Source organism: Chinchilla lanigera, unplaced genomic scaffold (genome assembly GCF_000276665.1).
Source record: "Chinchilla lanigera isolate Chin_1 unplaced genomic scaffold, ChiLan1.0 scaffold00076, whole genome shotgun sequence".
Lineage (NCBI taxonomy): Eukaryota > Metazoa > Chordata > Mammalia > Rodentia > Chinchillidae > Chinchilla > Chinchilla lanigera.
Window position 1 is genome coordinate 1,119,788 of NW_004955477.1, and position 132,500 is coordinate 1,252,287.

Below are 132,500 nucleotides of genomic sequence, written 5' to 3' on the forward strand. Positions count from 1 at the left end.
AACAACAACAACAACAACAAAACCAATCTGAAAAGGCAACAAACTGTATGATTCCAACAATATAACATTCTGGAAAATGTAAGATTATGGAGCTGGGGTTATAGTTCAGCGGCACAAGCGCCTGCCTGGCAAGTGCACGGTCCTGAGTTTGATTCCTGGTACCAAAAAGAAAACAAAATAAAACAAAAAAAGATTATGGAGACATTTATGAATTTATGAATGCACTTCATATGGTAATGTGATACATAGTAGAAAAGATTTCAGTGGAGTAAACAGTTTCCCTGTTGATCAAATATACTTTGATAGGTATGGACAATACTGACTAAATAAACAACCCTACATAAGCTCTTTGACTATAATAATTCAACTTCACAAATTTACCACCACATATTGGGGAATCAAACTAAATCAACGATTTGAAATAAAAATACTTGTAAGAATATTTTGTCTTTGAACATGAACACTAGGCTAATTCAGTAACAGTTCCTCTCTGTTGTACTGGTTCTGTTCTAAATATTAACAAATAGGCAAAACCCACAGACTATATAGGGAAATCGTAAGTACGCTGAATTTTACATTCTCAATTATTACTTTTCAAGATGATTGTGCCCTTCCTTTGCAATTACAATATTTCATCACCAAATGTGCAGAAAGAACTCAGAACTGGCCTTTCAACTATCTGCCTCTATCTTCACTCATGATCCTTGCTCTGATTGCAGTGACTCTGATACAGTACAGTGAGGCATTCTGTGAGTCAGTGAACAGACCACAGCTACAAGAAGCTGCAAGACTATGAACTCCTGGGTTCAACTTTAACTGAGATTTCTTCTCAGTGATAAGGAAATGCTATCTCATATGCCAGTTCCATAAATAATGGTCCATAAAGAGCTAAGAAAAATGATATTCAAATGCCCAAGTGTGGTGTCTTCCATACACTACGTAATTGTTGTACATACACCCACTGTGGTCCATACACCGTGGTAATTTGATAAAAATGGGTAAGCAATATAAAAATACCCTCATTTAAATAACAAATTGGTCAGTCAGGCATGATGGTGCATACCTCTAATTCCAGCACTCTGGGAGGCTGAGGCAGGAGGATCCCAAATATGAGCCCAGTCTGAACAAATGTGTGATTTAAGGAAGAGTCTATCTCAAAATAACAAATAAACAAGAAGGCTGAATAGCAACTCAGTGCAAAGGCCCTGGGTTCAATCCCCACATTTTGTTGAAACAGTAAGTATGAAACATCTGTCTTCCAAAATATGAAACGTATGTAGGAGTTTCATCACAGCCGACTAAGTGGCAGCAGTGAGAAGAGGAAGCTTCCAGGCTTGCGCATGGCAAATAGTACACCACAACAGGAGCGACAGAGACAGCTGGTTACAGGAAGACAAAATGGAAGACGAAACTCATCGATCGAAACATAGTATCAGGGGCTGGAGATTTAGCTCAGCGGCACACCAGGTCATGAGTTCAATTCCCGATACTGGAAAAAAAAACGAAAAACAAAACAAAACAAAACAAAACATAGTATCAAGATTCAGAAAGGGAAGCTCAACTGTGCTGGAACTGTGGAACTCCTTACACCTCGGGTGCACTTTATTTTCTTCTCTCTTCCTCTTTTCTATCTCTTTATCTTCCTTCTCTTCCTCTCCTTACATCTAGCATGTATGTTCCAAGGTGTCTGCATATGCTCGAAAGAGACTAAGAATTAACCGTTGCTTCTATCTAAATGGTACTATTCATGGTCAAGGCAGGCTAATCCTCATCAAAATCACGTAAAGAGGATCCAAACGTAAGTTCAGTTAACATATTAACAGGCTCTGGTATTCTCACAGCTTTCCTCAATCTTCAATCATACTTCTCTCCATTGCCATCCTTTCTTATAGCAACACAATACATAACTGCCAAGTTTTTGAAGCAGCCTATAGATTCAACAGATGGATGGATAAAGGAAATGTATATACAGTGGTACCTCAGTTCATGAACTTAATTTGTTCCACCATTTTGGAAAATATGGCCACATTTGTGTTTGAGTGGGAAAGATGGCCATGGTCATGTTTGTCACCCAATGTAGAGTTTGCAAACGTAAACAAAATTTTGCCAAATGTTTTTGTTTGTGAACTGAACTGTTTGCAAACAAAAGCATTCATGAACCAAGGTACCACTGTATACAAAATGAGTACAACTCTGCCATAAAGGATAAATTTGAGTAATCTATAGGAAAATGTATGCACCTGAGATCACAGCCCTTAGTAAATAAAACAAATCAGACACAGAAGCTTAACTATCACATGGTTCCTCTTAGGTGAGAAAAAGAAAATATAAATAAAGAGCAAAATAATGATGGTGGAGCAGCAAGCAGCAATAAACCAGCCTAAGATGCAGAATCCAGACACTGGAAAATGACAAGTTGGGGAAGAAAAGGAGGAAGGTGAATTCCTGAGACCCTGGAAGTATCTGAAAGGAAAACTGGAGCCTACAGAGAAATTGAAGAGCCAAACTACAATGCAAAGAAAGAGAGGGGCAATCTGCACTTTCTCCCCAGCTCCCGGGTTGTGGAGGGAGAAAGGAGGATTGGATCTACAGGGACACAGTGAAAGCAGGCAACCCCAGAGGACTTCAGGGAGAAATGCACCAGTGGAATGGAGCAGAGGATGCTGGGCGCTACAACAGCGGGTGAGTCACTTTCATCCAAGTGTCTGTCATGTCTCCTAAGAGAGTCCCTGGTCAGGGGCCATTCTAGGGAGTGGCCAAGTGAATCTGGGACTCAGAGCAGCCGTGAGTTGGCTTCATCTCATAGCTTCTAGTCCTAAGTTCACACATGACTGGGTGAGGGACATCAGTGCGAGACATCTACAGTCAGGGAGCCATGGTCAGGCTGGGAAGAGACACCCAGAGTGCTATAAGCTAAATGACTCAGGATCCACCCGGATAACCAGAGGCCAGGTTCATCCTGAATTTCTTTAATTGGAAAGTCTCAGAACCGCCACTGTGCTCTAACCCTACTGCGGCTTGCGAGGGTTATCCAGCACAAACTTGGGCCATGACTTCCTCCTTTGTCTACTAGCGAGAGCGCAGTCACACCTAGAATTGCACAGTGCCACAAAGGTGTAGATCCCAGAAGATAACCGCAGGCTTGAAATCACAGAGACAATTTTTCTTTGCTTTTGGTCTTTTAAAAAATTTTTGTTCATTTGGAGATTTTTTCCTTTTTCTTTTCTCTTCGATTGTTTCGTGTGCATGTGTGTGTGGGTGTGGTTTTTATTTTTTGTTTTGTTCTTGGTTTTGTTTTCTCCTTCTTTCCTTCCCTCCTGTCTTCTTCACCAGTTTCCTAGGGCTAGGGTCATCTTCCTTTGTCCTTCAGCCTCGCTTCTAATTTCTTTTTCCCCATTCCTTTCTCTATTTTTCCCCTCTTCTGCCTTTGAAGTTCCCTACCCTTAGGGTAAAATCACTCTATTAAGTGGATATTTAGTGTATGTAATTTTCTGACTCATCTTAGATTTTGTTATATAACTATAAAATCTTGTACCTAGAGTTAAACATGGCAAATTATTAGCTATCACAGTTTGCTCTTTTCCAGGTCTGTTTGATGCTATGGTTATTGATGATACTACTTTAGCCAGGGTGACATAGGTGTCCTGATCAATTAATCTTCCTTCTATGCCAACAACTAGATTGTCTAGGGGTTATAAACAATACTGCACCCCAGTACCAAAGAACTGGGTAGTAGGCAAAATAGGCTGTAACTCTTTATTACTAATAAACAGAAGAGGCAGGATCCTGGGACAGACTAAAAGGCTAAAAGTCAGCTATGCTTAGACAGCATCTCTGAGAAGTAGTCATTTCCTTCAGGAGTCTCAGTATTAGTAATAAAGCTACCTTCCATAAGGCATTTACAAGCCTCAACACACAAATAAACAAACAAACAAAAAAAAACAAAATAGAAAATGAGATAACATGGAAGCAAGATGCAAGCCAACACCCCAACTTGCCAAAGGGAAATCCAGAGGCTGTTGAGATACAAGAAACCAAAATCCACCCAACTGAACTTTTTGAAATGGTAGTAGCAGAAGTAACAAAACACATGACTAAGCCTCTTGACAAAATCAAAGCAGAAATAACTACACAGATAACTACAGAGATGATGACCATATGAAGGAAATGGCTAATGAATCTAAAAAAATACAGATAATAAAATAGAGGAGCTTAAGAAAGACAGGGAAACCACAAATGCCCAACACAAGAAAGAATTGGATGCATAAAACAGATTTAAACAGATATCCAGGGGATTAAAATTTCTATTGAAAGTATACACAGCAGAACCAACTAATGTGAAGACAGAACATCTGATCTAGAATACAGGGTTGCAGCTTGTGATCATGAAATGAAAGACTTCTTAAAAATAGCAAGGGATCATGAAAAATCAACCCAATAGCTGCAAGATGATGCAAAGGATAATGTAAGATTAAAACTTGTTAACAAAATAGCAGAAAACTTTCCAATGAAAAAGAATTTGACATATAGTAATTGAGGTATATAGAACTCCAAATAGCCATGATTAGAAAAAAAATTACATCAAGGCATATTATACTCAAGATTCTAGAAATTCAACACAGTAACAGAGTATTAAAATCTCATACAGAAAAGAAAAATCACCTATAAAGTAAAACCCATCAGAATCACAGCAGGTTTCTCTAAACAAACTCTGAAGGAGAGCTTGGAGCAAAGTATTTCAAGCCCTAAAAGAAAACAACCTCCAACCAAGGTTGATGTACTTCACAGTTATCTTTCAAAACTGATGAGGAAGTAAGATAATTCTATGAAAAAGAACACCTAAAGAATCCATGAACACCAAACTTGCATTCCAAAAAAGACTGAAGGACAGCCTAGAAAAAAGACAACAATTTCAAGAGGATATCAAAAACTGGAAAGTATCCTTTGTTCTTATTCTTGGATAGGTAGATCCAATCAATATAGTGAAAATGGCCATACTTCCAAAACTTCTACAGATTTAATGCAATCCTAATCAAAATACTAATAGCATACCTCATAGAACTAGAGAAAACAATCCTAAAATATAGATGCAGACAAGACCTAGAATAGCAAAAGCAATTCTGGGCACCTAATGGCAAGGTTGGGGGCATTACAATCCTTGATTTGAAGTCACACTACAAAGGTACCATGATAAAAACAGCATGGTACTGATTGATTAAGACACTGACAAAGCTGGCTGAGGAAGAAGGCAAGACCTGTTAACTGCAAAATCCCAGACACATGCATAGAACAAAGCCCTTCACCTGGACTTCTCAAGAGAACTCACAGGTTTTCAGTAAGATGGCCTAGACCTGACATCAGCCTGAGGCATGGGATCCCAGTACCGCCTCTCAGGATCCATAAGTAGAAGTTCTTGTGCATTTCCTCAAGACTTGGACAATATAAAAGGACACAGGCCAAGAAGAGCTTGCTAATGTGGCTTTCTTCATGAAAATCCACCCTTTCTCCACGGTGTTACCTTGCTTTTTTCTCTTTTACTTGGCCCAAGTTTGCTCTGTATAGCCAGTTTTTCTCACTCTTCACTTTTACTTTTTTTAAAGAAACACTGCCACTATTTTTTTCCTTGGTTCATTAATTTCTTTGTTTGGGGCAAGAAGAACCTGGAATCTAACTCTGAAAGGAGAGAAAAGCAACCCAGAACCACGTAACATTTAATGGGCCAGCCACTTTTAGAAGGAGCTACCTGATAACATTTTGGCACAGCCAGGAGATTCTGCTAACAATACTAGCAAAGAAACAGATCCGAGATCAATGGAATAGAAGATGCAAAAACAACTCCAAGCACAGTGAGCCACTTTATCTTTTGACAAAGGAGCCATACATCTTCACTGGAAAAAAGATAGCCTCTAAACGGTGCTGGGAAAACTGGCTTTCCACATACCAAAGATTAAAACTAGACCCATGTCTATCACCGTGCACTAAGTAAACTAAAATAAAAATGGATCAAAAATCTAAATATAAAAATAGGAACACAATGTGCTGGAAGATAGACTAGGTAAAACTCTCAAAGACAGAAGTACAAGCAAAGACTTCATGAAAGAAACCCTGACCACACAGGAAATACTACAAAGAATCAATAACTGGGATATCAAATTTAAAAAGCTTTTGTACAGCAAAAGAAACTCCAACAGAATGAAGAGACAACCCACAGAATGAGAAAAAAATTTTACCAACTACTCCTCAAAGTACTAACATCTAGAATATATAAAGAACTGTAAAACAACAACCAGGACCTTGAAATTTAAAGACCCAACCTAAAGGGGTATCTGACATGAGTGGACACTTCTCAGGTGAAGAAGTACATACAGCAAATAAATATATGACCAAATGTTTGACATCATTGGTCATTCAAGAAATACAAATGCAAATTAAAACACTGAGATTCCATCTCACTCCAGAAAGACTTGCTATCATCAAGAAATCACTAACAAATGCTAGCAATCACTAACAAATGCTAGGTGTGGGGAAAAAGGAACCCTTCTCTACTGCTGGTAGGACTATAAACTGGTACAGCCACTACAGAAATCAGTATGGCAATTCCTCAAAAAACTAAAAGTAGAGATTCTATTTGACCTAGCTAGGGCCCTTCTAGGTATCTAGGAGAGTTAAAAACATACCAGTAATATATGTATACCCATGTTCTAATTTTGGTATATGTAATGCCAAAGTGAACACCATACCTATGTTTATAGCAGCACAACTGATAATAGCTTTACTACTCTGCCATAAAGACAGATAAACTTGAGTCATTTTTCAATGGATCCACCTTGAGATCATGTTAAGTAAAATAAATCAAACATACAAGTCTAAATAGTCTAAATATCATATTGTTTCTCTTATGTGAGAAATCCAAAGGGTAAATAAGGGATAAAACAGAGGATACTGGGAAGTGGGAAGAACATGTTCAAATGGGAAAGAGAATGAAGGATGAGGGAGGGAGAGGGCAGGAAGGGAAAAGAGATTTTTTAAAAAGAGAATGGAAAGAAAGGGGAAGAAGGGCTGAAGGGAGGGGAGGGAAAAAGAGAATTAAAACATCTTATGTACAGGTACAAATTCCCTAGGATGAATGTGATCATTATGTATGGCAAATACGCACTAATAAAAAAATAGCAAAACAAGACTGTGCTATGTAGATGTACCAACTTCCTAAGAAAAATGTATTTTTATGTATCACAAATATGTATTAGTAAAAAAAAACATGAAACACATGTAGCAAAGATTAGTTGAAAATGAGAGTTCCATTTACTTAAAATAAGTAGCGGAGAGGATGCATTTATTTTTACATGCAAATACACCCTTCAAAGTTCAGAAATTTAAGTTGCTAAAGAGACTTGCAAATCTTCTTGATTCTTAGGTCTTGATCCTTCAATTTTAGTTCTCAGAACAGCACAAATTAAACATGTCAGAAAAGAATTCTGGGAGAATTTGTATCAGTTGAAGAAAGGAAAAGTTTTATTACACTGTCTGAGGTTACTGAAATCAAACAAAACAGTGCTCACTGTTTTATGTGAAACACCAAACACGAAGTAATAATCCTAAAAAGGAACAGGCCAGTTCTGAATTTTACTTTCCTACCTATAGCTACACTGTATAAAACAAATATTCACAGCCCTGATATAAATTAATTTTACACATACCAAACCCTGTGTTTTATTTATCACCTCAGATAAGCAATACAAAATACAAAGTGGTGATCTGAATTAAAGGTTCCAAGTATCTAATTTTCAAGAATTAGAAAAAGAAAAAAAAGAAATACTTTATCAAGTACTATTCTTTTCATACTCAACTATAAAATGTATTTATATAAATAAAAAATTCACTTCCATCAAACACACATATAACATGCAATACAAACTAATGAACTGCATTAGAAATCCTTATTTTAAACACTTAAGAAACACATGTACATAAATTTCGGTAATGAAAAATAATGCAAACAGAAATAACCTGACTGTGTTATGTTAACTCAGTGTACAGTACTGGATTAACAATAACAAGGGTGGTCAAAATGAACACTGAGGTCACTTTATGTAAGACAATGATCTTTAAAGGATGTTAAATACTTGCTTTTCATAAACATTTTTGGGTTTTGGCTTTGTAATAAATAAGTAATAAATATCTGCAGTACAGTGGACGTATTGAGAAGCTTATCTTTCTCCATTTGAAAGTCTTTCTCCAGAGTCATAATGTGTTAGAGGCATCCCAGTGAGAGGGAAGTTAGGATTTTGTAGCAAGTCCATTAACAAAGCAATTTTATCATCTATGTGCTCCTGGAGTTTATATATTCGCTGGTCAATGTAGTCCATAAGTTTCTTTTCCATCAGTTCCATATTTTTAGAAAGAATCTTTTCCAAGTAGGAGCACATGGGCTGTTCTTCCATTCTAAAAATAAATTTTAAAAAGTATATCAATTTTCTCCAGTATTATAAGTAAAACTAGCTATGCAATAAATAGTCAATATATATCACTGAAATTTATATTCACAACAGTACTGTCTCCTTACAACATTTTTTAGGTTCTAAAATACATAACAGGTGGCTACAGTCCTGAGTGCCTAACACACTCTTATTTCTTTAATTCTTTTTATTCAGTACACAATTGAAGTGGGAATATGAAAGTGAAGATGAATCCTTAAAGAGCAAAACTTCAGAAAAGGCCTTTTTAGAATGCGAGTGCTAAATAAAGTTGATCTTGTCCAATTTTTAAAAAACTCAACACATAATTTCCAAGTAACCCTGTAATTTCAAGTAGGTTTTTTTCTTTTACACAAACAACCTTACTAAAACACTGAAAGGCAGGGGCTGGGGATTTAGCTCAGCAGCACAGCGCCTGCCTGGCAAGCGCAAAGTCGTGAGTTTGATTCCCGGTACCCGAGAAAAACCAAAAAAGGAAAAAAAAAAAAAAAAAAAAAGAAAAAACCCCCCCCATTTTTTTTTTTTTTTTTTTTTTTTTTTTTTTTTGAGCCAAGGTTTTGCTATGCAGTTCAGGCTGGCCTTGAACTCACTTTGTAGCCCAGGCTGGCCTCAAACTCGCGGTGATCCTCCTGCCTCAGCCTCTGAATGCTGGGATTACAGGCACGCACCACCACACACAGCTAAAGCACATCCATTTCTAAAATTCAAATGAACACCAGAATGATGAATCTCAGAAGGTGGTTCACAAAACCCTGTAGTTTCCTGTTCAGGGTTTCAATGAGGGTACAGTATTTTTATACTAACAGTAAGATATATTTAGATTTGTTCATCCTTATACTGTATGGAGATACAATGGTATTTTCTAGATATAATACAATGTATAATGTTCTTGCTCTGATAACTAATAGAACTTTTAATTATGAATCCTATTTCCCTGAATTTCATAAGCTTAGTATATAAATAAACACTTTTCAGAGTTTAACTCAGTTTGATCTCGGAATTCCTACTGTGCTATTACAAGCTATACTTGAGATAAGGTCTCAGTTCAGACTAGCCTTGAACTTACCATGTAGCCCAGGTTGACCTCAAACTCATGGAGATCTTCCTGTCTCAGCCTCCCAGAGTGCTGGGATTACAGGCATGTGACTCTACACACAAGAGTGTATTTTACACCCTCTTAAACAGAATCTTGCACAAGCAAAAGTTCTATATTTTCTTAAGATCTACACATATAGATTATGCTTTCAGTGTCACATCTAAGAATATTTTTTGTAGTTCCCCAAGAGTTTCTCCCATAAATTAGAAAGGTTTTATAGTTTTATTTTATATTTTAGTCTATTATGCATTCGGTGTTAATTTTCATATCAAGTATGAAGTTCAGGTCATGGTTCATATTTTGGCTATGGATATTCAATTACTCCAGCACCACATGTTAAAAAGACCATCCTTCCTTCTTTGAGTTAGTTTTACAGCTCTGTCAAAAGTTAGCTGGTATGTATGCATCGGGCTATTTCTGTCCGTTTTGCTCTATTCTATTCTATTCAATTCGATCATCTACGTACCTAGCCCTCTATCTCTATGAATCTTCCATGGATACTTGAGAAAATGTATATTCTGCTATTATCGGCATAGTCTTCTATCAGTGTCAATGCAAGCATTAGTGGTTGGTAGTACTTAATACCAAACTAAAGCAACTACTCTATTTTCAGATGAAAATTGTAAGCTAAGAGCAAACAGTCTGGCAAAAAACAGTATGAACCAAAACTATTACCAGAGTCATGAATTCCGATCTAGAGTACTATACCGACCCACTAACTTTCTACTCCAACCCTTATCTGAGGCTTCTAATCCTGCCACAAAACGCCTAAGAAGTGGGCAGTATCTCCAGTTATATGCACTTCTTTCAAAGCAATCCATTCTACTCTGCAAAAGTTATTCCCTGTAAGTACAGTAGTGACAAAATGGAAAAATTGACAAAATTTTCTCTAGAAAGAGATTTTCAGACAATACTCACTGACACAAACCTCTTTCCCTTCCTCTGATTCTCTCTCCTACCAAATCTAAACTACATCTTCACTGAAATGAAATACTTACGAAACACCAACAGTGCCTTCACAGGGCTTGGAGGCGTGCTCCTGCGACTTCGCATTATGTCCCACTCGGAGATGGTTAACTTGAGCGCATAAATTCTGGAGAAAAGGCAGCAGCTCAGAGTTGGGCATATTTGAGTTCTCACTTGCTTTCTTTGGTAAGAAAGAAGACATTGCATTCTTAAGATCATTTTCAAGAAAGCAGTGGTTTTGCGGCACAATTTTATACTCATCGTGGTTTGTAGTATTTCCTTCATCGGGTGGCTGTGTGCTTTTATCAATGAAAGCCTTTAAATCTTCAGTCCCGTTTGCAGATGTCAATCCAGTTCTAAAAGGAAAACGTGTGGAGGACGACTTGTCTAAGGGTCCTGAAGTAGATGACTGTAGTGTAATCATGTGCGTGAGTCCAGTAGTTCCCAAAACTGACTGAAGCTGTTCTCCAATGGAAATACAATTCTAAACAAGGTAAGTAAGTAAATAAAGTTACTGGTACTATTAATGGTAAGAACACTCATATTAAGAATTACAGATCACTTTCGCAGTAATTACTAGCTACTATGCATTATTTCAGTTGATTCTAAAAACACCCTCATGAAATAGGTATTACTATTTTTTTGTGTGTGTCTTTTTGTGACAAAAAGTGTCTCGCTATGCAGTTCAGGCTGGCCTTGAGCTCACTTTGTAGCCCAAGCTGGCCTCAAACTCGCAATGATCCTCCTGCCTCAGCCTCCTGAGCGCTGGGATTACAGGCGTGTGCTACCATGCCTGGCCATGAAATAGGTATTGCTATTCAATATAAACTTGAGAAGACCAAGGCAAAAGAGACATACCTGGCCAAAGTAAGCAGTTACTCAGAGACAGAACTAGGACATAAACCCAAACAATATAATTCTACAGTCAGTAACTTTTAATCATTCCTACCAAAAATATTAAATACTCCCATGCATAATAAAATTGTACTGACATTTTAATTTTTTACTTGAGAGGCCTCCTTAATTAATGGCAATAAAATGTAGTCTCAACTGAATCACAATAATTGATAATTTTCTTAAAACTCTATTATTCCCCAACTTTAAACCTATGTTAAACTACTCGTTTTGACTTGGTCATATCTTTTGCAATAAATTTTTTATGGAGGCTACACAGTTACACATTTAAAATTACATGTTCTACTGGCATGTATGTGACATTTTCAGTGTCTAAAATGCATTACTGCTTGGCTATGCTTGCTTTAAGAGAACTGACAGGACAAGAACAGCCACAGCTAAACTGCTAATACAGTATTCTTGCCTGTGAAAATTGTAGCTTATTTTGAAGAAGTTACACTTATCTATTTGGCTTTTAAGTTTCTTCACTAAAAAAAGGAAAATGAGTGGCACATGCCTATAATCCCAGCACTTGGGAGACTGAGGCAGGAGGATCACCACGGGTTCAAGGCTAGCCTGGGTTACATAGTGAGTTCAAGGCTAGCCTAAACTACATAGCAAGACCTTGTCTCAAAAAAAAAGAAAAAGAAAAATGACCTCTAGGCTTCTATGCATCACTTTTGTCAATGTTAAGGCACATCTCTAAAATTCAAAACGTAGAAACCAGCTATAGATTTTTATCAGGGGATATCCCACAATTATTACTATTCAAGAACTTTTAAGAGACAGACCGAAAAAGTAGTAAGATCAACAAAACACTCAGTTCATACATCCACCCAGATGTTCTAAAAATCACTGCTAGACCAAGCCAAGTCAGTATTCACTCATTCAACAAATACTGACCAGAAATAGCCTCTGTGCTAGGTAGGCTTCATTTCAGAATGAGGAACATGGCAGGGAACAAAACCAACGAAAATCTGACCTTATGGAGCCTGCATGATAGGGAAACGGAGATAACGGAAGGAAGGGAACGGGGAGGGAGGGAGGAAGGAAAGAGGGAGAGGAGAAAATATACTGCGGGCTCGAGATGGTGATAAAATTCTCTCTCTCCTGTTGCTACTTTTGCTGTTTCCTGCCACCATGAACTCCTCTGTGATGCCTCTTTGCCAAGCCCCGGTGCCTTGGATCCTGCCAATCATGGACTAAAACCTCCAAAAACTGTGAGCTAAGTAAACCTGTCCTCCTCTAAAAAAAAAAAAAAAACAGAGAGAGATGGTGATACATAATTTGGGGGAAAAATAAAGCAGGAAGGGAGATAATGAGGGCCAGCAAAGGCGGGTGGCGGACTTCTTTTATGAAGCAGCGCTTTCTTTTTTCTTTTTTGGGTACCAGGAATCAAACTCTGGACCAGGCAGGCACTGTGCCACTGAGCTATATCACCGGCCCCTACACAGCACTTTCAAAGAAGGCTCTTTATAGAGAAATGGTAACTTAACTGTCAGTTAGGTGTTCAATGCAAGTTTTAAATAGCCCTTAAAATATTCCTGGAACAAGACAGATTACATATACATATATTATGTATATATATATTATATATATATTTACAAAAATTTTATTTCCTTTAGTTCAAAGAACTTTAGTCAAAGTAGAAAAATTAATTTATTTCTCTGATATCTCAAAAAATGTATGGTAGAAGATTTACATATACTAACAGAATAATTACATTACAGTCAATTTCAGAATTACAAGTGACTGTTAAGTTGGCAGAAAATTTTTTAAAATTCTAAATGTGAAATTATTATTCTATGGAAATTTTTCTTTTCTGACATATAAAACTGCTTAAAAGAAATTCACTGATTATAAAAAATCATTGTTGGTAAGAATATGAAATGCAGTAATGAAAAACAGTATGGAAGTTTCTAAACAAAAAATAAAAAACCAAAAAAACAGAACTACCACATGGTCCTGTAATCTCAATCTGCGTTCCAGAATTGCTGGACTCAGGGTATACATTAGGAACTCTTCTTGAGTGTTAGCTATATGGGAACAAGGCCTTATGTAAGTTTCTACGTGTGCAGAAACCTTAAAAGAGAATATGCAGTTACCTTTGTCTGGAGAAGAGAAGTATAGGTAGAAAACCATTTATTTTTTATTTAAAATGATTAAAATTCAAGGAAAGTAAACTTTTACAGAATAAAATTTTAAAAATGGGAAGACACAGCCCAAACAAAAATTTACCATCTAACTGCATTTTTTTTCCTCAAGTCTTTAAAAGGTATCAGTCAGCAGTTATATTTAATTCATTTATCTCTTCCAATCATTTCCAAAATCCTTTCACACACAAAAAACGCTTTCCTTTTTAAAATCTTCAACTAAAACAGTTTTTCTCAAATTACAATATGCATAGCATAAAGCTAGGCAAGACTGTTTAAAATACTGATTGCTGGACTCCACCCTCTGGGATTGAGTAGGTAATAAGAAATGAAGGCATTCTGAAGAAATCCCAAAGGACTCTGTTCTATGAAGCATTCTTGAAAAACCACATTGCCCTAAACTCCTAAAAAAGGTCAAATCTCAAAAACTTGACAAATTTTTCCATTATCTACAAGATTCCTTTACATAACTATCTTCTAATTTCCTCTGTGTGTCTAAACTTTTTTTGGGGAAAAAAATCTATACTTAGTATGTCTATCTCCCAAAAACCCAGTTACAACATAATCCTTTATAATCTACTTTACATCTCATCATTATTTAACTATTTAAGTATAGATTTAAGTACAGATCAGTCCAATATTTAAGTATAGATAAGTCCAATGGGCACATACATGTACCTATACCGGGAGCCATAAATAAGACAGACAAGTCTGCTCACATGTAGCTGATACTTCAGTGAGATAAACAGCAACCAATACACATCCAACAAAGTGGTCAAAAAGCACAGTTGGAACTATCATATATATTTAGAGGAACAGACAACTTTTACTGAGTGTCTGGGGAAGGTCTCAATGAGGATGTAACAACGAAGAAAAAATGTGAATAATAAGAAAAGTGAATATCACAAGAAAGGAGGTGTAGCCAAAAGAACAGCTGAGAGGCCCAAAGGTAGAAACAGATCTAGACATTTGAGAAATATAAAATATCTACAGCAAAGTGCCCATGGAAATATGGCAGGTCACGAAGCTGAGGATGCAGATGGGGTCCAATTTTAGATGTACACATAAGGAATCGGGGTTAACTATAAATAAATGCAAAGGGAAGCAGCTAGGGCCATTACCCAGGGGAAGGATAAGGTCTGTCCACCTTTGAGCTCACTGTGGCTGCACTGTGAAGGGTGGGCTGTAGCTGAGCAGGAGGTCCACTCAGGAGTCTCTGGAGGTACCCCAGAGGGGCAAGGATGAGGAGAAAGAAAACTTCAGACTGCCACCTGCTTTAAAACGCTCCTTTCTGTGGTCTCCAGAATCTTCAGCTCCCCTGATTCTCCCTTTAGCTTTCCTTCTCTCTTGGTTCTCTTAACTCTGCCCATACACCAGTATTAGTACTAGATCAAACCTTACAAACACAATATTTACACCTCTTTTTTTCTTCTGGTACTGGGAATTGAAATAAGGGTCTTTGCACCAAGTTACATCACCAGCCCCCAACCCTTTAAATTTTGAGATAGGGTCCTGCCAAGTTCCCCAGTTTCCTCCTGCCTCAGCCTCCCAAGTGCTAGGATTATAGACATATACCATCACACCTGGCACAACTTTTGTTTTGTTTTTGTTTTTGTTTGTAAAGAGAAACAGAAAACAAAAATAAAAATAAAATAGAATTTCAAAACAGGCTAGTAGGAGAGTAACAATAATTAATACATTGCATATTATCTTCATAGTGGCTACTCTGGCACAAATTTTATACTTGCATTATTTATATTAAATTTTCATACCAAACCCATGATCTTGGCAGTACTGCCATTTAGATTTTCTAGATGAGAATTCATACCTAAAAATGACTGAACCTCCCAAAGGAGGCAGAACTATTAAGTGACAGGACAAGAATTTAAAGTCGACTGTCTGACATCAGATCTCTCTCTTGCTCTGGATCACACGGCTCTCAGCTGCTTTCCTGGCTTCCTTTCTTTCCCTGTACCCTACGAAATGTAGCGACTCTCCAAGGACTTCCTTCCGGGCTTCAGTCTCTCCTTCTATAATATTCCTCCTGTGAGTATATTTCTCAAACCTCTCTTCCAGCCACTGATGTTCACTCTACCTTCCCCAATTCTGTGTTTCCAAATGCTGTGCCCTCTTTCCAGGAATGTCTGACCCACAGCTAAATTCAACATTCCCAAAACTAAACTCTTTTGTTCCTCAAGTACCGTCCTCCTTTGGGAAGCAATTATATTACTGGTATCGCCATCCTCAAAACCTTAATTTCACATGTTACTCTATTTTCTCCAGTAATACCAATTTTAGGTCAGTTGTCCAGTCCCAAAGGGATTCTCTTAGAATCTCAAAACCAAGCATCATGTTGCTATGTCTAACCTTAGAGCTTATGAGCTCTCATCTGGATGAGGGACATCCCATGCTGGTTTACTTGCTGTAGTTTCCTTTCCTTTGACTTACTGTACAGGTAGTACTGTATTAAAATCCTTTTAAAATGTACACCAAGGGGCTGGGGATTTAGCACAGCACCTGCCTGGCAAGCCCAAGGTCGTGAGTTCAATTCCCGGTACCGGAAAAAAAAAAAAAAAAAATTAAAAATAAAATAAAAAAATAAAATTACACCAAAAACATTTACAAATTTGCACAGCGTTCAAAGCTTTCTAGCTCCATTTACTTGAAACTTCCCCTGTAACTATTCACTCCAGAAATACAGACAGCCTACAGATTAACTGATCATCTCTGTACCCTCAAAGGTGCTTAAACCAGTGCTTTGCTTACTGAATATTGGCTGAATAAATGGGTAAGTGAATTCGTGAAAAATTGGTAAGCTCTGTAGCCAAAACATTTTGTAGGGTAAATCTACAAAATGTTACTTTTGTAAAACTAAAAGGAGAAAATAAAAATAAAAGAAAAATTTAATATACTTTCTTTCCTTTTTTTTTTTTGAGACAGGATCTCACTATGCAGTTCAGTTTGGCCTGGAGCTCACTTTGTAGCCCAGGCTGGTTTCAAACTTGCAGTAATCTTCCTTCCTCAGACTCCCGAGTACTGGCACTATAGGTGTGCACCACCACACCCAGCTGTTTTTCTTTCTTAATGGCCACCATTTTGAAATTTTTAACAAATATATTTCTACTAACCAATTTACTTTGTGGTACCAGGCATAGAATTCAGGACCTTGCACTTGTGCCGCTAAGCTATATCCCCGGCCAGTTCTACTTACCTGCTGCTGAAATCTAACCATATTCATTAGCTGCTGAGCTCCAGGTGATAACTTTGACCCCATGGACTCCATCATGGTTTGGACCTTGTCGAGGTCTATCCTTGATCCTAGAGCAGGAGAGCCTGGTGAAGAATTTGCCGAAATCGGTCTCATACGCACCACAACTTTATCGATGAACACACACTGCTTTTCACCAAAGGACAGCAACTATTATGAAACAAAAGATTCTCAGAAACAATAATGGCTTTTAAAACAACCATCATTTAAACTCACATCTTGGTATTATCAGAGCAAGAATGAAGGACAGTATGTAAGAATTAACTCCAAATATATTTTTACTTTTTAGAAGAGTTAGGGAAATTCCAATTTATCATGAAGCTCAGACGAACTAATTAAATAAAGAAATGCTTTCAACTTTGTATGTGTCAACTAAAAGATTACACATAAAACTAGGAAATTAAATAGTTTAACCAACTAAAAGTTTTACTTACTACATTTGAGGGAAAATAAACATACCAATGTGACACCTTACCATAGCACAATTTGTTATATTATTTAATAAAAAATAAAGGTGTTCAGAAACCCAAATAATACTGTATTTATTAAAATCCCAACTACAGTCTTTTTGAATCCAGAACTGCAAAGGAACATCAGGATAACAGATGATAGCTGGCTATTATACACAAAGGTGACTTCAGGGATTATTATCTAACTCAGTGTAAATTCAGCTTGGAACTCAGCTCTTCTGGCTCTTATCCCAGCAGTTTTCCCACTGCTGTTGCTGCTACTTTTTGGAGATTCTAGGGATGCAACTCAGGGCCTCATACATTCTAGAGAAGAGCTATACAACTGAGGGATACCCCACGCCCTGCCATGTTTCACAGTCCATGTTTCTGAATCAAAAGGCATTTTGTGCGTAGTATACACAACAGCATAGTAAAATGAAAAGTAACAGGTTTTAAATCAGACATACTTGGATTTAAATTATGACTCTGCTACTTAACAACCTGAATGACCCAGGCCAATGCCAGAAAAGCTATAACAACAACTTCTCATGGTGGTTGGGATGTTTATGTGTGAATATCTATCACTGAGTAAGTGCTCAAAAATCTGTTATCAGGAACATTTATTTTTATTTTAACTTTCATATAGTAATATTGCCCCAGAACAAGCTTTCATATATACCCTAGGGGTTTAATAAATGAAATGACCCTTTGAGCTTCCTTAATAGAAGTACAAAAAATATTCACCTTGATATACACATAGAGATCATGTCACAAGCAGATCAATAAACACCTATGCTCAAAAAACTCTGTGTGGCACCAAAAATGTGACGGTCCTCAACAATTAAGGAAACACATACTAAACTCATGCCATACCTTTTAATCCCTCATTATCCCCTTTCTGCTTTGTAATTCCTATTCTCTCTATTACCATTGAATATAGCACATATTTTACTCATTAAGATTGCTTATCATAGGACTGGGGCTATAGCTGGTCCTGAGTTCAATTCCCAGCACCAAAAAAAAAAAGATTGCTCATCATTTGTCTTGTTCCATTGGAATATAAGCAGTATGAGGCAGGTATTTTAATTTATTTTCTTATTGTTAAATCTTACATGTCTAGTGTGATATCTAGAATCAAGAGGCACTCACATTTTTACTGAGTGAATAAATCACTTTATTTACATTGCTTTAGAAGCTACTGTTATTATATTAGCTAAAACAGTATTTTTGTAATACCCAGTTCTGTGTTTGCTCTTTATTTGCTATGAAAATCACTTCTTTTTTACCTTATTTTTTAAAAAATATGAGTCTTCTATAAATTATGGCAATAAGCACAGATTTCAGAGATCGGACAAACCTAAGAATTTGCTGGTTTTTGGTATTTTAACTTTATTCATGAAGTAGACCTAAACAGATAACTTTCCCAAAGATAATGTGCCAGTCAGCAGGTGAGCTGAGTATTCACATATTAAGAATACTAGGTCAGTACTCTATTCCTACACTTTGACATCATTAAAGTTCTCCTTAGAAATATTTTTCATAAAAAAAGAAGTATTTCTTGTGTTGAAGATAACAGTCTAAATTCCTTTAACTTTTTACTTTTCTTGTCTGAAACTTCTCATTCCATTCTTCCTCGATACCAAAGGGGGCCAAAGTTTTGCTTATGGGCTTAATTTCGATTTTTGGAACCACAGTTTTATATAAAGGTAAAAAATGTCTTAGCTCAGTTTCCCAAGGCTTCAAAGTAAAGCAATTCTATAGTGACAAAACATTTTCTTTAAATAGTCACATTTTAATTGGAGAATTCAGTGTAAAAAGGATTGGTAATTTTCAAAAAAGTAATTTCCTTTTTTTGTTGCTTTTTTTTTTTTTTTTGTCTTTTTGAGACAAGGTCTCGCTATGCAGTTTGAGCTCACTTTGTAGCCCACGCTGGTCTCTTTTTGTTTGTTTGTTTGTTTGTTTTTTCTGCTCCTGGGAATTGAACTCATGACCTTGCGCTTGCCAGGGAGGCACTGTGCCGCTGAGCTAAATCCCCAGCTCCCCCAGGCTGGTCTGGAACTCACAATGATCCTCCTGCCTCAGCCTCCCGAGTGCTGGGATTACAGGCGTGTGCCACCACGCCTGGCAGTAATTTCATTTTACATATTATTTTTGGAATAAAATGAGGAAGCACGATGGACTAATTTTATAACCAGATTAGCAGAAAATAAGTACACATATAACAAAAACAACTTAGCTCTAATTTATATTGGTTAAAATTTGGTGATGACTTACCTTTATTTTACATGCATGTGTTGAAGGTTCCAATTTTAGGTATTTTTTATACAAAATGATCTTATCATGTTCACTAAAATAAAAAAGATTTTTTTAAAAAAACTCTTGTTATTACTTTTAGTAGTTATATTTAAAAATACAGTTTCCAGGGCCAGGAAATACTTGAGATTGTGTTTTCCTGCTGAGGAATAGGGAGTCAGGGCTCCAGACTGCCTTGTACTGCCTGGAAGGACCACATCAGCCATTTGCTAGCTATATGTGAGAATACAATGAGGTAACCTATATACAGTCTGTAGCACATAATATTTTAAAGCTCAATTAACACCTGTTAACAGCTATTACTTCCAACATGCAGAAGATATAAAATAGTTCAAATTATAGGTTATATTGGAGAAAATCTGGGGTTGAATCTCTGCAAGACAACAGGGAAAAGACCACAGTTTTAATTTTATAACAGGTCAAGAAGCTTATAGGTTGACAGGCTGCTGTGGCAGTCACAGATTGCTACACCATTTAAAATTGGTTTCCTGGAAGAGAATGTCTTCAGTGCTCCAGACTGACTCATTTTTAAAAGATGAGCCCTGGGAGTAAAAGGAAACTAGAAACACTTACTATGGCTTCATTCTAATAAATCTCTTCCACTAATTACCTGTGACCTGCTACCAATGCACCTCCATTAAATTAGCCATAAATTTATAAAAGTAACAAGGTTTACCTAAAATCTAAGAGACCTAACAGTCTAACCTTCGAGGCCTACAGGTATATTTTTACTTTTTTATTTTTTCTCCCCTAATTCCTAGCTGGCATCAATATCAGGGAATTAAGCACTATCCCCAAAACTGGGGAAAATGAAAACACCAACACACAAGCACACTTTCGCCTGCACCAGCCACGAACCTGCTATCCAGAATGGTGCAAATGCCGCTGCCTCTACTGGTCCCACAGTACTCCTCTCCTACATACACTTCCATATTTCTTGCTGAACTTAAAAGGCCAACGCAATCGATTTCTTCTCCCTTATGGTCACCCCTCAGGTAAAGGAAACAGGGGTTTCCATCTTGGGGGTTCCGGCTGCTCTTCAAGCTCACCAGCTCCTGGCTGAGAAGAAAATTGATAAACACATTATACAGTGTGCTTTTCTGAACAGGTCTCCAAGCCTGCTTGTTTCTTCTGACTCACTTCCACCTGCACTGGAGATCCACCCTCTCAAACACCCAGACGCTTACTACAGAATCCACAAGGAAAGGGGACTTCATACATTGGGGCATTCCCCTTTAGTTTCCTTTGATCATGAGCATTCCACTGAATCCTCTGGTTCTCAGTTAATTAAATACGTTTATTGGACACCCACTGTATGCACGACAAGAACAAAAGTGTATCTGCCAAAATTAAGCAGACGCGCCTCTACCGTTGGTGGGGTGTGCGCAGGTGTGTGGACAGCAGGTTTCTGCTCCTTTCTCGGAGGAAAACTCAGCCGTCAGGAGACCTGGCGAGCTGCCCCCATGGGCACAGGGAGGCGCTTCTGACTGCGAATTTCCAGGTCCCGGGCCCTGCGCCCAGCACCCGCACCCCGCAGCCTCGCCCACCTCCCTCCCCGGCGCGCCCCGGACCCCTGGCTCCACCTCCCTGCCCCGCTCCGCCCCGGGGTCCCGGGGACCCTGACCCCTCGCGGCCCCGTCCCCCGTCCCGGCTCCCCAGGAGCGTGGTTGTCACCGAGCTCAGCACCCCACTCCCCTCCCGCCCGGCGCACCCTGGAGCAGGCGGCGCCAGAAGCTCCTCCCAGTCGAAATTCTGGACACCGAGCCCAGTCCGGGTGAGAAGGAGGCTCTGGGTCAGCGACCCATTGGCGACATCCCAGGAAGAGGCCAGCGTCAGGCAGCGGCTCAGCCCCGCGTCCTCAGTCTGGGTCTCCATTCCGCCGCCTCCAGCCCACGCCAAGACCGGAACCGCTCTTGCAAAGGTCTGTGTTTCCGCCCGTGCAGAGTGGAATTGACGCAGAGCGACTTCCGGCTCGTGCAGTTTACACCCAGATCTGCGGCTTTGTGCTGTGGGGAGACCCGCAAGGGAAGATACGCATGCGCCTGCCGTCGGGCTTGTGGAAGGGCGTTCAAATTCTGCGGGCGAACAGGAGGGCGGGGCACGTACAGTGACGGCGCCGTGGACTTTGCGAGACGAGCAGGCGCAGTTTGGGGAGTTGGCTGTGGAGGACTAGAAAGCCGAGAGTAGCGCGTTTCCTGGCGCTTGGTAGTGGGTGGGTCAGCTAAAGGGCTTCTGTAGTCTGTGAGACCCACTCCTGACCTGGTGATCTCAGGAGTGGACGCCAGGGCCTTTTCTGCCTCCAGGATGGCGAGAGTGAGGGATGGGCCATGATTCGGGTTATTTTTCTTTCCTACCCATTCTAACAGTAGAGGGTAGGTGCGGTGGAGGTGGGAAGTTGGAGTTTGGTGGGCGTTGCTGGGCTGTGGTGGGTCGGGGCAGCGTTTGGTCTCTCAGCCCTGGCAAACTGGCTCAGTTAGTTTATAGTTAGTTTATAAGGTGGAATATCAGAGTTTCACAGTTGTGTTTAGGTGGTATTGATATAAAGAACGATATGGGGCATCCAAATCATCTAAATAACACAAGGGAAATATAACTACCAACCTGCTAAATGTCCAACGCGCAGAGTACGTGTTCCCCAAAATGGAAGAATGAATTCTAAGGAACCGCGGAGGTTAAGAGTAGGAAATTCTTATTGAGGGAAAGATAGCTTCTGTCTAAGAGAGACAAAAAGGGGCCTGGAAAGTGGGTTGCCCATGAGCCCACTTCTCAAAGGAAGTTTTATCGAGCAAAATCACGCGGTGGGTGGGAAATCATGAGATGGGTGTAAGTTTAGACAAAACTAAGGTAAGATTACAAGGATAGCCACTTATAATGTTGATCCAGTGGTGTAGCGAGGGTGCAAGGAAAGAACAAGGAGAGTCAAGGTCTTGGTCCCCTACTCAGGAGACTGATTCATATTTAGAATATCAATCATTGTTTATCCCTGGGAAAGTAGGTATACCCACTTCCTCTTTGTCTCAAGGTTCGGCCTCCAAGAAATGCACCTCCACTCACAGTTATAATGTGTTCTCATCCTCTGCCTTGATTCTGTCAAGGGCCTAGCCCTGTGTGACTGCCTATAATATTTGTAACTTAGCTGTCTATAATAGCGAATAATCTCCAGAAAATGAAGTTTTCTTGCCTATAATCTGATTTTGCCTCAGAACTTTATCATTCAGTGCAAATTACATTTGAATTTTCCTTTTGCCTAAGGTTTCATTTGATTTCATGTAGGTACTGTCTGGCAAACAAAAAATGAATAGAATAACCTTTTGCACTATATTTACCTGTGTCATGGGCCAAAAAAAATTGAATGTATTTTTCTCTAGTCTCTGTGTGTTTAAAGTAAATTCATAGCAGACAGAGAAAAACCCAACCAAAGGTCTAATATATACAGATTCCAAAGTTTTTAATTGTAAAGATCCTAGTTTTCAAATCATTTTTAATACACTAGACTCATTCTAAGTTGTCATTTTCATTATTTCTAGTCTATATTTCCTGCTTTCTCTGGTCATAAGTTAACTTTGACTTGTGTTTTGGTTTTTTTTTTTTTGTTTGTTTGTTTTTTTTGTTTTGGTTTTTGACTTGTATTAATATATGTGGGCAGTGCGAAGGAAAATAGGCTTTTCATGAGCAAGAGCAATATTGCCATCTATAAGGCTGACAGATCAGAAATCAGAAATCTGGAGGTTCCTGGCTCTCCACTTCCTTTCAATCCCATACAACCAATAAGTCAGTAAACTCCTGCATGCGCATGCACGCGCACGCACGCGCGCACACACACAGGTACACACACACACAAACACACACACATACACACCCCTTGAGGTACTGGAGATTGAAACCGGGGCTTTTGCACTGAGGTACATCCCCAGCCCCCTTTTTTATTTTGATACAGGGTATCATTAAGTCTCTGATTTCTACTGATCTATGGAAAGGAACAGTTAGTGCTTAAATTTTTTTTCTTCTTTTTAATTTTTTTGACCAATTTTGCATGCTTATATCTGGCAATCTGAACAGCTAATTTGAAGACAACAATATGCAAGATAATAACCATTGTTGAATTCCTGTCGTCTTGTTTTTTGAAATTGTGTGTCATTTCTAATTTTTTTATTTTTTATTCTCTTTAAAATATAAATCAATCAATCAATTGCCCAGGCTGTGCTGGAACTTTGAATCCTCCTGCTTCACCCTCTCAGAGTGCTGAGGTTACAGGCCTACACCACTACACTCAGCTTTTCATTTGTTAAAAAACTCCTTATCTTTTTTCATCTCTGTTTCGTTTTGAAGTACTCACTTCATCCGAACAGTTCCAGGAATTCCTGTACTAATCATTAGCCTGTATTCTTATCATCTATATATCAGGCTCTGTGGCCCTGCCCTTTGTCCCTTCTGACTGATGCTGCTAACTGAATCATTATCATCACCTTTACTCCTTAAGGTGGCACGCAACGTCCTTTGTACTCTGACCGAACTCTGCCTACCTCCCAGTTTTCTTTACCAGGAATGGCATTTCAGTAGTTTTGAAAATTCTGTTTATTATTCAGAACTAAGCTGGCACTCCATTACAGAACTGAACTAATTCCTCTGTAGTACATTGCACTTTTTTAGGCACTATAAATCTCTTGCAATTTCAAATTTTACCAGTTTACATATTTGTGTTCCCTACTAAAGTCATGCTTGCCGAGATTAGGCATTACCTTGTGCTGGTAGAATCGTTCAGAATTGGTGAGGGTTAGCTTGCAGCTTTATCACAAATTTATGAGTAGTACAAAAAAGCAAAACCAGTAAATTTGATCTTAATACTATTAGCCAGGTGTGATGGCCCATGCCTATAATTCAAGCACTCAAGAGGCTGAAGTAGGAGGATTGCTGCTAGTTTGAGGTCAGCCTGGCTACAAAGTGAGTTCAAGTCCAGCCTGAGCTGCGTAGCGAGACCCTGTCTCAAAAAGAAAACAAACCAACACCCTCCCGCCAAAAAAAAAACCAGCCTCCCAAGTGCTGGAATTACAGGCATGGGCTACCATGCCTGGCCACTTACCTATTTTAAATAATTAACTTGCTTATGGATGTGTAATAGCTCAGTGTGCCCTGTAGAAGCATATTTCAATCTGTTTTCAGCTGGGTATGCTGACACATGCCTATAATCTCAACTGCTTGGGAGGCTAGGATGGGTATATTACTTGAGCTCATGAGTTTAAGACTAGCCTTGCCTCAAACAAAATCTTTCAGAATATGAGCCAGCACGTATTTGAAGGGTATTTTTTTTTTTTTTTTTGTACTAGGAACCGAACTCATGATCTCGCGCTTGCCAGGCAGATATTGTGCCACTGAGCTAAATCCCGGCCCTTGAATGGTACATTTTAGAAGAAAGTGACTTAGAGTATTAATTTTCTTGAGCAACAATTGAGATCATCTTAATTTTATTTTTTGCTTTTCTTTTTAGGTCATCTTAATTTTAAATTAGGTTCTTCTTATATATGCCCTGTGTTTTACTTAGGAGTATACTTCCCAGCAAGGTAGTTATAGGAATTTAATTTCTTTCCCAGTGAGGTCCACTGGAATTTTACCTCTCCCCTCCTTTCCTTCTCCAGTCCTTGTGGGTTCCGTAGCTGTCAGGAATTCTTTCTCACCCTGCCTTAATACTGGGCCTGCAACTAAGGAGTAGGGGAAAAAATTGACCTCCCTACCTTATCCTTTCCTTTATCTTCACTGTTAGCCACTCTCCGTGTCCACCACATTTATGACCTCTGTTCCGGTTACTAACATTGTTAAACTGTGTACAATTGTTAGTACAGCCTTTTTGAGAAAATGCAGCAATACTATAGAGGTTTTTAAACTCTAGTTGAGTCTATGTCCTCATTTAGATTATCACCTGTATGATTCTTTCTTGTCCTAAAGCTATAGTGCAAGAAAGGATTAACTCGGGTCTGGGAGGCTCAAAGCTGCCTCTTAACAGTGCCTAGGGGATAACTTCTAAGCTACTGGAATATTCTTCCAGGTAAGTGTATCTTTGTATAAATCTAAAGTGCCTTGGGCCCTCCCAGCTAGTTTATATCTATGATATGATTTATGGTGAAGGACCATGCTTGAACCATAGTACCAGTTTGACCTCTGGAGGGGCTGAAGACAATAAAATGAGCACAGGTGAGAGAGAGAGACAGAAGGGTTTCCAAGTGGGTTGCCGGGGACCCTGCCTTTTCAAGCAATTTTTATAGAGCAAAACCACAAGGTGAGGCCCAAGGTGGGGGGAAAAACGGGAAATCACAAGGTGGGCATGAGGTGGGATAAAACTGTGGTCATTCCAATAAGATTATGAGGATAATTGTTCAGGTAAAATTGATTAAATGGGAATCAGAGGGGGAAGCAAGTCACGTAGCAAGTGGGCATGAAACAGAACAGGGGCTTTTCCTGCAGGGCGTGGGTCAGTGGCTATTCCTGGTTTTCCCAAGGTGATCGAATACCTATTTAGACTATTAATCACTGTTGTTTATCCTTAGGAGAAGTATGTGGGTGCACTCATTTCACCTTTTATCTTGAGATCTGGCCATCAGAAGAGGTGTCGGTGTCTTCCCCCCAGTTTCAATGTATCCTGTTTTCTACACTAGCTTCTTTGAGGGCCTAGCCCTGTCTGACAATATTTCTATCTAGTTTAGCTATCTGTAATACTGGGATTGAGGGTGTGAGTGGTAGCTTGCCCTAAATAGTCTAGATAAGATATAAGGGATAGAAAGAGCTGTGGTCATCCCTTGCTTACCTTGCTACCTTCTGCCTGCTATGAATTGTTTTCTCCTCTGCCATGCCTGTCTGTCATCCACCCCGCCTTGGAGCCAGCCAACTACGAACCTCTTACAAACCATGAACTAAATAAACTTTTCTTCCTTTAACTTTGAGTATCAGGTAATTTGTGTCAGCAGTGACAAAAAGACAAGACTCTTGTGTACAATGAGGAAAGTATTGCCAAGTGTATACTGAGTAGCAAGTGGCAAGCAGCTACATTTATTGAAGGTCAAAGGAAGCTGTGCTCAGGGCAAGTCTGTGCCAACAAAAGGCTTTGAAAGGTAAATTACTGTAAATAAAAAAAGAGGCAAAGCCAGGATCAGGCTCTGCTGCCCTTCCCTAATGTGAACAGGACAAGGGCAAAGTAAATATTCATTGTTACACCCTACAGTGGGCAGCAAGTGCTGTAACAGGCTATAAGGGAGAAATAAAACATCCTTAGCTAGCTCCAATGCCTGCACATAAAGAACAGTAGTTGTGTTTTTTTTTTTGCATGTTAAAAATACAATACTAAGATGTAGAGAAGTGCACAGCAAGTTTCTGTTTAACAGTGAAAAATGAATTCAAATTCTACTTCTCACCTTATTTTTAGTGGGTGATTACTTCTTATTCATAAGAAGTGTGTTCAAAATGTGGTGGAGCATGTGAGGATAGAATCAGTGTGTACTATGCAAAATACAATCAAAAACTCACTGCCAAACCTGATATAATTTGTGATTATGAAACACACATACATACAATCTCTCTCTCTCTCACTCTCTCTCTCCCCGCTTGAAAATGAAGAATACTGAATTAAACTTAACCCTTCATTTCATGACATTTTATAATTATTGGTCCACTACAAGTTCTCTCCTTATTTTACTATTTGCTTTTTATCCTCCATCCTCTAAATCTACCTTAGTCACTTTCTCATAGCTGGAATACAATATCAGACACCAACAAATTTAAAGAAGAGATGTTAAGGTGGTCATGGAGGTGTACCCCTGCAATTCCAGCACTCAGGACACTGAAGCAGGAGGACCTCGGGAGCCTTATGGAGGAAAAGATGTAAATCATTTCTGCATTTTCCTGAGCAAGAGAACCTCACTATAACAAAATCCGAGGGGCAAATCCTAATGGTTTATGTTTCCTCCAAGGAGGATGATTCTATCTGAAGATTAACTCCGACTCTGGGATTCTTTAGGAATGTCCAGGAAAAAGGAAACGCACGCCTGTGAACTCCCCCGCCCGTAGGTCTGGCCACAGAGGTAGGGTCACACTCCAGGAGACCCGCGAAGCAGCTGGACCAGGCAGGTGTCCTTTCTGGACTCTAAGCCTCGTCTATTCCTTCGCCGTGGCGGCAGGGGGCGCCGCAGGACGGCAGGGGGCACTGCGCATGCGCGCGGGGTGGCCGGAGTTCCAAAGTCTCTTCTTGCTGGGGCCTCGCAGGCAGCATGGAGACAGCGGAGGACTCGAGGGGCGCTGACAGCGACGGGCCGCGGCACCTGGGACTCTGCGTCCTCTGCGGCCTCCCCGCAGCAGGAAAGTCAACCTTGGCGCGCGTCCTCGGCCAGTGGCTGCGGCGGGAGCGGGGCTGGGCCGTGGGCGTCCTGTCTTACGACGACTTAATGCCTGCCGCACCGCTGGACGGCGCGGGCGCGGGGCCGCCGGTCAGCACCGGGGAGGGCGAGCTGGGCGCGGGCGCGGGCGCGGCTCCGGCTCCGGGCGCACCAAGGTGCGCTGTGTCGCGTATAGTGAGCAACCGGGTGTGCACTAGGCAGTCTCTTGTGGGAGAGACGCCCTGACTGGGGAGGAGGCAGGAGGAGTTCGAGAACGGTGGCGCTGGATTGGCACTGTAAGGAGGAAAGGAAATGGACCGTAGAAATACATCACAGAATAGTTAAAATACACCCGCTTTAGAATGATGCAGTGTGGAGGTTTACGTGTACATGTTTGTATGCACTGTATATTGCATAGTCTATACCTTGAAGGTTTGATCTTTTGATTTACCTTGAAGGTTTGGCATTTTGAGATGGGATCTTGCTGTATTGCCTAGACTGGCATTGAACTGGCTTCGTACAGTCCTCTTGCCTCAGCCTCCTGAGTAGCTGGGATTACGAGTGCCTCTGTGCTCCACACTAGAGTCTTAAGGAAGGGCTCAATTCTAAATTAAGTGTGCAAAGGTGAAAGTCCGCCATAGTCAGATGTACTTTTCATAGTCCTCAGGAAGTTTCTCCTTAGGCAAAGGAAACAATCTCCAAAAGATTCTAGCATAGCCAGTTTAATTGAACTTTGTATCATTTGGGGAAACTTCTTTAAGAAAAATAATATAGGGGCTGGGGATTTAGCTCAGCGGCAAAGCGCCTGCCTGGCAAGCGCAAGGTCGTGAGTTCGGTTCCCGGTACCGGAGAAAAACAAAACAAAACAAAACAAAACAAAACAAAAAAAGAAAAATGATATAAATTATAAATAACGAAATTGTTAGAGGCCCACTTAACAAAGAAAGAGGTCGTCTAAGTGAAGCGCCTGGACTCTAAAGCTTATCTCTTGGCTGGCGGCTGGGTATGCAGTGAGCTAATGATCTAGCAGCAAGATACGGAAACACATGCCTGAACAGTACGAGCCCTGCTGGAGTAGAGACACAGTCTGTACAGAATGGGGTGCTGTGATAGGCAGGCGAGGGGCGCAGGTAAGTCAGACAAGGCGTCACACAGCACCAGCAGCATGAAGACGTTTTCTAGGCAGAGGGAGCAGTATATACAAGGACATGGAGGGATGAGCACAGGGTGTCTGTAGAGAACTCCAAATGGTTCAGGCGTGTAAGCTCAAATTTTCACATGGGGAAGACTGGCAGGGAGACTACATGACCACCCTACTGAAAAATAATATAAAATTATTGTTATAAATTACAATTCTTCTGTCTTTCATAGCCATACCAGTGGAAAATGTCCCGGCAGGAACTGTTGAAGTACCTGGAATGCTTCTTGATGGCTGTTGTTAACAGGTGTCAGATGTCTGCCCCACCCAACAGGACTGAATCTATGTGGGAAGATTTTGTAACCTGCCTAAAGGATCAAGATCTGATCATTTCTGCAGCACTTGAGGCCCAGCCGGTTTATCTCGTAGCAGAAACTGCTATTTCTAGACCTTTAGTTTTGGTTCTAGATGACAATTTTTATTATCAAAGTATGAGATATGAAGTCTACCAACTGGCTCGGAAATGTAATTAAAATATTTTTTTCTTACACATGGCAACATTTATTCACATATCAAAATCTACTTTCAATGAGAATTTAATTGAATTAGAGGGTTATATGGATTTAACTTTAAAACTAGGTTTTCAGTATTGCAGATGGAATTTTTCTTGCTTCAACTGGGATTTGTCTAGTGTAAATATTTATTTCACAGTGTGAAGAGAGAGGAGACCAGTAATTTGGTGGTTTTAAACTCTTTGCAGATTCGTTGGGTTTTTGCCAACTCTTTTTAGACTGCCCACTTGAGACGTGTTTGCAGAGGAATGGCCAGAGACCACAGGTGCTGCCTGCTGACACCATCCACCAGATGGAGAGAAAGATAGAAAGGCCCAACCCTGAGAAAAATGCTTGGGAGCACAACAGCCTCACAGTTCAGAGTCCAGTGCATTTGTCAGAGGCCAGGTATTCTATTCAAAGCCATCCTTCCCTGGGACTTGCCCAGACTCCATGCTAAATAAATTCTTTACCCATACTGGCTTGATCCTCACATAGGTCCTTAAGGGTTATTTGGGTGGAAGAATAAACTGAAGTAAGAAAGTAGTTTGTCCAGAGTCTCTGAACTTGTGACAGCCAAGTTTGTAAAGGGCTGCTCTTAACTGTTAGGATTATACTGTCTCGCAGAGATTGGAGAAAGGAACTCATAGTAGAACACGTCTTTGATACTCTTGTCAGAATAGAGTAGTCCAAATATGTTGCCCAGGGGTTTTCTCATAGAAAGAATTCTGTGGGCTGGGAATGTAGCGCAGTGGCAGAGCACCTGTGTGGCATCTGCAAGGCCCTAGGTTTGATTCCCAGTACTGTGAAAGAAAAAAAAAAAAAAATAGACAAGAAATTTTAAAAGAATGGGAACTTGTACTAGATCCTAATTTGTCTTAGATCTTGTTATTATTACTCTGCTTGTGTATATGTGAGGCACATGCTTTCCATTTATGACATGTGTTCTAAGAGTTTTAGAGCTGTACATTACTAATAGACATTTTATTTATGATGGAAATGTAGATTTGCACTGTCCAATATGGTAACAGCTAGCCACATCTGACTTTTGAGTACTTAAATGTATCTAATGGAGCTGAGTACCTGAATTTTTAGTTTAATTTGATTTTAATTAAACTTAGCCTCAAATGGCTAACACCTCTTATAGTGGATGAGGCAGCACCCATTTGACATCTGTAGGGGGTCAACAATTTTTATATTTTTTGTTTTGTTTTGTTTTGAGACAGGCTCTTATGTAGTCCAGGCTGGCCTCAAACTTGTGATCCTCTCGCCTCAGCCTCTTGAGGACTGGGATTATAGGTGTGTGCCACCATGCCTGGCTGGGATCAGAAGTTTTTCGGTTTGTTTTTTTTGGGAGGCGGGGACCAGGAATCAAACTCAGGACCTTGTGTTTGCCAGGTAGGCATTTGTGCTGAGCTATATCCCTGGCCCTTTTTTTTTGGTTTTTTTTGGACAGCGTCTTGCTCTGTATTGCACTCTGGTTTTGAACTGTGTAGCCCAGGCTGACCTTGAACTCATGGTGATCCTCCTGCCTCAGTCTCTTGAATGCTGGGATTACAGGTGTGTGCCATCAAACCTGGCTGCCAGGATCAGTAATTTTTAAACGGCAAATTTTTAAACTCATTCCTCAAAAGTTTAGTTCCCAGGGTATAGATCTTATATATTTTTTAAGATGAATATACCCAAAACAAAAACTGCATTTAAGTGACGATTGTTTTTATAATTCATAAAGCTACTGGGGAGGTTTCTGTCATACGATCTTGAAATTTTGAGCAGGCACATAACTGATGGCTACTCTTTGTGGAATACTTAAAATCTTCCTATGGAAGCGAGTAGCTGGTTGAGGCACTGGAATGTCCTGAGAGCACCACAGGGCTCTCACCACTGCCTCAACACCTATGAGACACAGCCTTTGGCGGAAGCTTCTCTAGTATTACTGCCAGCTCTGACCGTAATCTGCAGCTTTGGTCCTGGGTATGAAAAGCCTTATTTACCTGTGCTCCTACCCAAATATTCACAGAATGTGGCAGCCCTATATTGGAAGTTGAAAGATGATCTCATAAATGTACCTTTCCCAGGCTCTATGAAGTTATAGTAGCAAGAGCTATTGAGCACATCCTATGTATTGGGCCTGTTCTGAACACTTCAGTCCTCACAATCACCCTTTAAGGGGACAAACTGTAATTGCTATTTTACGGGTGGGTTGTGTAACACACCCAGCTAGGAAGTGGCAGACCAAGATCTTGGCCCAGTGCAGTCTGACTCCAGAACCTCGTTGGTACGAGAAAGATCATTTTGAGGTTAAGACTAACACAGTGAGCTCCGTCACTTAAGGGTCTTTCAGTTCTACTCCCTGTACTGAGTAAAATTCAAGCTCCTGACAATACTTGTTACAATAACCTTGTTTAACTGTCCAGCTTCATATCCTACTGCCCCTCCCCTTGCTTTTAAACCAAATTGGCGCTTTTTGTTTGGTGAGCACTAGAAGCTTGTCCTTGCCTCAGGGCCTTTGTATTTGCTGTCTTGGCTGCCCTTCCACATACTTATGCTGCCTGCCTTGCCTGACCTGCTGAGTAGAGTGAAGATCATTATCACTTAGCTTCTTGTCTTCACTCACTTATCCACTTATCACTGTCCAAGAAGTTTTTGCTTATTTATCTCCACTTCATTATCAGGCTTGGAAGGCTAAGTAATCTTGTTACGCCCCTAGGTTAGCTACATCGCTATACAATATTTTTGATGTAAGATGCTCAATATATGTTTCTTAAATGAACGAATATATTCTCAGTCTTCTATGGCCCCTTGACCAATGACGAATTTTGCTAATCCTTGTCCAGTAGATAAGCACAAATCAGAAAGTAAGGATGAGCTGGATGAGGTGGTGCACACCTATAAGGAGGGTGTCTGGAGGCTGAGGCAGGAGGATTGCCACGAGTTCAAAGCCAGCCTGGGCTACACAGTGAGTTCTTCTGGGACTAAAAAAGTGTTACCCAGTAATTCCATATAAAATAGGGGGAAGGAGAAAATTATTCTTCAAAGCTTGTAATTTATGTGAGTCTTAGTAAGTTAGTATTTGCAAATGAGAGGTAGTTTAGATTTTCCCTTCTGTTAAGGATCATAGGTTATAGCAATTTTACTCTTCTAGAATACAACTTAGTATTAAGTAAAGGGTATTTTTAGTACAAGTTTTTTTTTAAAAAACAGATGTTTGATAATAAGGGTTTATTGTATTTTACCCCACTTTTTCTGTAGCCTGGAAGTGGTTGATTTATTGCTTACCTCTTTGGAAAATCCAGTAAAATACGTTGAGGAGAATATGGAACAAAAGGTAAGTTGTCAATGTAGAACTGAAGCAAATGAGAAGGAATAGCTTTTCATAGGTGATCTTTTTGTGTTTTCAGTGAGTAAAACATCAAAGATGCTTTGTCAGCAACATCAGACCAGCATTCACCTGCTGACATCTGAATTCAGTGGTGAAATGCTAGCAGCTTATGCCAGTTGGCCAAACCTTCTTGTTAAGTTTTTGGACATGATAGAGCCTGTTGACATTATGGTGGTAGTTTAAAATGTGCAGGATGGAAATATTTATACCACAGAAATAAGCAAATCCTACAGATAAGTTTTAGGGAATTTTTGGAGGGTTACCCATTAGATATTCATCATTATACTGCTGCCTAGGGGAACCCAGTTTACAACTTGACATAATTCATTTGGACCCTTTCTGAGGGAAAAGTAACAGAAAAGCCACTTTAACTTTTCTTCCCTTTCCTTTTTTTTTTTTTTTTTTTGGTGGTGCTGGGGATTAAACCAACGACTAGGCAGTTAATCTACTGCTGAGTTACATCCGTTTTTCTTTCAGTCTTTTACACTTTGGTGTTTTCTTTTATAAAATTGTTCCAGTAACAATGCTTGTATTACACAGGAAACGGACAGGATTATTTGTTCAACTAACGTTTTTCATAAAGCTGATCAGACACTCCGAAGAATTGTCTCTGAGACAATGAAGGAAGCAAAAGGTACGCTGAATAGTAATGTGCTGTTTACTTCATGTGGTAATTGACTCTCTACTGCTATTATCTCATCATTCACGTAGTTTATTAGCTGTTAAATCTTATATCATATTTTCACTTTAAGTCTGCAATTTTATTACACAGGTCTACAAACTCTTCTCCTGGAATTGGTTGTTCATCCCTTTATCAAGTTTCTACTGAGTGGCTGTTTTTTCCTAGGGCTTATTCTAGATGTTGGAGAATCAGCAGGAAGCACAACATTCCAGTGAGGAGAAAGAAAAGTAACTGATGATATGTCCCTGCTCTGGAGAAAAATAAAGTAGGATAAAGCAGGTTCAAGTGATAGATGTATTTTTGTTTTGGTTTGGTTTTCTGAGACAGGGTCTCACTATGTAGTTCAGGCTGGCCTTGAACTCACTAGTCAGCCTCTGCTGGCCTCAAACTCACAGCAGTCCTCCTGCCTCCGGAGTGTGGGATTACAGGTGTGCGCCACCAAACCCAGCTTAGTGATGGACATATTTTTAAAAGGCTCATCAGGAAGGCTTTCAGAGATGACATTTAAACAGAGATGTGAATGATGGGAAGGAACAAGCTATGTGGGTATCTGTAAGATCATTCCAAGCAGGAAACATAAAGGACTAAACCCCAGAGGTTTGAAATGTTCTGGAAGAGAAACGAGGCCATTGAGCCTGGAAAGGAACTAATGAAGGAGAAAAGGTAGTTTGCCATGAACCAGTGCGGCTCTTGATGTTCCTGGGGAAAAACATTCAGAGGATTTAGAAATAAAGACGAGGTGAAAGGTGAGGTCTGGGGAGCCCTCTCTCCAGATGGGAGGAAAGGAACTACCCAAAAACTGTAGAGCATTTATTCATACGTGCAGGAGATTGATGTCGGTTTCAGCTTCTCGGCCTAGCAACCTGTTTGCAAGCTGGAACAGCTTGTTTACATGGCTGGAGTAGCTCTCTCTATTCTCTGGGCTGCTTTTGTCTTAGCCCCGCACCTGTGACTGATTTTCAGCTTCAGCCACTCCCTACAGTAGTCAGGGACCAGGTGTAAGATTAACATGGAGTTTCAGCAAGGTCAAGGTATTGTAAATCCTAATTTAATAAACTATATAGTAGTTACAGTTTTATAAAATAATTCTAGGTGTAGTGGTACACTGCAGTAATCCTAGCAATGAAGAGGCTGAGGCAGGGGGATCGCCACAAGTTCAAGGCCAGCCTGCACTACATGTGAGTTCAAGATCAGCCTGGGGTACATAGTGAGTTCAAGGCCAGGCTGAACTGCACGGTGAGACCTTGTCTAAAAAAAAAAAAACCAATATATATAATTTTTTAGGTTCTGAATATTTAACTGCTATGTTGAAAATTTAGTTTTAAGAAACGTAAGTTAGTATTTCTTTAGCTCACTTTATATGCTCAGTACTTTACTTTCTAAGCTGTACAATTCTGGAGGGTGAGTATAATTTTACAAATGGGAAATGGAGGTTCACAGTGGATCACATAATTCACCCAAGGAGCTACTAAATATTTGGGCAACTTGGGATCCAGAGTTACATCTGGTTCCAGTCAGCTGTTATGCTCCTTGTATCACCAGCATTATTACCTTTTCAAAAGCTCAGAACATTGGAAAAGGAAATGATATGCTGAACGTATAGTGTTTTTTAAATTCATGATGTGTAAGAAAATTTTGCATTGTAAACCAGTGTGTTAACACTGTACCTAAATCAGGTCTGTGTAGAAACAAATTTCAAAAAACACTCTCAGATGTTTCATGAACTTGGCTATTTTATTTGCTTTTAGAAAAACATTGGTTGCTACACACTAATGAGTTATAATCAGTCGGGTGTGGTGGCACACACCTGTAATCCCAGTACTTGGGAGGCTGAGGCAGGAGGATTGCTGCAAGTTCAAGACTAGCCTGGGCTACAAAGTGAGCTCAAAGCCAACCTAAACTGCATAATGAGACCCTGTCTCAAAAAAAAAAAAAAAAAAAAAGTTATAATCCGAAGTTTTTAACAGAGGACAGGGAGAGATAGCAACATAATTAGAAAAACAGCAAAAATACTTCCAATGGTTCTTTCTAAGCCATTTACCTTTCCTCTTATACCCAAATCACTCTTATTTCCTGCTTATTTAAAGAATGGGGGGGTTGCTGGTGCTAGCTGCAAAAACGGTGCTTAACTGAAACAAAGAATTCAGTTCCTCTACCATCAAGAAAGTGAAAAGAACTCACAGATGGGAAACATATTTGCAAACACAGTATCTCATAAGGAGAGCCAGGCATGGGAGTGCATGCATATAATCCTTGCACTCTTGGAGGCTGAGGTGGGGGTACTGCCAAGTTTGAGTCCACCCTGGGTGACTTACAAAAAGAGTTGGGGATATAGCTCAGTGCAAAGGCCCTAGGTTCAATCTGCAGTATCATTCGATGGATGGATGGATAGATGGATGGATGGGTAGACCAAGAGAAAGACAGAGGTACCTTGGTTCACAAACAATTCTTTCCATGGTTCTGGTCACAAAGCAAATTAGATGAGAGCTGAATCATATTTCCCTATAAGGTCAACATTGAGCCTAATTGAGAACCAACTCAAATTCAGTGGTTAGGTTCAATGTTGACCTTATGAAGAAATTTCATTCTGTTTTCAATCTGGTTTATGACCAGAATTGTGTAAACAATTCAGTTCATGAACCAAGGTATCACTGTAAAAATCAAAACTAAAAGGATATAGCTTCACAGCAATTATACAGGCTAAAATCAAAAAGTGCAGGTGTTGAGGATGTGGAGAATTAAGAACCTTCATACCTTACAAAAACTTAAAAGTGTGTACAGCTGCATAATGGCTTATACCTGTAATCCCAGCACTCTGGGAGGCTGAGGTAGGAGGACTGCAAGTTTGAGCCCAGAGTAGACAATTTAAGAGATTTAGTGACCCCCACCTCAAAAATTAGAAAATGCAGGCCTGATGTGGTGGCACATGCCTGTAATGCAACCTCTCAGGAGGCTGAGGCAGGAGGATCACTGTGCTTTTGAGGCCAGCCTGAACCACATAGTGAGACCTGGTCTCAAAAACAAAACAAAAACAAAAGAAAAGGAACGATAAAGAAAAGGCCTGGGGATGTAGCTCAGTGTGAAGGGCCTGAATTCAATCCCCGATACTGGCAAAAAACAGAAGCAAAAAACTAAGCCTTTAAAAGCCATAGTGTTTGTAACAGCCCAACGGTGGAAACAGCTGGTAAATGGATAAACAAAATGTGGTGTAACCATACAGAGAAATAGAGTGCTGTTATGGAAGACAATGTGGAGAATCTTGAAAATACATAAAATGAAAGTCACAAAATAACACATACTACATGACTCCTGTCACATGAAGTGTCTAGAACAGGGAAATCTTGAGGCAAAGTAGATTAGTGATTGTTTAGGGATTGAAAGTAAGGGTCAGAGTGGGTTTAGCAAGGGGATAGCTGAAGGACACTGGTTTGTTTTTGGACTTTAAAAATATTTTAAAATTGACTGCTGATGGTTGTGTGTATCTGCAGTATAGTTTAAGTAGGTGGATTTATGATATGTGAATATATCAATAAAGCCAACAAATCTTCAGATTCTCAGTAACACTGCCCATGTGGTAATGGCTGCTGTATTGAATACAGCACACAGAGAACATTTCTGTCATTATAAAAAGTTACACTGGACAAATTTCAAGTTATTATTTGTCAGTTCAAAGCCTAACTGTCATTTTGTAGTTTTGTCTGTCTTTTCAGGCAAAAGGTAAGTTGTTGCCTTGGGTCTTGTCAAATCTTTTAGGTTTGTCTTTTTCTGCTTATATACTTCACAGCAAGTTATTTAAATTCCTTGAACTATTCAAGATGATCTTCCTCTGTCACATTTACATGACCTCTTGTCTATAAATTTTTCCAGCTCACACTCGTGGTCATTTATGGAAGAATCTGACTGGTTTTTCTGATGTAATCAAATTAATTTTCTGATGTCATCAGGTGGCTCAGAGTGATTTACAGAAATAATCTGAGAACATTTTTTACATTTTAGATGAACAAGTGCTTCCTAACAACTTAAAGCAACTGGCAGAAGAACTTAACAAGCTCAAGTCAGAAATTCTGGAAGACTTAAGGCAAGGGAAACTGTGCTTTCAGCAAACCACCGACTTATCTGATGTTGTTTCTTTTTTTTGTGATGAGAAAGATAATATTGTACAGAAATATTTTTCAAAGCAACACCAACATTAAATTTTCTAAATTTCCAATAAAATGTCTGATTTTGATAGGCATTTGCAAACAAGTTAAAAGAATAATTTTGTATTTCAAGATGTTTTCTAGGCCAGTGTGAACTGCCAAATACCATTCTTTTAAAAAGAAAAGCGCCAAGGATACAGCTCAGCAGAGCATTGCCTGCCTAGCAAGCTCGAGGCCCTGACTTCGATTCCTGATACCAAAAAAAAAAAAAAAAAAACCCCAGGTATGGTGGCACATGTCTATAATCCTAGCACTTGGGACCCTAAGGCAGGAGGATTATGAATTCTAAGCTAGCCTTAGCTATATAGTGAGACCTTGTCTCAAAAGAAGTGCGTTTATTCTAAAAGATCTACTTGTTACAAAAATTAACTTGAGTCTGTCACTTGTCAGATATGACACGGGTAATTAAGAACCTGAGGCAGCCTTCCCCATGGATATGATAGAACCCTCCCAATATGCCAGAACCCACAGGGTACAAGAGTCAGGTTAAATGAATCTTGAATAAAAAGAAGAAACTAGGATGGAGACCAGTTGCATATATACATAGCTGTTAGTAACTTATGATAGATCTTTGCATGTAAGGCAGTCCATAAATTTAAATGAGTGTAGCCACAAGATCTTTTTCTTTTATTAACAAGTTATATATCAGAAAATTACTACAAAGCTAATTTTGATAGTAGTTTTCCAAAAAGAAAAATTGTTAGAATAGAAAGTGTTATTTTTTATTCATATTTTACAAAACCAAGGCTTCATTCACAATATGAACTATATACTAGATAGTTATTTCAGCATTAACCTGTCTTTTGGATCCCTAAACAATATAATGCATTACAACCATAATGTAAGATTTGTGCTTTGCATACAAAATATGTTCTTACATCAAAGTACATATTAACAAAAAGTTCTAGAAAGCATATACCCTCTAAGACTAAAGAAAAAATCTTTAGCAGGGAATTTAAAAGTTTTCAACACATTCATTAGATAAATATTTTTATAGAACTTAAGATGAGGTTTATCTCTATCTTTGAAGTAATATTCCCTTTGTCAAATGATTCTGCATATGAATGGCAAACATTTATTTCCAAAATGAAATAGCACTGGAAATAACCACTGTAAATTTTTTCAAAGTAAAAGTCTAGCCTTTACTTGAATTTCTAGAAGTTGCAGCTACAAACTACATTAGAAATATCTGAAATAAAATTATCCCCTGTTAATCTCTTCACAGTTTCTTAAAAAAATATTAGTGGAGATAAATTATCTACCAACTTTAAAAATCTAAACTTATGTTCACTGAACAAAAATACATTGTTTCAGAACATTGCCTATTAGTGGCAAAGTACTCTATTTTGTTTTTTGTTTTTTTTTGTCTTTTTGAGACAGGGTCTCGCTATGCAGTTCAGGCTGGCCTTGGGCTCACTTTGTAGCCCAGGCTGGCCTCGAACTCGAAATGATCCTCCTGCCTCAGCCTCCCGAGTGCTGGGATTACAGGCATGCACCACCACGCCCGGCTCGAGTGGCAAAGTAAATAGTGCATGTTAAGCTTTTTCAAATTCATTTCTATAAAATACTTGATTAAAAATAAGATCAGAGGAACACATTGAGTATTTTAGGGAAGACCCTAACATCTTTCCAAATACAGAATTTAACTCAGGAAATTTAAATGAAACCCTAGATCTTTTAAAAAGTATAATACCAGAAGTTTCTAAGGTTTGTTTCAAAATTTTTAGTGCATTTAGAAGTAATTATAGCTTTTAAGCATTAACAACTTTGGAACCAACTGTGCTCTTTAAGTGATAGGAAATTAGAATTTTACATTCTAGTTTGTAACAAAAAGTCTTTCCCATGTTTAATTTAAAATGCACCTTCAAAACATCCATTTTTATTAGAAAAATTTAATCGTCACTATTTGGCCCAGAATATACAGTTAATAAACTGGTTTTAAGGAGAGTTCTTTCTCTTTGTTTAATTTTTCATTTTCCATTCTAGAATATTGCTTTTATTTGAATACTAAAATTGAAGGAAAAAAATAATTACAAAGCTTCCAAATGACAACAGTTTCTTTCTGGAAACAGACAAGGACTAGAACCAAGTTATGAATTTGCAAATTGCACTAAAATTGATCTGAGCAGTGAGTGATTTAAGCAACAGAGGAAAAACAGAACTTTTAGTGTCACAAGATTTGATAAGGAAAAGAGTTCCTGTTTGGATAAAGTGTCCTTAAGATGAGCTGACAGTGGCTATAACAACCACCAGCACTCATTTTTAATGGCTTTCTAGCATAGGGAGAGCAAAGGGCTCATTAACTTGGCACTTGGTGTTTTTGTGGGCAGATGCCATTAACATTTCCCTTTTATTTGCTATAGTACAGGTCCTTTTTGGTTAAAATATTTTGGTTACAGTATTTTAAGAAGCCAATTATGAGTATTTTCAAAATATGAATCAAATAAAAAAAGTTTTGCAAAGTACACAGAAACCAAGTTAGTAACAATATTTTATTGTTTAACCAAACTCTCTTCAGAGTAAGCTAGTTTATTACATAATATAAAAACAATAGCGTCCTATTCAAAATGAATCACTCTAGGTTTAGCAAGCCTTTTATAAACAAATGACATGTTTAAAAGCATTTTATATTCATTTTCATACTTTTTAATTCTTCCCTACTAAAGTGATGATGATTCAGTCACAGTTTCCATATAGTAAGTATTGTCACTGCACATGGAAACTGGGAGAACTGCAAGTAAGAATTACAATTTGAATTCACAGAAAATATTTTAAATGGCCAACTCTGAAGAGGAGACCAGGATGTGTTCTGGACACATATTACTGTATTACTATCACATTTCCCCACGTATTTCTATACCCATATTTTCTTAGAAATTAGGGGCAATAAACGCTTAGAAGGCAACAAAAGGGAAATGGAGATTTTTTTGAAAAACTGAATCTTAATAATAAAGACAGATAACTTCCATAGTACCTCTTTGGTCATCAAAAGAATAGGGAGCGTAACAGTTTCTCACTATAGTTACCAACCTCACCTGACACTAATAACATCAAAATGAATTTAGTTGGAAAGTTTAAAATGAAAAAAGGCATCTAGCACTCTACTATCTTTTAACTATGATTTTTAAAAAGAAATGAAATAAATTCAATGGAAAACTGACAAGTGTTTAGACATTGAGTAAGCAGGTATTTTAGATATTAAACTCAATTTCAATTTAGAATCTTGAGTTTCTTTTCAGAACTTTCATGTATTTTCATAACTTTAATTTTAAAAGTATTGTTTCACATTTCCCTTTATAGAAAAATTCAAGATTAACTAACTTGAAATAACTTTACTGTTATCAGCTGAAAGGAAAGTACTGACTCAACTTAAGGTGTACAAACTAGTATTTCAATTAGGAGCAACTTAAAGGCAATTTCTCTACCAACACTGAAGTAAGCTGTAACAGATTTATTCTGCCATTGTAAAATATGGCAGAATCAGAATCTATCAGTAACGTATCTATTGAAAATATCAAGAGTATGGATAAACCTTGTCCATGTATGCGGGAAATTTAAATGAATACCTATTAAGATTGACTGTATTTGTATACTTAAGTATCTAAATGAAAGGAAAAAATACATATAAATGTGTCTATTCTAATACATAAGAGATTGTGGCCAGACTTTTATGGAAAATAAAGGGAAGAAAAAATTTTTCCCACTGTCAAATTTAAATTTTATAAATATAGTATATATAAACTTTAAATTAGTACATACCTTATGAGGGATGATCAAAAACAAAAACCAAACCACAAACCCCCAAAAAGCCAAACCAAGTAAAACATAATCTGATTGTTTTCAGTGTTGGTTATGTTGCCCTCTTGCAAAATGACAGGCAAAATCGTACTTGTTTTTACATTTGCATCCACATATATTACACTGAAAAGGATTTTCATACCCATGACATCCCATATGAATAGTGTAAAGGATATTGTCTGCAAAGTACATGTCACAGTGCTGGCAGTGGTGCAGAAGCTGAGGGTCCTGGATCGGCAGAGTTGGGGCTGGAGTGCTTGGCTGGCTGTTTCCTATGCTGGGAGTACTGGTGTGGGCACTTGGTTCACTGCTTGGACCTGCCACTGGACTGTAGTTCCTCTGACTATGGGATGGCCGAGGCTCAGGGCTTGTGGGAGAGGAGCTCTGAGGAATACTTGCTGACACAGCAGAAACCACTGCTTGGGCAGAAGGCTGCTGAATCATGAAAGGCTTTTCATCAGGGCAGGGGACTACATCAGGGGATGCAGGGTTTTGGTTTTCAGGTGGCAAACTGGACAACTGTCCTGCGAGAGTGGAGAGCTGATTTAAAGGGTTGTCAACCATGAGTTCTTGGGGGTCCCTTGGTAGGCCACCAGCTGGCGTAGTTTTCGTCATACTTTCATAGGAGTCCGTCTGGATACTTGGGATTTCATGGGTAAAATCATTAAGGTAGTCTGGTTTCTGAACCACCATGGAAGGTGGACTTAAATTGATTAGTGCTCTTCTGCTATACCCCAGATTGCTTGTTTTCTTCTGTAAAACCCCCCACATTTTCTTGCTGCTCAAGGAAGACCTAGTACCTTTAATTGGCACCATTTTATGCTTGCGTCTTCGATGGTGGGACAAATTACTTCGATCGCTGCAGCGGAAGGAACATAATTCACATTTGTATGGTTTTTCTCCAGTATGGGAACGCATATGAGCTTCCAGATGACGTTCATAAGCAGATGCAAATGGACACAGGTGACATCTATGAGGTTTTTCACCTATTTAAAGTAGGAAAATATGGGAGAAACTGTAAAAGTAGCTCATTTATGTAGTTTCATGTTTGTCCATTCACTGCATTTGGGAATTGATAAAAATAAAATGCTTTTCAGAAATTCACACTTGCATAAAAGATTACTTAAGTCTGTAAAATAAAACCTAAAAACTCTTCAGCAACAATGTGAGATATACATTTAGATTCTACTAGTCAATGTAGTATGAAAATTGTTATGGCTTCAACTCACATTTTTGGAAAGGAGAAATAACACATTACAGTATTTCTACAAAATAATGATTCTATCAACAGTATGCCTCAGAGTTATTATATGTTCATACATTCATCTATACTTAAACACTTATTTATTCATAAACACACATATGTACACTCTTTCTTCAAGGGAAAACAAAACAAAATTTTGAAAAAAGGTCCTTATGTGAAATAGCACAGCCAGCCGTGGTGGCACACGCCTATATTCCCAGCACTCAAGAGGCTGAGGGAGGAGTACTGTTGTGAGTTTCAGACCAGCCTGGGCTACAAAGTGAGCTCAGGGCCAGACTGAATTGCATAGTGAGACCCTGTCTCCAAAAGAAAAAAGCACAGACCCAAAGTGAGTATCCCAGTCCCTATATGACTTATGCAAATTAACCCATCAAAATTTCACTTTTCCTCCACCTTCTTACTCTTCAGTTGCCAGAAGGTACAATTTTAGTTAATGCTGTTAGCTGACGATTTCTAAAACATACACGTATTTAGAATATGATGTGTAGAGTCATTCATCTACCAAGTCCTGAGCACCTTCTTTTTGCCAGATGGTCTGCTAGGCTCTGAGGGTACAAAGATGGCCTCATCATGATCCTTGTCCTCAAGTGGTTATCAGACCACTGTGGTAACATGATGAATGAGCACAAGATGCCAGGGAGCACACAGGGAAGACACCATGCTGTTATGGTTGATACACTGTGTCAACTTGGGGAGTCTAGAGGTTTGGCCAAGTGACTCAGCAGGAAGCCAGGCTGCTTACTTTGTATACATCCTGAGCCTGTGGAAGAGGGCATGGAGATTATGTGATTATGCTACATGCCCCCTACTGTGGGGGTAACCTGTTTACAATGTAAGGGAGGGAAAGGGGCTGCTTGCGGCCATTCCTCCCTTTTGCTCTGGCTGTTTGCTGTTTGGCTGCCATTCCCCCTTTGCTCTTTTTGTTTTGTTATCTTCTGCCTCGGAGCCAGCCAAGTATGGCCTGTAACCTCCACAAACTGTAAGCTAAATAAACCTTCCCTTCCTTAATTTTGGCCATTGGATATTTTGTCTCAGCAACGAGAGAAAAGTAACCAAGACAGAATTTGGTACCAGAAGAGTGGAGCTGTTGCTATGACTATACCTGACCATGTGGTTCAAGAGCCTTTGGAAATGGCTTGTGAGAAGAGTTTGGAAAGGTTCGGAGATGTCGCCTTAAAGAGTAGAGCTTGAATGCCTTTGGCTGTTCTGTTTGGGAGATTCTGGTCAGAGCTCAGAAGATCAGAAAGCTGACAGAAATCCTGCTGGTGAAGACTGGGTTCGGGAGGTTTCTGTTGGGAAGAAGGACTCCATTGGTGGTTGGACTCCAGACCGTGTGTGTTATGGCTTGGCAGAAAGTTTGTCTGCATTTTGCTCGTGTCCAGAGACTTTGCCTGAGACTGAGATTAAGGGTGGCGGTGGTGGACTGATTAATCTGGCAAAAGGAATTTCAAGGCAGTAAAGCGTTGGGGAAGTGGCATGGCTATTGCTGGGGGCTTTTAGCCAGATTTATATTGAAAATCATGAACAAAGAGCCCAGCAGAATGATTTAAAATGTTGTGAGTTTGGCCAGAAAGGAAGCTCCAGTAAAGCTGTGGACCGCAAAGGTGGAGCTGAGGAATCTCCATTGCTGAGAAGGAACAAGAAAATAAAAAAGATGGCCTGAGGGCATCACAAGAAGCAGCAAGTCTCCACCCTTTGCAGCCTCAAACTGCAAACATGAAAGACCTTGCCTTGAGAAGAAAGCTGCTGAGTGCCATGTTCCAGAATGGCGGCTGCGGCTGCACCAGGTTCCAGAATGGCGGCAGCATAGAGGATCTGTTCCTCAGAATTGGATTCAGAGTGCCCAGCAATCCAGGCACTCAATCCCTGTGGCCAACAGAGAGGAAAGCTTGGCTACTGCTCCAGGTGGCAGCAGACCTTGGCATCATCCCCGTGGCTCTGGCTTTGGGTGCATGGCGAATGCAAGGGTTCTGAGGTTAAAGAGGCTTCCACCCAGATTTCAGAAGGTCTGGAAGGCCCAGTAGTGTGCCCCTGAGAGGGCAGTGTGTGAGGCTGTGAGTGTGAATCGAAATGTGCACTGGAGACCTCAGAAGTTTAGAAAAGCCAGGACCGTGGATCATCTAAGGAAAGCTGCAAGGAAGAGGCAAAGCAGGCCTAAGAGAGAAGCCATGGAAGCTGTAACCAGCAGAAGTGCCACAGGGGTGGACTCATGCAAGCCCTTTGAGGCTCACAAGGTGCCAGATTGCTTCAGATGCTGGACATGAACTATAGGACATAACATTAGCCCTGCTGGATTTTGGACCTGCTTTGGTCCCAATGCTCTGTATCCCCGTTTGTACCTTTTAGAATGGTATTATTTTGTGCCTTTGAATGTTGAAAGTGTTTAACTTTTCATTTGTACAGGGCCTCACAGCTAAGAGTTTGCCTTACATCTCGGAGGAGGCTTGGGACTTGGACTCTTCAGCAGTGCTGAAACAGGCCTCTGGCAACTCTTGCAGACAGACTAAATGCCTTTTAAGGGATGTGCATGAGTCTTTAGGGGGTGAAATGTTATGGTTCTAATGTAATACAATGTCTTTGTATCTGGAAACTTGTTTAAAGAAATGTGTCTGGTTGCCAAGTTGACAAGGGGTTACGGTTGATACATTGTGTCAACTTGGGGAGTCTAGAGGTTTGGCTAAGTGACTCAACTGGAAGCCAGGCTGCTTACTTTGTATACATCCTGAGCCTGTGGAACAGGAGGGCATGGAGATTATGTGAGAGCTACATGCCCCCTACTGTGGGGGTAACCTGTTTACAATGTAAGGGAGGGAAAGGGGCTGCTTGCGGCCATTCCTCCCTTTTGCTCTGGCTGTTTGCTGTTCGGCTGCCATTCCCCCTTTGCTCTTTTTGTTTTGTTATCTTCTGCCTCGGAGCCAGCCAAGTATGGCCTGTAACCTCCACAAACTAAGCTAAATAAACCTTCCCTTCCTTAATTTTGGGCGTTGGGTTATTTTGTCTCAGCAACCAGAGAAAAGTAACCAAGACACATGCCTAATCCAGGTCAGGGGCAGGGTGCAGTTAAGAAAGTTTCTCAGAAAAGGATTTGTGACACATGGGCTTAGCAGCAGCCTGCAACTGTATAAAACTTTTCTCCTTCTCTAGAACTGAAATGTGCTAGGTGAAGATAAAGACAGGCATTGTCTATCACTCCATAGTGCTCTTAGCATGGACCTCCCTCACCTGATAGGCAAATAAGATATGAAGAAATTATATGGCTCAAGCAGTGAAATGGCTAGGGAAGGAGGAGCTCTGCAAATAGCCTTATTTACCACTATTTGTATGCCAAAAAGCTACTGCTTTCTAAGGAATGAGGTAACTGTACCATTGATTTAAACCTTATAAACCTTCATTTGTGAATAATCAGAACTGTTCGTAAGACTGACCAAATGAACTGCACTCCTTGACCCTTCTACAGCAGTGGGTGCTAGTGCATACATGTAATCCCAGCATTGGGGAGGTTGAGGCAGGAGGATCATGAATTTGAGGCCAATTTGGATGACAAAATGAGATCCTATCTCAAAAATAAAAAAACACAGGAAGAGAAATGGTTTTTCTAGTTGTTTCTCCATTACCTGTATGGATTCTAATGTGTTCGATAAGCCGTGCTGTTCCTTTGCTGGCATAGTTGCAGTACCGACACTTGAGCTTCCCATCAAAAGTCCTTTCAAACCCGTCTACTAACATTCCTGAGTTTTCATCCAGAGAAACTTCAACAGATGGATGATCAAGTCCATTTTGATCGCCATCTGTTCCAGCTATAAACAAAGTATAGCAAAAAAATTATGTATCTCAGAATCAAGTCTACTTAGCATTTAATCTTAATTGGCTGAAAATCTTTCATAAATTCACTTCCTATAAGTTAAATTCATAAAATAACAGGCTTTCTGAACTGAGGTTATTTTTTCTCTTCTTAAAAATTAAATATATTGGTACATTTTAAGTATACATTAATCACATTCATTACAGAGAATTTGTATATGTGCATGACATAACTTTTTCCCCTCCTCTCCCCGCTTCCCGTCATTTACAGAAACTCTGTTTTCATTTTTCCCTCCTTTCTTCATTATTTTTTTTCCCTTTTCCTCTCCCTGCTCCTTAGTTTCCCTTCCCATCTGAACATTTTCTTCCTATTTCACAATATCTATTACACATTTTGGTCCTTGCTTATACTTTCAGTTTCTCACACTAGAGATGAACTGAGGTTAATTCTGTATAAAAGCAAGATTATATTTTGAGAACCTTCTATAGGGGGATCTCATTATTTACACATAAATTCAACCAGTCCTCAAAATGCTTTTCTTTTTCTCAATATGCCTTTGAAGAAAGGGGCTAAAAAGAGCCATTTGAGAGTGATGGCACAATTATATGCAGGTGTGTAAGATGCAATTACAACTGTGATTAACAGTCATAATAGCCTCTAAAAGTCAGATTATTTTAGTCTAAAACAATTAGTTCCACTCAGTTTATGTATGTTCTAGATTGTGAGCTACATTCAAGATCCTAAAGTTCTAATTAAGCACATAAAAGAAAATATTGTATCTGATTCCTCTGAATGTTAGGACGGTAAGAATTTCAGAGATAAAGGATGTTTGGGTGTTTCCTTTAATTCTAATCAGACTACGTTGTTTAAGGAAACTGAAGGGTCAGGTATTCAATCAGGAAACCAACAAATGTCATGGACTACAGCCTCTGGTTCCAGGTATCCCTAGCATTAGGAGGGAAAGCTTCCTGCAGCTTCGTGGGAAAAGGACTTCTCCATCCCTTGATGTAGCAGATACTGGCATGAAGAATTCAATCTCCACTCCACCCTCACTGGGAGAAATGATCTGCTGATTGGGGCAAGTCCTATATCAAACAGGGCCACTACACTGGAGGAACAAGACCCCTTTCTCCTGCTGCTTTACCAGCCAGTGACTCTCACATTTTGGTTTGTGCATAAATCACTTGGGAATTCACTGAATTGGGGTGAGGTCTGGTGTTTCCCATTTCTAACAGGTTGCCAGGTGATGCCTGAGCTCTGCTGTCACCTGAGACCATGTAGGCCAGAGATCTGCAAACTTCTATAGAGATAGGATAGTAAACATTTCAAGCTTTGTGGGGTTTGCCTTCATTATAACTACTCAACTCTGCTATTGTGCCATAAAAACAACATATAGGAAATGTGTAAACAAGTGAGCATGTAAGTGTTCCAATAAAGTTTTATTCATGGATGGTGTCTGAATTTCACATAATTTTCATGTGTTATGACATTATTCTTGAGTTTTTTCCAACCATTTTTAAATGTAAAAAACATTCTTAGCTTGTAAGGTACATGAAAACAGCAGTCCAGATGAAATACACAGGACATAGTCTGTTGACCCTGAGCTAGGTTTAGGAATACATTCTAGTCTGTGTGGTCTGCAAACCAGAGAACTTTTAACTCTAGCAGGCTCAGCTCCTCTCTGCTTTTTCTAATCTAGTTTCTCAGGAGAAAAACAGAAAGACCTGTATTTCCTGATCTCATCTGAGTTCCTCAAGGCTATTATTGTTAGCTAACAGACCCTGGAGGACTGGCAGGGGATTTAGAAGGCCCGACCTTCTAACAAGACCATAATGCATCTATAAACTATATTAAGTCTTTCTCTATTAGCAAAACTACAGCATGTTTAAAAGAAAAAAAAAAAAACCTGCCTTGTACTGTATCTTTCTAGTAAAAGACGGAATGGTCCACATTAGTTAGTAGTGGTCTTCCTAGCAGAGATAACTACAGACGAACATTAATGAATTTACAAAAGTGAACTATTTAAGAATACTAAGATGAGCCTACCTCCCTGAAGAGCCTCTGCTTCTTTGTCCCCACTAACTGATCCAGAAATCATGTTCACATGATGGGTCTGCTGAGTCAGGTATTCCTGAAAATCTTTCACAAAGTCCAAAGGTTCTGGTTTCTTTTCACCCATCTTTGCCTTTTTTTAAGTTTAAAATCTGTTATACCTAGGGAAAAAAATTTGAAATAATTTTTCATACCCAATACACAATAAAGCAACAGTGATACAAACCATTTTGTGCAAGATACTGTACAAGTAACAGAAAACACAGTGCCTGTAAATATCAGATAATATTCTTGAAGTACAGACACACAACATGAAGAAAAACAAATACACATAATCATCAAACTGGGATTCAGAGTCATAAAAGATGGAAAGAAAGTACAATAGGCAAATACTGGAAACTATTAAAATAAATCTCAGTAAAATAGATAAATTAGTTGTAGCACGTTCACACAATGGGCGATACTACAGTGATGGCAAACCTTTAGCGCTTTCAATGACACCAACAGCCCGCTGTGGTACACGTGCAATAGGTTCACCACCACTAGGCTAAATTGCCATGCTGACCTTTAACTTGTGATCCTCTTGCCTCAGCCTCCCAACTAACTGGGATTACTTACAGGGATGTGCCATCATACTCTGGCTGTGAGAATTCTTTGTAATATTCTGGATATTAGTCCTTTATTAGATATGTGCATTTCAAGTACTTTCTTCCACTCTGGTTTCAACATAACGGTAGCTTTTAACAAATATAAATTTTAATGTAGTCCAATTTGCCCATTTTTCCCCTTTACGTTTAGGGTTGTGTCCACTGAAGAAATCCTTACCTATATTTTACTTGAAAATGTCCTCCTACAGTTCCTAAAAGTTGCATTTTTTTTACTTTTCATATTTTTGTCCATAATTTAGTTTTGTGTATGGTGTGAGGGAACTGTCAAAACATACTTGTTTCCAAGAAGATATCCAATTGTTCTAGCAATGTGCAATTAAAGTCTCCACTATGCTCCACTATCACCTTTCTAAATCAGGTGGTACGTTTATGTAACTGTATTTCTAGATTCTCTACTCTGTTCCACTGGCCTGTTTATCCTGTTTTTGTTTTCATGGCCTGTGTAGACTATCTTTGTCCTGTTTAGCCTACATTTTAAGTGGGAGAATTGTGGGGTTAAGGCAAGAAGGGCTTTCACCAAAGCACATTTCCCAATTTACAAAAAACTGGACCAATCTTTTAAGAATTAAAATTCTGCACTTTGACTTACCTAAGAAATCATCTGGAAATAAACCAATCCTTGACTATGCCAGTATTCTAGATCATTATGCTTTTATGAGAACACCCATGATATCTTTAAGAACCAATGAAAGGGGGCTGGGGATATAGCTCAGTGGCATAAGCTTCTGCCTGGCAAGTGCAAGGTCCTGAGTTCAATCCCTGGTACCGCAAAAAAAAAAAAAAAAAAAAAAAAGAACCAATGAAAGATGCTTCTTATTTTCCTTTACGTTTACTAGCACCAAACTAATATTTTATTTTCACATTTATCTTCCTCTTTCCTTACATCTAATCTGTTCTTTATTCTAAACACATTTAGCCAAGTAAGAATCTGCAGGTGACTGAATTCTTACTTAATGCAACATTTGGGAACAGTTCTTTTCTCTCTCCTCAGAAGTTTCCTAGAGCGTTTTTATTATTATTATTCTTAGTAGTAGTAGCACTATCTTGTTTCACTGTTCTCTCTAGAGTCGAGATTACTGAAAGTCTATCCTGTAGATGAATGGAGTGTTCTGGTGTTAGGTCAAACTCACTAGATTTAGTATCTGAACAAAAAGAGACTCAGCCTTAGCTTCCTATTTTAAAAACTGGGACAATAGTAATAACTTGTATGTAAAGCAGTACCACCATTATGGAAATCAATATGGAGATTCTGAAAAAAAAAATCAAAAAATAGGAATTCCATTTGACCTAGCTATTCACCTTCTGAGAATTTTCCCAAAAGAGTTAAAGACATCATATTATAGTGATACACACATACCCATGTTTATAGCAGCACAAGTTATAATTACTAAATCATGGAAACAGCTTACATTCTCATCAATAGATGAATGGGTAAAGAAAATATGGTATTTATACACAATGGAGTACTACTTTGCCACAAAGAACTTGAGGCATTTGTGGGTAAACAGATATGCCTTGAGACCATAATACTAAATGAAATAACTCAGACACACAAGCTTAAATACAGCATGGTTTCTCTTGTATGAGAAATCCAAAATATAAACAAAGAGCAAAATAAAAGATAATAATAAGTAGGGAGATCTTGTTCATATGGGAGGAGGAACAAGAGATGGAGTGGGGAAGGAAAGTAGGAAAGCAGATGGGAAAAAAAAATTAAAGGGAAAATGTGGAAATCGAGCTTCACAAATGGGAAGGGGACCAAAAGTTGGAAGGTGCAGGGAGGGAAGGGTAGAGGATGAAAAAAAAAAAAAAAAAGAGAGATATGTACATGTACCAATTCCCCAGGATAAATGTAATTATTATGTACTGCAAACATGTACTAATAAAAAATAGTAATAACTTGCAAGGTTATTTTAGGCTTTATACTTTAGTATACACAGTCTCACAACATATAGGTATATGGTAAACTATCAGACAATCCTAGCTTTATAATAACTGTTGCAGCAAAAAATTATACCTTCGATTAAAAATTTCTCACTATCTCAACGGGTGTTTTTTACCTATATTGTATCAGTTCATCAGCTTGAAGAATATACTAAACACTCATCTGCTCTTTAATTCAATGAAATAAACAGGAATCATCTTAGTCTCATTAATTCATATATCCCAATTTGTAATTTCCTAACTCCAGCTGCAATTTCTCAAATTCATCTTTTATTTTACTTTTAGGTCACCTCTTTAAATCATTTACTTTAGTCTGGCTCAGCTTTCTCAATTTTATGGATTATTGTTGGCTTTTGAACAAGTACATTTCAGATTTTTCCTATCTACTCTGTATACCTGAACTGATTCTGCTATTACATTACTTTTGTTTTGTGACTGTAGTTGAGTCTGCTGATTATCTGTCCTTCAATTTTTGCCCTTTGGTTAGAAAACATGACCTACTCAGCCCCAATGAAAAAGATGAGAATTTAAGAATTGTAAGGCCCTATCAGATTGTCTGTGTTCTAACTATAAAGGTATAATTAACAACAAAATTCCAGTTGGATATGGCAGTACAAACTTGTAATCCCAGTCCTCTGGAAGGCTGAGGCAAGAGGACTGTAAGCTTGACCCCTGGGCAATTTAACAGGACTTCATCTCAAAATACCAAAAAAAAAAAAAAAACAGAAACAAAACAAAACAAAACAAAAAAACTCACAAAAAATCATACCAGTTGGGACTATAGCTCAGTGTGAAGGCCCTGTGTTCAATCCCCAGTGCAACACACATAACAAAGCCCTAGTACTCACATTGTGATTTATCATCACAGTGCCTACTATGAAAACTGATACATGTTCCCAAAAATGAATTTACTTTGTTAGGCTTCAATAAGCAAGAGAAACCATAAAATTCTTGACTAGAAAGCATAATACCATTACAGTACAACATGTGACAAAGCAGTAAAAATACCTAAGACTGCCAGTAAGCGAGCAGAAGAAAATGATATTTTTATACATGCATCTCAGCTTTAAGAACATAAATGAGCCCAATTACAGAAGATGGCTGACATATTTTGACAATCTTGGCTATTATCACATTGTCACATTATAAATTTCACTGTGTTCTCTGCCATAAATTGTATGCTGCTTTTCAATTATGCATGACGGACTACAAACTTTTTTAAAAGGATGCCAATAGTGTAAACATGAAAGTTCTTCATAAATTAAAATTTAAACATACAAATATAGTTTATAACCTTATACAGACTGTATTACCTATGGCACACACATGGGTAAGAGACCTGAGAAGTGCTTGCAGATCTAGGCAGGGCAATGGGCCCACACACATGAAAGGTGCATAAATTTAAGTGGAGAGTTTGACTCAAACCCAGCTTTCTCCAGTGCAAGTCAATATTTTTAAGCATAATACATGGAAAAACAGTATTTCTGAAACTACAGAAGACATATGGTTATAAAAAGAAAATGCAGTCTTTTCTGTCGAAACCCTCTTCCTAGCCTTAATAATGGTCACTCTCAGAACTGAAAGTTTAATGTAAGAATTCCACAAATTAACTAATAGTGGGAGACACTGCTAATGCACTAATAAACTTGGAAGTCTTTGCAAACATGATATAAATGCTACATTTAAGGACTCAAGCAAGTGCAGATGGGAAACATCTGAAAAAAATTACATCAGGACTGAATATGTATAGACCTTTTTCTTGTCGCTATTCCCTAAACACAGTATAACAACTATTTACACTGTATTAAGTACAAATAATCTAGAGATGAGGTAAAGAATATAGGAGAATAAACTGTGGTGGCACCTGCTTGCAGTTCAGGTACTACCGAAGCTGAGGCAGAAGGATTGCTTGAGCTGAGGAATTTGACACCAGCCTGGGCAATATAGAAAGACCTTGTTTAAAAAAAACAGACAAAAAACCAAAACCCCAGACCACATGGAAAGATGTGTAGGTTATATGCAAATACCACTCCACTTTATACAAGGGACTTGGGCACCCTTAGATTCTGATATACACAAGGGGTCCTGGAATCAATCCCCCATGCATACTGAGGGCCAACTGTATATACTTCATGAAATCAGCAAACTTAAAATTTTTTTCAATGGTATCTTTCTAACTCAAAACCTTTGAGCTTCTTATCCAAAAAATTACACGAAATTTCAATGTGCAAAATCATGTAATCAGAAAAAGAAACGTATTTAAATATTATCCAATAATAATTACAGATTTAGGTGGTAGTATATTGCAGACCAGATCTACTCTCCCTATTAACCGATATTGCTACAGACCATTTGTATCCCCTAAAATTCATGTGCTGAAATCCTGTCTTGGTTACTTTTCTCTCATTGCTGGGACAAAATACTTTACGCCCAAAATTAAGGAAAGAAAGGTTTATTTTGTTTACAGTTTGTGGAGGTTTCAGTCCATACTTGGCAGGTTACAAGGCAGAGCGGCACATGGCAGAGGGCTACAGCTAATGGCGGCAGAACACAGCAAAAGCCAAAAACACACAAGGGAGGAATGGTGGCCTCTTCCTCTCCCTTATATATGCAAACTATCCACCCCAGGGCGGGTGTAGCTCTCACACCCAAAATCAATCGAAGTCTAAAAGCCTGCCCCAGGACTGCATGAGGCTTTGGGGGAAACACCCAAACACAAACCATAACAAATCCTAACCCATGCCAGACATGGTAGCACATCCCTGTAATCCTAGCACTCAGGAGTTTGAGGCTACCTAGAGTTCAAGGCTAGTCTGAACTATGTAGGGAGACTGGTCTAAAAAAAAAAACAAGAAGAGAAAGAGAAAGAAAGAGAGAGAAAAAGAGAGAGAAAGAGAGAGAGAGAAAGAGTGAGAGAAAGAGAAAGAGAAAGAGAAAGAGAAAGAGAAAGAGAAAGAGAAAGAGAAAGAGAAAGAGAAAGAGAAAGAAAATCCTAAATCTCTAACATGGTAGCATTAGGAGGTGGGGCTACTGGGAGGGTTGTGAGAGCAGAGCCCTCTGAATGGGATTAGGACCCCTAGGAGAAGAAAACGGAGCCTTCTCTCTGCTGCCATACAGGATTTAACCAGGAAATAGGGCCTCATTAGACACTGGACCTGCCTGGTGAGGTTAAATTTTCTAGCCTCCCCACCCCCACAACTGTGAAAAATAAATGTTTATTTAAACCCTCCAGTCTATGGCAGTTACAATACCCTGAACTAAAATGGTATCTAATTATATCAACCAAAGAAAAGAATTATTCCCAAACCTTACCGTTATCATTTCTTAAGATATACAAAAATTCCCAAGCTCTTCCTGTGATTACTCTGATTAAAGTTAAGCTAAATAGCTCAGATGCAGAGCACCTGCCTAGCAGATGTGAAGCCCTGCATGTGATCCCAGCACCACAAAAATTAAAGAAAATTAAGCTGAGTCTAGTGTAGAATTTCCTCAAGTACATATATATCCCACTTATATAGAAACTGGCTACAGTATACCTAAATTATTTTTATGCCAATATATTCAAAGCCCAAAATAAACGCTTTTACAAGAAAAAAAAATTTTGAGGCAGGATCTCACTATGTAGTGCAGGCTGGCCTCCAACTCACTGAGAGTCTCCTGGCTCAGCCTCCCAAGTGCTGGGGTTAGAGGCATACACCGCCATACCTGACTGCTTTTACAAATTTGGGACTCATAATAAATACTTACAAAACATTTTGCCCAAGCCAACAGAGAAAAGATATTTAAGAATTAAGTTTTGACATCCCAAAAGAACATGAAAACCTCTTTACCTTCAAGCAGGTAATTTAAGCTATTCTCCAACGTTCTTTAGTCACTTAAATGAAGACCTCTGATCTTTTTTAGTTTCATAAATAGGTCAATCAATACATGCATATAGAGTATATAAATACATATTTATGTCTATATATGCACACATATGCATACACATACATACACACACAAAATCTCTTACCAGGAGCTAATTATTTAAAACAGAGATATCAAAATGTGAATTAGAAGACAATCACAACTACTGGTATGAAACACAAGAAGGAACCAGAGACGAGCTCTTTAACCTACCTCTCCAAAAAACGATGGAAGAATTTTGAGAACAATATTATTAGGGAATGGCAGGGCACATTTCTTTCATCCAATATTTTCTGGCAAGTATATAAGGCTTACTAACTGTAAAGGAGAATACTTAGCAACCAACTTACTTATACAGTAACTTAACATGGAGGTTAGGCAGGCTTATACACAGAAAGTGATTACAGTTCAATACTTTCCTTACTTTGATAACCTAATAATTATGCTCACTGGAAGATTTACTCTCCAAGAGAACACACACCAATAAGGAATCCTGACGAATGAGGCTTAATTTGTTTACAGTGACATGGACCTTCAAAAAAACAATTGGAACATATTTCCTGATTTCATAACTGTCAAAACTTTCTGCAGGCAAAAAGGGACATTGGATGAGGCTGAGAAATTAGAAAAGCGTAACGTAAAAGTAAAACATAAATAAAGCCATATTGGAAGAAATCCCAAAGTTATACAATCTAACCTTTTCACCCCAAATCAGTTCCACCTTTTTCTTGCCACTCCAACATTGATGAAATGTAGAGTAAGAGAAATTTACTCTGGAGACACAGCAAGGGACTCCAAAAGGCCATGGAGGGAATTTCAACTAAAATTCAAAAGCCATACAGAAGTCTGCAAAGAAAAGCACAACACAAATCAAAACCTTATTAGCATCTATAGGTGTAATAAACTAATAAAACTAACTTGTGCTGATCCTACCATTTCCACTAGCTGAAAAAAAACCAAGCTGACAAAGAACAAAGCAACAGCCTCATTTCAGCAAAAATCAACAGGCGCACCAGAGAATAACATGCACTGTGAGACTATTGTTTTTTTCACTGGAGATTTCTCAAGATTTTATTGCCGGCAGTTTTAAGTGTCTTTCTAAATTTAAGATAATGCTTTCATTTGGCACAGTACATTTTTCTGAAAGGGCAGGCTTACTACTGCTGAACAGCCTTAGTTGCACAAATCAACGAATTAAGCCTGCATTCAGGACACAGTTGTAAGGAAAGGGTTATTTGTTGTCGTTTTTTAAATTACACATCCAGCAAAGGCATATCTGATCCCCATCTACCTTTATCTCTATTGCAGTACAGAACAGTGATGGTTTTCTGAAGACACTCTAGACGGTTAGGAAAAGAACACCAAACACCTCAATTCACAGTTAAGACTCTTCCAAGAGTATACTGTATTAATCGCTGGTTTGAAGGCACGATGTAAAACAAACACCTTAAAAATTGTTAGTCTAGATGCTAAAAAAGTTGTTTTAAATTATTGTTACTGTTATGTCGATTTCCTGAGATCTCACAATCTAAAAGGCTTTCATGTCTCCTTCAGATCGTCTCTCCACTTTCGGGTTTTGATCTGGAGTTGTTGGGGGGGGGGGGCGTCAATGAATGGACCACGTGGTTACTGGCAGCTGTAATGAGTTAACTTCAGAGCTGCAGTTACGAAGCACTTCCCAGGTGCTTGGCTACACTTTATCAGAGACTTAAAGCTGGAATGAGCTTGAATAGTTCTTTACTGAACTGTCCTCCCGAAACCGCACGTATTTCCAACGTTAGAGTGCACATGCTGCAAAAGCAGATCCTGGCAAGATTATGAAATAAAAAGAAGGCTTTAAAAGTCCTTCTCCCAGACTGCAGGACCAGCGTTAGAGAACATCTTCACTAGGATTCCGAGTGACAGCCTCACTAGGATTCGGAACACCTAGGGGACCCGCGCCCGGGCTGTCCCCCAGCTCCTGGGACCCCAGGGAGACGCAAACCGCAGAGCACCCCGCAGCCACCTGTCAGAGCCCCAAGCAGGCTCCCCACCCGAGCGCCTTCGAGCTCCTGCCGGTCGGCGCCGACCCACAAGCGCCGCTCTCCCGGGCTCCCGCGGCCACAGGCACCAAAGCCCTCCGCACTTGAGCCCGGAAGGTCTCACACTGTGACCCTGCCCACTGCCCGGTCGTGCACAACCCTCCGCTGGGTCCGAGGCTCGGGCGGAGTCAGCCGGCCCCGGCAAACCCAGTTCTCACCTTTCCCCGCTCCTTCTATCCACCCAGCTCTACCGCTGCACCGCCGTCCGAGCTGGCAGCCTTCTATTTACCTCCTGACAACCGCACCGAGTAACCCCCACTGCCTTGTTCAACGCCGCTGCACTCGCCGTCGCTGCCGCCGTCTTCGTCACCGTTGCAGCCGCCACCGCCATGTTTGTTGTGTCTCCGGTTCTCTTCCCGCCCCCCGCCTTGCCCAAGTCTCGCGTGAGCCAGACATAGGGCGCTAGCGGCGGTGGAGGTTACTTGTCTCTCTTGCGGTTCCGTAGGCACGAGGGGGCGGGGTCTCGAGAGGTATGTGAGGGGCGGGTGCGAGGGGGCGGAGCCGGCTAAGCCAGCCTTGAAGTTCGTGGGCTGCCAGCGGAGAACCCTGGCTCCAGGCAAGAATGGGAGGACTAGCGGTTCGTTCGCTGCGCAGCAGCGGGCTGGTGAGTGCGTGCTTGGCGAGCGCCTTGGGGACCCAGAATGACCTGAACCCTCAAAGTCGTCGGCGGTGAAGACTTTTCCTAGCAGGCCTGGAGCGCCCGCTGAGCTCAGCTGCACGCCTCGAGCTCCGCGTCTCCCTTCACTCGAGGGCCGACCGCGACGTCACCCTCCTTTAGGCTGCGACCCAGCTGGCTTCCACCTTTGTTTAGGGTTGGCTGGGGCACGACAGCTCTTGGGAGTGAGATAGGAAGCTGATCCAGAAGCTTTAGTGTAACAAGCATCCGCTAAGCGGCGTCTGCCAGATGTCTTTTGTATTATTATTGGGTCCTGAGAGCCCGCGAGTCTCGGATCCCTGCAGCGTTTTGCAGAGATGTCACCTCTCCGGTGTTTTAACTCACCTTTCCCCAGTGATTACACGGTCACCACCCCCCATCCAAAAGGTTGTTAAAATATAAGCCCTGCCTCCTTGTGAGCTATGGTTCTCTGACTCCCCTTCACAGCCTGGCAGAAAAGGGGACCTAGGGAGTTGGTCCGGTCCGCCAGAGATTCCCTCTGGCCCTCTCAAAGCTGGAGCTGTCACTGGACCGGGTGGAGGGACCCCTGAAGAGGAGATGGAGGCCTCTACTCGCCCCACACCTTTGCAGGTTCTTGATATATCTTGGTAGAAAAGCATTTCGGGACCTGTCAGTGAGAGGCAGTGTTTAGGCAGATTTCGCAGAATCGCAGCGCGGAGGGCGCAGGCTTTCCGGAGGAGAGCAGCTCTGTGGTCTGGGTTTGGAAGAATTTCTCTGCTCCTGGGGTGGTCTGGGATGTTTATTTTTTGAGTTACTGATCATTTACCTATTGTTTGTTCTCGTAAGGTCAGTTTGCCCCTTCGTGGGTTAAACCAAAGCTATCAACAAAATTAAGTATAAGTTATTTATGTGTTTGAAATTTAGAGATAGACTACTAATTAATAATACTGTTTCTTTGAGAATGGAATTCTTTGATGTAACTTTTGGAATTTTTAGATTTTTGGTATCAGAAGGAAAATGCAGGCCAAATTTATGAACTTAGACTATCCTTGAGACTCCCAGGGAGGAACCTGGAAGAAAAGCAGTCCTAGGGAGTGAAAGCTTTGGTAACTCTGATTCTGTCTTGAAGCTGCAGTTTCCTCAAAACTACTAGAGTGGGTCTTTATTGTTGTTGTGTTGTTTTGTTTATTAATTTTTTCCCAGGATTTTTTGTATGGAACTACCTTCCTAGCCCTTTTTTTCTTTTGAAACAGGGTCTGACTAAATTGCTGAAGCTGGGCTGGAATTTGAGATCCTCCTGCCTTAGTCTCCTGAACCGTTGGGATTATACAGGCATGCACCACAACCCCCAGTTAAAACCTGTTTTTAAAAACAACAGTTTCTCAGTCTTCTTTTTACCTGTCTGTTTCTTCCATCCTACCTTTAGGCTTGAGCATCTTCTGTGGAAGGGTCTGTACCGCAGTCCACGGAAGCCCATTCTGGTTACGCTTTCTCAAAGCCTCCTGTTGTATGTACTTAATTCTGCTCCCTGGACTCGCACAAACTATTGGGTCTTCAGCCCTTGTGTCAGGGTTATTACTGCCCTGTTAAACATCTCTATCTACCAGACTTTCCCTATGTTGCATACTTTCCAGGACCCTCACACATTTGGTGCACTTACCTTCTGTTAGTGTAAGTCCTTAATAGAGAATTTTCCCTCTGTGAACTTCCCTTTACACTTGCTTTAACATGTGGAAGGTTCTTAGACTCCTGCTTTAGTTCCCCGCCCGCAGGAAAAGCTCTTTAACTCCTTGTCTGACATTAGAAGTAATTAATATGATTTGTTTTATAGGCTTGGGGTGAGAAAGTTAAGTCCTGTCAGTATGTTGTCATAAAGGAACATATATTCTCATGATTACTGTTTAAGACTTTTATAATTGTTGATTAATGATTTAGCAAAGAAAATTTTTTTGACTTCACACTCTGTTTTAGAGCCAACATTCATTAATCACGCTGTGGATTGTGTGTTCTTGGTGTTTTGCCTGCTTCTTAGCTCTTAATTCTCACAAACATCCTAAGACCTACTAGTTGGGTCTTGCAGATTCAAAGACTGAAACAAGATCAGAAAGGATTAAGAGTTTTGTTAAAAGCTAGAAAGTCATAGAACTGGAATTCAAACTCCAATCTGATTACAACTGTAACCTTCACATGCCTATTTTAAAAATATTAGAGAGCTATTTTTGTTTGGGTTTATTTGTTTTATTGTGGTCTTTAGTCCATTATAATTTTAGGACTCTTGTACACATGTAACTGATTGAATGTTAACTATAGCAATGTAATTAAGAGTGTGAGATTGGGGGGGCTGGGGATTTAGCTCAGCGGCACAGCGCCTGCCTGGCAAGCGTAAGGTCGTGAGTTCAATTCCAGGTACCGGAAAAAAAAAAAAACAAAAACGAACCCCCCCCCCCAAAAAAAAAGAGTGTGAGGTTGGGCATGGTGGTGCGCACCTATAATCCCAGTACTTGAGAGACTGAGGCAGGAGGATCACAGGGAGTTCAAGGCCAGCCAGGACTACACAGTGAGACCCTGTCTCAAAAAAAGAATGTGAATTCTGTAGCCAGGTTGCTTAAGATTGAATCCAAGTTTTGTTATTTCCTAGCGGCATAACCTTGGGTTTTATCTCTTTGGATCTCAGTTTTGTGACCTGCAAAATGGGAAGAATGATAGTAGCTATCTCATGGGGTTGTTGTGAAGAATAAACGAGTTCATATGTTCATGTAAAGCACTTAGACTAGCACTCAGTGCATAGCTTTCAGTAAATGTTAGCTATGCATAATGTATTGTGCACATTGGTAAAAATAATGACTAAAAACGCTACCTTCAAGGAGTTTATCTTTTATTGAAAAGTTTAGATGTATCACATATCATTTAGCATAGAACAAATCCTAAGTGGTGTGTAAGTGGCCCTGAGTTCAGAGGAGAGAGCATGAATAAGACCATTGGCAGAGAGACATGCTCTTTGGAGGCTCTCCTGCTTCTAACTGCTCCCTTCACTCAACTCAATTTCCTCCTAGCCCAGGATTCACTCACTGAGCAACTCTGCTCTGGAACTCTTTGTCTCCTGACTTTTAAGTGTTGTTTCAGTGTATAACTTGTCTTCCCTGAAAAGGAAGGTGGATCAAAGATATTCCTAGTACCTGAGAAGGTATTGGACCCAAATATTTACACAATTAAAAAATTAAATTCTGTAGTAATTGTATATTTTAAGTTCTTTTTGGAAATAGAGAAAAGTGAGCATCTGGTTTCGTTTTTATCCACTGGTAATATGAGAACTAGAATTTGTTGATTTGACAAATACCATACAGGAAGCAAACACCTTTATGTTGATTCCTGGGCACTGAGCACTGTTTCGTTTGTTCAGACCTGTTTCAAGCAGTCACTGTTAGTCTTGTAGAAGATGAACAATTGTTAGAAACTCCTGTAGACAAGAATGAGGAGCCAGAGACTTGTGGACTAGAAGTTACAATTTTAGTAGTTTGGGGGATACTAAAAACAGAGACCACAGTTTATGGAGAAAGCAAGCAGAGATTCAGGGGTTGAAGATTGGTTGGATTTGGAGATTAGAAAACAGGAAAATGATTAACATAAAATCTAAAATGAGATGGCCAGTCAGATCTCAAAATCCACGTTCTGGATTTAATCAAAACTCAGTAAATACTGTGAATGGATCTAAAGAATAGGCAGTAGTCTGGGGCAAAATTCACGAGGCTGTCAGTGTGGTGTCACTCTAGTCCAGGGACTGTGAACCTATATGGCCTGTATTATTGAAAGCTCTGAAGGGTTCATCATCGCTGCTCTAGTCTTTTATACTTCCAGTTACTCTTCTCTGGTGAGGTTATGAGGATGGTGGTGGAAGGACCAAACATTTCCTTCTGGAGGAACTTCGTCAAGTATGGCAACTTCACAGAAAGTCCCTCTCTGTCTGCCTTTCAGGGGAGAAGCTTTAGGTGGAGCAGGGCACTCAGACCTCAAGACGGTTTCTTTAAATTACTCAGCATATCAAGCGCCATTCTTTTTTTTTCTGCTAGCAAGCTCATTTTTTTAAGCAAGTAAGAAATAATAAAAATAAAAATAAAACAGAAACAATGCAGAATTTTTAAAAAACCAAATGATAGGAATTCAACAATGGTTGTTATATTGCATACTGTTGTTTTCAAAGTAGTTGTTCAGATTACCAGATATGAGTAAAATTGGTCCAAAAAATTAAGCATTAACTGTTAGTAGTACAATTACATTAGCTATCTTGTGTGTGTGTGTGTACATATATATATGTGTGTGTGTGTGTGTGTGTGTGTGTGTATATATATATATATATATATAGAGAGAGAGAGAGAGAGAGAGAGAGAGAGAGAGAGAGAGAGAGAGAGAGATTTCAGGCACCATTCTTTAGGATGCCTTTTTCTGAGCCCTAGCGTTGAAAACCTTATCTTGTCAGCATTTCAGATGGGCAAGTTCACTTGAGATTCAGGCAGCCCGACGAAGAGACACAGAACTGTGGACTGGATTAGACACCTTTATCCGGCTGCTTAGCTATAGTCCATCTGCTTAGCAGCTCTTGTAGCCACTAGGCACTGTACATTCGCAGCAGTCCTCGGCTGCTTAGTCTTCCATTTACCTAGCAGCCCTCAGCTGCTTAGTGTACATTTATGCCAAAATACACAAAGGTGGCTGTGTGCCAGGGTCAACATTGGCTACAGAAGTTATTTACTTTGAGGTATGAGAAGATGAGCCTGTTCTGGAGTCTGATAACACCGAACTATCTTCCAGATACCCTTTACCCCACAGCCTGAAGCAAAGTGCAGTACGCTTCTGCCTTTCCCTGAAAAGCCCTCATTTAAATCTCAGCAAAACTTCTTTCGCAGACACTAATAGTGTAGTGGTGGCTGTTCCTAGAGTACCAGTTTCTTTGGTTTCATTATGTGTCATTCTGTTCAGCAATTAGGTCCTTAAGAAATCCATGAAATGAGCCAGGAATAGTGGCACACACTGTACCCCAGGATTTAGGAAGATGATGCAGGAGGATTACAAGTTTGAGGCCAGCCTGGGGAGATTTAGCAACTTAGTACCATCTTGTGTCAAATTAAAAAATAATTTTTTTGAAAAAGGGCTGGAGATGTAACTCAATACAGAGGCCCTAGGTTCAGTTCTCAGTAATACACACGCACGCGCGCATACACACACACACACACACACACACACACACACACTAAAAGGATCCTGTATGTTATGCTGAGTAACATTATCTAAAACTTACCTATAGTGTTTTAAAGGTAAACTCACTTTGAAATCCCAAAGCAAATATAATTCTGGAAATTATATATACTTTAGAAAGCTTTTTAACATTTAAAATTTTTTATTAAATATTTTTAATATATAGGAACGTGGAGGAACTAATATAACTGGCATGCATATAAACACAACCCATTTTTGCTACAGATTTACTTTTAAACAAAGTAATAGTGACCAAAAAAACCCCCCATACTTCCGTCCTTTCCTCAGAGGTAACCATAATCCTAGAGCTAATTTGTATAGTTCCACTTCGTATCGTTAAACCTTTACTGTACCCATATGCACCCATAAAAATAGACACACACTACACTATGTGGAATGTTTTAAAAGAGGACGTAAGTACTGCCATTCTGAACACCTCCTTTTGCAAATTCCTTTTTTACTCAATATCTTCAAGATGTATCCGTATTGATACATGTAGCTTCCTGTTTACTATAAAATATTCTCTTGAATCAATATCTTATAGCTTATGCATTCCATTGTTGATAAATAACTGGATTTAAGATGTTTTACCTTGGGGCTGGGGATATAGCTCAGTGGCACAGGCACCTGCCTGGCAAGCACAAGGTCCTGAGTTCAATTCCCAGTACCAAAAAAAAAGAAAAGGATGTTTTACTTTTGCATGTATCAATTTGTGCATATGAACTAAAGTAGAATTTGCTAGGCCTTATTAGTCTGTTTTGTACTTCTGTAACAGAAGTCCATAGACTGGGTGATTTATAAAGAACAGAAATTTATTTCTCATAGTTTTGGAGGCTAGGAATTCCCAAGCCAAGGCACCAGCATTTTCTGTTGTCTGATGAGGGCTTTCTTGCTGAAGACCTCTAGGTCCTCACATGACAAAATGCAGAAGGGCAGTGAACTGAATGCTGTATGGAGTCTCTTTTACAACAGGCTGGGCCTCATCACCTTAAACGGCCCTGCTGCTTAATACCCTCACATTAGCCATGAAGCTTCAACATCTGAATTTTGGAGGGGACACATTCCAACCATAACATACATCTTTACCTCACTGTCACTAAATTGTCCAAAGTGATTACACCATATTTACACTCTCAATATTTCTTCTCCTCACACCTCCCCTCACCTTTAAGATTCTAGTAGGTAAAGCTGGTGTGCAGAAGGAGAGAGAAGGAAATTATTAGAGCTGGAAAGAGTGGGAGGAAAGCAGGGCAGAGCCAGGTCCTGATAGTCAAGGACGAGAACATTGGCAGGAGGAAGACATGCTCCACTGGCTGCAATCTGCTGAGGGTAAATAAGTGGAAGCCTGGAAAACACAGATACGCTGGTGACCTGACTGATGAGAGGTCATGCTTAGTGGTAGGCACAGGGGAGGGCTGTCTTAGAATAGGTTAAGGAGTGAACAAGGATGGTGGCATAAAGACAGCAAGCAAGGCCACACTTTGGTGATATTTGGCTGTGTAAGGGAAGAGAAAGGGTGGTAGCTACTGGTGGAAGCAAGATCAACAAGGTTAACAGTAGAAATTATGGCAGATTTCTTTTGATGAGAAATTTGAGGGAGAATGGGGAAGACATGAGAAGACAAAAGTGACAGCTAAGAATGCTGAGTAGTCAAGAGGGATGGGACCCAGAGAAGAGATGGAGGAGTGGCCTTTCTTAAGTGAGGGGCACAGTTTCCATTGTAAGAAGAAAAATGTGGGTATAGATGCAGAATGATTTATGAGTTGGTGGTGAGCATTGAGTTCATTCCCATTGCTGCCGTTTATTATCTGACAGAAGGAAAGGTCATTAACTGGCAGTGAAGGGTGGACCTTTTGAGGGAGTGTAGAGGTTAAAGTAGTCATTGCAGAGCACCAGAAAGGGACTGAGGACAGAAACTCAAAGGCAGACAGTCTTGAGCACCACACTGATGTTGGTGCCGTGAATTTATGATTGTATGAGGCTGTTTCTGTTTGAAGTCAACAGTGGTTATGTATGGTGCTAAACTTAGGGAAGCTGTATGATAATACACAGAACTCTGTGTTATGTTTGTAACTTCTATAAGGCTAGCATCTCAACATAAGTTTAAAAAGGGAGAAAAAATAAGAGTACGAATATTTAGAGTATGTTAAAGAAAAGTGTTTGCAGAAATCAACCATGGGACCTACAGTGGGTAGTAAGGGAAATAGAAGCAGGAAAGGCTGTTAAAGAGAAAGAAAGTAGATGCATGGAAAGGGCTAGAAAAGCTAGTGACATTCTAGAACAAGTGCAGTGGTGTAGTGTAGTGGCCATGCTGGAGGGACGGGAAGCTATAATCTGAAATAGAGACCTCAGGAGATGGTACTAAAAGACAACTTGCAATAGATGACCAGTAACAAAGGGTGACAGCGGAGAAAGTCACCGATAGGAGAAGAGTTCATGGCCAGAGTATTGTATGACTTAGGTTCCTGGACTCTGGACTGTGCTAAACTTGTGGTAAGTGTTGGGTGGTGAGGGTACTTATGAACTAAACGCAGTAAACAATGGAAATTGTCCAGCAGAGCAGAAGTACCAGGATGAAGGTTGAGAAGGGACACTATTGGTAGCTGTCCTGAGGGACAGAAAGCTATGATCTGAAATAGAGACCTCAGGAGACAGTACTAAGAGACACCTTGGAACAGATGACCAGTAACAATGGGTGGCAGTGGAGCAAGTCAAGGGAAATTGTCTCCATTCTTACTCCTTCCTCACCTCACTTCCTCCCATAAGTAAGTGGAGTAAAATGGTCTTGAAGCTTCACTGAGGAGTAGAGAGTTAAGGGACCCTACCTGCTCCCCGCTAGAATGGTAGACTGTAAGAGAAGGAAGTTTCCACTTGAAAGAGCTTCAAAGGAAGTACAGACTCCAGGAATGCAAAATTGAACTTAATTTGGGAAAGAGAAAAGAATGTACTCCCAAGTTCAGGGGGAAGCAGCTTTTTTTCATGCGCTGATGACTGGCTTCTAAATTAACAATTGGCAGATAATATGCACAGATGCACTTCTAGATCTGTCTTACAGAAGATGTGTTACCAACAATATGTTGTTTCTCCCCTTGCAGAGGGGAAATCCTCAAATAGGATCTTTTTCCAGATGATATTGGAAAGCCAAAAACAAAACCAAAGCCCAGTGCCAACAGCACAAGTTTATACATTCGTCAAATAATGGAGAAGCAGGAACCTTGCTTGGAAATCAGCTTCTGAACTCATTTAAGGGCAGAGAGGTTGGGTATATCCAGTAGCACAAATGAAGGGAGGGGATAGGTCAACAAGGGAGAGAAATAGTTGTGTCTCTTCCTGGAATTGGCAGAGATTTAATCTGAATGTGGGTGTCACTTCTTTTTCTTCCTTTTATAGTCTGGTGTTTCTAGTGTTGACAGTTGGTGGATATATCGTTTGGTATGAAAATTAGATTAAGTTGAAATTAGAGGTCATCAGGCAATTACTGTGGCATCTACCTTAGAGCTAGCTACTTTTGCTAGCCTACCTGAAGAGAAAATTCTGAGGTACAAAGCATCCTGTTCTTTTCAAAGATAAAGGAGATTAGGACAGGGTACACAATGAACTAGGCAATAAACTGTGTCAAAGGGGAGGCAGGGTGTGGCACAATGGGGAGAGAACTAGCCACGAAATTTAGGCTGAGTGCTATTGTGTTATATGGATCAGCTTCCTGTGAAATTTTGTATGGGCTGTACTTTGACAGTGAGCACAGCTTCTTTGATATGTCTTGTTGGCCTTCCATGTATTGTGAAACTATCTACACTTGAAGCACTTGAAGAGTCTATGCAACAATATTTCACTGTGTTGGAGCATAGTGAATGGGGTGATTTTTGAGTTAATAGTATCCCTTAGTTATTGTGGGCTGATCAGGTCTGCGATCTCCTGAATGAGTGTACGGTGAAGGCTAAATAAAAAAAGGCAAGTGCAATGATTTCAGGTCTCCAGGAGGATCAAAGCCCTCTCACAGAATTTGAGATTCTCTGGGGGCTGAGACCAAGATCTTCCCTGGGTGACCTGTATTTATTTGGTTGTCAGAAGGGAAGGAAGTACTCAGGAAGGGTGAGATTACTCAAGTGCTTCTTCAAGTAAGGTATTAAATCCTTAACAGGGATGAAGTTAATCCACCCAGGAGTGAGATGCCTGAGGGTATGGTCTTCACCTAGTTGAGATGGATCCGGGTGTCATTGACTGTGTTCTTGTCTTATCTTTTGAGGCTTTCTGGCGTCATCTGCCATTACAGGTTTTTGTAGGCATTAGTGACTCAGAGATTCACTTAAGTGCATCACCCACTTGCAGACAAGTGGCCTAGGCTTTGGACAGTTTCACAAGTGAACATAAAATCCAAGTGGTTAATTTAAGTCTTGCCTGGGGCTGCTTCATAGTGGTCTCCATCAGGTGGTGACATTGGCTATACCTGACAAGTTTACCAAAAGATGTACCAGAGCAATCCGTAGTCAGGGGTTTGCATTTTTGTGCCATGAGTGAAGGGTATACAGCAATCGTAAAGTTTATAGGCTTCTTCTCAAAAGGTTTTTAAAATGCATAAAAGGTATGGATTATAAAGGAAATAAATGATAATAAAACCATTATAAAATAGTTTTGAATTTCATGTAGTAGTATGTACTTCTTAAATAAGATCAGACAGCAGTTCTAATAGCTGCTTTGAACTGGTGATGAGCGCAAGCAACATCAAGACATTTATACTCTATCGAGTATAAAAATAGCTATAACTTCTTTTGGTGGCAGAGTCACAGATACTTTTTATACTATTAAAATTTGTTGTCCACATACATTATTGAAAGAAACGCTGCATTTCAGTTAGAAGTTAGTGACATAAAGATGTAATTCAACACCCATTGAAGTTCATGGACTTTATTGTTCTGTCCACAGGGGTCTAACAGGCTTCAGGTTTGATCTTCAACACTTGCAAGTGCAACAGAACGCTGGTCAGTTGAGTACAAAACAGATCAGACTCAAACTCCAAAAAGTATCTGGCAAGGCATAGATAACCATTATTCCATTCAAGTAGCAATTGCTGTTCTATACAAAAAAATGTGATGATGTGGTACAATGGCTTATAACTGTGGAAAATCATTTTGATGGAGTGGCCACCAAAACGGAAATGGCTGCGGTCAACACAGAATGGGAAGGGACATTAGAAAATCAATGTCGAAATCTTGGCTATGCAGTTCAAGGCAAGAAAAGGACAACTATCCTTTATTAAAGACTATCATATTACAAGGAAAGTTTTTTCCTGCCAAAAAAGAGAGGTACTGTCACTTCATGCTTTAGCTAAAAATGGATTTCATTCACTTAGCATATGCTGTTTTATGATGAACATCTTCAATAATCTCGCCCTATACTATACACATTTTATTTTTAAAGTAAATTTGACTCCGTTGTCTTGTCTGTGAATCTAAAATAATTGCTATGTGTTGACTAGTCATATACTTCTGCCAGTACTAATATTGAAGCTAAGGGGCCCTTACCAGGCTTGTAATCCTGGCGATTCTGGAGGCCAAAATAAGAGAATTGCAAGTTCAAGGCCAGCCTGAACAATTTAGCAGGACCTTGTCTTAAAAAATAAAAAAGGATTGGGATGTAGCTCAGTATGAAGTCCATGAGATTAATCCCCAGTACCACCAGAGAGAGAAAGAGTGATAGAGAGAGAGGCAGACACAGACAGAGATATGGGGGGAGAGAGAAGAGAAGGGGAGGGAAGGGAAGAATGGGGGAGACACTAAAGAGTTCACTATTGTGTCAGCAGGAAAAACCGTTACTATAAGACCTACTGGCTTCTGAAGTTTCTCTCATGTCTCTTGTCTACTGTCTCCGTCTCTCTCTTCCTGAGACAGGGTCTTGCTGTGTAGTTCAGGTTGGCCTTGAACTCACTATATATCCCAGACTGGCCTCAAACTCGCGGCAATCCTCCTGCTCCTCCTGCCTCAGCCTCCCAGGTGCTAGGATTACAGGCGTGCACCACCACAGCCAGCTCAGGTTTATTTCTTCTGAAGAGCAGCTTTCTTATTAGAGATCAGTTTAGGTACAAAGGTCCTACATTTAATAAGAGACAAAATAATTCTTTAGTGGGTTTAGTGAAGTAAATAATCTCCTCTAAAAATAAGGCATGTCAAAATCTTGGCTTGTATTGAAGTTTTTGAAACAGATAGGCATTTTGTGGAGATTAGTTGGGTCATTTTTTCATTCATTACAGTCTCTACTTGTGTTGAGGACCAGGGTCCATCCAAGGCTTTACCAGCAGCGCTGAACACAGCTGCTCCCACACTTCTCCTTTCATCCCTTCTCTCCATTCTTCTTTCTTCATACTACCTGCTGCCATTTTCTGTCCTACTACTTAGCACCATCCTATCTTGAATCCCTTTGCACTGCTCCTTTACCTATTTTTTTTTTTACATCTTCCTGTCTGTCTCTTATAGCTCATGCTTCTGTCTTCCTTTTATGAGTCCTAAATTTCCCAGTCCCCATTTTGTTGGTTTTACAGGGTTGTTTGTTTGAGACACAGGTTCACTTTGTACTCTAGGGCAGCCTGAACTCTCTATGTCGCCCAGGCTGGCCTTGAACTCATGATCCTTTAGCCTCACCTCGAGTGCTGGAATTACAGGAATGTGTCATTGCTCCCAACTCCGGCTGTGTCTTTTAATGAGAAAAAAAAGACTTTGTGAAACTTTGCCCTAAATTCTCTGTCACCTATTTCTGAAAACAGTAAAAGAAAAATTTAACAAGAAAAATGGACGCCTGTCTGGCAAGCGCAAGGTCGTGAGTTTGGTTCCCGGTACCGGAGAAAAACAAAAAAACAAAAAAACAAAAAAAAACAAAAAAACAAAAAAAGAAAAATGGAAACACAAGATGATCAAAATATGTGGTGAATCTTCAAATTTTAAAAATTTATCACAGGAAAAGACACATTACCATTAATCAACTTAAAAATATTCCCCCTTGCTTCAAACACACTTTGTGAAACAGTTCTAGAAGTCCTTGTTTATGAGTGTCTTTAGAAGGTATGATCAAAAATACAGTGAATGTTGCTGTCCAAGGAAAAGACAGGCTTGTAACAGTATTACAGAGTGTCTTCTTCACCAGATCTGGCACTGTGAGACTTCTGACTCTTCCCCAAAGTCAAAATGACTATGAAAAGTAAATATTTTGAACCAATTTAGGACATACAGGCAGGCACAACAGTAAAACTACAGACACAAAAGAGGACTCTAGAACTGCTTCAGAAAGTGGCAGGAACTATGGGATAGCACTGTTCAAAGTAAAGGGGAGTATTTGAGGGAATCAAAGGCAACGTGTCTTTTACTATAATAAGATTTTAATTGTTTTTTTAACATTTTTCAATCACATGTGGCAGTTACAGTAAAATGTTATTTTAACATTTGTAACATTTGCAAAGTTCTTACTGTACAGTAGATACTATGCTAAACCCTTTATATGGATGGTTTTACAACTCCTCACAAAACTGCAAAAAGATTGTCTGCATTTTACAAGTAAGGAAGCTGACATTCTGAGATGTTTTAACTGAGAAGTTAAAAATAACTTGGCCTTCTCCAAAACCAAAAAAGGAGGGAGAGAGGGAGGGAGGAAGAAAGGGAGAGAAGGAGGAAAGGAGACAGGGAGAGGAGGAAGGGAAGGGAGAGAAATCATTTGCCCAAGATCACATAGCTACTAAATTTGATACTAGTTGTTTTAGGTTTTTTTGTTTTTGTTTTTGTTTTTGAAACAGGGTCTCACCATGTAGTTCAGGCTGGCTTGAACTCATTATGTAGCCTAGGCTGGCCTTGAACTTGGCAATGATCCTCTTGCTTCCCAAGTGCTGGGATTATAGGTGTGTATCACCACACCAGTGTTCTTTAAGACTCCAGAGTCTATATCTTTGACACTCACACTGCACTGTATCTTACTAGCAGATTCTTTAAAAATAAAACTATCCTGAAAACACAAAAGCACAGCTTCCAGGACCACTGAGTAGGATGGTATCTCTGTTCCCCATAGGTGCTCTCCTGACAAAATGCTCTTGAGAGTGGACAATGGTAGACATTTGTGGTGGGTGATGTATTCCAGTTTCTCTATCCAAGAAGTAAGTGAAATGAGAAATATAGTTTGAGAATGAATTCCATCTAAAAATTTCTGTTTCCTTGATTGGTAAGATAATTGAGGAATTTGTCTTTTTTCGAACAGCTCATTGTTGGATAAAGGTGATATCATATAGTAAACGCATTCATGTTTGTGTTCAAAAGACAATGAATTAAAAAATGTAGTAAACTAAGCTCGCTTTTTTTGGTAATATGTAATAAAAGAATGGGTTATGAAGTTACTCCCAAAGAAACTGACGTTCAAATGCCTTTCTTACTTTTGTATACTGTGTGTTCTCTTTCCATCTGGGGCTGCTGCTAAAGCTAAGAAGACACTTGCCAACCTGTCTGAGTTCCTGGAAAATTCCTCCCCATGTCATGAGATCTTCCCAGTCAGAGGCTCTACTGCCCTCTGCTCCACTGCAGACATTTACAGACGACGAGATGATGATGAAGAGCACAGGTAAGTGAGTTTCTCACCTTCTGCCTGTTGGTGTTCTGCTTGTGACTTGGATCTGTGGTATGAAATTACATATGTGACAGATATATTCATCTGACTTTGTGAATGGAGTTTATTTTGACATAAAATTTATTTGAAAAAGTAATGCATATCCAAATTCAAACGATAACAACAGCAAATGAACAGCTAGCTATAAGTTAAATCTCTCCCTTTTTTGAGACATGGTCTTGCTAATTCCAGGCTGTGTTGAACTCACTATGTAGCCCAGGCTGGCCTCAAACTCACAGTGATCCTCCTGCCTCAGTCTCCAGAGTGCTAGGATTATAGGCCTGTGCCATCACACTTGGCCAAATCTCTCTCATTTCTGTCCGTTAGTTCCCTAGTTCTTGTCAAAAGTTTTCTTGGTACTGTTTTTCTTTTTTTTTTTTTTCATAGCCTTGTGGGCAGGGTATATGCTGCTGGCAGCTAGTTGTATAATGGCCAGTGTATTAGTCAGGGTTTACTCAAGAAACAGATATAACACAAGATATGGAAATGTATAAGGAATTACACTTTGGCTTATGATGGTCAGCCACAGAGTTGGATGAGGAAGTGTGCAGAGGGCATCTGCATGCTAGAGGCTGAAGGGTCCAGTCCAAGGTCTAGAGCTCACTGCAGTGTCCATGCAAGTCCATGTCAGGAGGCTGATGGGTCTGCAATGGAACGCTTAAGAATCTAAGACAAAGGCCAAAGAATCTACACCAGAAGGCTGAAGAGTCCCAGGCAGAAGCCAAACAGTCTGCACCAGAAGCCAGGAGAGGACCAAGCTGAAAGCAAAGACTGAATGAAAAACCAGCAATCAGTCCTTCCTCAATTCCCTTTTATTGTATGCAGAGTATCTGCCCTAAGGGAGTGGGGGGCGGGTTGAGGGCGTTGTCCTTTACACCCACACCATCTCCTAGCCTTCCTCTTGCACATGCTCAGGATGTTTTCAAAGTAAGAACCCTGGCCACCCTGCTGAGTCCCTTAATTAACCTTCTAAACTTAAGTTGACACAATGTATCACCCATAACAGCCAACCAGGCTGCTGAACATCCTCCAATATCCAGGTGACTCTGCAAGACTTGCTGCACCAGATGTCAAGGTGGAGGTGGTGTGAAGATGGAAAAACTTTGTTCTGTGTGATAGTGTAGCTGCTAATAAGCCTATTTTAGACGGTGTCTGCTGGCATAGAAAGATCAAGAAACAGAGCACTCACCTATAACCCCAGTGTTTGAGAAGGTAAGGCAGGACAGTTGCAAAGTTCAAGCCCTGGAAGAACTTGTCTCCAAAAGAAAAGAGTGTAGATGGGGGCAACCACTGTGGAAATCAGTGTGGAGATTCCTCAAAAAACTAAAACTAGAAGTTTGACCCAGCTATTCCCCCTCTTGGTATTTTCCCAAAAGAATTAAAAGCATCATACCACAGCGATATATGCACACCCATGTTTATAACAGCACAGTTTGTAATAACTAAATCTTGGAAACAGTGCCTGTCAATTGATGAATGGATAAAGAAGATGTGGGTTTTTTATGTAATGCAGTCCTACTCAGCCATATTGAAGGATAAACTTGAGAGATTTCTAGATAAATGAATGCATCTTGAGATCATACTCTTAAATAAATTGGACACACGTGTAAATACTGCATTGTTTCTCTGGTATGAGAAACCAAAAGGTGTAAATAAGGACCAAAATGTATAATAGGTATCGTGAAATAGGACAGTGTTCAAATGGGGAGGCGAACTGGGCATGGAAAGGGGGAAAAGAAAAAAATGAGAAAAGAAGAGAAAAATGGAAACAAAGCTTCTGTAAATAGGGAGAGGAGGCGGGGTTAAAGGAAGGGTAGGTGAATGGGGGGAAAAAAGTTATATCAGGTACAGGCACAAATTCTCCATGATGAATGTGATCATAGTGTATATCTAAAATGTACCAATAAACTTAATTTTAAAAAACAGATTATGCTGGGCATAGTGGGCACACCTAAGCACTTGGGAGGCCAAGACAGAAAGACTGCCATGAGTTCAAGGCCAGCCTGGGCTACATAGTGAGTTCAAGGCCAGCTTAAACCACACAGTGAGACCCTGTCTCAAAAAACAGCAGCAAAAAAGAGATCATCAATGTATGTATAAGTGAATAAAATATTGAATGCATATCTTATAACTCCTTTGTGTAAGGTAGATAATTTTTTAGCTAAATAATTTATATGCCTGTATAGATATAGATAGTTTTGAAAGAAAATTTTTCAAAAATATGTAATAAATTAGTTACCTTTGGAGAGAGGGACTAGAAAACGAGGACAGGGAATGGGCTTTCACTTTTTCATTTTGTGCTTTCTGTATTTATATTTTTGTGCCATGTAAAATATATATTTATTTTTTAATATCGGGATTATGGAAAGGAGATGGGGATTTATACTTTTCTCTATTAAAAGAAAACTTTATAAATTCTATCTTTTTAATTTTAAAGAGGAAAAAACCCAAAATTTCAAACCAAGATGATAGGAGGGTAACAATGGTTAATATATTACATACTGTTATCTTCAGATTAGTTACTCAGAGTACAAGACATTGGCATTTAATTGTCCAGACAGTATTAGCACAAACCCTTTTCTCCAGTGAATCAAGAGAAATTAGTAGTATAGCTGTCCCAACTATCTTTTATATATATATGTATATACATATATACATATATATAATATTGAAATAAATATAGTTTTGTTTCTGTTTTTCCCTTCTTTTCTCTGTTCCCCTGTGATAAATTCTATTTTATAAGAATAAATGCATCTGTGTGTATCTTACTAGTTAAAAAGTAAATTCGTCAGCAAACTATTAATAAACTATTATAATTTTTATTAAAATGTCTGGTACTTGAACACAGATTTATTGGTAATTCTTTTTCCTGTAGTCAAAAAATTTGCAAAAGAACAAATTGCTCCTTTGGTTTCAATCATGGATGAAAATTCAAAAATGGAGAAATCAATAATACAAGGATTATTTCAACAAGGGGTAAATATATCATACTTCTTTCAATTTCAAACTTTTATAAAAAATATTCCACTGTTAAAATGTAAGGATACTTTTAAGTTTAGGAACTGTAATGAGCATAATGAACTGTACATATTCTAGTAAAAAATATCTGTGCTTTCTTTTCACTGAGGTCCTATAATATTTATATTAGTGTTTGTATATTTAAAGATTTTTAATACTGGTTGAATGAACATTTTACATTGGAAATATTTTGCTTTTTAAGGAAAAGGTTGGGAGTGGGAGAGTAATTTCTGTAGACCAATGATTCTTTTTTTTTAATAGACCAGTGATTTTCAGCTAAGGGCAGTTTTACTCTGCAGTGTGCATGCTACTAGTGTCTCGTGGGACGGTGGCCAGGGATACATGCACAAGACAGCTGCCACAACAAAGAATTATCCAACTCAGTATCACATCATGGTGTAGTATATTGTCTATCTGAATCCCTATGTATGTTATGTACTTAGAAGCAGAGGTGATAGCTGAATTCTCAGCAGAACAACAAATTTCCAAATTTTCACACTGCCTTTAGTGGACACACAACATACAAAATAAAGTACAGTAGACCTACTCTGGATGTGGGTAGAGAGAAGTTATCAGCATGGGGCCTCCATGGAGAATGCTGTAAAAATTACTACATTCACTCCCAAGTTCTTTTTCTCCAAGATAGAAAATTTACTTCATTTTTCACTTTCAATACTAAAGATGTTCCAGAACTTAGTCACTGGTATTTAGAGCTGTTGATTGTCCTAAATCTATTCTGTTTTTCTGTTTGAAATGTAACCTTTACAATTTAGCCGAACAGTTTTTCCCTGTGCTAAGTTGACCAATTTGTGGTAACTTTTCCAGCCTTCTGTTGGCAGTGAAACTCTGGAGAAAATGGACTTTTACATAGAGCCACACTGGGTCAAACAGAATTCCAGTGTGTAATACTCTGTGGGTGCATTTCTTAGCCAAGCTTCACCACAGTCACTGGTGGACCCTGCAGGCCTCTGAGCATCCTAGTCTCGCAGTCTGGAGATCATTCACTTGAGGTGGTAGTCTTGTAAGTGCACATATCTGCTACCTGTCTCCGTAAACTATTCTTGTTAGCGTAGCCTCACCTACCTCCTAATTCCTATTGTCCAACTTCTTTGGGCGCTTGCAACATATTTCTAAGTCAGTAGGGAAATTAATGACTTTTATAGAGAAATAGAATCTCTTTTTTTATTTTAAAAAGAAAAGGAGGAAAACATTAACAGACAGACAACCTTTTATAAAATAGCAAAAGAATAGTACAAACAATACAGAGTTACAAAGTGGTAGGAAATTAATAATGCTTGTTGTATTACATATTGATATCTTCAAAGTAGTTCTCATGAAAACAGATCGAGACATGCAATATTGATCAATCAAGGATTCATCAACTGTTTTTTCAGCAAAGAAATAGAAGACAGTAGATCAACTATGTTAACTATCCTGTATATACATACATACAAAATTTCTCCTTCTTTCCCTTCTCTTTTCCCACATCCCAGTTGCCCTTTACCCTTGAGTGTTTTCCTATCATTTCACAATGTCTATCATACCTCCAAGTTTTTATTAACTCTTTCGGGTTTTACACTAGTGAGACAATGCAGTGCTTGCCCATGCAGGTCTGATTTATTTCACTTGTGAGTATGGTCTCTAGTTGTGACCATTTCCCTATAAAATCCTCGAGTTTATCTTTCTTTATAGCTGAGTAATATTCCACTATATAAAAGTACTACAATTTTCTTATCCAATCCTCAGTGGATGGACATTTGGGTTGCTTCCATAATTTAGCAATTACAAATTGTGCTTCTATGAACATAGGTACACATACATCACTATGATATAATGTTTGTAGATCTTCTGGGAAAATACCCAGAAGGGCAATAGTGGGTTGAATGGGACCTCTAGTGCTAGTTTGCCGAGAAATCTCCAAACTGATTTCCACAGTGGCTTCACCAGTCTGCATTCCCACCAGCAGTGGAGAAGAGTTCCTATTTCTCCACAGCCTCGCCAGCATTTATTGGTTGATTTCTTAATGCTAGCCATTCTTACTGGGGTAAGGTGGAGTCTTAATGTTGTTTTAATTTGCAGAGAAATAGAATCTTAGATGATTGCCCAAGATACTATAATCAGATAGCTGTCATACCCTCCAGCCTTCAGGTACACTCACATTGTTCATATTTTTTTCAAAGAACAACATTTGTGGTTCTCCTACCTTTCAGTCCTCACCCTTCACTGTGATATAATGTTTGTAGATTCTATCTTCATGGTTCTATCTTCATCTTAAAATGTAACTTCCTTGTTCGTGGTTCTATCTTCATCTTAAAATGTAACAGCCACAACCTCAACTGCAGCATAGTGTGATTCCAAGAGAGTGTAGCTGTGATGGCAAAGCTTTTAGAGCTTTCAGTGATACAAAAAGCCCTTTGCAGCACACCTGTCATAGGTTCGCCACCACGGGTCCAGAAAATATAGAAATGTTATGTTTTATCTATTACCCACCAGCTGTGGGTCTGGAATCACAATGTACACGTATTCCTTTCTTGAAATGAGGATACTTAAAAATGGAATAGTGCTGAGGAAGTGTCATCCCCCAGATTTCACAGTAGAGACTGAGCAGTCAGACTTGCTCAAGGTTATTGGAAAGCCTTGGCCAACATTTGTCACTTTTAGCAGGCACCTGTGCCTTGTCAAGTGTGGCTTGAGCAAATACCACCAAATGTTGTCTGCCGACCACCGAAGACTTGCTGAAAGGCCACAAATGGAGTGATCCTTCAGTCATTATCTCAGCTGAAAAAATCAAGGTGGAGGAACCTGCCTAGAAGGGATTATGCCAAATGAAACTGTAGACATTTCCCCAGAGGGCTGGTTACTTTCTTGCTATTACATTCAAATCAGAATAACAGGGGCTTTGGGGAAAGACTAAAGAACTCTTGTGGTCCTTAGCAAGAAGGGCCATAAGAGTACCTTTGTATATGATATTGTCTCCTTTCACTCAGGTACTCTTCAAACATTTTACCTCATAATTTTGAGATCTAAAAAGGAGACAAACAATAGTTCTAGTATGTATTTTTTTTTTTTTTTTTTGAGACAGGGCCTTGCTAATTGCAGGCTGGCCTTGAACTCATTACATAGTCCAGGCTGGCCTCAAATTCGTGGCAATCCTGTGGGCTCAGCCTCCCCAGTGCTGGGATTACAGGCATGCACCACCACGCCCAGCTCTAGCATGTAATTCTTCCTTTTCAAATAGTTTCTATTGTAGATACCTTGTTACTTATACCAAACAGCCATACCAAATTAAAACAAAATATATATAGACTATATTAGTTAAGAACATATCTGGTTTTGATTTGTTTTTGAGCTTATTCTTATAAGAAGTCCCCCAGTATAAAAACAGCTTCCTTAATCTGCTCTTTGTTTTTCCTTTAGTTGATGGGTATCGAAGTTGATGAAAAGTATGGAGGAACAGGAGCTTCATTTTTTTCCGCCATCCTAGTGATAGAGGAATTAGCCAAAGTTGATGCATCTGTGGCTCTCCTGTGTGACCTTCAGAACACAGTGATCAACAAGCTCATTGCAAGATATGGAACAGAAGAACAAAAGGCCACCTATTTGCCTAAACTGATTACAGAAGATGTGAGTTAAAATGGATCTGGTCTTTTCTACATTTATAATATTTTCAGGAAAAAAAGTAGCTACAATGTTGACTTATTATTCAAGACCACAGTGCAGCACCACCAATTAATCTAGTAACTCTCAATAAGAGAAATATACTCTGCTTTTCATTTGCCACTCTGGAAATTTAGTGAATAATTATCAGACAATAAAATTACTTCCTTTTTTGTCCAAATTCCATTTTCTAGTACCTTTGTTGATGGTTTCATTTACACCGAGATTGCCTACTAGTACAATTATTAGAATGAATTTAATAAAGTTATGCATGTATTCTTAAGTCCTTAAATTTACCTTAGACAAATAGTAGGGTGGTTTGGAAATAATACTGACAAAAAACTATTTTGAGATAGACTTTTTAAAATAGTAACTAAAGGTTTGATTTGCAAATTTCCATTTTGTCATTAAGTATTTGTTATGCAGAGCATAAAAATAGTTGTTAATTTTGATTTTTTTTTTTCTTTACATGAACAGCTAGGAAGCTTTTGCCTTTCAGAGGCTGGAGCAGGTAGTGACTCCTTTGCTTTGAAGACCAGAGCTGATAAAAAGGGAAATTACTATGTCATCAATGGGTCCAAGATGTGGATTAGTAGTGCAGGGCATGCAGAGCTCTTCCTGGTTTTTGCAAATGTAGACCCTACCGCTGTAAGTTTAAAAACCAAATTTCACTCCTTTTCCCATCATCTTTCCTCTTTTTCTTTTCCTCCTTCCATTTCACTTTTCAGATTTAACCTTAATGTCTTTATACTTCCAAATACTGGAAATGTAAGACATGCACTGGCATCTTTTCACCTTCTTATTAATTGCCTTCTTGTTAACATAATTATTAATTACATGGGGGAACACTTACTATTTACCTTTTAATATGTTATACCCATAGGAAGCTAATCTTTAATTTTGTAGAATTTCAATTTTTTTAATAATGAATTTAGTACTTATACATTACACTTATATTTTATTCAGTTGGACAATAGAAGTACAGTGAAATGGTAAATATATTTTATTTTTTGTCTTTTTACTTATGTAATATTTAATTGAATTAAATTGCTAAAACTTTTAAGATATTTAATAAAATTGAATTTAAAACAGGGTTTTCATGATCACATAAAACCTTATTGTAACAATAATTTTAATATTCGTTATAGTTTCTAAAACAGTTAAAAAAAAAAAAAGGTGAGGTCCTTTAATTTGTATCTAATGTCCCCCAGGCATTCTTTTGTAATGCATGTGTTGCAATTTAGAGTCCTTCAGTATTTCTTGCTAAAGTCCATCTTTAGTTTTTTTTTTGCTTTGAAAACTGTATAAACAAGAGATGTTATAAATCTGAGTGGTAATAGTATTGTAAATCTTTTTAGGGTTATAAAGGAATCACCTGCTTCTTAGTAAATCGTGGTACAGAAGGCTTTCATATAGGAAAATCAGAAAATAAAATGGGAATCAGAGCTTCTTCCACCTGCCCATTAACATTTGAAAATGTCAAGGTGGGTATTTCTTAATAATCAATAAGACTAATATGAAATGAACTTCATATGGAAACAGAGAGCTGTCAAAACTTTAAGTGGCGATAAGCATATATAGCAGAGTATTTTGTGGAGCCCCTAAACGGTGCTCTTAGGTTAAATCGTGACCAAGTGTACTTCCCATAGCTGTTTAGACCAGAGTGGAAACCTTCTGTCCAGCAGCTATCCTCAGGAACAAATGATGAGAATTTATCTCAGTTGTTTTGTTGTTGTTGTTGTTATTACTGAGACAGGGTCTCACTAATAGTTCAGGCTGGCCTGAACTCACAGTGATTCTTCTGCCTCAGCCTCCAAATGCTGGGATTTTAGGCATGTGTCACTGTGCCCAGCATATCTCAGTTATGTTTGTAAGGTACATACTTGTGAACCATTTGTACTTTATAAGTGTAGTATTTATGATCAAAACACAGCTTCCGAGAAGGAAGTCCAGTGTTAGTACACCAAAGGCCACAAGATGGGGATGTTGCTTAGAGTGAAGAGCAACCAGGCAAGAACCTCACAAAACAAGACTGTCAGAAGGCTGAGGCTGAAACCGGCTTGGAGCTTCACGTGGACAGGACACGTTGTCCTAGCTTCTCCTACTCGCGGTGAAGCTTGGTCTTCGTGCACATATGTGTTTGTGATGTCTTTACAGATGACATTTGGGCCTTGTTACTTCCCCCCACCAACCTCCTTCCTGTTTTCCTTTTCCTATCCTTTTCTTCCTCTATCCTGCTCTGCCCTCTCTCCTTACTGTCCATATTATAATATTATAAAGTTCAGTATTTTTTATCATTCCTAGTCTTAATTCTTTTTAATTATGAAGAAACATTTCAGTTTCTTTCCTCTCTCCTCCTTCCTCCTCCCTCATGCATATACACATACCCTGTGTACAACATTACACACTCCCCACTTGACTTTTATGAGGATGAATCATCTCAACAGAAGAAAGGTTTACTACTCTTGTTTTTGCAAGTACCGCATGTTTTTTGTAGTTCTTCATATGTTATACTATTAGCATATAGATAAGAACTGGGGGGAAATTGTTATCCATTTCTATTATGGATGAATTATATGAGTTCCCTTTTTCTGGATTAAGTCATTCATTGAGCAGATTGTGCTAGGTTCTGGAGGATGCAAAGGGGAACCTGGCTTTGGGGAAACAGTATAGAAGATGTCTTGATGTCAAGGACAATCTCATTAATATTTAATAAGTATTGTAAAGTGAGTCATGCTAACTTAAATTGAGAAATAAGCTCATATTTTTATTTTCAGGTTCCAGAAACCAATATCTTGGGACAAGTTGGACATGGCTATAAATATGCCATAGGAATTCTTAATGAAGGTAGAATAGGAATTGCTGCGCAGGTACATCAAATTTTACCTTTTCTATATTATAAGACAGTGGAAGCTTGTGAACACAAGATGGCACCCTTTTCTTAGAATGGCTGCTGATTGTTTCTTTCAGATTCTACTTTGGTCAATTATATAAGTATCTGGGGAACCAAACAGTGGCTTAGTGATAACAGTTTTTCTGCTTTGAGAGTATTAAAGTATTATCTAACACCTGAACCAAAATTTCTAAGATGTAGTGTAAGTGAAATATGGAAAATTTGTAAAAAATCAACCTTTCAAAACATGAAATTCATTCTGGAAGAAACTTCTAAAATTAGGAAAAAATAATTATTCTTCTATGTAAGGGTTTCTATAGGTAATTGTTTTGCATGTGAAAATTTGAACAATTTTTTGTGACACAGGAATAAGATAGTTCCAATTAAATGGATATGTAAGATGAAACTATTCAATCTTTTACCAAGTTTGCCCTTTATAATAGATTTTTCTATTAAATGATGTCTCTGATTTTCTAGATTAATAAAACAGATAAAGTTTTGTGTTTTATTATCAATATCACTTAGAATATATTTTTAATCTGAAATGTCTAAAATTCAAGAACTTACAGCTTTTAACTTTTTATATGCATTGATACAGAATTAGCTAGTAGAATAGTTAAATGTTGACTTATTACAGTTTTTTGCTGCAATTACTGTATTAACAAACTATTCTCTTTTGGTGCTAAACTGAACCCAGGCCTCAACCATGCTCAGCGTGTGCTCTACCCCTGAGCTACAACCTCAGTCTACCAAACTTACTCTCAAATCAAAACTTAAGATAGATTTTCCACAAAGCTGGATATTAAGTTACTAAAGAGTATTGGCATGTATGTACTTTTTTATTTTAAAGAGAATAAAAAAATAACAATCACAACAACATAGACAAGAACAAAACAAAGCAAAAACAATAAAAATGATACAGGGTTTCAAAACAGAATGATAGGAGTTAACAGTGGTTGTTCTATTACATATTGTTGTCTTCAGTGAAGTTGCTCAGATTACCAGATACAAGAATGCAAGATTGATCAAACCATTAAAAAGAATAAAAACCAATTTAAAAAAACATTAGAAATGATACAGAGCTTCACTAAACAATATGGTAGGAATTCACCAATGGTTGTTATTTTGCATATTGTTGTCTTCAAATTAGTTGTTCACATTACCAGATATAAGCATACAAAATTGGTCAAAAAAATTTAAGCATTGACTGTTCCTTTCAATAAACCATTAGATATCAGCAGACATATATGTACTTTTAAAAGTTTTTCTGTGATTTAACTTCATCACATATGGCATTAAAAGCTACAGTACTGGGCTTCATTGTTCCCACACATATAAATAATATAGATGTTCTGGCAATAAAATACATGGCGTGGACTTTAGTCTAAGTACTCCAGGTTATCTTATAATCTAATTAAAAGTTAAGGTCAGGTAGTTATTACGTCTCAGTGGATCCCTTTAGAGGAGGAGGCACATATAACAGAGTGAACTAAAGTCATCCATCCTCAGAACCCTGCAGATAGAGAGAATTTGGTTCTTTAGTATTTATAATGGAAACATTTCGCTGAGCCTGAAATACCTGTTTTGATTGACAGCTGATAGGATCAGCTTTCATGTCAGTATAGGCTATTATTTTTATGTTCTTTAAATGTTAGTTATAAGAGTATACTGAAATTACCTTTTTTTTCTGGTACTGAGGAGCAAACCCAGGACTTCTCACATGCTAGGCAAGTGCTTTGCCACTGAGCTATACCCACTGCCCTTTTTTATTTTTTAATTTTTTTTAAGAGTAGGAAGAATTCATTGAGAGAAAGAAAGCTTCCATCTAAGAGGGACAGAAGGGGGCCCAGAAAGTGGGTTGCCTACCAACCCCGCTTCTCGAGGGTGTTTTACTGAGTAAAGCCACAAGGTGAGGTGGGCTTTAGGTGGGACTGAACGATAACCAATAAGATAATAAGTATAATCACTGAGATAATATTGATCCCATGGCAAATAATAGGATGGGTATGAGGTGGGACAAAACGATGATCAACCAATAAGTATACAACAAATATAGTCACTAGGATAATATTGATTAAATGGGGATCAAATGGGGAAACAGGTCACAAGCACACATGGGCAGACACGAACTTTCCTGGCAGGAGTGGGTGGAGGAGGTTTGCTCCTCCACCCAAAGGTGATTGATCCTACTTTAGAATATCAATCACTGCTTTTCATCCCTAGGGGAAGTATATGGGTGACTAGTCCTTCTTTTTCTTGAAGCCTGGCCTTCATTGAACTCACCTCCAGCCACTGTCTTCTGTTTTGACCTCTCAACTCAGCCCTGTCTGACTGCCTACAATATTCCTACTTAACTTAGCTATCTATAATATTCCCCTGTCGCAAGAAGTACCCCTAACTGCCATGAGGGGGCAAGGGTTGAAGACTGATCTGGCTTCTTCCGGCTAAAGAGGGTTACAGCTGTGATCAGCAGTCAGAGATACTATACAGAGGATCTATTTAAAAGCTCTCGATACCCTGCCCTTTTTTTAAAAAAAAATTATTTTGAACAGGGCCTCTCTAAATTTCTCAACTTGCGGTCCTCCTTCATCAGCCTCCGGAGTACTCTGGATTACCTGATGTGCCATCACACCCAGCACATCTTAGCTTACAACAGAAGTGCAGTGGGGTTTCATTTTGGGTTTGTGGGGGCTTTAACATAATTACCTATTCTCCAGGGAGTTCAAAATAAAGGCTTAAAGAAAAGGTGAATGAACACTAATGGAATATTGATATGTTTGTGGGCATTTCCCCAAAAAACTTAATTGATCTTTTTCTTCTTCCAAAACCTACATAGTTTGACATAATTAGATAGTGATTTAATGGCTACTGATGTTGAAATTCAGAAACCATTTCTAAGCTTGAATCGTTCAATAGATATGAAAATTGGTTAGTAACAAGATAGTTCAACTGAAATTGCTACCGCATCCTGACTTGTTCTTCAGGCATGTAAATTAATGTTTTTATCAGATGCTGTCTCTCAGTTGTTCTCAACCCCAGCTGTATGTTAAGTCAGCCAAAGAATTTTTAAAATGTTCATGCCTAGGTCACACTCAATCCCCCCGCCCCAATTCCAAAGTTTGGATTCAGTTGTTATCCCTGGTGTCTTAGTTACTTTTCTCATTGCTGAGACTAAATACCTGACATCCAAAGCAAAGAGAAGAAAGGCTTTTGTAGCTCACAGTGTGTGGAAGTTTTAGTTGATAGAGTTGACTGGCTCCAAGGCAGGGTAACATGGAAGACGAGAAACAGCTCAGGACAGGCAAAAGTCAGCAAACTGGCAAAGCAATAAGCAACAACAGCAGTTCTCTTTCTGTCCCTTACATTTTATCCAGGCTACCCACCCTTAGGGTAGGTAGCACTCACACCCGGTGGGGGGGGCATCCTTAATCCTAGCATTGCACTGTGAATCAGTGTCAGCATCACATCCTTAATCCCAGCCTTACACACTCTAGAGCCAGCAACTTCCAAAATCCCCCACCTATGAGCACGTGAGGCTTGGGACATCGAGATGCAAGCCTTCACACTTGGGCAATGGTATTTTTTTATTAAATTTCCCACATGAATCTTATTTGCATCTAGGGTTGAGAAACCCTGCAGTCTTATATTCTAACACCCTGTCCATTGAAACTCTTGTTAATCATAAACAAAATGGACAGTAAGGTAAAAAGTAAAGAAATGACCCTCCACATTGACTTCTAGGGCTGAAGGGAGCCACTTCTGAGAAAAGTTTCTGTTTTATTTTATGTTTAGAGAATTAGAGCATTAAAGAAAAGATTCTTAACAGTAGGCTGGTTGTGTGAATACAGCCATGCCAAGTGGTTTATTGCTGTGCTAGAATTAAGTACACACATGTTGACATGAGTCACTCCAGATTTTTTCCCAATTACTACAGATTATTTTCTGTTTGACCAGGGATATAGGTCAGCAGCACAGCACCTACCTGGCAAGCATGAGTTCATGAGTTTGGTTCCCATTACCAAAAAAAAAAAGGTATCCTGTTTTCTCTAAATGCAATATAAAATTAACACACACCTCACCACCTCAGTAGCTTCAGTTCTTCCTCTACCTCAACGATCCAGTGATTCAGTCTCCCTGTAAAAGGAATTTACAACTTAAATAAGTACATAAACTTTTAACAAAATAATAGATTCTGATGTATTTTTTTAACAGATGCTGGGACTGGCCCAAGGATGTTTTGACTACACTATTCCATATATTAAAGAAAGGGAACAGTTTGGCCAAAGAATATTTAATTTTCAGGTATGTAACTAGGCTCTTTCTACTGTACTTAACTTTCCCTTCTTTCATTTAATAAAGAGTTGTGTTGAAAGACCATGAAGAGAATCCCTTGAGGGATTTTACTGGGAGAGAATCTCGGTGAGTATAATTATGAATGCCTTAATCTTTTTCAGAGGCAGAGCTACAGCCCTAAGGCCAGGATGTGACATTATTCAGGATGTCTTGGTGAACCCCTTGGAGCCTGTTCTCACTGCTTCATAACTCTAGGCCATGAGATCGAAAGTCACACTTCTCATTCAAAGCCTAGTTCTTCTTGTTGAGTGTGACTTTCTCTGAAATGCTTGGGACCAGTAAATGGTAGCACTTGTTATGAGTCTCGTTGTTCAGAGCAGACCCATATGGTAATCTTCAGAGGACACTTTGATACATGCACACTTTGTTGTAGCAGATACAGTTCAGATGCTCTCAGCAAAGCATTTTGGGAAATGCTGGTCTTGTCCATTGAGTAGCTTTTTAGAGCTCCCTAGATAGTCAAGGATTTCTTGGTAGCAGGGGAATTCTTGTCCACTTGAGATTTTGCCAGAGTAGGGGCAACCTGGGGTAGCAACTTAGCAAGACTTTTAGGCAACTTGAAGCATGTTACCTGAAATTCCAGAATAATTACATTGCATGGTTGCAAAACCTCCCCTTAAATATCTCCAGTTTCAGAGTATAGTTTCTTAACACACTAGCAGCTTTGTGACATTATATTGTCTTCAAGTTTATTTTTTTTTTTTGGTACTGGGAATTGAACTCAGGACCTTACACTTGCCAGGCAGGCGCTTATGCCACTGCGCTATATCCCCGGCTCTGTCTTCAAGTTTATAATGACTAGGCATCAGATGAAAATATCCAGATTACTCTTGTATAGAGATATGAGGGTATGGGCATGCACAGTCAGTCTAAGATCTAGGACTGAGCATGCAGTGTTGGCCAGTGGCTGGCAGAGGTCATGTTCTCATCCCCATTCTGTACACAGGATATAAGGCACAAGGATGGTGGGGTTCCAAGACCATGTAGCTAGTACAGTATGTGCCAAAATTATAGGGTTTTGTTATTTCATTATACTTGCATACTATGTCAGAGTCACCTTCCACATAGATCAAAGTGAGGAACAGAGATAAAGCCAGTCTGAGGAGGCTTTTGATCTTCGTCCCAGGAAACAGCGTGAGTTAGGTATACTAATAAGTATAATCACATTTCTAGAGATACCTACTCTGGGTTGATTTGATTTGATTTGATTGATTGATTGATTTTGGTTTTTTGAGACAGTATTTTCTGTGTAGTTTAGGTTGGCCTTGAACTCACTATGTAGGCCAAACTGTCCTTGAAGTCACAGCCATCCTCCTTTTTCAGGCTCCAGAGAATTGGGATTATAGGCCTATGCCGCCACGCTCAGCAACTCTGGATAATTTTTTTAAAGATAGAACTTTGATGTTAGAAAAACAACATCATTAACTATATAAAGCTTTGGCTGAAGTTCGTACTGAACTTCTCTGCCTACTCCATCTTATCAGAGTGATTTATTTTTGGCTTTACATGTGTTGTTTCTTTGCTCGCCTCTGGACAGTAAGGTGTTTGAGAATAGGAACCAAGTCTGTTCGTTCTTATTTCCTGCAGTTTATTCAGCATATATTTGTTGAACATATTTTCCTTGCCAGGTCCTGTGTTTACGATGCAATTAGGGAACCGATATTCAGCAGTAGTGAGTTCTTACAAAGCAGGAGACATGCCACAGTTGCTTTTTCTGCCTCTCAAGGTCCTTTGTGTGGTTGTTGGAATAGATGGTATGGATGGTGACTGGAGGTTTAATTGAACTAAATGTATTTTGCAAAAATAATCAGGATTTCTGAATTCCATATAAAAAACGATCTGAAATGTCTAGAATGGTGATATTAGTATAGAAATAGGCAGATTGATAGAACAAAACAGGCCAGAAATTGACTCACATATGTATGCAAATTGATAAATGCTAGAGATGGCTTTGTAGATCACTAAGTAGGAGTAGTCTTTCGGTGTGGAGAAAAATGAAACCATATCCCTACCTCACACCACACACAGAAAATTTCAGTTATTTTAAAAAGTAATATAAAGTAAACTTTAAAGATTTTATGAAAATATCCTTATGACTTCATGTTCAGAAAAGATTTCATAAACAAGACACAAAAAAAACTAATTATGAAGACTAATCATAATTGGTGAACTTGACTATCAAATTTCTTTTTCTCAAAAGGTGCCATAAGGTAAAAGTATAAATTATGAGGAAAAAGATAGGTACCCTACACATAGCATTGTGGGCATTCAGTTTATTTTTATGTTTTATACCCTACATATATGTAACAGTTTTATTTTATAAATATTAAATATCACAGAAGTGAAAATAACAATAGGATATTTACAAACAGAAAGGATAAACTATTTTTCTCCAGCTTAGCCCTTTTTTTTGTTTAACAAAGGTCATTCTAGGTTTATTAAGTAATTGCCCTAATCAAGGTTCTCTGTATTAACTACCATTCATTACATAGTTATGTTTATTGTCTGTTTTCCCTGCTAGATTCTACAAATCATGAAGACAAGGAATTTGACTGTAATATTCAGTATAATGCCTCCATTGCTCAGCATAGTGCCTGGCATAGAGGAGGTGCTCAATAAACATGTGGGTGAATGGATAGGTTAGACATGAGAAAATATGATTTATAATAATCATCTGTACCTATATTTCTGGGAAATTGTTTATAATTTATATTTTTACTCACCAAGTCACTTATTTTTCTTATTGATGTTTAATGGCATCCAATACTTTCTAAACTTTTAGGATGGTAGAAGGTTTTTCTAGGATGGGTTTAAAATTATTCTTGTTTTCTATAATCTTAAAGGAACTGGTACCTTATTATTGGATATTACAGTAGAGTTACTCTAATAAAGTTACATGAAGGAAAAAAGTTGGTGCTTCAAATATATTCCTTCATTCCTTTGTAGCTAACAATTCTAATGCCTTGAGCCCATAGGAAAAAAATCAAAATTTTCTCCAATCAAGCAAGAATACAGTCAAAGTTTTAATGTGCTAGACTTTGGTTCAAGCTTAATTTTGATCATGGAGTTGAAAATAAATACTAAATAAAACATTCAAGCTTTTAAATCTGACTTAGTGATAATTTATTATTTAAACTTTAACAATTATGAAGAATTACATGAACTTTGAAATTTTTCTAGGAAAATAAAGACCTTCATAATACTTGCAGTGTTTTAAAATTTTTTAAAGAAATGAATATCCTTTGTGTTATATTTTAAGTCTGTCAGTGTTCTCTATCTTGGCAGGACTTAAAGAAAGATAAGCTGTGTTTTAGAAATCATAATTCTGCAACTTGTGCCTGAATATTATAGGGACTCCAACACCAAGTGGCTTATGTGGCTACCCAGCTAGAAGCTGCAAGATTACTAACGTACAATGCTGCCAGACTTGTAGAAGCTGGGAGGCCATTCATAAAAGAAGCAGCTATGGCCAAGTATTATGCATCAGAGGTAAAAAAAAGTCAGTTTTCATTTATTTCAAATGTGTTCTTAATAATTTTTGATTTTTGAATTAATAACCTTAATGCACTGATTTAACCTAGGGTTGTTTTTCAAGACATATAACAAAGACTTTTCAATTTTTATACTAGAAAAATGAAAAAGTGAAACTACCGTAGGAAAATGTTTTAATTTTGTGGGGTCTTGGTGTTCCCCTGAGTAGCCCAGTTTGGCAGCCACCCATGAAAGCCATGGAGAAGGTTCTCTGAGTGATGGCATCAGGTTCAGCATTTCAAATTGAAGCACAAAGAATGCCATGGAAGATGATGTGCTTGTAATAGAAGCAAGTGAGATTAAAAACACCAAGAAAAGATTGTCTATATTTTTAATGCTTTCTACTTACACGTATGCATACTATTTAACACATGAGACTTGGGCTGGAGAATTTAGCCAAGTCATCGGCAGCTGTTTGTCCTAACTATGGCAATGTGTCTGACTCATTTCAGGGCCTTAAATTCTCATATAACCTCTCCAAGCCCTAAATTTGATCTCTGCTGCAAGCGCCCTTGTGAGTTCCTACGAAATTATCCAAGCCTCTTTTGACCTGTCCACCTAGGGCTCCGGTCAGAAACCTGAGAGTCATCTTGACATCTCTCACCCCCCCGACACTAAATCCATCCTCAGTTCCTATGAATTCTACCTGCAAAAGATTTCTTGAATTGATATATTTTTCTCTCTTGCCATCCCATCCATCCAAGGTGTGTCATTTCTTGACCAAACTATTGTTGACCTAACTACTCTTGTGGTTCCTTCCACTCACTCCAACCCAGTCTGTCTTTCTTTTCACAATGTGCCTGAGGTTGTGTCACTCCAGCTTTTAGTGGCTTCTCACAATAAATGTTTTTTATTCGTTTCCCATCGCCACTATCGCAAATTACCAAAAATCTAGTAGCCTAAGACCATGCAATTTTATTACTCCCCACTTCTAGAGCTCAGAAGTCTAAAATGAGCCTCACTGGCCTCAAGTAAAGTATCAGAAGGGCTGCCTTTCTGAAAGCTTTAAAGGAGAACCCCATTCAAGCTTCTGTAGGCTGCTCACATTCCTTGACTTGCAGCCTCCTCCTCTGTCTTCACACCCAATCATGTGGCCAACTCAAACATTTCTGTGGCTCTGCTTTCTGTTGCTATGGACATTGCCATCAATGACTTAACTCTTAACTCCCTCTGTTTCTTATAAGCACCCTTGTGGTTACATTGGATCCATCAAATTATCCAGGATAAAGTCCTCATCTCAAGGTCCTTAATCTTTTAGACTTCTGAGCTCTAGAAGTGGGGAGTAATAAAATTGCATGGTCTTAGGCTACTAGATTTTTGGTAATTTGCAATAGTGGCAATGGGAAACGAATAAAAAGCTGCAAAGTCTCTTTGGCCATGTGAGGTACTGTATTCAGTTTCTGTGGACATCCTTGATTAGGCTGTGGGCATCCCTGAGGGGCCTTTATCAATAGTCAGACTGCTGGCCATTCTCTAAGGCTGGTCTGCCCCTCTTCTCTTTTTAAAACTTACCCTGACCCCCGCCCACTTGCTTTCTCGGTCCCTAACACTGATGGTCCTCTTTATCCCTTAGAGCCTTTGCATATGCTCTTCCTCAGCTTGAAATGGCCCTAACTCATCCTTTAGGTCTTAACCAAGTTGTTCTCAAATATCTCACTGTTTAGATCATATTAGTCTTCCTAGAAGGCTTTTCTTTTGCCCTAGGCAGTTTATGAGTTTCTATGCTTACAGGGTTAATCTTTTTCTAACAACCACCAGTATCAAAGGGCCAGTGACTGCTCACCTCCATTGTTGTATACCCACAGAATACAGAGTATTTGGCATGAAAGCAGTATCAATTAATATTTACTAATGAATGATACCTGCTGGCAAGCATGTGAATATCAACAATACTCTGCTTTTCTGGGCTGTGTATGTAGGTTAGTAGTAGAGCACTTACCTAGTGTGCACAAGGCTCTGGATTAAACCCCCACAAAGGAAAAGAAATCATTTTCTTCACGAAATAATTTCATGAGTTCATAGGATATTTTACAGAAATGGCTAGAGAATAGGGCTAAACAGACAATGCTAGCTTCCAAAATAACTTTAATCCTTTTAATCACCAGTCACAATGAAATCATATTGCTAAAAGTGTCGCACAAAAGTATTTATAGGGAGCTGGGGAAATAGCTCAGTGGCATAAGCGTTTGCCTAGCAAGTGCAAGGTTGTGAGTTCAATCTCTGGTACTGCAAAAAAAAAAAAAATAGTATTTATAATATATGTTAAGTGATTTCAATGTGCAATTTGCTGCTTTTTTTTGGTAGACTGCAGGGCTTACAACTAGTAAATGTATCGAGTGGATGGGAGGAGTAGGCTATATCAAAGACTACCCGGTAGAAAAGTACTTCCGAGATGCAAAGATTGGTAAGTAGATTTTTTTAACATTTTATTTGGATGGGTTTGCCATTTTGGGTGTTTGGGCTGTTGTATATGTTGATTCTGTATTACTGGTACCAAGCCAAAGGTGATCCCATTTCTTCAGTGTATGTTTATTGGCTTTTTTCATGGCTGGATTTTTTTCCCAAAATCAAAATACCAAAAAAAAAAAAAAAAAAAAGGATTTATATTTTAAAAATATCAAATTGCCTTTTACAATACCTCAACAAGCCTGTTAGTAGAACTGCAACAAAATCTACTGTCTTAATTTTTCTTTTATTAAAATTGCTAGTATTTGTGATCAGTGTAGTTTAATGCTATTCTTTGAAGTATTGTTCTAATTTCAAAAGCAAAGTGCCTAATCAAGCCTGAGCAGTCTGTTGCGCTACTACCAGAAAGGAAAATAAACAGAACACCTGCAAAAACTGCCTGTTCCTTAATAACAGTCTGAGTGCATCCAGTGATAGTTTAGGAACCAGAATCTTCAACTGTTAAGAGCTGATTCTGGACATCAATACAGCTAATGGAAAATTGCCATCTCTTAGTCAAAATTACTTTGTCCCATAGTTCCATATTCCAGGGACATTAAATGATGTTACCAGTAACAATTTTATAGCAAATGCAGAGGTAATATTTATAGCATTTATTTCTCAGATGACTCTTAACTGTGGGTCCACTCCTAACTATTTATTTTGCTCCCTTTCATTTTAGGTACAATATATGAAGGAGCTAGCAATATCCAGCTGAACACCATTGCAAAGCACATCGATGCAGAATACTGACATCTGTAAGATCGGGCCCCTCTCTGGTGTCACCTGTGTTAAACTGTTGTGCCTTGTTGGAGGAGTAAGTCTCCTTAGCACTGCAGGGTTTTATTGAGGCCCCTTAGTCGTGATCCTCTGGCTTTGCCCCTTCTCTTTCCTCTTTCCAGTCTGCTAGGTTAGGCACAGGAAATCATTTCTAAAATTTGGGAGACGTGCACCCCTATTTTCTCCAAAACTGTTTTTAAACTTCTGTACATATTTATGTTATCATCTGGTTTCAGAATATATGGAAGTTTCACTCCATCAACATTTGGAAAAATGAAGATGTTTGAAGTATTACTTATAGAAGTACTTCTTTTATACTCTTTCTAAGTCTTTATATTGTGGTACCAATCAGAGCAACGCTTGTTAAAATAGTCGGTTTTTATTAAATACTTTATAGATTCAACTGTAAGTTGCTAAATGAGGTAGAAACTGGTAAAAATTTATTTGGAAAATCTAAAACTTCAGTTGTGAATATCAGAATGGATGGAAAATAAGAGTATAATTTTGTAGTTCATATAATTGAAAAAAAATTATTTTAACCAAGTAAAATAATACAGTTTGTTTCTATAATTGACCTGTAAAAGATTTAGTTTCATGAAGATTTCAACAGGTCATTTTAAAAACATGTTCAACTATAAAGTTGGAATAATTTGGTTTACTAGCCATTAAGTGTTCAATATTGTAATATTGTGCCATACTACTTTTCACTAGCAAAATTTTTCTCTATATTTCCATTAACTACTATTCCCTCTAACTTCATTCCTGAGCTTCATCCTAAATAGTAATAATTTCAGAAACTGGATTTTATTTCAGTGATCCTCAAGAGAGAGATCTTGCCCCCATAAAGAAGTGTGTCAAAGTCTTGAGGAATGAGGAATACAAGGGCAGTGTAGAGTTTGCAAAAGTATATTCAATATTAAAATAATTTTATATTTGAAATGACAAATATAAATCTATTGTTTTTCTTTTTTTTTTTTTTTCTTTCCGGTACTGGGAACCGAACTCACTACCTTGCACTTGCTAGGCAGGCGCTATGCTGCTGAGCTAAATCTCCAGCTAAATCTATTGTATTGTAATACAAAAGATAAATAGGCATAGCCAAACAAATACATAGTAGTGATGTCATTTCTTCAGTATTAGGGTTTCTCAGGAGAAAAAAAAAAACTCCTCCTAGTACAGAGCCTGAATCCTCAAATGAGAGAGGTGGACAGTAAACAAGAGACAGTTTTCTGCAAATGGGTGAGTTTGACATGAAAAAGTTCCAAGGATCATGTGCTTGCAGAAAATCATCACTACTATTAAATAGGAAGCATTTTAGCACTTTAATGAAATGATATTTATTAAGAAAACCTGCCATTTTCAGAGTAATTTTGATTTGTACATTCATGCTTATTAAATTGGCTTAATTTCTACAATACAAATCCTAGGTAAATATTCAAAGTTTTGGAATACAGTTGAGATAGGAATTACAATAAAATATTAGAAAGAAATAAGGACAAATTTAGACCTTGGACCCAAAGAGATACAATCTACTTGATTTTCAAAATAGGAAGACGATGAGAACCCCTCATTCAGTCTTTCAGAACCAAAAGCAGAGTAATATGCCTTGAAAAAATAAGGAATCGATAATGTACCTTAAGGGGGGCGCTCAGACCTCCTTAGTTTCTGTGATTATGTGAAAGAGGTGGACTTCATGGATTATGAAGTAGGAATCACCCTTAGTAAACAGAATACCCAGTTCTTCCGTGATAAACCTCATGTTCAAGTTTACAATAGAGAGCCTCCCATGTACATCTGGACCTTGAATGTATATTTAATATAGATAGATTTCTAATTGTACCTGTATATTTTGTGCATGTTTACAAAAGAGTCATAATTAATGATTATATTCCTGTAATCCCAGCATTTTAAGAGGCTGAGGTGGGAAGCACAAGTTCAAACTCAGCCTGGGCAATTTAGTGAATTAGCAAGAAGACCCTGTCTTAAAATAAAAAATAAAAAGGGCTGGGGAGGTAGCTCAGTCAAAGGGCCTAGGTTCAATCCCCAGTGCTAAAAAAAATTTTTAATTATACATTATAGCTAATATATGCACCTGGCTTCTTCTGATAGTGAGTCTTCATGTTAATGTCAGAGAAAGGTTTCCTGTAGTTCTTCTATTGTAGCTTTTCTAATCACCATGAGTTTGGGTTTTTAAAACTTTCAATCTTGAGTTTGTGTGTTATGCAGCGCTACCCATTCTTCTCCTGAAGCCTATTGTTATAGTTTATTAATTTGAGGATTTGGCTGTCATGGGGCTCAGAGGATAGAGAATTGTTTTTATTCAGATTTGTATGGGCAGAGCTGCTTTCAACCAACTGCCAAGTTAGTATTGTTAGAGTTTTCATATTACAACATAAAATCATGTTAGTGTCAATGACTTCAGAATCATGAAAGACCTTTGAGATCTATCCAGCCCATTCCCTCATTTTGACAATAAGTAAAGGTTCATAGTATAGGTTATTTTCTGAAGATCCTCTACCTAGGGTCAAAGACAAGAGTTCAAATGTACTGGCCCTCAATTCAGTGTTCTTCCTATCATTAGATATTGCTCCTCTCCAACAGATTTGGAGTTTGTCCTTGGTCAGTGCTGATTATTTCTATGAGTTTTAACTGGTAAAGAATGAACATTTCAGAAATGTTATGATTAATGAGTGTCATCACTTACATATATTAATCATTAGCCACAGGCACTATATTGGCATTTGTCAAGCTCTCTTAGCTGTGTCTGAGATATCAAATGAAAAGATTATTGTATGTGATCATTTGGCTTCATTGTTGTGCTGTATAATCAGTTATATTCCTGCTGGTCTATTTTTGCTGATCTTTCATAAGGTGAAAGTTGTGTTTTAATAGTATATATCAGATTATATTCATTTTTATGAAATCATTATTCAATAGAGAATAAAAACATAAAGCACTAAATTAACTGGTGATTTTTGCTACTCTAATAAAGCAAAATTGGGCATGATGGCGCACACCTGTAATCCTAGCACTTGGGAGACTGAGGCAGGAGGATCACTACAAGTTTGAGGCCAGCCTGAGCTACATAGTGAACTCAAGGCCAGCCTAAACTACACAGCAAGACCCTGTCTCAAAAAAAAAACAAAATTGTTTGTTACACACACGAATGAAGTAAGAAATAATGTAATCTTCTTGCATGACAGAGACACCATTGCTTACCAAGCCAATAGTTTGCCTCTCATGTAAACCAGTTCTTTTCATTTTCAGAGATGAGGTTTTGTAATGCAGACCAAGTTTAAATTCGTGATGCTAAAGAAAATTTTGCCAGAGTACTCTTCACCACCCGCCATGGCAAAATAAGCAGCTATTGAGTGGGGAGGTCCCTTCTTTTGAACATATCCTCATACCACACATATTATCTAGCTAATACTTGTATCTGTACTTTATAGTATTACTTTTAGAAATTTTACACTGTTGTACTTTTTAAGTAAGTGGTAACAGATTATCTGTTCCCCATCATTTTCCATGTTATTTGAGAAATCTAGATACCGTTTTTTAAAAAATTTTCTCATTCAGCCACACATTTGAGTGTTTGCTATGGCCAAAGCACTGTGGACTCCAAGCTACCTTTGCAAAGATGAATAACAGTAGCTCCTTATTTAAATGTTACCCAGCTCAGTGTTTTTATTTTCTTCTGTTTTCATCACCATATCTTAACCAAAAAACAAACAAACAAACTGAGTTGAAAACTACCAAGTTCAGCCTTATACAAAGTATTTCTTTAGATCTATTGGAATTATGGCAAATGTTAACACCTTTGGAGCGTTGCCACCTGCCAGCCATTTTTCTTACAACCCTTGATGTGCTCTTGTATCCCATTTTACAAGCAAGGAAACCGGGGCATAGAAAATGAAGTAAGATGCTCCTTGGTGCAGGGCAGAAATGGAATCCAGACTCAGCCTGGCTGATGAAGGCCTTCCACTTTCATTCCTTCGGGTCTTTAAGGCTTCTCCATCTTCAGGAGTCTTCCAGTAAAATGCCATTACCAACTAGCCTCCTATTAGCTAATTATTCTTCATGGATGAATTTCAGATCTTTTCAAGTGGAGACACTGGCTGAGAACAGGGTTTAGAAGAAAAAATAAATAGGTGTGGTGGGAGCATATACGTTTTGGGAGAAAGAATGGGGTAAAGCTGGGGTGTAGCTGAAGTTGAGTGCTTTTCTAATGTGCACAAGACCCTGGGTTCTATCCTCAGTACCACAAACATGAGAGAGGATGAGGGGATAGGTGAACAGGGTGGCAGGAAGATGCAGTTAGAGGGATAAGAAAAGCACTGAAACATGAGCTAAGAAACCCCAAAGTGCCATCTTCCCACCACATGCTGTATGCAATATTTGACTCTTGATTTTAATACAGTAACTAAAAGCTACCCTGGAGTGTGAAGAATGACAAATTATAATAAAAACCTGAGTGGTGGCTTCAGAGTCTCTGAACGGGAGTTATTTGTATAGAGAACTCACAATATGAAGGAAAAATCTAAATGCATTTTTTAAAAAAGTCAGGGCAAGTAGACAAAAATAGGAGTAAATAGAGTCATACATAGTATTTGAAAGTACAGATGAGTTAAAGCCATGTACTTAAAAATATTCAAATGAAGCAAAGGAAACAAATCCTAGCTATATACAATTAGAATAGAAACATCTAAATCAAGATAATTCAGGAAAGTTCAGATAGAAAAAGGTCATCCTTATGAATGCCACAAAAACAAAAGCAGGAGTAGCAATATTAGTATCTAACACAGCTGAATTAAAGGCAAAAATAATTTTAAAGGATATCTCATAAAAGAATTCAGCAAGTCCAATAGTCATGAACTTTATGTCCCTAACAGTATAACCGAGAACTACATAGAGCAAAACAAATAGAAATACAATGAAAAAAATTGATAAAGTCATAATCATAGGTACTGACTTAGAACTCAAGTCAAATTGGAAAAGGTAAGAACAGATATAAAGGATTTGGATGCTATAATTAACAAGGTTGCTATATGGAAAGAGAATTCTTGTTTCTTTGCTTAGTGCAAATGAATAGTCATTAGAAATTTGTCTCAAAGGAAATCTACTAATTTCCAAAAGACAAAATTTTATAGGCAGTGTTCACCTTGTACAATAAATAAACAGCAAAAAGATAGGATATTTAAAAAGCTTGTAACTTTAACCTGGATTGATTAAAAAATCAAAATATAAATTACAAATTATCAACCAGGCTATGACCAGGCCAGTGCTTCTAGGAGGATGTACCAAGAATGCATGTCAGGGATATTTGGGGCTACCGGTACTGTAATGCATACTGGGCATCCCTTACCCAAAATGCTTGAGCCTAGAAGTATTTCAGATTTCAGATATTTTTGAATTTTGGAATATTCTCATATACATGATGAGATACCTAGGAGATGGAACCCAAGTTGAAACCAGATTCAGTTATGTTTTGCATATATGTGAAAGGTAATTTTACCTTTGTAAAAGTATATGTGAAAAATGAATTTCAAATGTGAAATTTTCTTGGGGGATCATTTTGGTGCTCAAAAGCTTTCAGATTTTTGAAGCATTTTAGATTTTCAGATTAGTGCCCTTCAACACTACAATGAAAAATGTGAGATGGCTAAAATGGAATAAATGAAGCATGGAAAAACATCCTATACAATCACCCCTAGTCCTAGTTAGGCACCCCCAAATTAAGTGCAGCTATTAGTGTCATGATTCTACTCTCCAAATTCTAAGGTTTTATATATAGTACGTGTGTGTACATACAGAAAGAAAATAGCTTTGTACTATTCTGTACACATGGTGTATGGTTCATTATTTTCTTAAGCAATATGAATTGCTGGTGTTTTCTTTTTAATCTCCATACACGGATCTACCTTATTTTTTTTTAAACTGATGAAATGCTCAGTGTAACAAGTCCAACTCAGTAAACCACGAAGCTCCCTAAAACCCCACCTGCTTAGAAGCAAAAGAAGCTAAAGGAAGAACAAGCCCAACACCATCCACTACCTCTTCCTGATTTCAGAGTCCCTTAGATGCCCCATTCACCCTTTGTGCATGCTCCTGGGAATCCATACATCAACTACTTTACTATTTCTGTGGAACCAAAGCAGTTCAGGGCAATGTGCTCACAGTTCTTCCACTCCAAAATAGGAGGGTTGATGGTGTTTGCTTTCATGAAATTTTACCTTTATTATCAAGAGGGAAGCTAATACTAAGATAAATCACCTTAGTTTCTGTGTTTTAAAATCTAATAATTTCTCTGTAAATCAGATCTTTTTCCTTTTGGAGATGTAAACTAATAACAAAGTAATATCTGGTTGTAGGGTTTTGTTCCCTTGGAGGGTTAGGGCATCTAAAGGGAGTTCACCGGGTTGAGTAAACAGCCCCTTCAAGTCTTGCTGTATTGTACACTCTGTCATATAACAGAAATCTATCACTGTATAATGTGTGTATGGTCCCTTTACACATTAATACTCCATCTTTCCAACCCAATTGATTTTTGCAAGTAGACAAAGGCTAACGATATGCTTATTGATTGTGGCTAATCATTTTAAATGCGTTTTGTAATGAGCATTTTTAGACTGAAACAAACCTTCACTTGTCCAGTGGGCAAGAGGTGTTGTGCATTACTTGAGCTGAAATGTATCAGTATAAAACAGTTGCCAGATATAGAAAGATATAGATCTTATTTTTTACATTATGTAAAAAATTTGGACTTTAATGATGACGTTCTCACAAGACATCTGGTGTGGACATCCATGCTGTCTTTGTGTTAACACACTTCTTTCCTAAGTTGATCCTACATTTGTATAAATATTTGCCTCATCCTACCTGATACTTTGGTTCAAAATCTCTGTTGGATTGCCTCAGTAATCAGGGCAATTTCCAGAAGAATAAACATTTCATAACAAGTTTACCTCATCATCTCTGACTGGTAATGTAGACAATGAAGAACCTGAGTCCAAATCAAACACGGCAGCAGCACCACCGGTCCTTGAGAACAAGCCACTGCACACCCTTGTGCAAAGCCAGAGTAGGCCCCTGGCATCCGAAAGGCAAGCTCTTGAAAGACAGTACTCATACTTCCTCCTTCATGTCCAGCGGGAAAAGGAAGTGCTGTCATGGTTGGCTGTTGGTTGGTTAGTTTAAGGCTTTTATATCGTTTCTTTCAAGACTCACCTGTCTTGTATTCCTCAAATGTTGTCCTATGCTTCTTGAATTATAAAATGTTTTGACCCCTAATTTCATACCATTTTTATGGCCTTGGTTGGTTTCCCCTCTATGGCTCTGTAGTTATTTCTGTATACCTTATATCACGGAGCTCACGGGATGCCTCCAGCAGCCTCTACAAGTGCCCTCTGGAGGTTGAGAAGGGCTTCCCTAACTTTCCTGGGCATAGACCCAGCTATAACTGGAGGCCCATCCATGGATTGATTCTTTCTAGACTTTGAAAAAATTTTCTCTGCTCTCCTTTTGTAGTTTTTAGTTGTAGTGTTACCTGCCATGTGCTCATTATAATCCACAGGATTATTTTTAAGTGTAATAGTATTCAAAGTATAAAGAATTAGAATATATTTTCACCAAGAATATATATGTAAACTTTAAAAAATTATTTTTGTTTTCAAAAACATTTTCTTCTAAAGTCATCTTTAAAATTAATAAAAGTCAAAATAGAAATTTAATTAAAAATTTTATTTACAAAACTGAATTTTTAAATCTTATTTTTTGAAATTTTAATTGTTATTAAATATGTTCTATAAAAATAAAACCATTTACAATTTTAACATTCATTGTCCGTTCACCAGTGTAAAAAATTGGTGTCACATACTGTGCATGTTACAACTAGTCCTATATAAATAATCAAATTTGATAGTAATCAGAATTATTCATAGTGCAGAATGTTATTCAGCCTCCATTTGAAACATTTGGAAAGCCATGCCAGTTCTCAGGAACCTCCGAAACTGCCCATCAGTACACAGAGAACCCAGTAGATAGGTAGTTCAGTGCAGCGGGAAATAAGCATGGTTATACAAGAATCTGTTGCATTCTTTTTATTTGATAGAAAAGATTGGACAAGGTTGTAAATTTTTTTATATCTAAACAAATCTTCCTTACCTAAAAAGTAGTATCTTTCTCTGAAAATGTCTTTCCTGATATGTCCTGCCTTAGGATGCCAGCCTCATTTTGTATCACCCCTTTATGACAAAGGAGGTGGAGAAGTCTCCACTGATTTAAAATGTTTTAGTCATCATGGCATATTTCTGTAATCCCAACACTTTGAGAGCTTAAAGCAAGAGGACGGCACATTTAAGCCCAACCTGAGCAATTTAGCAAGAGCCTACAAAAATAAACAAATAAACAAAATGCCTGGGGATGTAGTTCAGTGCAAAGACCCTAGGTTCATTTTCCAATGCCAGGACAAACAAAATGTCAGTCATAAGAATAGTGCTCAGGTCATGGTGTGCCAGTGCTGAAATGCATGGCCAGAGTACCTGAGCCAATCCGAGACTTGGGCCAGGTAAGAGCAGAACTAACACAGATAAAACTCGGTAAGCTACTTGAAAGCCTCTAGGTTCATTCTGAAATGATTCAAAATACCTTGCCTTGGGGCTGGGGATTTAGCTCAGCGGCAAAAGAGCCTGCCTGGCATGCGCAAGGTCATGAGTTCGGTTCCCGGTACCGGAGAAAAACCAAAAAAAAACAAAAAACAAAAAAAGAAAAAAAAAATACCTTGCCAAATTCTTGGGAGCTGATAAAGTAAAGCCTTATTTTTTAATCTAGTTTTTAAAATGCTCTATTCAACATCATATGGGAAGTTCTAGCTAATGCAATAAGATGAGAAAAGGAATATTACACATTTATGAATAGGAAAACAATATTGTCAGTGTTAGTTCTGGGGCCAGGGATATAGCTCCATGACACAAGCACCTGCCTGACAAGTGCAAGATCCTGAGTTCGAGTCTTGGGACCAAAAAATAAATAAATAAAAATAAAAAGATGTTAGTTCTTCCCAAGTTATTTTTAAATTCAGAGCAATCTGTATCAAAATCTGTAGCAAATTTTTTTGTGGATATTGAAAAACTGATTCTGAAATTTATGTGAAGAGGCAGAAGGCCTGCAATAGCCAAGCTAATATTAAAGAACAAAGTTGGGTAACTGGCACTACCATGACTTCAAGATATAATATAAAGCTACAATAATCAACACAATGTAGTGTTGACAAAAACACAGAGAAGTAAAACATAATAGAAAGCCCAGAAATAGACCCAAATAAATATAGTCAACTGATCTACAACAAAGGATCAAAGGCAATACAGTGGAGAAAGGTTGTCTTTTCAACAAGTGGTACTAGAACAACTGAACATCAACATGCAGAAAAAAACCCCAAGAATCTAGAAACAGATCTTACACCGTTCACAAAATTAAAATGGATTATAGACCTAAATGAAGATATGAAACTATAAAATTTCTATGAGATAATAGCAGCAAATCTAGATGTCTTTGGATTCACTGATTACTTTTTAGATACAACCCTGAGGACATGACCTGCTATAGTTCGGATTTTAAATATCCCCCAAAGGTCTGTGTATTAAAGCTTGTTTCTCAGAATAGAGCTATTGGAAGGTGGTGGAACTTTTAAAAAGTGTGAGCTACTGGGAAGTCTTCAGGACCTTAAGAGTGGAGTATGTCCTTGAGGTCAACAGCAGAACAGCATTTGCTTTCTCTCCTCTGTGCTTCCTGGCTCTCCAGGAGATGAGCAGCTTTACTTTGTTACATACTGTTATGGTTTGTGTCTACATGTTCCCCTCAAAGCTTCAGGAGGTCAGAGGTGGCTGAATCTAGAGTGTAAGATGCTGGTATTAAGAGTGGGTGATTACTAAATCAGTCCACTGATTGGTTTGGTACCAGCGCCTGGTAACCTACATAGAGTAGAAAAGGTGCAGAAAAAAGCTGCTAATGTCTCTTGATTGCTTGCTTTGCTACCTTCTGGCTGCCATGAACTGTTTCTCCTCTGCAATGCCTGTCTGTCCTGCCACCCAATTATGGGCTGAAACCTCTACAAACTGTGAGCTAAATAAACATTTCCTCCCTTTCCTTGTGGGTGTTGGGTATTTTGTCTCAGCAATGAGAAAAGTAACCAAAACAGAATTTGATATCAGGAGTGGGGTGATTGCTGGTACTATACCTGACCATGTGGTTCAGGAGTCTTTGGGAATGGCTTGCGGGCAGAGTTTGGAAAGGTGTGGAGATTCTGGGTGAAAAATTAGAGCTGGAAGACCTAAGCCTGTACTGTATGGGAGATTCTGTAGCTGAGAAGGCCAGAGGCTGACTGAAATTCTGCTAGTAAAGACCAGGCTTGGGAGATTTCTGCTGGGGAGAAGGACTGCACTGGCTGTTGGACTACAGATGCTGTGTGCTACCCCTCAACAGAAAGTTTGTCTGCATTTTGCTTATGTCCAGAGACTTTGCCTGAGACTGAGATTAAGGGCAGCAGACTAATTAATCTTGCAGAATAAATTTCAAGGCAGTCTAATGTTGAGGCGGTGGCATGACTACTGTTGAGGACTTTTAGCCAGATATATGTTGTGAATCAAGAGTAAAGAGCCTAGCAGAATGACTTGAAAACATTGTCAAGAAAGGAAGCTCCAGTAAAGTTGCAGTGTGCAAAGGAGAAACAGAGAAGAAACGGGACACTGAAAAGACTAGAAAGAAAAAGCCAAGTATTTCAGAAGAAGGCAACAGAAAAGATGGATAGTCTAACTACATCACAAGAACCAGCAGGACCCCATCCTTTGCAGCCTCAAAATTGCAAAAGTGAAAGACTTTGCATTAAGAAAGCCTCAGAGCCCCATGTTCCAGAGTGCCAGTGGCCTAGAGAATTTGTTCCTGAGAATTCTTTTGTTTTTGTCTGTTTGTTTGTTTTTGGGGTACTGGGAATCAAACTTATGACCTCACACTTGCCAGGCAGGTGCTGCACCGCTGAGCTATACCCCTGGCTCTGTTCCTTGGAATTGGATTCAGAGTGTTGAGGAATCCAGACACTCAACCCCTACAACCAAGAGAGAAGAAAGCCTGGATATTGCTCCAGCTGGTGGCAGACCCTGGCATCATCCACATGTTGGGGTCAGGAAGGTTTTTCCTCCCTTACTTTGTGGGTGTTGGGTATTTTATCTCAGCAATGAGTCTCACCTCTGTTAAGATTGGTGTTAGTACTTCTTGATTTTTGTCTAAAAGCTTAAACCTTAATTTGAGGAAAACAATGTTTGAAAGGAAAGGCAAAAGTTGGACATGGTGGTACACACTTTTAATCCCAGCTACTAGAGAGGCTAAGGCAGGAGGATTGCATGATTGAGACCAACCTGTGCAATTTAATGAGACCCTGTCTCAAAATAACAGAGCTGAGGATGTAGCTCAGTGGTAAAGTATTAGCATATAGCAACATGAGGAAGAGATGAGGGAAGTGGGTCCCTGGGGCCCAGGAAGGGTTTGAAGCAAGAGTTGAAGCCCATGGGAGAGTGAAGAGAGAAATCTCAATGAAAAAGGAAATGGCAGGCAGTGTTTTATCCCTGAGATGAGACTCACTTTGTGGGAGGGGCAGCTCAAACCTGCAGATGCATGGTGACTACTGGTAACCCCAAGGCTTCTATGAAGAAATGCACCAATGGATTGGAGCAGTGGACACAGCAGACTGCAGTGGCTGGTTAAGTTATTTGTTCAGATGTCCCATAGGAGAAGGTGATGGGCTGGTAGCCATCTTGGAGGGGGGCCAACTGAGCTCAGAACTTAGAACAACTGCATAGCAACAGGGTCAGGGAGCCAAGTTCAAGTCAGCAGAAGGTCAGGAAGCTGAGTTCAAATGGGCAGGAGGTGCATGGACTGTTGCAGGCTGAACAAATCTGGTTCCAGCCTCACAGCCAGAAACCAGCATAAACTTCAATGAAACTAAAGGTGCAGGCTTGCTGGGATTATCCACTACCCTACTGTAAAGCTATATCTGGCTTTCTGGGATTAATCAACTCAGATCTGGACTCTACCCACATTGTCTACAGCAGAGACACACCTTAAAGTGAACATTGTTTTTCTTCTTTTCTTTTTTTTTCTGTCTTGTTTTGTTTTGTTCCATTTGGTTTTTTTCTTGATTGTTTTTGTTTTTATATGTGTGCACAGTTTTTAGGTTGTTTGTTGTTTTTGTTCTGTTCTTGTTTTTATTTCTTCCTTCTCTTTCTCATCTTCACCAGTTTCTCAAAATTTGCATGACCTTTCTTTGACCTCCAGCCTTGCTTGTAATCCCTTCCTCTTCTATTTCTCTATTTTTTCTGCTAAGACCTTTTAAACTTTCTCCTCTGAGGGTAAAATCACCATATTGAGGGCTTATTTGCTGCACACAATTTTCTGGTTCATTTTAGATTTTGCTATATAACCACAAATATAGTTCATTGTGTTAGAGTTGGCAAATTAATAGTTACCTCAGTTTGTCATTTTCAGTGCTGTGTTTGATGCTATTGTTATTGCTGATTGTACCACATTAGTCAAGGTGACATATTGTTCTAATTGGTTGTCCTTCCTGGAATACCAAGACTGAGATTGCCTAAGGGTCATAAAAATTTCTATAGGCCAGTGTCAAAGAACGAGGGGCTAGGCCAAGAAGGCAGCATTTTCTCATCCTCAATAAATCTAAAAGGTAGGATCTTGCAAAAGACTCAAAACCAAAAATCCAGCTACCTGAAAGACACCTCTGAGAAGTAGTCATTTTCTAAGGGTTCTAAATGATAGCAATAAAGCTACTTGCCATGGATAATTACAAGTATCAATACAGGAATTAAACTAAAAATAAATAAAAAATGAGAAGACACTTGTGGTGGATTGACAACTGGTGGTCAACTTGTAACACCCAGCTGAAATGCACCAGCGTGGTGCTGAGTGTGGGAAGCCCACCTGAGGATTGTTGCCAGCAGCATAAGAGGCAGAACTGCAGAAAAAGCTGGGAGAAGCTGTTGAGAAGCTGTAGGGAGCTGCTGGTTTTCCTGGAGGAGCTTGTCCTGATGGCTTTCCTGGTGAACTTGGTTGTTCTCTTTGTCAAAGGAGCTCAGGACCTTACTGTCACTGAGAATAACTTTGGTTCATCTTGTGGGACTTCTGATCCTCACTTTGAGCATTGCATCCTGGCTGTAGAGGGGAAGATGGGACACGGCTTGGTCTTCATGAGAAGCATGTCACATTGGCTTTCCTGATGGGAACTTGGCTATTCTTATCATTGGAAGAGCTTGGGACCTCATTGTTGCTGAGGATGGCTGTGGTACTTTTCAGGAGAGCTCTGGGTCTTACTTTGAGTGTTGTTTCCTGGCTCCAGTGCAGATCCCTCAGCCTGCTAGCACAGACCTTTCCTCCATCTGGCACAGACTTTCTAGCTGTCACCACTGACCTTTGGGCCTTCCCAGTGTAGATCCATGAAACAAGCCTGCATGAGACATTGTCATGGGCTCTAGGCCTCCAGCTAGACTCACAGGAGGAATTGTTATGGGCTCTAGGTCTTTAGCTGGACTCATGTAGGACATTACTGTGGGATCCAGGCCTTCAGAGGGATTCTTTGGTCTTTAGTGTGTGGACAGATTTCTTGCACTCTTTTTGCATATGACTCTTTGGGTGACTATTGTAAAATAATCTTATAATTAAGTGTCATGTACCGTATTGTTCTCCTTGCAAAATCCCAAACCATGATAACACCTAAACAAGATGCAACCCCCTATTTCCAGCTCACTAAAGGCAATGAGGTGGAACAATCTAAAATCCATGACCTAGACTCTCTGAAGTGGTAACAGCAGAAACAACCAAGTAGATGAACAAGTTTCTAGAAAAAATCAAATCCACAATAATTTCTCAGATAATTAGAGGGATGGTGACCGTAATGAAAGACATGGTTAGTGACTCTAGAACAAATATAGATAAAAAAAATAGAGGAGTTTAGGAATATGATGAAAACCATGAATACCCAACAAAGGAAAGAAATAGAATCTATGAAACAGGTATCAAGGAGATTAAAAATTCCATTGAAAGTATATGCAGCAGAATGAGCCACTGTGAGGCCAGAATTTCAGATACAGAAGACAGGATTGCAATTAGTGATCATGAAAAAGAAAGATTTCTTAAAAATAGCAAGGGGCCATGAGAAATCAATCCAGCAGCTGTTAGATGATGCAAAGAAGAATAACATAGGATTGATCAGAGTCAATGAAAAAAGAGGAGATAGTGCAAAGAACATAAAAATCCTGTTCAGTGTAGTCATGGCAGAAAACTTTCCAAGCCGGGGAAAAGAATTTGATATACAGATAAGTGAGACATATAGAACTCCAATTAGCTGTGGTCAAAAAAAGATCTACATTGGGCATGTAATAGCCAAGATTCCAGAAATTCAACAAAAATACCTCAGACTGAGTTATTTGTAAACTGTAGAAATTTATTTCTCACAGTTCTGGAGGCTGCAAAGTCCACTATCAAGGTGCTGATAGTGTTTAGTGAGGGCTTTCTGCCTCACAGATGGCATGGTGTCTTCACAAGGCAGAAAGGGAAAACAAACTCTCTCAGGCTTTTTCTCTAAGGTTACTAATCCCATTCATGAGGCTAAGGCCCTAGGTTAGTTAACTGTCTGTCCCTGTGACAAAAGACCTAAGAATAAAAAGTTAAAGTAGAAAGATTTATTTTGGCTCATGATTTTAGAGGCTTAAGTTCATGTTCAGCCAGTTCATTGCTCAGGGGATCTGAGGTGAGACAGAAACATCAAGCCAGAAAAACGTGGGTGGACGAAAGCTGCTATACTAATGTTTTGGTAGCTAGAAAGCATAGAGAGAGACAGATAGAGACAGAGAGACAGATAGACAGACAGACAGACAGAGACAGAGAGAGAGCCAGCCAGCCAGAGAAGAAAGAGCCAGGGACCAGATATAGTCCCTAAGTTCATATCCACACAATCTATTTGCTTCAACTAGGCCCCATCTCCTAAATTTTCATTACCTCCCAACAATGTCATCAAATTATATTTTTATTGATAAATCAATCTACTGATAAAGTTACACCCCTCCAAAAACCTCACCTTTGATTATATGAGCTTTTGGGGAGACATCTTAGACCTAAATCATAACAAGCTCCCATGAATTAGTAACCTCCTAAAGACTCTATCTCTTCATAGGACATTGATAATCAGGATTCAGGATATGAATTTGGAGGGACGCAGACAATCAGACCATAGCAGTGGGCTACTGGACCTGTCTAGGCCTTCCTGAAATGTACAATGGGCATGATGATCATAATGATGCCCACCTTGAAAGATTGTTGGTTGCTGTAAGGAGTAAGTTATATATTACATGCAAACCTGGGCAGAGTATCAGGTATATAGAAAACCATTCAGTAAATATATACCACAAGCTGGGTATTCTGGTACCTAATTTAGTGTTCTTGTCTCACAAAGTCAAATCAACTGCTAATAAGCAATCTAGAAAGAAAATTTGAAAAACTTCTAAAACCCCACTTTTTCTCAAATTACAACACAAGTTTAGGGAGTGAAATACCCTCACTCACTCGGTTTGAGGTCAGTTATCAAGGCCACTGCTATGTTTAGTTGTGCAACCAGCAGAAAATGCAGAGGCTGTTCAAGCACTTCGGTTTCCACTCCAAAATGATCTGCATGACATTTGGGTCAATCAGTCTAGAGATAATGATTCTCGCTGCAGAGCTGTGCATATCCAATCACAAAAAGAGGGATCCCCAATTGATTTTTGTGGACTGCTTTCATTTTCTCAGAAATCTTTTTAGGTCAAACACTGGCAGAACTGAGGGTGCTGATATGAGATGGCATATTGCCATCTTCTCTTGCCCAGAGAGAGAGCCAGCCAGCGAGAGAGAGCCAGCCAGCCAGAGAAGCCTGGACATTCTTGCCCAGGAATGTCTAAATCATCATGGTCTGCTGAATAAAATTGGAATCATAAGCCCTTTAAGAGACACTTTTAAAGCATGATTTTTAATCTGGGTAGGGTGGAGTTGGTGGGGACATAGCATCTGCCTGGAGGAGATACACACACACACACACACATACACACACACATTTGCCTTCTCAGAATAAATTTCTCACAGCAACACAGTGAGACTGAGAGATCTTTGGGGCTCTTTTCCTGCCCTACTTCTCCATCTCAGATGTGTGGACTTCATTACAACACCCTCAAAATTAAAGTATACGGAAGCATAATGAATGGTTAAAAGGATAATTTAAATAGGCAACTGGCCTTGTTTCTCTCCTAAACTGATTGATTTATGCCTTGTTGTGGTTGTTTTGAGAACACAAAACTATTAATTTATGTGTGAAAAGAACAGTGAATTAATCCTAAAGATCCCAGCAGCCTTTAAAGACCCGAATCATATGTTGAGCTCGTTTAAAACATGCATAGGAAATTAAGGCAGAATAAAGCCCTTTGATTTGAAAAGTGCATCTATATTTGCTGTCCCTAGGATATCTGCAGGGTCATTATTCAGAAAGGTTAAGGAGGACTTTATTTTTTTATATTCCCTGTGTATTTCCCAGTTACAGCTCACCATGGTGCATTTCAACTTATAAAGAGAAGGAGATAAAAAGGGGGGAGGGGAGCTTTTTATTCACTTTCCACTTAATTTCCTTGCCTCCACGCCAGTCCCAGCTTAATGAATGTAATTGCTACCTTTGATGAAAATACTATTATCAAGATCACACATTACATTGGAAAACAGTTTTTCTTTAAACACAGCTACTGCAGTCTCTAATTATGCATGTAACAAGTGTCTCCTCAACAAAAGAGCATGTTGTCTACAATTGCTAGGAATTGGAGCAAGGCAAATTTGAACAAAGGACAGATTAGATTTGCTCCCCGCTCCACAAAGCCCATCCCTCTGATTAATTTCCTGCAAAAACTAAAACAATTCTCTTAAAAGGAGCTCACCCCCTTCTCCAGAATGATCCATATGCCATTTGGGTCTTTCTATAGGATGATAATGGCCCCTGATTTGAACCCGCGTTAGAAAATAAGAAAAGGCTTTTATGAACTTTCTCTTTCATATGCAAATGAGAAGCGCAAGATCTTGAGGGATAATGAGCCCCCCCCAAAGTGACTTTTCAGTGGCTATAAAAGAGCTCACTGGTAAGGAAAGGTCTGCATTGAGCATGTTCAACCCAATTATTTTATTAGTTTCAAGAAAGGAGACATCTTTGCAAAAATACTTCCATAATTGTGAAGACTGAGCGACAATAGCTTTTCTGGGGTGGCCCTTCGTAGAAGACTCACGCACAAAATTTTTAAAATGGATTTGTAATTAAATCCAAAATACTCCTGTTAAGGGTTTAGGAGACTTTAGATTTCAGTTGCACTCTGCTATTGATTTAGGGGGCTGCATTGGGCAAGTTATCAAGCAAATTGGACAAGATCTTCCTGGGTCTCTGTTTTTCTACACTTACCAAATGTGGGCAGGGGGCAGGACAATCCTAAATAGGTGACTCCTGTAATGTCTCCCTAGCATCCTTCAGACCTAGAAGAAAAACAAGTTAGTGTCCAGTACAGTATTAGTCATGAATATGAGGTCAAGAGTCTGACAGCCTGGGTTCAAATCTTAACTCACAAGTAACCACTTGTGTGTCCTGGAAAATCTTCCTATATCTTTATGTCTTCAGCTTTAAGTTTAGAACAACACTAAAAGGGCAGTGAGAATTAAATAAGACTTGTGAAACGTTGAAAAAGATACCTGAAACAGGGTAGGGACTTATTCCTATTAGTACTTAGGACCAGGAAGACCACCGGTATTTAGTGAGACAGGTTTTCGGGTGTGCTGACTATTACCTTGAATCCTGGGGAAATGGCACTGCAGTGTCGCCTCTGATGGAACCCTGTGCCTATTCAGAAAGCCGTGCCAGAATCCAGTTTAACCACTTACCAGCCAAATTATTTAAATATAGGATGACCAACATTGCATTTCCTGGTTAATTTTTATAAGATAATATAACAGGAAATATAAAAAACAACAATTTTATCAAATTCATTCAATGTAAGAATTCACTCATTGAAATGACACTTGGCTGAGCAATGCTCAGTATAGTAGATGAACAAACATGCTGCCTGAGTGATGCTGGGGATAAATGTTAAGTGGTTAAGGAGGTTGCAGTTAGGTCTGAAGCTTCTTTTTTTTTTTTTTTTTTTCCATATCCCAATCTCCCATGCATCCATGTTATAGCATTACTTCATTATCTTACAGAATGAATCATTTTTTTTTTTTTTTTTTTTTTTTAGGTTTTTTAGACAGGGTCTCACCATGAAGTTTGGGCTGGCATTGAACTTGATATGTAGCCCTCACTGGCCTGTGCTACCACACCCAATTTGGAGCTCTTTTTTGCAGCATTAGATTTGATTGATTCTTTTCAGAGACTTATGTTCTCCATCAGGATGAGTCTCTCAAACTTGTTTCAGAAATAACACAGAAAGAAGAGAGAGAGAGAAAGAGAGTATATGTGTGTGTGTTTGTGTGTTACTGGAAACTGAACTCAGAGACTTTACACTCTACCATATCCCCACCCTAATTTAATTTTTTTGAGGCAGGGTCTTGCTAAGTTACTAAGGTGCCAAGATTGGGCTCAAACTTACAGTGCTCCTGTCTCAGCTCCCTGGTGTGCTGGAATTACACATTTGCCACACCTGGCTTCCCTCATTGCCCCTTATGAGAGATAGGACCTGGGTAGGCAAAAAGAATTGGCATGCTTGTGGTTTCTCATTACGTTAAGACTCATTACTGGTGTTCTCCATGTTAGTTCTTTGAGGCAGTGAACAGTACCATAACACTGTGCCCCGGAAGAACTACCTTCTGTATGGTTAACATGTGCTGATTTTTTAAAGTTAATTGATAAATGAAAAATGATTGTATGTTCTTGGGTAATTTTTTCCATTACCCTAGAGAGTTAAAATAAAAAAACTGTAAAACTCAACCAACCAACTAACCAACCAAAAACATCTATAAAGGTAGCATCCACTGAGACCTCCCTTCTGCTAAGCTCTAGTGCCTGTTTTTGCTCAACCCATATCATATCATATCAGTCATATCAATCATCTTTACTGCCTATCTCACTAATTGTCAAGATATTCCAATCATACATTACAAAACCTGTACAAATGGATTGCAAAATGAAACTGCAATTTGGACCATGCTTGTGGGATTTCATGGAGTTGCAAAAATGATGGTGGGGAAGGCTTTGAATTCTTTGCAAAGCCCTGCACAAGGGAGGACCTCACCATTCCTGAGTTTAAGGGAAAAAAAATAGTAAGGAGGATGTACAGAAGATGCTCCAAAGAGAATGATTTGAGTACCATGGATTAAGATACGTCCTTGTGATAATGCAGGAGATGTCTGGATAATTTTACCAAATGACACTCTCTAAGGCCATACTGTGAAAATCAAGTGCAAAGAATGACCTATAGAGTAAGCCATCATCCAATCTGGTGCTGACCCCCCTGCCCCAACTCACATTTGATTCATGGTTTACTCAGTTTAAGATTACAGATGCAACTGCAGCCTGAACTTAAAAATAACACATTTATTTTCACACGTTTTAAGACTTTTATCTCAAACCTCTTTAGTTTCCACATTTACTAGAAAAAGGGGGCGGGTCTTTGTTTTAAATAAATCTGTTTAAAGTGGGATTTTGTTAGCACCAAATCTTTAGGATGACAAGGACCCCCAGGTGACACCTTTGTACCCCCAGGAAACAATGCATACGTTCTTATACTAGGGCCTCAGTGCTCTGAGTTTTATCATTTACGTACCTTTGGCCAGTGTGAGCAGGACACACACACACACACACATACACTCACACACACAGAGAAATCTGTTCCCCTGAGCTTTTACCTCCCCTCCCCTCCAGGTTCCAGGTGGGGCTGGGCTGGCAGGTACATGTTATCCTGGTAAGGAGGGCTGTCCCCAGTTTGGGTATCCTCTCTGTAACAAAAGTCATGTGAATTTCTATGGCTGGTCATCTGAAGGAAAGAGTCAGGGGCACTGAACTCAGGTTCCAAGTCTAGATCTGGAGGCTTGGACATGAGGGACCAAGAGGCAAGCAAAGAAGCCGCCCTGCTGACCTCTGCAACATCACTGAATCTGGAGAATAAACTCTGCAGATACCAGGCAGCAGTTTTGGCCCATCCTTACACCCCATGAGAAAGGAGCTACCAGGGACTGAGACTCAGCAGATTCCGGAAATGGTTTGCTCCCACAATTCTATTCTTGCCCAGGAGCCTTTCAGCCCTCCTAGCAGCTCGCCTGCTAGAGCAAGGTGCCCTGGAAGAGGCCCAGGAGCACAGCAAAGTCTACTTCTCAGAAACATAGGTGGAGGTGTTGGGACTGGCCTAGGGGGCCCGGGCAGCCCAGGGAGCCAGGGCACTCACTATGTATGCACGCGATGGCTCCTTGAAGATCCCCCAGAAAGCCCCACACATCTGTCACCTGTCCCATCCCTCATTCTGCCACCTCTGGAAATTATCTAGAGTAATCATCCTAAGGATCCTCAATGAGCAGACAGTATTAGACATGTGAGCTTTGAGGCAGCATCTCTGAGCCTTGATGGCAGTGCAGAATGGCCGGCCATTTCCTGGTCCACTGAGTAGGGGATTAGCATACTGTGTGTGGCAGCTGCTCCATTTGTCTTCTTGCTCTTCATTGCCAGCGGCAAGGTGGAATCAGCACTTAACCTTTGAGTCCATGAAGGGTAATGCTCCAAATGCTCCTGGGGAGATGCGTTCACCTGGGATGGCCACAGCCTGGCATTTGGACATCCTCAGAGGGCCCAGCTAGGCTCCTTCTGCTGCTGAGGCAGCTGTTGGTTGTTGAAGGTGGGGAGTGGAGGGTTGTGGACGCTGGGTAGCAGGGGGTAGGGCAGCAAGGGGAGTCAGGAGACCTAGCCTCTCCATTGGTTCTTTGCCCTATTTATGGATAAGCAGGCTGAGTGATGGTCTCCTCTGGCCTCATTAGTAAATCAAGTTTCTTAATTTACTCATACAGATTTTTTTTTTTTTTTTTTTGGTACTGGGAATTGAACTCATATGACCTCATGCTTGCCCTGCAGGCTCTGTGCCCTACTTGAGAGGTTCTCTAAACCCTGGTCCCAGTGCTGCCTGATCAGAAAGCCTCTGCCAACCCAGCCCTCACCTTCTCTCCTTGCCCATGAGAATCAGCCCCTCACCTTTTGTTATGGTTTGTGTCTAAATGTCCCCCAAAGCCTCATGAGGCTATAGAGATATTTTGGAGATAGCTGAATCTAGAGAGTGTATTTGATTCATAGTACAGAGCTGGGATTAAGGGTGTGAGCGCTGTACCTGCCCTAGGGCGGGTAGCCTACATACAATATAAGGGACAGAAAGAGGCTTGTCCTGTCTCCATCTCCTGTCTTGTTGCTTTAGCGTCTTCCACCTCCATGAACTGTTTATTGCCCTTCTTCCATGTGCCACCCTGCCTTGGAGCCAGCCCATTATGGGCTGAAACTTCCACAAACTGTGAGCTAAATGAACCTTTCCTCCTTTAACCTTTGATGTCAGGTACTTTGTCTCAGCAGTGAGAGAAAAGTAATAAGACACCTTCCCCATGCCCTGCTCCTCAGCTCCTTCGGGCTCTCTTCTGGCTCCTGCTGCCTCTAGTTGCATCCTCAGCTCCATCTAGGCAGCATCTCCCCTTCACTCAGCTGGAGCAATTGGCCCTGGTTTCCCTCCAAGGAAGAAAAGAAAGTTGAGAACAGACAGGGTCCCCACGATGTCCCTACTACCCACCCAAGGACACCTGCTATGGATATCTGGCCTCAGCAGCCTGGGCTTCTGTCCTCTAAGGTGATCGGAGTTTGGAGAGGGCTTACACTGAGCTCCCTGGGGCTCTTGTCCTGAGCAGGATTGTAATTTGCACCAAAGGATTTTGACCAGCGCACTGGGGCGGGGGGACCACACACTGGTGGCAAAGCTCAGTTTACAACGCTCACCTGTTATAAATTCTTTTATAGTGATCTAGGAAGGAGAGGGCTGCAACAGAGCTGGGCTGGACCATACTGCAGGGCACCACTGTGGGCACGTTCTTTCACCAATCTGGGGCCCATGTCATTCATTAGTTAACTGACTGCTTGGACCAGAGGGCTAGACTCCTTCCAACTTGGCTTTCCAGAAGACTCCAAAAGTGCAGGAGGGGTGGGAAATGCGGCCCCTCAGGCTTCCCAGCCTCAGTTTGCAGCATGGCAGGTTTGGGGGCAGGAACACTAGATGATGTGATTTAAAGGCCCTGCAGCTCGAGCAGTCACAGGATGACCTTAGCTGAACCAGAGGTAAGGAATTGCCATCTGTCTGCAATGGACATGAAGACTTCCCAGATCTGACCTCCCCATGGATAAAAGAGGAGAGGCTGCAGCTGAGATTGGTCCTCATCTGCTTAGTTAATTTCCTCTACTTGTTTGTCTATCCATGGCTACTTTCACACATCCAGTGCTTAATGAGCTCCTGTTTACCCCTCAAAACCCTATGCTGTTGTTGCCCTACTTTCCCTCAGGAAAAATGAAGTCCTCTTCTCTCTACCTGCACCACTGTCACCACACAGGCCTCACCTCTCTGCTAGCACCTGGAAAACTTCATGAAAGGGCAGTGAGTCTGAAATCAAGTTTGGTGAATGAATAAATGATGGGGAGCAGTGAGATGGGCAGATACATGGGATGACATCCCAGGGGGAGGGGTAATGTAGACAAAAACCAGTGGAGGAAAAGAGCTCATCATTCAGGAAGTAACCAGTATGGCCAGGTGTTGGGGAGGGAAGCAGCCAATCCCCTTTTTATTATTCATCTCACAGATACGTGAGTATTTGACTTGGTATCTGTCTTACAGAGCAGACTGTGAGTCTGAAAGGCCCATCTGACAGTGTCTATAGAGCTTTACCTGAGAAATAGCACCTAGTAACTGCATGACAAATAAGCCTTCAGTGGATGAGCTAGAGAATTCAGGTTCTGAGGCAGTGGGTAGGGCAAGCCCTCTGTGGCACCAGGCATCAGAGACCCAGGCCCCATACAGGGTTGCCAAACAAAATGCAGGATGCTCAGTTAAACCTGAAATTTAGGTAAACAGTAGATAATTATTTTATAAATATGTCTGAAATATTGCTGAGGGCATGCTTATAATAAAACAGTTACTATTTATCTGAAATTCAGATCAACTGATGCTTTTGTTTACTTGTTTGGGGAGGGTCTGAAAATCTTATTCATTTGGATATTTTTGCTTATTTTCTGCTAATCTGTTGACCTACCCTTTCCTCTTTTTACTTTGACATATTTATCTCTTGTTTTTAATCACCAAGATGACCTCAGAGTTACAAGATAGCTGCTGGAGCTCCAGCCTTTATGTTTTTGATTTAGGAAAGCAGAAGGAGACAGGAAGAAAGGACAAAAGAACACCTGTCTCTCATCAGAGTCAGCCTCTTCTAAAGAGATTTTCTCTGTGAAATATAGGCTGATTCTTTGATGATAAAAAGGAGTCTTTATTTTGTTAAGTGTGATAGATATTGTGTATATAAGAAAATGTCCTCCTTTTCTTAAGATACACCCTAAGATATTTTGAAGTAAAATGTCCTAACATCTGTAATTTATTTTTAATTACTAGGGGGCAGGTTGGGTAAGCAAACGTGGCAGAACGTTAACAACTATTAAATCAGTGTGGTATATTTGGGTGAGCATTACCCTAATCTCTTCACATTGCCTTATGCTTGAAAATATTTTTAATAAGAAGTTTCAGTTTTGTTTTTTTTTATGAGACAGATTGATCTTTGCTGAACAGCATTTGCTTCTTTCACTCACCACCCTGGCAGAAAGAGAGGCTCAGGAAATATAGTCTTTCAGCAGGGCATGTCAGTGCCTAGACACAATCAGAATTCCGTCAGTGAGGAAGAAGGGGACAATGCAAGTCTTGCTGCATTTGCCGAAATCAGCCCCTCCTGGTCTCAGCCAGGAGCCCCAGTACAGATTGAGGCACAGCCAGCCACTCCCCCGGGGGTGGGTGCTGAGAGGAGACCCGCCTACCCCACATTGGTGCAGGCCACAGCTAGTTTACCTTTGTGCGCTTGGCCAGAATGCTGAAGTTCCCTGGAGCCCCGGCCGTGTCTCTAAAGGAGAATATGCAGCCCAGCTCCTTCCCTTAGGCACTAAGTTACAGGGAAATGTCCCAGCTCACTCGGCTGGGCCCCTACAGTGTGAAAGAAAGATCCTTAAACAGAAAGCCACTTTTGGATCTGTTGTCCCAGTAAGACAACTTGGGCCCCCTTGGTTTCCTTCTGCTCCACGTCCCAGCTCTCAACCAAGCAGGAACCAACAGCACCTAGGGTAGCATTCAGTGTATACAAGACTTTGAAGACATGGCTAAGTGCAGACTTTTCTGGACTCTGCCTGCTTGGCACATAGGGGACCTGCTGTGAAGATTTGGGGCCAGACCTTCTGGCCCACTGACTGGTGAGTGAATCATACACACCCATGTAGTGGTACCATCAAAAGGAAAGCAGTACTGATTCGTGCTGTAGCGTGGATAAAGGGCAAAAACTTTGTGCGGAGCTGAAGTGCTGATCGCAAAGAACCGTATACTGTCCCTGTATTTGTTTTCTTCTATCTACGTGAGCCATCAGAATGGGCAAATCCATAGAGATAGAAAACAGATAAGCAGTTGCCTAGGGCTGAGTGGGAGGTTGAAAGAAAATAGGGGATGTTTGCTAATGGATATGTGGATTATTTTTGGAAAGAAAGTCTGGATTTTTTTTTTTTTTTTTTTTTTTTGCAGTACTTGGGGTTGAACCCAGGGCCTCATGCATATTAAGCTAGTGCTATACTACTGAGCAAAATCCCCAGCCCTAAAAATGTCCTAAATTTGACTGCGGTGATGGTTTGTAGTACATACGTATGAATACATTAAAATCTATTGAATCATATGCATTTCTTTATTTGTTGTGCTGAGGATCACACAGAAGGCCTTACACATGCTAGGCAGGTGTTTTACTGCTAAGGTACACCCCAAGTCCTGAACCAAGCACTTTAAATGAATGACATGGATGGCATGTTAATCATATATCAATATACCTGTAATTCCAGCTTCTTGGGAGACCGAGGCAGGAAGATCACAAATGGACAATTTAGTGAGATCCTGTCTTTAAAAAGTAGATAGCAGATAGGTGATAGATAGATAGATAGAGATAGGATTAAGGATGTAGTTCAGTCTTGTATACACTGAGGATCAACTTCAGACACTTGCCTAACATATATGAGGCTCTGGGTTCAATCCCCAGTGTTGAAGGAGAGACCTGTTTTTTAAAAATGAAAAGATAAGGTGTTCAGAAAATAGGAGGTTATTTTCTCTGTGACAGTATTATCAACAATATGTTGACCCTGGCTAGGTCTCAGCGTGTGTGGATGCTCAGGAATCCCTCAGCCTTCACCAAGCTGGGAGAGTCCCAGCACCAAGGGAAATTCCCGAAATCGAGTCCAGCTGGGACAGCGGATGCAGAAGCAGGAAAGAGTCCTGCCCGGTTCCCGCCACGCAGCGAATGGCTGGAGTTAATGCTCCTGCACTTACATATATTGACCGTTTACCTCCCACTGCTCCCAGCGCTAGATCTATGAGCAAGAAGAAAGGAAAAAGGAGTTTGGGTTTAAACTCTTATCACTAAAGCGAGTCTCCCTCTACATTAAAAAACTATCCAGACCCTGTGGCAGGAATGGGCTCTGTTCTTGGGGCATAAATTTGTGTGTGTGGAAAAAAGACTTATTGGTGAATTTAGCAGTATTTTTCGTTGAACTGGCAGTTGCTAACCATTACACCAGTATTTATTTGATTCTTAAAGAGTACAAAACCATGGACCACAAATAAAGAAGATGGAGTAATAGTTTGTGGCTGGGCCACTAGCTTTAAACTTGAAATGAAGTGTCCAGTTTTGAGTTACTGTGTCCAACCACCATTTGTACAGTTTGAAAAGTGGGGGCATTTTTCCAGGCTGTCAGTGTGACTGTAGTTCATTCCCGTGAATGATATCGCTGAAGGAGCAGTTGTTCTGCTGTGAGCACCTCACTCATGACCAGAATATATTAAATGTATTAATCTGGGCCTCCCAGCATAATTTAGGAAGGCCCTCTATTTGACACATTCCTGTACATCCCTGTTTTATTGCTTGCTCGGGCAGGTAACAATGTCTCAAAAGTCTTGCTCCTGAATGAAGTTAAAATTACATGTCACCCAATAGCATATGCAGTTGGGTGGCTTATTTGCTGTCAAAATTACCACCCTGCAACAACATGAGACGTTAATGGGGATGCAGCATGATTTATCTCTCTGGCCCTGGCTGGGCGGGGAGGGCGGACGCCTGTATCTAAGTGGCCATGTGCTGGGCAAAGCTGTGATTGCCTCCCCGCGTTGGATCTGCCTTTAATACCCAAACCGCGTCACCGAACACGGGAGATGAGAATGAGTGGTGTTTTGGATACTCTGCCAAATAATCGCTGAACTTGTTTTAAATCTGTAAGGGAAAGAAGTCTGTTTAGCTCTCCACCAACTAACAAGATTTATAATCTGTTTTCCAGTCAGGCTGGAGACGATTGTCTCTTAAGAATATGCCCAAGACTTAACAGAGAAAAGTCTAATTTTAAGGCTACTGGAAGCAGCCTGGATTTACAGTTTGACACAGTATTTTTCTACTCTGCCAAACAATAGTCTTTGGGATGTTTATGAGCTCAGGTGACAAGGCTACAAAGTCAAAGTGTTCCTTTAATGAAATTATGGATTATCCATCTGGAAAGTGTATCACACGTAGTTTAAAACTTCCTGGAAAAGGAGAAGTCCAAATGGCCAACAGGTATCTCAAAAAATGTTCAACATTAGCCATTAGAGAAATGCAAATCCAAACTACACTGAGATTTCTTTTCACTCGGTCAGAATGTCCATCATCAAGAAAATTTTAAAAAAATAACAAATACTGGGGAGGATGTTGGGGGGCGGAGGAGCATTTTCCACTGCTTGTGGTAATGTAAGTTAGTACAGCCACTATAGAAATCAGTATGACGATTCCTCAAAAAATTATAACTAGACTTGCTTTAGTTTTTTTGGTGCTGGGAATTGAACTCAGGACCTTGTGCTTGCCAGGCAGGTGCTGTACCACTGAGCTATATTCCTGGCCTTAGAGTTACTACCTGATCCAGCTACATCACTTCTTGGTGTATACTGGAAGGAACTACAGACCGCATACTATAGGGATACCTGCCTACCAATGTTTATTGCAGCACAATTCGTAATAGCCAAGACATAGAACCAGCCTAAGTGCCCATCAACAGATGAATGGATAAAGAAAATGTAGTACATTCATGTAATAGAGTATTAGTCAGTCATAAAGAAGAATGAAATTTTGTTAACTGCAGGAAAGTGGATGAAACTGGAGATCATCATGTTGAACAAAATAAGACAAAGTTAGACAAATACTGTATATTCTCTCTAATATGTGGAATCTGAAAAAGAAGGGAGACTGATAGACAAAATGAAGGGAATAAAGAGGAGAGGGTGTAATGTACGGTACTATTGAGGATGGATATGATCAAAATACATGCATTGAAACTCTGTAAGATGGGCCAGGAATGTAGCTCAGTGGCACAGTGCCTGCCTGCCAAGTGCAAGATCCTGAGTTTGATTTCTGGTAAAAAAAAAACAAAACAAAAAAAAACAAAAATACAAACCAAAAAAAGAACTCAATAATATGTAAAATTAACAGGCACTAATAATAAAAGAGAAAAAAATTAAATAAACCACTTAGGTGCAATAATTAAGAGTCCTGGGACTGGGTGTGGTGGCACATGCCTGTAATCACAGCACTCTTGAGGCTGAGGCAGGAGAATTGCTGAGTTCAAGATCAGCCTGCGTTACATAATGAGTTCAAGCCCAGGATGAAATACATAGTGAGACCCTGTTTTAAAAAAATTAAGAGTCTTGGGTGCTTTAGCTTTTGTGGAGCTTTCTTGCCCACAACTAAAAGTATGTTTTCTAACTTTACTGGTACCAAGACAAATATAGTTTAGGCTAGACTCATGTTTATAGTCATTTCTATATATATTCATTTTTTTCTGATTTTTAAAGAACTGAAAATTACATTTTTGTGACCCTTGGGCAATGTGCCTGTTATACTTGACCCAAGTTTTCAGCCTTTTCCCAGTTTGTTTTGTTTTGTTCTGCAGAGCTGGAGATCAAACCCAAGGCCTACTGAGTACAAGACAAGTGCTGTGTGCCTAAGCTACTCGTCAGGAGCTTCTTTGTTTCAAGGTCAATATAATTTGGTCCTAGCAGCTCATGGAAGGACCTAGGTGCAGGCATTTTACTTCCCTAGCCTGGTCCAATTGCACCCCAGCCTTCCTATTGTTTCCCACCCTGGACAAGTTTGGACACATTCTGCTTCCCCAGCCTTCTCCTCTCGTTTATTTCTCACTATTTTAAATAGATAGGCCAGGGTTCTGCTATGAACATTCCATGCATTTGCAAAATGGGGACTTCTCTGAACGCAGAAGCAGAAAGCTCTACCTGCAGCCATGGTGGCCTGCAACGATGGCAAAGGGTGTTAATGATGAGCCCTCGCTGCTGACCCCGACCTCATCGACCGCCGCCCTCTCCCTAGCCAGGGTCTGCAATCCAGCCAGCTGCTGAGGAGTTTAAAGGGCAGCCGTCCCACTCAGCCAGTGGGCCATTAATAATGTTTTCATCTGTGACAGTGACAAACCTGCAGTACTTTAAGAGAGTTTATTAAGGTCAGTCTATAAATAAGAATTAAAATTTTTTTAAAAATGGGTTGACACAGATGAACGGACAGATGAATAAAGTGCTTGGACAAAACAATAAATATAAAAGTGGACAAGGAGCTCTAAGAGGAAGTCTTGGAATGAAAGGCCCAGCCCACTTGGCCTCCAGCCTCACCCTAACTTAGATTTCATGAAACCACTTTCAAACTTGCAGGTTTCATGATTCCAGGCCCTGCCTAATAGTTTGTCACTTAATGCCTATTCTCTCCACTGATAAAAAGAATTGCGGCCATTTCTCTATGTCAAGCTCATAACTGAGAGCTGGTAAAATTTAAATGTCTCATCTGTCCTTAAGCTTTTGCATGCAGATGGCCTTAGAAGACTCAGGCCTGCGGGCAGGTGGCAGTGGTGTGTAGCTTACCCAGTCTTCCCTTGCTGTCTTGGGATGAACTCCCTTAGCAAAATGACCATGGAGGTCACAAGCCAGAAATGTGTCTTTCTGCAGCTTGGTCTCCTAGTTCAGAGGATGAAATTGTCCGAAAAGGTGTGGGCACATACTATCCCATTCTGCTTTCTTGACAGTGTGGCTCTTCCTACAATGGCTTTGCTATGGTTGGGATGATTTTTAATTGTGTATTTGAGCTCTTTGTTTTCAAACCTCTTTTGTGTTTCTCTGCTTGAGTGGCATTCCCAAGGAGGCCAGGAGGGACTCAGGGCAAGTTAGGTGGTCTCCATTTGGAAGATGTTTAGGGCACAGAGAGATCAGCTTGGCCTGAGATCACTCAGCATGGAGGAGCAGAACCTGTCACTGTGCACTGAATATAGGCAAGGCAATGCCGAAGGAGGAACGTGATGCAAGTGATTGGCCTCAACTGGTACATTACCTGCCAGCAATATCTGTAAGCAGAAAAGTGAAGTCACTTCAGGGATATTAAGGGGTGTTATGGTAGCCCTGCAGGGATGGCTGGTCCTTAAAGTTCCTTCTGAATCATGTTATTAGAATTTGGGTCAGGTTGGTATTTTATTCCAACCTGAGGAATAAGGGAATAAATATCAGTGTGTCTTCTTTCTTCAGAGAGGGCAGTGAGATGAAGTCCCTATGATAATTAATTCTCAGTTCTACAGAAGTATCAACAAATCAGAATAGCCGAACAGTCAGGCTGGTGAGTTCCCCTGAATGTTCTGCCCTCTGTTAGTTCCCAGATCTCTCAAGACCCAAATTCAAACTGGAGGGCCTCAGGGCTAGACACAGACCAGGAACAGTTTGGAATTCTCCCTCAGAGTCACAGGCAAGAAGGAAGGAAGACTTGGAGCCTCTGGTCTAAGGAGAGGGCTTTGCCATTCCATTCAGTTCAGTGAGTGTCTCAAGAGCATGTCTTCTAAACCAGGTCCTAGGCCAGGAGCACAAGGTAAAGGGTAAGGAAGAGATATAGTGGCAACAGGCTGGGGACCAATCATGGGATGTACAGTGATGACTATGTCAGTAGTGTAGACACCACTCCACCATGAAGACCTTGATGGGGGAAAGGAATTCCAGGAAGGCTTCACAGAGGAGGTATCTCAGTGGCATTGAGGTTTGAAGAACAAGTGGAGAAATGCTATATTGGAAAGGAAAGGCCTTGCTGGGTACAATGGGCTGAACTGTGTCCCCTCAAAATTCAAATGCTGAAACACTAACCCACAGTATCTCAGAATGAGACTCTTTGGAGACAGTGTCTTTAAAGAGGTAATTAAGTAAAATGAGGTCACTGGGATGGGCCTTTGTTCACTCTGACTGATGCTCTTCTGAGAAGATGAGAACTAGACACAGACATATACAGAGGACAGACCCTCTGTATGGTTTCAAGATTCAAGTGACCTCAGGATTCCAGTGACCAGAATTGTGAGAAAACAAATGTTTATTATTGGGGGGCACCTAGCCTGTTCTATTTGTTGGCACTAGTGAAAAAATATACCAGAGAAACAAAGAACTCCAGCCAAATTCTGGAAGGGACTGTAGTTGAGTATTTAGAGAGCTGCGTTGTTCTGAAGAGTCAGAAATGCCTGAAGGGGACAGGATCTGCTTGCCAGAGGCATCTGGACCCCAGATTCTTGGCCTCTTACAAATGGGTACCCTCATGGGAACCCCATGACAACCTTTCCCCTCTGTACTTCCAGCTTCCAGAGGGAAGCTGGGCACACATTCTTTGCTTTGTTTTCTGTAAATTTAAAAGTGGGTCCTAGCTCAGAATGTCATTCTCTGTCCCTAGGTCTCCCCAGTCAGAACCATTTATATCCTGTTTGCCTGATGGAGTAGAATCAACAGATACTCCAATGATGAGGGTTGCATGTCTCCTCCAACACTCTTGCTTGCTGGCTGTTTTAGTTACTTTTCTCATATTGCTGAGACAAAATATCCAATGCCCGAAGTTAAAAGGATGAAAGGTTTATTTAGATCACAGTTTGTGGAGATTTCAGTCTGTAATTGGCTGGTTCTAAGGCAGAGTGGCACATGGCAGAGGGGAAGTGGTTCAAGGCAGCAGAAGACAACAAAAGCAAGTAAGAGAGAGCAGACAAGCCTCTTTCTGTCCTTTATATTGTATCCAGTCTATCAGGATTAGGGTTGTGCCAACGCAATCAGTGGACTGATCCAGCAGTCACCCACCCTTAATCCTAGCACCCTTAATCCCAGGACTGTACCACCAATCAATCATGATTCTAGATTCAGCCAACTCAAAAAAAAAAAAAAAAAAGCTATGACCACATGAGGCTTTGCGGGGACATCTACACACAAACCATAACATTCTGCCCCTGGCCCTCCAAAGACTTCACACACATCCCTTTATGCAAAAGACATTTAGCCCATCTCCAAGAGTTGCCAAAGCCCTAACAGTTTCAGCATTGCTGAAAAGTCCAAGGTGAAAGCCTCCTCTGACATTTAAGGCAAACTCCTAGCTGTGAAATGAAAAGAAAGTTAAACACTTCCAACATTCAATGGCACAAGATAGACATTTCCATTCCAAAAGTTACAAACAGGGGAATACAGAGGAATGGGACCAAAGCAAGTGCAAAATCCAGCAGGGCAAACATTAAGTTCTGCAGTTCCATGTGCAGCATTTGAGGCAATCTGTGGTAAGATGTGAACTCCAAAGTGTTTGGGTGGCTCTGCCCCTGTGGCACTTCTAGTGGTTATAGCTCTAATGGCTTCTCTCTTGGGCCCACTCTACTCCTTCCTTGCAATTCTCCTCAGATGATCCACATTCCTAGCTTTTCCAAACTTCTGGGTCTCCACTGCACCCTTGGCTTCACTCTCACAGTTTTACATATTGCCCTGTCACGGACATATTGCCTGGCTTCCCAGGCCTTCTTTTGAAATCTGGGTGGAAGCCTTCCTGACTCCTCAACTTTTCCATTCTGTATGCAACTAAAACTAGTGGCATGTGGATAATGCTAAAGTCTGCTGCCAGTTGGAGAAGTAGCCAGGCTTCCCTCTCTCTTGGCTGTAGGGGTCAAATGCCTGGATTACTGAGCACCCTGAATCCAATTCTAAGGAACAAATTCTCTTTGCCACAGCCATTCTAGAACATGGTGCTCTGCAGTTTTCTTCTCAAAGCAGTCTTTCACTTTTGCAGGTTTGAGGCTGCACAGGGTAGAGTTCTGCAGCTTCTTTGATGCCCTCAGGCCATCTTTTCTATTCTCTTGTTCCTTCTCAGCAATCAAGATCTCCTCTGCTCTATTTTTGTAGTCCATAGCTTTATTGGAGCTTACTTTCTGGCCAAGCTCACAATGTTTTAAATCATTCTGATGGGCTCTTTGTTCTTGATTTTCAATATAGATGTTGTTAAAAGCCTCCAGCAGTAGCCATCACACTGCCTTAATATTCAACTGCCTTAAGATTTCTTCTACAAGATTAATTAGTCTGATGCCCTTAATCTCAGTCTCAAGCAAAGTTGATCGACATGAGCAAAATGCATACACACTTTTTGCGAAGTTATAACACACATCATCTGGAATCCAACAACCAATGAGCTCTTCTTCCCAGCAGAAACCTCCCAAACTTTCCAGTAAAGACTTCTGGCAGGGGTGCTCAGCAGCATAGTGCCTGCCTGGTAAGCACAAGGTTGTGAGTTCAATTCCCAGTACCAGAAAACAACAACAACAACAACAACAACAAAAACCCAAAGGCTTCTGGCAGGATTTCTATCAGCCTCTGGTTTTTTTCTGACCAGACTCTCCCATACAGTACAGCCTAAGGCATTCCAGCTCTACTTTTCCAGCCAGCATCTCTGGACCTTTCCTAACTCTTCCCACAAACCATTCCCAAAGGCTTCTGAGCCACATGGTCAGGTATAGTCACAGTAATAACCCCACTTCTCCAACACCAAATTTATTATAGTCAGGGCTTGCAAGGGAATAGATGTAATACAGGGCACGTAATTTATAGGATGCCCAGAAAAAGTCAAATGCAAAGGGGTGCAAGAAATCTATCCATGCAGTAAAGACCCAAAGAATCCAGCTGAGGCACTGGATCCCATGACAATGTTCTCCATGAGTCTATCTGGAGACCTAGATCCCACAACAAGGTCTCATGCAAGTCTGTATTAAGGATCTCCACCGGGAAGGCCCAAAGGTCAATGGTAGAAGTTAGAAAGTCTTCGTGAGTGGGATGAAGGATCTGTGCCACCAGACTGAGGGATCTGCATTGGAGCCAGGAAGTGACACTCAAGATAAGGACCAGAGCTCCTCCAAAAAGAACAACAGCCATCCTCTGATGATGAGACAGCTAAATTCATATCAGGAAAATCAGTAAGAAAAGCTTCTCCATAAGCAACAGTAAAGACTGAAAGCAACAGCATACCATCTTCCTTTCCAGGTCTCCTTTTATGCTATTGGCAACAATCTGCAGATGGGCCTTCCACACCCAAAACCATGCTAACTCAGTTCAGCTGCGTATTCCAAGTTGACCATTAGTTAATCTACTGCACTGGCCTTTTGCACCTAGGAGTCCCGCAGATATCTCTCAGTGGATGACTGCTGGGGACAGCTGATCTAAGTTCAAAGCCAAAGCCCAGATGGAAGAAACTCTGTTGTAGAAACTCTGAGGTGACATTAAAGCCTCTGTGTTGTGGGAGTGTATGATAGGCTGAATAATGGCTCTTAAGCATGTTGGGTCCTGATCCCTGGAACCTGTAAAATCTCCTTATAAGAAAAAAAGAGTCTTTGTAGATGTGACTTTTTTTTTAGACAGGGTCTCACCATGTAGTTCAGCAGGCTGGCTTTGAAATCACTATGTAGCCCAGGCTGGCCTCAAACTCCTGGCAATCCCTCTACCTCAGCCTCCCAAGTGCTGGGATTACAGACATGTGCCCCCACAACTAGCCGTAGATGTGATCTTGAGATGGAGGGGTCATCCTGGCTTATCCAAGTGTGCCCTGAATGCAATTACAAGCATCCTTATAAGCAGAGGGCAGAGGGAACTTAATACACACACAGATAGTGATGTGAAGAGAGAGCCATGATAGATCAGCAAATGTTGGACCTGAGGACAAGAATGTTACAAACATAAGCTAAACAAAGCCAGAAGAAGCCAGAAGAAGCAAGGATGATATCTTTCCTCAGCACCTGTGAGGGAGCAAGGCCTTCATCACATCTTGACTCAGCCCACAACTGACTTCAAATTTCTGACCTCTGGAAATGCAAAAGAATAAATTCTGTTATTATAAGATACGAAGTTTTTGGTAATCTGTTACAGAAGCCACTGGAAATTCATAGAGTTAGGCCAGGGCCCTCTGTTAGGCCCCTACACCTGCTAGGTCTAGGACTATATAATATTAGCTTTTTGTTATTGTAAGAAAATAGATGAGATAATCAACTTAAAGATGTAATTCTGAATCATAGTTGGTTTCTGTGCATGTTTGGTTGTTCCTATTGCTCTGGGGCTTGTAGCAAGGCAGCACTTTACCTTACAACCAGGAATTAAAGGGAGGAAGAGGAGAAGCTGGAGTCCCACTCTCCCCTTCAGAGACTTGCCTCCAATGACAGGAAGACCTCCTGCCAGTCCAGGCCTCCTAAAGTTTCTACTCCTCAAGTTTCTACTGCCTCCTAACAAGCAGGGGACCATGCCTTTCACATATGTGCCTTCAAGGGAAATTTCAGATCCAAACTAGAGCAAATTCAATGTCTCTGTCTCTGTCTCTGTCTCTTCCTTAGTTTCCTTCCCTGTGCATTTGTGCAATGGGAACAATAGAGAGCCTCATGCTGCACACTCTGCAGCTCTTGTTCCCAAAGCTGAAAAAGGCACTGGTAAAATCAGCATACGCATCAGGGTCAAGGGGCACCCACAGCATCTCTCCAGGCCTGGAGCTGGAGCAGCTGCCCCACTAGGCAACAGAACATCACAGTCTTGAGTCGTCTTTGTTACCTGAGAGCCCAAGGAGCCCCCTTCGCCATTTTTACTTACGTATTCCCACTTATTGTGCCCAATTTGATGATAAATGCAGAGGCTGCAGGGACACTGGCCTGAAAAGGCCCTGCCAACTGAGAGAGGTAGCCAAGGTAGGAGGAAAGAAACAAGATAATTTCCTTCCCCAAAGGCCTGGTTTTCTTGATTGCCCATGTGTCTGTCAATGGCTTCCCTCCAGCGGAGATCCTGGAGGGCTCCTCCCCCTGCCTCACAACTGACAGTGCTAAACAGGAAGCAGGAAGTCAGGGAGAGGCGCAGGCACTCGTGGGTTTGAAGTGGGGGGTTAGGCCCTAGAGGGCCTCTAGGCAAGGGCCTGCTCCAGGGAACAGGCTGCTCAGGAGCTGCTCGCCCCCAGTCAGGGAGCAATTCTAGAAGCTGCTCACCTCTGTCTCCAGCCGTCCTCTCCTTTGAGGCCTTCTCCTGGCTCACAGTCAACCCCCACCTTAATCCCACCAACTTTTAAGTCATCCTCTACCGGGCCCCCCTCACTCACTCTTTTCATTGCACTTTTCACAGCCTGAAATCACTTATTTTGTTCTTATTTGGGTAGGAAGGATAGATGAGGCTGAGTCTTCACGTAGTCTCTACCACAGAGCTCTCACTGAATGAGTGAATGAAAGCAACCCTAAGAGCCAGAATGATTTTCCATTGACTGCAGAGGGGTCCTCAGAATCAGTATACTAAAATCTCAGCGGGAAAGTGAGGCCCCTCTCTGAGCACGCAGCTATGCCCCACTCTCCTGAGTTGGCATCACTGTAGATTTCCAGGACTTTCTAGAGAGGATTCCAGAACCTTCTTGGAGCCTCTGGGGAGACTGAGGAGTGAAGAGGATTCCCACCATCATCTCTCTGATCCTGGTCTGAAGCCCCTGGCAGGAGACCCTCAGCCATCCTCTAAGGACTCTTTAAAGGATACTCAGGTTGTGATGGTGGCTATGTCTGGGGGTCAGGCAGGCACCAGGGGCTGGCAGTGAGAGAGATGGACGGGGAGACTGAGTAGATTTCACTGATTGATCACAGTATTCAAATTAAAGCCCACAAGGAAAGGGCTTCTTTCAAAGAATGGGGGCCATATTCAGCCAGTAGCCCTGGCGTCACTGGTGATGCCCAGCCATCTGAGGGCTGGAGGCTGTGTCCAAAGCTTACATGCTGCCCTTACTCTTTTGGAGCCAGGACTCATCATGGGTTACCCTCATTTTAAGGGGACCCTTTCACTTCTTCCCTGCAACCAATTTCCTGGTAACAGTTTAATCAGTCTGAACTGGAAGGAAGTCTTCCTCTAATCACCTTCTGAAAATCTTTAATTGTTAAACTTCCTTTTTTTTAAAAAAAAATGCTGCTTAATGTTTCATTATTTCTAAACAAACCAATTTTACAGACATTGCATCCTTAATGGGACCTAATTATGGAGGTGTTTTGGCAAAGATGCAGGGGCTGCTTCATTCAGAAAGTTACACCTTCCCCAGGAGGAGGGGCTGCGGGAGGAGCTTTGAGGATTCTTACATCATTACACACCATAATTACACATACTTTTACTAGAGGCTGTGAAAATGCTTAGTTACAAATAATTAAATTCAGCACAACCAGAACTACACTGAGAAGATACAAACCTTGCATACAAGCAACAAAATCAGCACCTGTGAATTAAATCCTCAGAGTCCCTTTTTTTTCAGAGCCACTTTTATTAGGCCTGAATCAGTCCCCTCTATTCCCTATCCCTGGAGAGGGAGCAGGAGAATTCCCCTGTAATGACAATGGCTGGAGAGAGGAAACCTACATCTGAGCCTCAGATCTGCTGTATAAGCCGCAGTTGGAACTTGGTGTGAGTTATTTCTGAGCTTTGGTTTTCTTATCTGTAAAATGGAGATCATAGGAACATAAGGCTTGGCAGAGCTGAAAGGATCAAATGAGATGATGGATGGAAGTGTGCTTTAAAAGCTATGAAAGGCCAGATAGACTTCTCAGAAATCCAGCCTCTCCTGGAGAATATATTGGAGGAGCCAGAGGCCCAGAAGCCCAAGACAGTTGCCTGCCAAACTCGGAGCTTTCACTCAAGACATTCTGTCTGCCCCTTGCCTGAACAAACCTAACATATCTCTTATAGTTCAGGGCCAACAGTGCTATCAGGGACCCAAGGGCAATTGTCCAAGTATCCCTATTTTCACTCTCCTCTCTAGTGACCAGAGACCTATCAGACGGGTATTTCAGAAAGCCCAGTGTCTTGGTCTCAGGGCCACCAGTACATCAAACCTCTCTGACTTAAAAGTAAAATTAGGTCACATGATGGATGACTCACTGAAATTAGTCAGTAATACTTTTGGTGAAATCTTTTATTAAATAATCAGATAATAACCCTTCAGTATACATTTCTTGAATAAAGTGATTGATGAGAGCCATTAAAAAAAACATAACTTGGGGGGCTTGGGATTTAGCTCAGCGGCACAGTGCCTGCCTGGCAAGCACAAGGTTGTGAGTTCGATTCCCAGTACCAGAGAAAAGCCAAAAAAAAAAAAACAAACAAACAAACAAAAAAAAAACCAAAAAAAACATAACTTGGGAGTATACATAGAGATTTTGTTAGAACATCTGAAACTACTAATTCTGTGAATATATCATCCTTCCTTAAACTGGAGCCTGGCTCCTACTAGAGCAAGAAAGCAGGATTATACTATGCAAGCTGCATGTGATTAGAATGCCCCTGTGCAGACTATGGCCAGGAGCCTGGTCTCAGTGTGCTATTCTCAGCCCATGAAGAGTTACCTGTGGTCTCAGACATGGCAGAGTCGTTTAGACATGAATATACGTGTGTGTGTTGACAAAATCATTGCCTTTGGTAGGGGGCGCAGATTAGGTTATGACCATCTTTTCCCTCCGTGGCTGCACCAGTCCACACTCTGGAGTCATTCAGAGCTGTGGTCACCAACCATTACTGGAGATTCTACCCATGTCCTATTACCTGCCTCCTGTGATGCCTGTGGCTTGTTTGTCATTTGGCATGAATAATGATAACTCTCCTTGGGGTACAACATGACTTACCAGAGACCCCTCCAGAAGCCATTAAATGGGCCCAGGGACTTATAAAGGCAATGAGCAAATTCAGACCATGGTCTAATTGGTACTGTGGGAAGCCAGCCACTTTGCAGAAATGCCACTATCACAGTGTGAACAGAGCTCACTGGAAGAAATCAAATGGTTCCTTCCAACTGAAGGAGAAGAGCTGGGACAAGCAGAGAAGCCTGGAGTGGGGTTCTGCTGGTGGGCTTTCCTGTGTGGCTGTGTCACTGGTCCAGTGGGTGTCATAGCCAGGCCTCCTGGCTCCACTGCAGTCCCTACTGAAAGACCTGTCTAGTTCCTGCTTTCCTCAAGACAAAAAGCTCAGTGGCAACTGGAAATGATTATTACAGTCAATCTCTGCTGACACTTAAAGAGTTTTGCTGCTGAGGCCATCTGGCACAGTGGCAAAGCACCCTGGCAAAGGTATGGATGCCACCTTCTAGCTGGGGGAAATTGGGAACCTCACTGACCTCTTTGAACCTCAGCGCCCTTGTCTTTAAAATGGGAATAGCAATAACAATAACAGTAATCATGTCATAAGATCATCATACGACTGAATGGATTTATCCACAAAAGTTACCTGCAAGTGCTAAATGTTCAAGATAATTTGCTCTCTCTGTTCTGAAGAACAGTATAGGTATTAATCACATTTTGTCTTGATGGGGATTTTATGTTTGTAATTATTGTGACTGTTTTGGTGATGAGGAAATCAGTGCTATGGGAGGCCCCATAACATACTTATGGTAACCGAGCAGCAAGGAGTGGGGCTGGAGACGGTCCTGGACTCTCCCCAACCCCTAACCCTGCACTTGCTGAAGCACATGGGCCTTTGGGTATAAACCCGCATTCCATTTCCTTTGCCAAGCCACTCCCAGAGCTCAATAGACAAATCAACATGGCCATCTAGGCTAGTGCTGTCAATACTGTGGACACTAGTCACACGTGGCCACTTTTAATTACAGTTAAATCAAGTCACTTAGGGCTGGAGCCACTGTATTAACTAGTGCAGCATTTCCGTCAGCTCGGCACGTTCTTTTGGACAATGCTGACCCTTTCTCTGGGCTTTTTCTCTATGTGCAAAATCTTTCTTTGAGTCAAAGGCAGAATCTGTATCATCCAGACCAGCCCACTAGGAGACAGAAGCGTTTCTCAATCGGTATCCAATCTGATGGCAAAGATAGCAGTGTTCCAATTTTGACCAGAAGGAATAAAATCCTGCCGGGGCAAAAGGGAAAATTCACTCATCAAGTATTGTTTAAATTATTTGAAAATATACTGCATCTGTTTAATGTTTAAAGCCAAAGAAAGTGGCAAAGTAACCGAGCATGAGATAGCTTTCAATAAATAATCATGGAATAAATAGGAATATTCGCATGGGAGCCCTGGAAATGCACGAGTAGTTTGGTACCAATAAAATGCAAAGGATAAAAATAAAATACAATACAGCGACAAAAGTATTTATATAAATCATGAAAATGTAAGGAAAGAAAAAAGAGCTAGCTGCCCCAGCTCACATTTGGAACAAGG

The 132,500-nt window shown here is 39.9% G+C and overlaps 4 protein-coding genes across 8 annotated transcripts; 2 read left to right on the forward strand and 2 right to left on the reverse strand.

The window, feature by feature from the left end:
- Positions 1-7,279: 7,279 nt before the first annotated feature.
- On the reverse strand, positions 7,280-21,573 carry LOC102024111 (chromosome unknown open reading frame, human C10orf88). The gene is made up of 6 exons (XM_005401951.2): positions 21,325-21,573; positions 20,472-20,672; positions 19,575-19,647; positions 16,795-17,001; positions 10,569-11,020; positions 7,280-8,442 (listed from the first exon to the last, which is right to left on the reverse strand). Exons 1-6 carry the CDS (start codon positions 21,486-21,488, stop codon positions 8,208-8,210), a joined length of 1,332 nt encoding a protein of 443 aa, XP_005402008.1. The 5' UTR covers positions 21,489-21,573; the 3' UTR covers positions 7,280-8,207.
- A 6,235-nt stretch (positions 21,574-27,808) lies between these two features.
- Positions 27,809-37,968, forward strand: Pstk (phosphoseryl-tRNA kinase). The gene is made up of 6 exons (XM_005401952.2): positions 27,809-28,081; positions 29,342-29,633; positions 29,869-30,067; positions 32,912-32,987; positions 33,582-33,675; positions 37,720-37,968. Exons 1-6 carry the CDS (start codon positions 27,866-27,868, stop codon positions 37,914-37,916), a joined length of 1,074 nt encoding a protein of 357 aa, XP_005402009.1. The 5' UTR covers positions 27,809-27,865; the 3' UTR covers positions 37,917-37,968.
- Positions 37,969-40,395: 2,427 nt separating this feature from the next.
- Positions 40,396-57,810, reverse strand: Ikzf5 (IKAROS family zinc finger 5 (Pegasus)). Of its 5 annotated transcripts, XM_013503085.1 has the most exons (6): positions 57,667-57,810; positions 56,054-56,202; positions 50,096-50,265; positions 48,833-48,999; positions 46,599-46,781; positions 40,396-42,706 (listed from the first exon to the last, which is right to left on the reverse strand). In XM_013503085.1, exons 4-6 carry the CDS (start codon positions 48,963-48,965, stop codon positions 41,763-41,765), a joined length of 1,260 nt encoding a protein of 419 aa, XP_013358539.1. In that variant the 5' UTR covers positions 48,966-48,999; positions 50,096-50,265; positions 56,054-56,202; positions 57,667-57,810; the 3' UTR covers positions 40,396-41,762. The 5 variants fall into 5 exon arrangements, with proteins under 5 accessions (XP_013358539.1, XP_005402010.1, XP_005402011.1 ...); XM_005401953.2 differs by lacking the exon at positions 50,096-50,265; XM_005401954.2 differs by lacking the exon at positions 50,096-50,265 and having other exon boundaries at positions 57,596-57,810.
- Positions 57,811-57,916: 106 nt separating this feature from the next.
- On the forward strand, positions 57,917-93,560 carry Acadsb (acyl-CoA dehydrogenase, short/branched chain). Its single transcript, XM_005401957.1, has 11 exons — positions 57,917-58,041; positions 71,754-71,892; positions 74,813-74,913; positions 78,373-78,579; positions 79,090-79,260; positions 79,971-80,096; positions 81,390-81,482; positions 85,718-85,807; positions 89,210-89,347; positions 91,694-91,793; positions 92,517-93,560. The coding sequence occupies exons 1-11, from the start codon at positions 58,000-58,002 to the stop codon at positions 92,585-92,587; spliced, it is 1,278 nt and encodes a 425-aa protein (XP_005402014.1). The 5' UTR covers positions 57,917-57,999; the 3' UTR covers positions 92,588-93,560.
- Positions 93,561-132,500: the final 38,940 nt, after the last annotated feature.

Excerpts from the sequence above, each read along its gene's own strand:
- LOC102024111 (XM_005401951.2), bottom strand. The coding sequence starts at position 21,488 with ATGGAGACCCAGACTGAGGACGCGGGGCTGAGCCGCTGCCTGACGCTG. Across the intron at positions 17,002-19,574 it reads CACATGCATGTAAAATAAAG|TTGCTGTCCTTTGGTGAAAA; the intron begins GTAAGTCATCAC and ends GTTTCATAATAG. Across the intron at positions 11,021-16,794 it reads TGGTTAGATTTCAGCAGCAG|AATTGTATTTCCATTGGAGA; the intron begins GTAAGTAGAACT and ends TACCTTGTTTAG.
- Pstk (XM_005401952.2), top strand. The coding sequence starts at position 27,866 with ATGGAGACAGCGGAGGACTCGAGGGGCGCTGACAGCGACGGGCCGCGG. Across the intron at positions 28,082-29,341 it reads GCGCGGGCGCGGGGCCGCCG|CCATACCAGTGGAAAATGTC; the intron begins GTCAGCACCGGG and ends TGTCTTTCATAG. Across the intron at positions 32,988-33,581 it reads AGGAGAATATGGAACAAAAG|GAAACGGACAGGATTATTTG; the intron begins GTAAGTTGTCAA and ends TGTATTACACAG.
- Ikzf5 (XM_005401955.2), bottom strand. The coding sequence starts at position 48,965 with ATGGGTGAAAAGAAACCAGAACCTTTGGACTTTGTGAAAGATTTTCAG. Across the intron at positions 46,782-48,832 it reads AGCAGAGGCTCTTCAGGGAG|CTGGAACAGATGGCGATCAA; the intron begins GTAGGCTCATCT and ends CTTTGTTTATAG. Across the intron at positions 42,707-46,598 it reads ACACATTAGAATCCATACAG|GTGAAAAACCTCATAGATGT; the intron begins GTAATGGAGAAA and ends TACTTTAAATAG.
- Acadsb (XM_005401957.1), top strand. The coding sequence starts at position 58,000 with ATGGGAGGACTAGCGGTTCGTTCGCTGCGCAGCAGCGGGCTG. Across the intron at positions 74,914-78,372 it reads AAGGATTATTTCAACAAGGG|TTGATGGGTATCGAAGTTGA; the intron begins GTAAATATATCA and ends TTTTTCCTTTAG. Across the intron at positions 85,808-89,209 it reads AAAGAATATTTAATTTTCAG|GGACTCCAACACCAAGTGGC; the intron begins GTATGTAACTAG and ends TGAATATTATAG.